Source organism: Salvelinus alpinus, chromosome 3, assembly GCF_045679555.1.
Source record: "Salvelinus alpinus chromosome 3, SLU_Salpinus.1, whole genome shotgun sequence".
Taxonomy (NCBI): Eukaryota; Metazoa; Chordata; class Actinopteri; order Salmoniformes; family Salmonidae; genus Salvelinus; species Salvelinus alpinus.
Window position 1 is genome coordinate 9,272,557 of NC_092088.1, and position 143,304 is coordinate 9,415,860.

The 143,304-nt window shown below is 42.2% G+C and overlaps 8 protein-coding genes across 11 annotated transcripts in view; 5 read left to right on the top strand and 3 right to left on the bottom strand.

The window, feature by feature from the left end:
- The first annotated feature begins 300 nt into the window (after nt 1-300).
- cnrip1b (cannabinoid receptor interacting protein 1b) lies at nt 301-10,119 on the top strand. 2 transcript variants are annotated; one of them, XM_071391391.1, is made up of 3 exons: nt 301-629; nt 2,582-2,726; nt 8,598-10,119. In XM_071391391.1, the coding sequence occupies exons 1-3, from the start codon at nt 457-459 to the stop codon at nt 8,760-8,762; spliced, it is 483 nt and encodes a 160-aa protein (XP_071247492.1). In that variant the 5' UTR covers nt 301-456; the 3' UTR covers nt 8,763-10,119. The 2 variants fall into 2 exon arrangements, 1 of the variants encoding a protein (XP_071247492.1); XR_011673986.1 differs by lacking the exon at nt 2,582-2,726 and having other exon boundaries at nt 514-629; nt 8,598-8,712.
- A 1,657-nt stretch (nt 10,120-11,776) lies between these two features.
- LOC139569983 (calcineurin subunit B type 1-like) lies at nt 11,777-46,427 on the top strand. Of its 2 annotated transcripts, XM_071391395.1 has the most exons (6): nt 11,777-11,992; nt 26,479-26,518; nt 40,039-40,215; nt 41,662-41,721; nt 41,973-42,157; nt 43,553-46,427. In XM_071391395.1, exons 1-6 carry the CDS (start codon nt 11,990-11,992, stop codon nt 43,598-43,600), a joined length of 513 nt encoding a protein of 170 aa, XP_071247496.1. In that variant the 5' UTR covers nt 11,777-11,989; the 3' UTR covers nt 43,601-46,427. The 2 variants fall into 2 exon arrangements, with proteins under 2 accessions (XP_071247496.1, XP_071247495.1); XM_071391394.1 differs by lacking the exons at nt 11,777-11,992; nt 26,479-26,518 and adding an exon at nt 39,170-39,371.
- Nucleotides 46,428-46,545: 118 nt separating this feature from the next.
- pno1 (partner of NOB1 homolog) lies at nt 46,546-52,062 on the bottom strand. The gene is made up of 7 exons (XM_071391393.1): nt 51,725-52,062; nt 51,195-51,344; nt 51,023-51,106; nt 49,519-49,579; nt 48,849-48,966; nt 48,657-48,727; nt 46,546-47,041 (listed from the first exon to the last, which is right to left on the bottom strand). Exons 1-7 carry the CDS (start codon nt 51,923-51,925, stop codon nt 46,974-46,976), a joined length of 753 nt encoding a protein of 250 aa, XP_071247494.1. The 5' UTR covers nt 51,926-52,062; the 3' UTR covers nt 46,546-46,973.
- A 164-nt stretch (nt 52,063-52,226) lies between these two features.
- On the top strand, nt 52,227-65,429 carry dnaaf10 (dynein axonemal assembly factor 10). The gene is made up of 8 exons (XM_071391392.1): nt 52,227-52,580; nt 52,979-53,079; nt 53,573-53,703; nt 56,699-56,800; nt 57,053-57,168; nt 60,669-60,803; nt 63,899-63,996; nt 64,433-65,429. Exons 1-8 carry the CDS (start codon nt 52,395-52,397, stop codon nt 64,638-64,640), a joined length of 1,077 nt encoding a protein of 358 aa, XP_071247493.1. The 5' UTR covers nt 52,227-52,394; the 3' UTR covers nt 64,641-65,429.
- A 7,382-nt stretch (nt 65,430-72,811) lies between these two features.
- Nucleotides 72,812-77,268, top strand: LOC139569994 (nuclear nucleic acid-binding protein C1D-like). The gene is made up of 5 exons (XM_071391413.1): nt 72,812-72,923; nt 73,660-73,802; nt 74,747-74,813; nt 74,966-75,021; nt 76,073-77,268. The coding sequence occupies exons 2-5, from the start codon at nt 73,665-73,667 to the stop codon at nt 76,496-76,498; spliced, it is 687 nt and encodes a 228-aa protein (XP_071247514.1). The 5' UTR covers nt 72,812-72,923; nt 73,660-73,664; the 3' UTR covers nt 76,499-77,268.
- A 16,369-nt stretch (nt 77,269-93,637) lies between these two features.
- LOC139569984 (cadherin-related family member 1a-like) lies at nt 93,638-131,514 on the top strand. 2 transcript variants are annotated; one of them, XM_071391397.1, is made up of 17 exons: nt 93,638-94,012; nt 94,376-94,474; nt 95,422-95,567; nt 95,725-95,775; nt 95,912-96,001; nt 96,499-96,585; nt 97,270-97,386; nt 98,917-99,060; nt 100,245-100,323; nt 100,535-100,635; nt 104,497-104,703; nt 105,455-105,607; nt 107,514-107,678; nt 121,499-121,566; nt 123,168-123,396; nt 125,634-125,888; nt 126,925-129,201. In XM_071391397.1, exons 1-17 carry the CDS (start codon nt 93,940-93,942, stop codon nt 127,120-127,122), a joined length of 2,262 nt encoding a protein of 753 aa, XP_071247498.1. In that variant the 5' UTR covers nt 93,638-93,939; the 3' UTR covers nt 127,123-129,201. The 2 variants fall into 2 exon arrangements, with proteins under 2 accessions (XP_071247498.1, XP_071247497.1); XM_071391396.1 differs by having other exon boundaries at nt 93,643-94,012; nt 129,086-131,514.
- Nucleotides 131,515-135,993: 4,479 nt separating this feature from the next.
- Nucleotides 135,994-140,839, bottom strand: LOC139569997 (leucine-rich repeat, immunoglobulin-like domain and transmembrane domain-containing protein 2). The gene is made up of 3 exons (XM_071391415.1): nt 140,629-140,839; nt 139,569-140,356; nt 135,994-138,908 (listed from the first exon to the last, which is right to left on the bottom strand). The coding sequence occupies exons 1-3, from the start codon at nt 140,739-140,741 to the stop codon at nt 138,064-138,066; spliced, it is 1,746 nt and encodes a 581-aa protein (XP_071247516.1). The 5' UTR covers nt 140,742-140,839; the 3' UTR covers nt 135,994-138,063.
- A 1,959-nt stretch (nt 140,840-142,798) lies between these two features.
- The window catches only part of LOC139569996 (leucine-rich repeat, immunoglobulin-like domain and transmembrane domain-containing protein 1), a 4,726-nt gene continuing 4,220 nt past the window's right edge, over nt 142,799-143,304 (bottom strand). Inside the window, exon 4 of the mRNA XM_071391414.1 lies at nt 142,799-143,304. This exon is cut by the window's right edge and continues 1,332 nt beyond it. The gene's annotated coding sequence lies outside the window, so the exon portion shown is untranslated.

Here is a 143,304-nt window from a genome sequence, read left to right on the forward strand (position 1 = left end):
CAGGGCTTGGCTGTCCTCTAGTCCACTCTGGTCTCCCAGGGCTTGGCTGTCCTCTAGTCCACTCTGGTCTCCCAAGGCCTGGCTGTCCTCTAGTCCACTCTGGTCTCCCAGGGCTTGGCTGTCCTCTAGTCCACTCTAACATAATGCAGGTTTATTTTTTCTCCTGAAGGCGTTGTTGTTTAGAACTAATATTTTATCTTTGTCTCATTAGATTGCATGTATAGGAGGATTATGTGTGTGTACATGGGATTACGCGCTAGGGCAGTGAAAATTACTTTAGGCTCTGCCTTCTGCCGTGAGTTTTTACATTGTAAACCCGTGCTTTCACGTCACAACAATATTCTACATCAATCGTTCTGTTGGAATTCAGCGTGCGGCCGCATTTTCACATCTGCGCATCTCTGCTGTTCACTCAGGTAGGATTGGATTTGAACACAAACGCATACCTCACCAAGAATGGCTATCGCAATCGTCAAGATCGGAATTTCATTGAAAATGCTACCAAATAACAGTGCCGTGTTCTTCAAATCGGACGGTGGGAGATTTGGCCAAACCAGGACGATTAAATTGCTAACGGGGTCAAAGTACAAGATTGAAGTGGTTGTCAAACCTGGGGCTGCAGAGGCAACGTAAGTATGGTTGGGGGGAAATGTTTACAGGCGGTCGCGCATCAGGCCATATAATGTCTATCCACTTCAATAGGTTAAATTGTGACAATTTCTCTGTTGAGGAAAACAATATTCTGTCACTGTCCATCACTGCCTGTTTATGTTTTTGCTCTGTTTTATTATATTAACTCAGTGTTTCATAGTGTGAAGAATATAATTCGGCACATTCTCTTGGCAAAGATCACAACCCGTGGATATTATGTCGCTGCTTTAATCTAATTTAATTTATAGGTTAATTAAATTGGTCATTGAGAACATTGACAAGACACAAGCCGTAGGAGGTTGTGATTCGATGTTGGAGTTATGTGAGAGGGTGCGCGGTTAGAGTTCCCACTAACGTTAGATGGTCAAACTGCAGTCTAAATTGGCAAGGCCTATATCGTTGCCTACAAATGTATAAAAACAAGAATACGTTTTTCTGGACTTAATTTAAGGTAAGGGTTATGCATAAGGTTAAGGTTAGGGTTTGTGTCCGGTAGGTGCAGGGAGACAGAAGTCGCTGCCAGATTGTGTCAAATCCACTACCGATTCAATTCAAATTTTATTTGTCACATGCCGAATACGTAACGTTAAGACTTTACCAAGGAATGCTTACTTACGAGCCATTTCCAAACAATGCAGAGTTAAAGTAAGAAAAATTGGCAAAACTAATTTTATGTAATAGTAACGCAATAACATAACAATAACAAGGCGATATACAATGAGTACCAGTACCGAGTCAATGTGCAGGGGTACGAAGTAATTTAGTTAATTGAAGTAATATGTACATGTATGTAGGGGTGAAAGTGACTAGGCAATCCAGATAGATAATAAACAGATTAGCAGCAGTGTGTGTGTGTGTGTTGTAGTGTCCGTGTAGTATGTGTGAGTGCGTGGGTATTGAGCCAATGCAAGACAGTCAGTGCAACAACAAAAAGTGGGTTATACGCAAATAGTCCAGGTGGCCATTTGATTAACTGTTCAGCAGTCTTATGGCTTGGAGGTAGAAGCTGTTTAGGAGCCTTTTGGTCAAATACATGCCGTGCGGTACCGCTTGCCTTGCGGTAGCAGAGAGAACAGTCCATGACTTGGGTGGCTTGAGTTTGACATTTTTTTAGGGCGTTCCTTGCTACCCTCTTTAGCGCCTTACGGTCAGATGCCAAGCAGTTGCCATGCCAAGCGGTGATGCGGCCAGTCAAGAGGTTCAGCTGTAGTTTTTGAGGATCTGAGGGCCCATGCCATATCTTTTCAGCCTCTTGAGGGGGAATAGGTGTTCTCCTGCCCCTCTACACAACTGTGTTGGTGTGTTTGGAGTGGACCATGATACAGTAGGTCCTTAGTGATGTGGACACCTAGGAACTTGAAGCTCTCGACTCGCTCCACTACAGCCCCGTCGATGTGAATGGGGGCGTGCTCGGCCATCCGTTTCCGGTAGTCCCCGATCAGCTCCTATATCTTGCTGACGTTGAGGGAAGAGGTTGTTGTCCTGGCCTCCAGCATGTGTGACATTAGGCTTCCAGCATGTTTGACAGAGACCAGCATGGTTGAAGGCTACCTAGTTCTTTTGCGCAGTTTCTACAGTAGTAGGCTAAACATGCACTCAAATGTGTTTCTGTATTTGGTTATTCATTCCTGTCTTTGTAATTTATAATTTCATTTATTATGGACTGATAAATTACACTGATCTGTCTTTCACCTCTCTATCCACACCCCTTCATCCACCCATTCCTTTGTCTGATTCATCTACAAATAATAATGAGTAGTTACTTATGATGCAAGGTGATTTGTAGGGCAGTCATTCGGCAGTCTCCTGCACTGTCGGATACAATGTCAAACAACCCCAGTGATCCCCCCCCCCCCAACCTCTGCCCCAGTCAAGCGGTCACAAAAGTACTGTCTGTGATGTAACTGTTATGGTCCTGTCCTGTCTTCAGCACTATGAGTGTAGGCGGAGTCATCTTCCCCTTGGAGCAGAAGTCTAGAGACCCCCAGTCTGTAGTCTACACTGGCGTCTACAACACAGAGGGCATGACTCACACCAAGAGTGGAGACAGACAAGCTGTACAGATCAGTTTGCAGGTAATAAAGGCAAATTATGACATGACAACAGGTATAGTCTTCCTGGGATTACAGACATAAAGTACTTTTACATTTAAAAAAAATGTATGAACAAGTAGACAAAACAATTGACCCGTCGCTTAGCCCCGCCCACCTTGGTTACTGTTGCAACCTCAAACAACATTTTCCCAGAAAGCCCAATTCCTCATTCAACTACTGGCGAAATTTGAGATCTTTGTGAGGGGATTGTGTTTCTAATACACAATGAAATGAAACACAGACTACCCCTTGCTAATAAGGAAACTCTTGGGTGTGTTGTGGTGGACTGTCATTACAATTACTTCACGGGAACCTAGTAAAAATACGTTTATAGTGTAGCTAGCCACTGAATGGCTCTCAATTCACCATGTCTACATGTTGTTAAAGCTATAACCACTTTGGAGCTAATTAGTGCTCTCAAATCGTATCCTGATGTCAACAGCAGATGGGAGTTGTATTCATAACATGTTAACTTAGCTAGCTAAAATACATTTTGAGAAAACAAGTTATATTAAGTGGCTAGCTAGCTAGCGTTAGCAACGTTTGATGGTCAATGAGACTGAGAGCTAACCAGTTTATCTTGCAAACAATGTAACACAAGTATAATTTGCGATTAGATAAATACTCTAACAGGCTCAGGAATCACAGTAGCAAGTAACGTTACTCCTGTTAGCAAGTACAGTAGAAAATAATTGAACAAACTGTTAAATTATTTAGCCATTTAAACATGTACTTTTTGAAGAAAACTCTGTTTTTGCTTTAGCCCTCACTGGCTTTCATGCGATTTAATTGTGAGTTTGTTATCCATTGGAGCGCTGTGATTGGTTGCCCACAATTCTGGGGCGGGAATTAGCGAAGGGTCAATTAACAAGTAGACAAAACAATTAACAAACAGACATAACTAGTAAACAAAACAATTAACTAGTCTACAAAACAATTAACTTGTAAACAAAACAAATAACTAGTAGACATAACAAGTAGATAAGTTCATTCAGAGCAGTTCACCAGTCCCATTACAAATACCTTAAAACTTAAATGAATAGCTTGGGAATTTATTTGCTTAAATCACTGAACACAAAATACGTTTATTAGAGCTAAGCCAGCTTTTGCTCATTTGCATAGTTAATTGTTTAATTTCAGCATTCAGTTCCGGCATTTAAAAAAAAAAAAAATTGTTTCCTGCAATAACGTTTTATCATTTACTCACTGTGTCACATTTCGTTTGTCTTAGTATGCCTCTATACTGGGAGGCTCATGCACATACCGATACTGTATGTCAATATCTGTTCTATGGGTGGGTGTGGGTGTAAGTGTATCTGTGCATATGAATGGGAGTGTGCGGGAGGGTAAGTATGAGGAGGTCGGGAGAGAATGGATGTGTGGATGCATAGGGTATATGTTGTACTGCATGTGAATGAAGGAGACGAGTAAGTCGATGTATGAATTGGGTGTAAATGTGTCTGAGAAAAAGGGAGTAGGAGCTTCAATCCCTATAAAGGCATAGCGCCTCAAAGTACAAAGAAGTATTTGCTTTATGTTTTTTGTGTGTTCTCTGTTAAACGTTTGCTCAGCCTACATGTTCACATATTTTATATGTATAATGTATACAATAACTTTGTATTTATACTATGACTCTTCCATATCCATGGGATGTCCACTGCCCTCATAAGACGTACGTCTGCTAAAATGTTTTATCTGGTTCTTCAATGACAGATGGAACAGACAAGGTTAACTTTAATTCTTTACAAATAAAGGCCAACAAAATCCAACTGATTACATGGAATGTGTACGGGCTTCATGATGGCAAAAAAAAAGCATAAGGTTTTTGAACATTTAATTAGATTGTCAGCAGATGTGGTTTTCCTGCAAGAGCTACACCTCAAAAAAGGAGACATTGAATATTTAAAGAGGAGCTGGGTTGGAGAGGCCTATACTGCCACCTACTGTAGTAACAGCAGAGGTGTAGGCATCCTGATAAATAAGAACACACCCTTTTACCTTATATCCCAGCACACGGACAAAGAAGGACATGTTCAAATTTTGGATTGTACCTTAAATGGGGATAAATACGCATTGATTTCACTGTATATCCCCCGCAGGGGTAAACCTGGTGTGTTTTTTTAGCTATAATTCAAGCTATATTAGATCAAACCAAGACAATAACCATTTTTTTAGCTGGTGACCTAAATCAAGCATTTAGCAAGTTAGTCAGACATAGCAAATAAAAAAGGGAAATTCAAGGAGCCTCCAAAGAGACTGAAAAATGTAATCTATACAAATATTTTACAGGACAACTGGAGATTATTATTCCCAACGACAAAAGACTACCTCTTTTTTCTCAAAGTAAGAAAAGCTTTTCAAGAATTGACTACATTTTTTTTTTTTTTTAAATGCACTCAACAATTTACTGGGTTCTAAAATCTATGATATAGTGATATCGGATCATTCTCCTGTATCATGCTTATTTACACCAACAGAAAATACACTTATTGACAGAATATGGAGCGCATCTTCAAGACCCAAAATCTATTAAATACGTGAATAAAAAAATAAACACCTTTGTCATTACAAATTTAGACAGAGTGAAAAGCCAACCTCCAACATAATTTAGGATGCTTTTAAGGCATACATTAGGGGTATGATAAGCTCATACTTGGCAAAAGTTAAATCTGAGCCAACAACTACAGGTTAAACTCAAATATAGCATACTATTTAATGGCAAAAAATAGCCCTCACAACACAAATACATGCCAAAGCAGTTATAATTTACAAGATAAGGATACAAGTACTTTAATTAGGACCAACAATGCTATTAATAACAATTTTAAAAGCTTCTATGAAATCTATATGAATCAGAGTTAAATAACAATTGGAATGATCCTGTAGCCTTCCTAGAATCAATAACCCTGTAGCAACTATCAGCTAGGTTCGCGTAAAAAAAAAAGAAGGAAATTGCCCAAAATGAAATATTAGCAACTGTTCTGGTACAACAAAGCACCAGGGATGGACGGCTTTCCCATTGCATTTTATATGGTATTCTGGGACAAAGTAGCGCCCCTATTTAATCAAATGACAACACACGTCAATCAATTCAGTGCTTCTGAGTTCCACGCATCAAACAGTTATTTCAGTTATATTAAAACCAGGAAAATATGCAGAGTTTCTGCAGATTACAGACCCATATGTTTAATAAATTGCGACAATAAAATAATAACAAAACCCATAAGCAACAGAATGTCTTGATACATAATAATCAAACAAGGTTTATTAAAAATAGACACTTACAAACAAATACAAAAACATGTTTCAGTATAATACAATACGCTAAAGTACAAGATGTAGATTTATCAATAATGGCTGCTGATGCTGAAAAGGCTATCGACCGGCTTGAGTGGCCCTTTTTATTTAACTTTGGAAGCATTTAACTTTCCAGCTGAAATAATACACTTCATAAAAAGAGTATATCATTAAGCAATAATATACACAAACAATACACTATCTGGTGTAATAGCTTCAGAAAATGGCACGAGACAAGGATGTCATCTCTCCCCACTCCTTTTTGCATTGGCAATTGAACCACTAGCAGAAAGAGATAGACAGGACCCAAACGTATCAGTATTGGTAAACATGAATATAAAATTAACTTATTTGCAGACAATATCCTGATATAATTGACTAATATTGAAAACTCAATGTCCCCCTTATTAAAAATATTTTCGGAATACTCTAAAATCTCAGGATATAAAATTAACGTGGGAAAAAACAGAAAAAATGGCAATGGGAAAAAGAATAACTCATGATTCACAGCAATTCTTTAAGTGGACCACAAAAAATATTAAATACTAAGGATACTTAATAAGTGACAACAAACAAATATATAAAGATAACTTTATCCCATTACTCAACAATATGAAAGCAGATCTAATTAAATGGAACAATCTCCCCATACATCTTACAGGTAGAATTAACCTCTTTAGAATGGCATGGCTCCCATTTATTTTTGGTAATGCCAGTTACCTCACCAAAGACATTCTTTAAAAAAGTATATTCGGCCATAACAGACTTCATATCGGCAATAAAATTCATAGAATAAATTGGAAATATGTCCCTAAATCTGAGGGTGGTTTTAACCTTCCAGATTTGGAATTGTATCAACTTGCCACCCAAGGCTTTTACTTGCGATATATTGTTAAATGCACTAGAGAGGGACAATGGGTTATTATTGAAGATGCCACTTGCTGCTCCCGAGAATATATTTTCACGTGTCTGAACAACTTCATAGTTAAGAACACTATAAAAATATGGAAAAAAAGTCAAACGTATTCTACAAGAACCAGTATCACTCACTAAAAACACATCCCTATGGATTAATCCTTGGATAGCTTTTCAGAATCCACCGATAAATTGGCCCACATGGAAAACTAAATGCATAGAAACTGTAGTTGACGTGGTAATAGGAAATGTAATTATTTCCATGACAAGTTGTCTATTGTTTATGTCTATGTATGTTTTTGTTTATTGTAAAAGAAAACTAGCAACATAAAACATTACAAAAAATTATAAAAAATATGCCACCAGTAAGAAAAAAAAAAAAGGTTATCCTCTTTGACTGTGCATTTTCGGTAGTTTTTACATTTGTCACTAGAGGGCGATCGGACGATTTGTTGGGTCTGTACTCCCGAAGTTGTTGACTGTTTTTTGCTTGGCAGCACTCTTAGCAGCCAATGGCTAGCAGTTTCTTCCTGGTGATAAAAACAGATGAGTAACATCATTTTTTAGAGTCATTACTGTATGATTTAACGTAACAAATTAAACCTTGCAAACAATTCAGGATAATTAATGCTGACCTCGTAAACAATTCATTTAGACCCTGCGTTAATTTGAAACGGGCGTTGATTTGCTGAAATGTGGGCCGTTGCCCGGCTATTAAAAGGGGCAGGTGGCTATTTGAGACTTCATTTCTGTATATCTACATAATCTAGCCTGGTCCCAGATCTGTTTGATATCTGTATCATATAGCCTGGTCTCAGATCTGTTTAATATCTGTATCATAGAGCCTGCTCCCAGATCTGTTGGATATCTGCATCATATAGCCTGGTCCCAGATCTGTTTAATATCTGTATCATAGAGCCTGCGCCCAGATCTGTTTGATATCTGCATCATCTAGCCTGGTCCCAGATCTGTTTGATATCTGCATCATCTAGCCTGGTCTCAGATCTGTTTGATATCTGCATCATCTAGCCTGGTCCCAGATCTGTTTGTGTGGTATAGCCAACTCCTATGGGCGTTGTCATGCCATGACTATAGGTGTTGGGGCAAGACAGCACAAACAGATCTGGAAACCAGGCTATGCATGATCCATATGAACACATTCACAACAATCCCTATAGCCCATTACACATGCAGGATATTCATTACCAGGCGTCAACTGTTCATGATGCAAATCATGAGGACAGCTCTGAAGCAGTGCGTCTGTTTATGTTTATTATTATTATTTGTCTTTTCTTACTAGATATGACTGCTTATAGCTAGCTACTTTATTGAGTAAAAATGTACTAACTGTGACTGTGATAAGTGGTTCTCTCACCTAGTTACCTTAAGATGAATGTACTAAATGACTAACATGTAAATGTATTATTTTTAGGGCTGTTACACCTTCTTTATTCTCAACTTGTTTTGACATCGCATTCGTGTTTTTTTTAGCTGTATAGATGATGTATTTTGGGATGTTTTCAGTGTATTTTGAACTCTTTCAGACAATCGCGAAGAAAAAAAATGTGTGCACTAAAATGACAAAACGTTAACTTGAGTTAACTGATTAACTCTGACAGACCTCAATATTTCCCCTCCCAGTTCCCAGAGGTGGGCTCTTTTGAAGTGGTGTGGCAGGTGAAGTACTACAACTACAACAAGAGGGACCACTGCCAGGGGGGCAACAGTTTCAACAGCATCGAGTACGAGTGCAAGCCCAACGAGACACGCAGCCTGATGTGGGTCAACAAGGAGCTGTTCGTCTGATGGACCAACCAACACAGACAGCATCAGGGTTGTGTTCATTAGGGCACCAAACGGAAGTTAACGTAGTGAAACTGGGCGGTACTACCTGAAATTACAAAAGCTGAAGAACACACGCACTTCCAGGTGCTTTCCGCAGGTGCTGGAGTTGTAGGCAAACTCAAGGAAAACAGAAAGGAAAACGCCTCACCTGAAATTAGCCAATAAAAATGCCTGTTTTAGTTTTCCGTTGTAAAATGTTTTGCTACGGTGTGCCCTAATGAACACGACCCTGATGTCACTGAAATGAGAGATGGATGACAAGCAGCTTCTGTGTGTTTCAGCTGTAGCCAGCGTGCAACCCCTCAAAGTGGATAATTTGCTGACTGCTAGTGAAACTGTTAACCCAAACATCTTTTCCTCAGTCTGTTGTGGCATAATGTTCACCCTCAGGTCTATTCTGTTCCATGGAGTGCTTGTGTGTGTGTGTTATCTATTTATATCTATGAAGGCAGTGTGTTAATATGGATGTGTAGATGTGGTGTGTGTGTGTGTGTGTGTGTGTGTGTGTGTGTGTGTGTGTGTGTGTGTGTGTGTGTGTGTGTGTGTGTGTGTGTGTGTGTGTGTGTGTGTGTGTGTGTGTGTGTGTGTGTGTATCCATGAAGGCAGTATGTTAATATGTACACTGTATGTGCAGATGTTGTGTGTGTTAAAGTACTGTAATGAGCAGTCAGTGGTTTTAATTTAAAAAAAATAGTTGTAGCTTTTTTTGTTCAATTAAAATGTTGTCCCATGTGTCGTTTTCCCATGTGTCGACAGAGTACAAGTAGTATAGGACATCTGTAGAAGTGAGTGTTTACATTTATTAGATTTGACAAAATATTTTGACTAATTCATGAAATTATCTTATTTTTGAATTGGGCTGATTTTGACTAATCAAAAATCGATCCTCAGAATATCATGTATCTGTAACAAGCTGTTAGCCAGCACTTATCTTATTTCTCTCTTTATTTTTGTCAAATTAAAAGTGTTATTATATTAGTTGGGAAAACACTATCAATACTGAAAACCAATATAAACGCAACATGTAAAGTGTGAGATCCATAGATTAGGGCCAGATTAGGGCCAAACTGCAACTCAGTCAAATCTTTGAAATTGTTGCATGTTGAATTTATTTTGTTGTTCAGTATATATATATTTTTAAACAATATAACTTACTATGAGATATGTAGCGAAAATGCAACAAAATGTTGTTTAATTATCAGAGCACCGTGCAATGTTACAACATCTTTAATAGATTGTGGATATGTTTTTAATCTAAATCCTAGTAGCTGTAACATTTTGTGGAGGTATTTGATTAGTAAATATATTTGGGAAGACATTTGTGTGCTTTTTGTTTGTCATTTGAATGCTAGGAAACAAGTAAATCTTAGGTTGTTATTTTCTTAATACCTGGACATTTCTATACCCTATAATATAGTAAAGTTCAACCCAGTTAATTGTGGTTTTGGGTCAGTTGCTTCTTATTTTTTTTAAAAAAAACATAAATAAAAAATCTTCTTAGGTTTACAGTCTAAGAAAACATGAAAGGAGCATGCTATGTATCCGTCCATAGCTTCTAGTATGAGGTTGGGGACTTGCATGCCTTGGAAATGAAGTATGAAAACATTCTGCTGTCATGAATCTTGCATGAACATGCACTCTTTAAGTAGGATGCGTAATAATGTTGTGATCCTCTGTGGCTCAGTTGGTAGAGACCGGCGCTTGCGACACCAGGATTGTGTGTTTGATTCGCGCTGGGACCACCCATAAAAAGAATACATGCCGCAGGCAGGTAGCCTAGTGGTTAAAGCGTTGCGCCAGTAACCGAAAGGTTGTTAGATCAAATCCCCGAGCTGACAAGGTAAAAAATCTGTCATTCTGCCCCTGAACAAGGCAGTTAACCCACTGTTCCCCGGTAGGCTGTCATTGTAAATAAGAATTTGTTCTTAACTGACTTGCCTGGTTAAATACATTTAAAAAATGCGTGACTGTACGTTTTTGGAGGTTAAAAGGCTCTTCTAAATGGCTGATATTATATATACACAGTGTGTTATATTAGACACTTTACATCAGCTCTGCTGTTGGCTATGTGAGATTAGACAGAATTTGTATTTTTAGCATCTATTTAACTAGGCAAGTCAGTTAAGAACAAATTCATATTTACAATGATGGCCTACCGCGGCTAAACCCGGACGACGCTGGGCCAATTGTGTGGCCGCCCTATGGGACTCCAAATCACGGCCGGATGTGATACAGCCTGGATTCGAACCAGGGACTGTAGTGACACCTCTTGCACTGAGATGCAGTGCCTTAGATGGCTGTGCCACTCGAGAGGACATGTGAGAAGTTTAGGGGTCAATGCTGGATGATAAAGCCCATAGGACCCCCTGTCCAAAACGAAAGCGATGGGGGGACTGGACACGACATCCACAGGGCCCTTATGGCTACTGTCAAAGAATAGCGGTAGCCCAACAGTAAGTCTGGACAATGGGGATATTCTTGAATGCACTGCACAGTTTCCACCACTGAGTGGTGCACTTGTGCAAACAGACATTGGAGGAGAAAAAAATAGAGCTGAGTTCCCCGGATGGACTGTAAATGTTAGTATTTTACGAGTTTACGAGTTTCCCACTTGTTATGAACGCAACATTAATCCACAACATGGCGTTGAGGATGTGCTGAGATCTTCAAAATAAAAGTGATCTGTTTCACATAGCAGGGAAGGGAGAGGAGTGTGCATGTGAGCTGTCCTTCCATTGTGCCCTTGAACATTGGCAGAACCCAATCTATTTTTTTATTTGGGGTAGGCTACATTGGAAGATTGGCAGTGGCTAGACCCAAAGCATGAATTGCAGTCTTCCCTTGTCCATATACTGCTCTAAAGTAAGGAAACAAATAAGTAATGTTGAACTTTCCCTTTAAAACATATGGACTTTTATTTAGAAATGTAGGCTGCTTGCTGGCCCCTCTCATCCCCCTCCACACCTACCTTGTCCCTCCTCCTCGTTACTGACCCGCCCTGCGGGTTTCCCTGTGCCACTGCAGTGAAACCGACGGTAAAAGAGAGAGAGGATCTAGTTAAAAAAGTAAACAAGAACCTGAATATCACGAGCGCCGTGTTTTGTAATAGCGAAACCCCCTTTTATATAGTTTTTTCCCCATTCCGTTCACATCTCCGGGTCAACACATTTCGTCATCCAACCGGCAATATGGTAAGCAAACGGTCGCGACTCTTATTGTTACCCACCAAACGACAGAGAAACGCAACAGTAAATATAGTCAAATATCTGCAGGTAGAGGGACTTTAGCCTACGGTTTTTTGACAGTTTGTTGTGTTATTACGGTGTTATATGTGTCGGAGAGTGAGACGAAACCGTACCTCCCTCGCAAGGGAAGAGGAAACGCTTTCCTTGCCAATTTTGCCTCTGTTTATTGGGCAGTGCTATGGCCGAGATATGCCCTTCCCAGTCGTAACCCTGTCTACGCTGTATATCCAGCGTTATGTTGTTGTCGTAAAGTAGATACAAGTCAACACTCTCTATCATAACATGTTGGAAAAAAACATATTGTGCGACACTAGGAGATTTACATGTTCTGCTTTCATGTTGTTTCCCCTGACCGTGAGTGAGTGGCTATCTTGACAGATCTGTAGCCTACCCTAATTTGCTGTAATCTGCTTTATAAATAAGACTACGTGGTGTATACGTTGCATTTAGCAGGCAGGACTAGACATGAACAAATCAAGGAGGGGGGATGAGAAAAGACCGAAGCATGTAGCCTTGGTGTTGCAACATTCTATAACCCCCTTTCATTTCGTCTTGCTACAGTGTGACTGAGCTACTGTCGCGCGTTCGAGCTCTAGCATCTTTAGTTAACCTTTATTTAACTAGGAAAGTCAGTTAAGAACAAATTCTTATTTACAATGACGACCTACCAAAAGGCAAAAGGCCTGCGGGGACGGGGGCTGGGATGAAAAAGAAAAATGATTCAATAAAAATATAGGACAAAACACACATCATGACCAGAGAGACAACACAACACTACAAAAGGAGTGACCTAAGACAACAGCATAGCATGGCAGTAACACATGACAACACAGCATGGTAGCAACACAACATGGCAGCAGCACAACATGGACACCTGCTCGTCCAACATCTCATTCCAAAACCATGGGCATTAATGTGGAGTTGGTCCCCCCTTTGCTGCTATAACAGCCTCCACTCTTCTGGGAAGGCTTTCTACTAGATGTTGGAACATTGCTGCAGGGACTTGCTTCCATTCAGCCTTGAGCATTAGTGAGGTCGGGCACTGATGTTGGGCGATAAGGCCTGGCTGTGTGTTCCAATTCATCCCAAAGGTGTTTGATGGGGTTGACTGTGCAGGCCAGTCAAGTTCTTCCACACAGATCTCGACAAACCATTTCTGTATGGACCTCTCTTTGTGCACGGTGACATTGTCATGGTGAAACAGGAAAGGGCCTTCCTCAAACTGTTGCCACAGAGTTGGAAGCAAAGAATCATCTAGAATGTCATTGTATGCTGTAGCGTTAAGATTTCCCTTAACTGGAACTAAGGGGTCAAGCCCGAACCATGAAAAACAGCCCCAGACCATTATTCCTCCTCCATAAAACTTTAGTTGGCACTATGCATTGGGGCAGGTTGCGTTCTCCTGGCATCCGTCAAACCCAGATTTGTTCGTCAGACTGCCAGATGGGGAAGTGTGATTCATTACTCCAGAGAACACGTTTCCAGAGTCCAATGGCGGCGAGCTTTACACCACTCCAGCCGACGCTTGGCATTGCGTATGGTGATATTAGGCTTGTTTGCGGCTGCTCTGTCATGGAAATCCATTTCATGATGCTCCAGACGAACAGTTCTTATGCTGACGTTGCTTCCAGAGGCAGTTTGGAACTCGGTAGTGAGTGTTGCAACCGAGGACAGACTGTTTTTATGTGCTACGCGCTTCAGCACTCGGCGGTCCCGTTCTGTGAGCTTGTGTGGCCTACCACTTTGCGGCTGAGCCGTTGTTGCTCCTAGACGTTTCCACTTCACAATAACAGCACGTACAGTTGACCGGGGCAGCTCTAGTAGGGCAGACATTTGATGAACTGACTTGTTGCCACATTGAAAGTCACTGAGCTCTTCAGTAAGCCCATTCTGTGGCCAATGTTTGTCTATGGAGATTGCATGGCTGTGTGCTCGATTTTATACACCTGTCAGCAACGGGCGTGGCTGAAATAGCCGAATCCACTAATTTGAAAGGGTGTCCACATACTTTTGTATATATAGTGTAGATCATTTTATGCATGTAAAAATGTTATGGAATAAGGCCTATTCAGTGTTTGTACTGGTAGCAGTGTAGGCCAGCCAACAGGCTACCCCATCGATGGAGGCTACACGGCTAGGCTACTCTGGGTTGTGAGTGACAGAGGTGGGGTGCAAGGAGGACGGCGGCACTTGCTTAAGCATGAATGACCTGATATAGGGACCGTATGCTGCCTAGCAATCGAGCACCACCCACATACATACATATCGACTGAGCGCTAGCCGGGTAGCACTAAACTAAGAGATAAAAGACGTGGCTAATCACCAGCACAAGTCATGATTCATCCTGCCTGGCTGCCTGGAGACGCTCCCTGTGGTGCCTGTCAGTGCATGTCTGCCCACTCACACAGGATTTATTAGCATAACTGTTGCATTCCTTCTAGCGCAAGGAGCTAATACAATTGTGAACAGGCCTATATGATCTCATGAAACCAGGTCAACTAATGAAACATGCACCTCTGGACAAATCTTGGCTATAGTATGATAACTGTGCATTGAATGGGTTCTAGAATGGGTTCTGCTTCTAGAAGGAGCTAAGGTTGCATTTACACAGGCAGCCTAATTCTGATATTTTGCCACTTAATTGGTCCATCAGATCTTCAGTCACTTAATTGATATTTTGACCAATCAGATCAGATCTTAAGCCACTAATTGAGCAAAAGATCAGAATTGGGCTTCCGGGTGTAAACGCAGATCTCTTGTGTCCAGGTAGCCCAATGAAAGGTGTATACGCTATCCGTTCTTGGATTATTATTTTTTTTCTCCAATGAGCTTTGAAGACCTTCTACCTAAAAGGTATCAAACAGTCCAACTGGCAATCAATTGATCAATCCTGCATCTCAGCATTTTCACAGTCGGGCCAAACGTAAGCCAGTATATACCATCCAGAGCTAGCTTTTACAGTCACGGTGCCTCGTGTAGGCCTTCTCACCTCTGTGCCTTCGTGTAGGCCTTCTCACCTCTGTGCCTCAGACTTGGACTTTACACTCAGGCATTTTATTTTATATTTATTATTTTTTATACCCAATCCCTCTGGACCACCCACCCAAACCCTACCAGTTCCGTCCACACCATCCACCAACTCTGACAGAAGCATCAGATGGAAGGATGAAAGTCAGCTGGTTTGCAACCTTTCTTCAGGAGTAAAGTTTGACACCCTGCCCTAAACACACACACACACACACACACATGAGAGGATTAGCTAGTGAGAGTATTTAGCCTGCTGATATTTAGATTATTCTTTTCAGATTAGCACGTAATCCGTCCACACAGTGTTTGTCTAGCTCTCTTCCATTCATGTGGTAGCAGCCAGGAATCATGTTCTGACTGGTGCTGCTACAGACAATTCATTGAGACAAGAGGGCCAAAATAATACCTCAACGATGGCAAATGGTAACTATTCAGTAAAACAAATCAAGCAGGTTAGTTGTAATCAAATGAGTCATTATAGTAAAGTAAGAATGGTGCTATTTAGCAGACGCTTTAACCCAAAGAGTCTCACCGTAACGCTTTGATCCAGCGTGACATACGGTAGTCCATGCATACAGTTTAGTGTGGCGACCCCGGCGGGAATCGAACACACTAACCCACGACCGACAGGCAGCCAACTCTGATCATCTTCAACTAAATGGTCTTTTTACCAATCAGATCAGGCTTTTTTTGCCAATATTTGGGCAAACTATCAGAATTGGGCTGCCTGTGTAAACGCAGACTTAGTTTCAACTTCCAACCCCCCACAAAGAAGTGCTTGAAAATCAGTCTAATCAATATACATGCTCTCTGCATTAGTTAGTCTAACATGTCATCTGTTTAAATACATTTCCTGTGTGTACTGCACAGACCTTTGACGTATGTAATGTCGGATGTCAGGCCAGGTGGTGAGTGTTAATGGCGCTAATTATATATGGAAGTTGGCCCTGCATCTATTTACAATATTATCTTATAATTGCCATGTGTAATATACTATATGAGATACGGTCAAAACGGGAGATTTTATTTTGGCGTTCGTTGTGAAGGCCTGATTGTGATTTGGATGACACGACTCCTGCTTGTTCGGACTGGCATAGAAATAACAAGGAGAGTTAGACCAGACACACTTCCTCTCCCTATGGGTTCCCTTCATCCAGATAGCTATCTCTTCTGATTAGCTAGGCTTTGTTTGCTGTAGAGATCCCATCAGCTGAACCAACAGTGCTGCCAGGTTGTTAATCATGCAATACGTGTGTTTTGTGCTGTGTGCTAATTGATTCTGAATGACACATACATTATTGATGAGAAAACACAATCGGTGGCTCTCTCTTTCTCTGTCTCGATCGTTCTCCATCGCTCGCTCTCTCCCATCTCTCGCTCTATCAATCCCTCTCTCGCTCTCTCTCCAGCTGCCTCTTTCTCTCTCTCTTTCTCTGTCCCCCTCTCCATAACTCTGCCCTCTGAGAGGCTTCATTTACATTTTAAGCGGCATATTAAGATGTGAGCTTAATTAACACAACTTGTTTATTGATGAGAGGAAAAACAAAACAACCAGCCATGTTATTTCTGACACAACCAGCCGCGTAGCCTAGTGGTTAGAGCGTTGAACTAGTAACCGAAAGGTTGCAAGATCGAATCCCTGAGCTGACAAGGTAAAAATCTGTCGTTCTGCCCCATGAACAAGGCAGTTAACCCACTGTTCCTAGGACGTCATTGAACATAAGAATTTGTTTTTAACTGACTTGCATAGTAAAATAAAAAATTACTTCTAACACAACCAGATGTGTTACTTCTAACACAACCAGATGCGTTACTTCTGACACAACCAGATGCGTTACTTCTGACACAACCAGCTGCGTTACTTCTGACACAACCAGCTGCGTTATTTCTGACACAGAAGATGTTATTTCTGACACAGAAGATGTTATTTCTGACACAGAAGATGTTACTTCTGACACAGAAGATGTGTTACTTCTGACACAACCAGCCGTGTTACTTCTGACACAGAAGATGTGTTACTTCTGACACAGAAGATGTGTTACTTCTGACACAACCAGCCGTGTTACTTCTGACACAACCAGCCGTGTTATTTCTGACACAGAAGATGTGTTATTTCTGACACAGAAGACGTGTTATTTCTGACACAGAAGATGTGTTACTTCTGAAACAACCAAATGCCAGAGAGTTGACCTGAGGCCTAAACTTAGTAATTCTATAATCCTAACCACTCCCAATCTCCTTTCCTGTAGGCCTAAATCCTTACCTCACTCAACCTGTATTTATTTGACCAGTGTGGGCTACATACGCCCTGAGCACTTTTATAAACAGACCTTTATTTAGAAAATAGTTACATCATTCTTTGCCACATGTCTTGGAATGAGACTGACCTTACCTCCTATGGTTAAACTAGCATTCCACATAATTCTATACATCCTAAAAATAGCTCTCTTTTATTAACGGATGTAAACCTTTATTTTGAAAACAGGCCTAGTTGCGTGCGTCGCCACGTCTTTCGAATGGGATTGATGCTGTCCGTAAGTGTTATGTATGTATGTAACACCAGGGAAGTAGCCAAGTTAGCGTTGTGTTGTTCTGAGAAAAGGGAAAGTCAAATTCTAATAGTTTAATCCCATGTAGCCTCTTGCTCTTCGCTGCTTAAAATACCTTAGCAGGTTTGGACTGGAGGTAACACTGCTTCTCAGAGGGGACACCTTGTGTGTGTGTGTGTGTGTGTGTGTGTGTGTGTGTGTGTGTGTGTGTGTGTGTGTGTGTGTGTGTGTGTGTGTGTGTGTGTGTGTGTGTGTGTGTGTGTGTGTGTGTGTGTGTGTGTGTGTGTGTGTGTGTGTGTGTGTGTGTGCGCGTTAAGGCAATTTACATACAGTTAAAACATTACACTTCACAACACATTATTACACACTACTACAACACATCTACAATACAAAATCCATAGGTACCTGTGTGTAAAATGTGTGTGTGTTAGCATGTGTGTGTGTGTCTCCACATTCCACGCTGTTACATAAGGTCTAGTTTGATCTTTTTCTTAATAACTGATTTTACTGCTTGACTGAGTTACATGATGTGGAATGGAGTTCCATGTTCTCAAGGCTCTATGTAGTACTATGTGTTTCCCGTAGTCTGTTCTGGCCTTGGGGATTGTGAAGAGACCTCTGGTGACATGTCTTGTGGGTTATTCATGAGTGTCTGAGCTGTGTGCTAGTAGTATAAACGGACAGCTTTCAACATGTCAATAGTAGTGAGGAAGTCAATCTCCCCTCTACTTTGAGCTAGGAGAGATTGACATGCATATTATTAATGTTAGCTCTTCGTGTACATTTAAGGGTAAACTGTGCTGCTCTGTTGTAGGCAAATTACAATTTGCCTATGTCCCTCTTTGTGGCACTTGACCATATGACTGGACAGTAGTCCAGGTATGACAAAACTAGGGCCTGTAGGGCTTGTTTTGTTGATAGCGGTGTCAAGAAAGCAGAGCAGCACTTTATTATGGACAGACCTCTCCCTAGCTCAGCTACCGTTGCATCAGTATGTTTTGACCATGACAGTTTACAATCCAGGGTTACACCAAGCAGTTTAGTCTCCTCAACTTGCTCAATTGCCACATTATTCATTACAAGACTTAGTTGAGGTTTAGGGTTTAGTTAATGATTTGTCCCAAATACAATGCATTTAGTTTTTGAAATATTTAGGACTAGCTTATTTCTTGACACCCATTCTGAAACTGACTGCAGCCCTTTGTTAAGGGTGGCAGTGATTTCATTTGCTGTAGTAGCTGATGTGTATAGTGTTGAGTCATCAGCATACATAGACACACAGGCTTTACTCAGTGCCAGTGACATGACATTTAGTAAAGATTTTAAAAAAACAAAGGGGTCTAGATAGCTGCCCTGGGGAATGCCTGACTCTACCTGGATTATGTTGGAGAGGCTTCCATTAAAGAACACCCTCTGTGTTCTGTTAGACAGGTCACTCTCAATCCACGATATAACATGGGATGTAAAGCCATTACACAAACGATTTTGATCGTTAATGTCAAAAGCTGCACTGAAGTCTAACAAAACAGCTCCCACAATCTTCTCTCAGCCAATCAGTCATTTGTGTAAGCGCAGTACATGTTGAATACCCTTCACTAATAGCATGCTGAAAGTCTGTTTTTTTATTTGTTTACCGTGAAAAAGCATTGTATCTGGTCAAACACAATTTTGTCCAAAAGTGTTGGTAACAGGCTGATTGGTCGGCTGTTTGAGCCAGTAAAGGGGGCTTTGCTGTTCTTAGGTAGTGGAATTACTTTTGCTTCCCTCCAGGCCTGAGGGCACACACTTTCCCCGTAGGCTTAGATTGAAGAGATGGATAATAGGAGTGGTGTCATGCCTACTCCCGCTCCGGCGCTCGAGGTCGCCGGTCTACTAACCACCGGCCCTGTCAAACATCATTATGCACACCTGTTCACCATCATTACGCACACCTGTTCACCATCATTACGCATACCTGGACATCATTATTTCCTTGATTACTCCCCCTTTATTTAGCCCTCAGTAGTCACTAGGTAGTTTTGTTTTGATTCATATTCTGTACGCGTCTTATGTTTTGTTTATTTGCATTTATTCATTCTTAAACTCCCCTTCTGCACCTGCTTCCTGACTCCCGGCGTATACGTAACAAGTGGCAATATCGTCCGCTATCATCCTCAGTAATTTTCCACCGAAGTTGTCAGACCGAGGTGGCTTGTCATTGTTGATAGACAGCACACATTTTTTTCACCTCGTCCACATTCACTTTACGGAATAGAAATTACAATATTTGTCTTTTATAATTTGGTCAGTTATGCATGGAGGTGTAGGTTCAGAATTTGTTGTTGTAACTTATGCCTAAGTTAGATAATCTTGACAATTAATAAATCATTAAAGTAGTTGGCAATATCAGTGGGTTTTGTGATGAGGCATCTGATTCAATGAATGATGGAGACATGTTTGCCTTTTTACCCAACATGTTCATTTAACCAATCAGAGTCCAAGCCGTGTCTAAGCCAGGGGAGGGGGGTTCTACTAAGCTATGTGGAATTGTTTTAAGAAGGTACTAAGCGATATGGAATTGTTTTAAGAAGGTCGTACCAAGGATCATTTAGCACTTTTTTTATTTTAAGATCCCTGGAAGTAAAAAAAAAAAAAAAAATGTAAAAAAAGCTAAACAATTATTTGATTAAAAAAACATGTCTTCCTGCTATTAGCCTATTCAAACGCATGGAACAATAGATAGATAGTACCCCAAAAAAGATCAAAAGGAAATTTGTTCTTGTCACGTTCTGACCGTAGTTCCTTTTTTATGTCTTTATTTTAGTTTGGTCAGGGCGTGAGTTGGGGTGGGCGATCTATGTTGTTTTTCTATGTTTTGGTCTGTACGTTATATTTCTATGTGTTTGGCCTAGTATGGTTCTCAATCAGAGGCAGGTGTCGATCGTTGTCTCTGATTGAGAATCATACTTAGGTGGCCTGTTTTCCCACTATGGGTTGTGGGTAGTTATTTTCCGTTTCAGTGTTTGCACCATACGGGACTGTGTTGGTTTTCCTTAATTCTCTTGTTCTTATTTTTGTATTTTGTATTCATTCTCGATTTAAACGATATTATGGATACGTACCACGCTGCATTTTGGTCCTCCTCTCCTTCCACCGAAGAAAGCCGTTACAGTTCTGAAGTGTCTCTCCTATATCTGAGAGATATAGAAAGATCAGGATTTTTTATTTTTTTTTACATGTATTTAACCCCATATTTTTGGCATTAAACTGTCCCCATATATACTGTACATATATACTGTACTTCCATTCATTTTTTTAACTGGTACCGGCGGAGCTTCAGACAAGTTTTGTGAGGCCTGTGAGCATCCTAGAGCAAAACATGTACAGTACATGTTCATGAGAGTCTCACCTTTGCACAGAGGGGGTCATATTAGGGGGTCATATTAGGGGGTCATATTAGGGGGTCATATTAGAGTTTTGCCCGGACGGTTTGGATGCTACAGACACAGATCGGCTGTACCGAATTCAGATGAGTTTCCTGCCACTTGAGGTCATAGAGCAAAACGGAGAACACCATCGTGAGTGTCTCGTCTTTCCATAGAGGGTCATAATAGGTTGTAGGCTGTTCGGACAATACAGACTGATTTTCAGAACGTCACATGGTCTGACAAACACCTCTCTAGCTCTGTCACCTTTCTCTCCAGATGTAGAAGTGTTACATAGGCTGTGCAGCCAGTCTTATTTGCCATTCCTTTTGCTTGTTCTGCCGTTATTTATAATAGAAAGTAGATAGTCTGAATGACTATCTGAGGAATTCTGCCCCACATTGTAACAAACCAGATAAAAGCCTGTTGTGTTTTAAATGGGTGGAATGTACACCAATGAGCAGTTCTTCTGCATTTGTGACAGATTTCACACCAGAGGCTCTGCAGTAGTAGTTATTCCCCTTGCTCTGCATGGGTAACGCTGCTTCGAGGGTGGCTGTTGTCGTTGTGTTCCTGGTTCGAGCCCAGGTAGAAGCGGGGAGAGGGACGGAAGCTATACTGTTACACTGGCAATACTTAAGTGCCTATAAGAACATCCAATAGTCAAAGGTTAATGAAATACAAATGGTATAGAGAGAAATAGTCCTATAATTCCTATAATAACTACAACCTAAAACTTCTTACCTGGGAATATTGAAGACTCATGTTAAAAGGAATCACCAGCTTTCATATGTTCTCATGTTCTGAGCAAGGAACTTAAACGTTAGCTTTCTTACATGGCACAAATTGCACTTTTACTTTCTTCTCCAACACTTTGTTTTTGCATTATTTAAACCAAATTGAACATGTTTCATTATTTATTTGAGGATAAATTGATTTTATTGATGTATTATATTAAGTTAAAATAAGTGTTTATTCAGTATTGTTTTAATTGTCATAATTACAAATAAATGTTATAAAAAAAATCGGTATCGGCGTTGGAAAATCATAATCGGTCGACCTCTACTCTACACACACATCTCTCTTTCGGCTCTGGCTCATTTGCACAGTCAGGCTTTGGTCTCTGTCGGAAGTCACTGTAACATTTAGGCTTTGGCCTATGTCACGCTATGTCATAATCAGGCTTAGGCCCTACGTCACTGTCTTGTTTCAAGCAAGCTAATGCAGAAGTGACCAGACCTGGGTTCAAATACTATTTAGGGTGACTTACAGACACAGTACCAGACCTGGGTTCAAATACTATTTAGGGTGACTTGTAGACACAGACACAGTACCAGACCTGGGTTCAAATACTATTTAGGGTGACTTGTAGACACAGTACCAGACCTGGGTTCAAATACTATTTAGGGTGACTTGTAGACACAGACACAGTACCAAACCTGGGTTCAAATACTATTTAGGGTGACTTGTAGACACAGACACAGTACCAGACCTGGGTTCAAATACTATTTAGGGTGACTTGTAGACACAGACACAGTACCAGACCTGGGTTCAAATACTATTTAGGGTGACTTGTAGACACAGACACAGTACCAGACCTGGGTTCAAATACTATTTAGGGTGACTTGTAGACACAGACACAGTACCAGACCTGGGTTCAAATACTATTTAGGGTGACTTGTAGACACAGACACAGTACCATACCTGGATTCAAATACTATTTAGGGTGACTTGTATACAGTACCAGACCTGGGTTCAAATACTATTTAGGTTATTTTAAAGACATTTGGCATGTATTTGAAAACACTCAAAAACACAGTGTATTTTCAAATACCCCAAAATACTTCCATGCGTTTTAAAGAGATTCTCCGGTACGTTTGTATACTTTCTAGCCAGTAGTTCTGAAAGTAACGCTCACGAGACAAAAGTGGTCCCTGAAAATGGTGTACTTACAATCAGTGTAGATGAACGGGAGGATGCAGGTTAAAGAAGGATTTTTAAGCCTTGAAACAGTTGACATTGATTGTGTATGTGTGCCATTCAGAGGGTGAATGGGCAAGACAAAAGATTTAAGTGCCTTTTTGAATGGGGTATGGTAATAGGTGCCAGGCGCACCGGTTTGTGTCAAGAAATGCAACGCTGCTTGGTTTTTCACGCTCAACAGTTTCCCGTGTGTATCAAGAATGGTCCACCATCCAAAAGACATCTAGTCAAATTGACAACTCTGGGAAGTATTGGAGTCAACATGGGCCAGCATTCCTGTGGAACGCTTTCGACATCTTGTAGAGTGCTCCTAATGTTTGGTATACTCTTGGACACACCTACTCATTCCAGGTTTTTTTAAATTTATTTTTACTATTTTCTAAATTTTAGAATAATAGTGAAGACATCGAAACTATGAAATAACTCACATGGAATCATGTAGTAACCAAAAAAGTGTTAAATAAATCAAAATATATATTTGAGATTCTTCTAAGTAGCCACCCTTTGCCTTGATGACAGCTTTGCACACTCTTGGCATTCTCTCAACCTGCTTCATGGGCTCCTGAGTGGCGCAGTGGTCTAAGGCACTGCATCTCAGTGCTAGAGGCGTCACTACAGACCCTGGTTCAGCGGTCTAAGGCACTGCATCTCAGTGCTAGAGGCGTCACTACAGACCCTGGTTCGAATCCAGGCTGTATCACAACCGGCCGTGATTGGGAGTCCCGTAGGGCGGCGCACAATTGGCTCAGCGTCGTCCGGGTTTGGCCGGTGAAGGCCGTCATTGTAAACAAGAATTTGTTCTTAACTGACTTACCTAGTTAAATAAAGGTTAAAATAAATAAATAAAATGAGGTAGTCACCTGGAATGCATTTCAATTAACAGTGTATACATTTGTCTTTTGTCTTGCCCGTTCACCCTCTGAATAAGACAATCCATGTCTCAATTGTCTCAGGTTAAAGAAAGGGTTTCAAGCCTTGTCTCCTCCCCTTCATCTACACTGATTGACATGGATTTAGTGACATCTAGTGACAACAATAAGGGATCACAGCTTTCACCTGGATTCACCTGGTCAGTCTATGTCATGGAAAGAGCAGGTGTTATCTAATGTTTTGTAAACTCAGTGTATATATTTTCTGGGACCAAGTAAAAAAAAAAATATATATATGTTTTTTGTTGGGGGGTTTACAGGTACAATTTAAATTCATTTATTCAGTTTATATAACATGTACCCTGTGAGCTGCCACTCAAAAAAAAAAAGTATGAAATAGATACAGAGAAATTATCATTCGGATCAAAAAGGAAAAAATTGTTATGTAAAGAAAAATAAACATAAAGAGGCCTATACAGTTGACATGTCAGAGCATAAACTATACCATGAAGTCTAAGGAACTGTCCATACATCTCCGAAGTAGAAGTGTGATGAGGCATATATCTGGGGAAAGGTATCGAACAATTTCTAGAGTGTTGAAAGTTTCCAAGAGCACGGTGGTCTCCATCACTGGGGAATTGAAAACTTATGGAACTACCTAGACTCTGTCTAGAACTGGCCATCTGAGCAACAGTCATTGGGTTCTTGGAGGTGACCAAGAACCCAATGACCACTGACAGAACTACAGAGTTCCTTGGCTGAGATGGGAGAACCTGCTAGAAAGACAAGTCTCTACAACACTTCACCAATCTGGGCTTTTTTGGGAGAGTGGCTAGACGGAAGCCACTCCTGAGGAAAAAGTCACAAACAGCACGCCTGGACTTTGCAAAAGGCACGTACGTGTAAGACGTAAGGCAAAAGTTTCTGTGGCATGATCATTTTTTAAAACTCTTTGGCCAGAATGCAAAGCGCAATGTGTGGAGAAAAGCAGGCACAGCCCATCACCTGTCTAACACCATCCCTACTGTGAAGCATGGTGATGGCAGCATCGTGCTATGGGGATGCTTTTCAGCCGCAGGGACTGGGAGACTGGTAAGTAATAAATGGAGCCAAATACAGGCAAATCCTTAAAGGGAATCTGCTTCAGAGTGCAAACAACCAGCCAAAGCCCAAAATCGTACCCATTGAAAATCTGTGGAAAGACTTGAAGATTGCTGTCCACCACTGCTCCCCATCTAACTTAACAGAGCTTGATCAAATATGCAAGGAAGAATGGGAGAAAATCCCCAAATCCAGATGTGCAAAGCTGATACAGACATACCTAAGAATTCAAAGCTGATACAGACATACCTAAGAATTCCAAGCTGATACAGACATACCTAAACTGACTCTAATCTGATACAGACATACCTAAGCTGACTCAAAGCTGATACAGACATACCTAAGCTGACTCAAAGCTGATACAGACATACCTAAGCTGACTCAAAGCTGTAATCTCCCCGCCAAAGGGGCTTCTACAAAGTATTGCTTCGGGGGTGTGAATACTTATGTAAATTAGATATTTCTGTATTTCATTTTCAATCAATTTTCAAACATATATTTAATAATTTTTTTATTCAGGCTGTAACACAACAAAATGTGGAATAAGTCAAGGGGTATGAATACTTTCTGAAGTTACTGTACATATATATTTAAATTCTGGACGTTTCTCATTTTGATAAGCCTTAAATTATTTATTTTTTAAAATTGGGAGGGGGATTATTGCACTTTTTGCTAGATATTACTGCACTATTGGAGCTAGAAACAAGCATTTTGCTGCACCTGCGATAACATCGGCAATACTGTGTACGTGACGAATAAACTTTGATTTGATGGCTCAGTTTGTAGAGCATGGCGCTTGCAATGCCAGGATTTCGGATTTGATTCCTGGGACCACCCATATGTAAAATGTATGCACGAATGACTGTAAGTCGCTTTGGATAAAAGCGGCTGCTAAATGGCATATAATTTATTACTAGCTAGCTTGCCTGTTGTCTTCAGCCCTCTTTTGACCTCCTAACACAACCAGGAGAGATTATCCATCTGCCCGAGTCATCCCCGTATTAACGAGACAGGCCGTTGTATGATATGTAAAATGTTGGCCACGTCGGGAGTCATTTGGGTTGTCACTGAGTTGTAGCTGTTGCATATTGATGTGTGTGTGAAGTGAGCTTTGTGGAAATGCTAATATAACAAATGATAAGAAATGCTAATTTTTCTTTTTTCTTTTGTTGTAAAACCTTTTTCTACCGTGTGCCCTTATGAACACGAACACATGTTGTAGCTCTAGTCCCTGGGAGGGTTGACCTGCAATTACAAGGATGTGTATTAACCTCCATTTTGATATGGTAGCACTGGGAAAAGCTAGCAGTATATCCTCTGCAGTACAGTCTGAAAGACCTGAAAAGAATACATCATAATGAATGTATCCCAATGGTTTCCCATGTTTGACCAGTATTTCTGTTTTCATAATGCAAAACATGTCTCACCTCTGCCTCCTGTATGTCTCACCTATTGTCTACTGTATTTCTCACCTATTGCCTCCTGTTTCTCCTCTTCAGGGAAATGAGGCAAGTTACCCCCTGGAAATGTGCTCGCATTGTAAGTATCTTTGATTTACTAACTAACTGCCATTCCTTGTCAGGCATCAACATCAGAAAATGGAACTATTCTCACTCACCTCCGCTCTCTGCTTGCGGTACCTATTTCCTCAGACTATTCAACATTATAACAGAGCTTCATACGCTCAAATGCAACCCAACAAAAAGACAGCATATATAGATTAGACTAACACCACACAGAGGAGTTCTCCCAGGCTTTCTGCTGGAGCCAGGGACACACTTAGGGGTGACTCGGGGACACACTTAGGGGTGACTCGGGGACACACTTAGGGGTGACTCGGGGACACACTTAGGGGAGACTCTGGGACACACTTAGGGGAGACTCTGGGACACACTTAGGGGAGACTCTGGGACACGCTTAGGGGAGACTCTGGGACACGCTTAGGGGAGACTCTGGGACACGCTTAGGGGAGACTCTGGGACACGCTTAGGGGAGACTCTGGGACACGCTTAGGGGAGACTCTGGGACACGCTTAGGGGAGACTCTGGGACACGCTTAGGGGAGACTCTGGGACACGCTTAGGGGAGACTCTGGGAGACACTTAGGGGAGACTCTGGGACACACTTGGGGGTGACTCTGGGACCCCAACAGTAGTTGCCGCGGTAGACCGAGGATAAGCAGGTGTGTGATCCTGACCCGTGGCGAGCCGAGACCGGGGGAGGACTTCACCTGTCCGGGATATTTCCAGCTTCGCAAGGACCCGCCCCCTCCCTCTCCCCACAGCCCATGCTCCACCCCCGATGAAACGCACAGACACACACACAAACACACACACACATAGCACTAGCAACAGCCAGTGCCTGTCTGCAGCCTCCCATAATAACCAAGGCCTGCTTGTTGGAGTTCCTTGTTGCTAGGGGTTTCCCAGAGCCAGAGCAACAGTTGTCGAGGAGAGGGAGGGGGGGAAAGGGAGAGATTCCATTACAATGGTTTATAAGGAGGACAGGACACCCACTCCCATAGCTTTTTTGAGGTATGAGCCTAAAGCTATTGCATTAGAACTGTTCTACTGAATGATGTAGCCTGCACTCCAATGAGTTTGGAGATATTACTATCAGTCTGAATGCTGTAAACCTTACGTATAGATTTAATGTAGAGTTTGCTGCACAACAGAATCCCTGTAGGGGGCATGACATGCTGCTGTCCTAGCTAGAGGTCGACCGATTATGATTTTTCAACGCCGATACTGATACCGATTATTGGAGGAGTCGGTATATGGAACAGTTTGGGCCGCCTATTATTGGAGGACCAAAAATAGCCGATACTGATTAATCGGCCGCTTTTTTATTTTTATTTATTTGTAATAATGACAATTACAACAATACTGAATGAACACTTATTTTAACTTAATATAATACATCAATAAAATCAATTTAGCCTCAAATAAATAATGAAACATGTTCAATTTGGTTTATATAATGCAAAAACAAAGTGTTGGAGAAGAAAGTAAAAGTGCAATTTGTGCCATGTAAGAAAGCTAACGTTTAAGTTCCTTGCTCAGAACATGAGAACATATGAAAGCTGGTGGTTCCTTTTAACATGAGTCTTCAATATTCCCAGGTAAGAAGTTTTAGGTTGTAGTTATTATAGGACTATTTCTCTCTATACGATTTGTATTTCATATACCTTTGACTATTGGATGTTCTTATAGGCACTTTAGTATTGCCAGTGTAACAGTATAGCTTCCGTCCCTCTCCTCGCTTCTACCTGGGCTCGAACCAGGAACACATCGACAACAGCCACCCTCGAAGCAGCGTTACCCATGCAGAGCAAGGGGAATAACTACTCCAAGTCTCAGAGCGAGTGACGTTTGAAACGCTATTAGCGCGCACCCCGCTAACTAGCTAGCCATTTCACATCGGTTACACCAGACTAATCTCGGGAGTTGATAGGCTTGAAGTCATAAACAGCGCGAAGCATTGCGAAGAGCTGCTGGCAAAACACATGAAATTGCTGTTTGAATGAATGCTTACGAGCCTGCTGGTGCCTACCATCGCTCAGTCAGACTGCTCTATCAAATGTTAAATCATAGACTTAATTCTAACATAATAACACACAGAAATACGAGCCTTAGGTCATTAACTTCTTGAGAATACAGGGGGTGCTATTTTCCCATTAGCATAATTTGCTCTACAGATTAAACTGCCTCTTATTCAATTATTGCTCTTACTATATGCATATAAATAATACCATTGGAAAGAAAACAATCTCTAGTTTCTAAAACCGTTTCAATTTTGTCTCTGAGTGATACAGAAGTCATTTGACAGCACTTTCCATGACCAAGAAGAAAAAAGCAAGATGTGTATGCCAGCTTCAACGCTCTGCCTATATATGGTCGTGCCCCCTATGACCCGAAACACACCTCATTGGCCTTCCTCTGGGTGTCAAGAGGACGTCAGAGGAAAAATATCTTGTTTATCTGGGACTGACGTGAAATGAGAGCTATTTCTTTGGCGTGACCGACAACTTCCGGTTTTCTGATTCGCACGAGTTGGAGCTGCGATTGTGTACTGTTTTGCTGGCGTTATGGATGAAAACTATCTCCGTGTCGAATTTTGTTTGATACATGTGACCAGATCATCGTAATGTATGTTTTTTCAATATAGTTTAATCAGATTATTTGAATTTTTTCGGGAGTTTTGTGGTGTTCCGTTGTCTGAATTTATTTACGTTTGAGATCCGTGCCACTCGACCGGTACCTGTGCTAAATGGAGTGGGCAAGGAACAATTCTGAACGGAACCAACGACTCATCTTGACAAAGGACACTTTGATCAACATTCTGATGAAAGATCAGCCATAGTAAGACCCAATTTACGATGTTATATCATATCTGTTGTGCATGTGAACTGGCCGTGGGCGCCTAGCCGAATCTGCCTGGTATAGCTATGCTAATTTAGCGCTACATTTTGTTTTCGTTATAAAACATTTCATAAATCTGAAATATTGTTTGGATTCACCAGATGTTGGGCTTTCAATATCTGTACGCTGTGTATTTTTCTGAAATGTTTTAAGATGAGTAATTCGTTATATGACGTTGGTCTCTGTAATTGTTCTGGCTGGGTCAGCACTATTTCAGATTGCAGCTGCAATGTAGAACTGTGATTTATACCTGAAAAATGCACATTTTTCAAAGAAAAAACTATGCTATACCATAAATATGTTATCAGACTGTCATCTTATGAAGTTGTTTCTTGGTTAGTGGCTATATATATTTTTATTTAGTCGAATTAGTGATAGCTACTGACGCAGGAAAAAGCTGTTGGGAGTAAAAATATCGTGTCCTTTGCTAACGTGGTTAGCTAATAGATTTACATATTGTGTCTTCCCTGTAAAACATTTTAAAAATCTGAAATGGTGGCTTTATTCACAAGACCTGTATCTTTCATCTGGTGTCTTAGACTTGTGATTTAATGATATTTAGATGCTACAAGTTACTTGTGACGCTATGCTAGCTATGCTACTCAGTGGGGTGGGGGGTGGGTCATTAATATGGTCGAATCCGGAAACTATCATCTCGAAAACAAAACATTTATTATTTCAGTGAAATACGGAACCGTTCTGTATTTTATCTAACGGGTGGCATCCATAAGTCTAAATATTCCTGTAACATTGCACACCCTTCAATGTTATGTCATAATTACGTAAAATTCTTGCAAATTAGTTCGCAACGAGCCAGGCGGCCCAAACTGCTGCATATACCCTGACTCTGCGTGCAATGAACGCAAGAGAAGTGACACAATTTCAGCCGCTTAATATTGCCTGCTAACCTGGAATACTTTTATCTAAATATGCAGGTTTAAAAATATATACTTCTGTGTATTGATTTTAAGAAAGGCATTGATGTTTATGGTTAGGTACAGTCGTGCAGCGATTGTGCTTTTTTCACAAATGCGCTTTTGTGAAATCATCCCCCGTTTGGCGAAGTTGGCTGTCTTTGTTAGGAAGAAATAGTCTTCACACAGTTCGCAACGAGCCAGGCGGCCCAAACTGCTGCATATACGCTGACTCTGTTGCAAGAGAAGTGACACAAAGAAATTCATGTTAGCAGGCAATATTAACTAAATATGCAGGTTTAAAAATATATAAAAGGCATTGATGTTTATGGTTAGGTACACGTTGGAGCAACGACAGTCCTTTTTCGCGAATGCGCAACGCAGGATACGCAACGCAGGATAGATAAACTAGTAATATCATCAACCATGTGTAGTTAACTAGTGATTGTGATTGATTGATTGTTTTTTATAAGATAAGTTTAATGCTAGCTAGCAACTTACCTTGGCTTCTTACTGCATTCCCGTAACAGGCAGGCTCCTCGTGGAGTGCAATGAGAGGCAGGTGGTTAGAGCGTTGGACTAGTTTGAATCCTCGAGCTGACAAGGTAAAAATCTGTCGTTCTGCCCCTGAACAAGGCAGTTAACCCACCGTTCCTAGGCCGTCATTGAAAATAAGAATGTGTTCTTAACTGACTTGCGTAGGTAAATAAAGGTGTAAAAAAAAAATACAGATTTCCGATTGTTATGAAAACTTGAAATCGACCCTAATTAATCGGCCATTCTGATTAATCGGGCAACCTCTAGTCCTAGCCTTTATTACATGCTGCTGTCCTAGCCATTATCCATCCACTAGCCTTCATTACATGCTGCTGTCCTAGCCATTATCCATCCACTAGCCTTCATTCCATGCTGCTGTCCTAGCCATTATCCATCCACTAGCCTTCATTACATGCTGCTGTCCTAGCCATTACCCATCCACTAGCCTTCATTACATGCTGCTGTCCTAGCCATTATCCATCCACTAGCCTTCATTACATGCTGCTGTCCTAGCCATTATCCATCCACTAGCCTTCATTACATACTTCTGTCCTAGCCATTATCCATCCACTAGCCTTCATTACATGCTGCTGTCCTAGCCATTATCCATCCACTAGCCTTTATTACATGCTGCTGTCCTAGCCATTATCCATCCACTAGCCTTCATTACATGCTGCTGTCCTAGCCATTATCCATCCACTAGCCTTCATTACATACTGCTGTCCTAGCCATTATCCATCCACTAGCCTTCATTACATACTGCTGTCCTAGCCATTATCCATCCACTAGCCTTCCTTCCATGCTGCTGTCCTAGCCATTACCCATCCACTAGCCTTCCTTCCATGCTGCTGTCCTAGCCATTACCCATCCACTAGCCTTCATTACATACTGCTGTCCTAGCCATTATCCATCCACTAGCCTTCATTCCATGCTGCTGTCCTAGCCATTATCCATCCACTAGCCTTCATTACATGCTGCTGTCCTAGCCATTACCCATCCACTAGCCTTCATTACATGCTGCTGTCCTAGCCATTATCCATCCACTAGCCTTCATTACATGCTGCTGTCCTAGCCATTATCCATCCACTAGCCTTCATTACATACTTCTGTCCTAGCCATTATCCATCCACTAGCCTTCATTACATGCTGCTGTCCTAGCCATTATCCATCCACTAGCCTTTATTACATGCTGCTGTCCTAGCCATTATCCATCCACTAGCCTTCATTACATGCTGCTGTCCTAGCCATTATCCATCCACTAGCCTTCATTACATACTGCTGTCCTAGCCATTATCCATCCACTAGCCTTCATTACATACTGCTGTCCTAGCCATTATCCATCCACTAGCCTTCCTTCCATGCTGCTGTCCTAGCCATTACCCATCCACTAGCCTTCATTACATGCTGCTGTCCTAGCCATTACCCATCCACTAGCCTTCATTACATACTGCTGTCCTAGCCATTATCCATCCACTAGCCTTCATTACATGCTGCTGTCCTAGCCATTACCCATCCACTAGCCTTCATTACATGCTGCTGTCCTAGCCATTACCCATCCACTAGCCTTCATTACATGCTGCTGTCCTAGCCATTATCCATCCACTAGCCTTCATTCCATGCTGCTGTCCTAGCCATTATCCATCCACTAGCCTTCATTACATACTGCTGTCCTAGCCATTATCCATCCACTAGCCTTCATTACATGCTTCTGTCCTAGCCATTATCCATCCACTAGCCTTCATTCCATGCTGCTGTCCTAGCCATTACCCATCCACTAGCCTTCATTACATACTGCTGTCCTAGCCATTATCCATCCACTAGCCTTCATTCCATGCTGCTGTCCTAGCCATTACCCATCCACTAGCCTTCATTACATACTGCTGTCCTAGCCATTATCCATCCACTAGCCTTCATTACATGCTGCTGTCCTAGCCATTATCCATCCACTAGCCTTCATTCCATACTGCTGTCCTAGCCATTATCCACCCACTAGCCTTCATTACATGCTGCTGTCCTAGCCATTATCCATCCACTAGCCTTCATTACATGCTGCTGTCCTAGCCATTATCCATCCACTAGCCTTCATTACATGCTGCTGTCCTAGCCATTACCCATCCACTAGCCTTCATTACATGCTGCTGTCCTAGCCATTATCCACCCACTAGCCTTCATTACATGCTGCTGTCCTAGCCATTACCCATCCACTAGCCTTCATTACATGCTGCTGTCCTAGCCATTATCCATCCACTAGCCTTCATTACATGCTGCTGTCCTAGCCATTATCCATCCACTAGCCTTCATTCCATGCTGCTGTCCTAGCCATTATCCATCCACTAGCCTTCATTACATACTGCTGTCCTAGCCATTATACATCCACTAGCCTTCATTCCATGCTGCTGTCCTAGCCATTATCCATCCACTAGCCTTCATTCCATGCTGCTGTCCTAGCCATTATCCATCCACTAGCCTTCATTACATGCTGCTGTCCTAGCCATTATCCATCCACTAGCCTTCATTCCATGCTGCTGTCCTAGCCATTATCCATCCACTAGCCTTCATTACATACTGCTGTCCTAGCCATTATACATCCACTAGCCTTCATTCCATGCTGCTGTCCTAGCCATTATCCATCCACTAGCCTTCATTACATGCTGCTGTCCTAGCCATTATCCATCCAGTAGCCTTCATTACATACTTCTGTCCTAGCCATTATCCATCCACTAGCCTTCATTCCATACTGCTGTCCTAGCCATGACCTATCCACTAGCCTTCATTACATGCTGCTGTCCTAGCCATTATCCATCCACTAGCCTTCATTACATGATGCTGTCCTAGCCATTATCCATCCACTAGCCTTCATTACATGCTGCTGTCCTAGCCATTATCCATCCACTAGCCTTCATTCCATGCTGCTGTCCTAGCCATTATCCATCCACTAGCCTTCATTACATACTTTTGTCCTAGCCATTATACATCCACTAGCCTTCATTCCATGCTGCTGTCCTAGCCATTATCCATCCACTAGCCTTCATTACATGCTGCTGTCCTAGCCATTATCCATCCACTAGCCTTCATTACATGCTGCTGTCCTAGCCATTACCCATCCACTAGCCTTCATTACATGCTGCTGTCCTAGCCATTATCCATCCACTAGCCTTCATTACATGCTGCTGTCCTAGCCATTATCCATCCACTAGCCTTCATTACATGTTGCTGTCCTAGCCATTATCCATCCACTAGCCTTCATTACATACTGCTGTCCTAGCCATTATCCACCCACTAGCCTTCATTACATACTGCTGTCCTAGCCATTATCCATCCACTAGCCTTCATTCCATGCTGCTGTCCTAGCCATTATCCATCCACTAGCCTTCATTACATACTGCTGTCCTAGCCATTATCCATCCACTAGCCTTCATTACATGCTGCTGTCCTAGCCATTATCCATCCACTAGCCTTCATTACATGCTGCTGTCCTAGCCATTACCCATCCACTAGCCTTCATGACATGCTGCTGTCCTAGCCATTATCCATCCACTAGCCTTCGTTACATGCTGCTGTCCTAGCCATTATCCATCCACTAGCCTTCATTACATACTGCTGTCCTAGCCATTATCCATCCACTAGCCTTCATTACATGCTGCTGTCCTAGCCATTATCCATCCACTAGCCTTCATTACATGCTGCTGTCCTAGCCATTATCCATCCACTAGCCTTCATTCTGTCAGTTGCACTAGAATCCCTCCCCTCCCCCCTCCACACCACACACACAACCTCATTGGCTCAATAAAAAGCCATTATGCTAATAGGGTTGGTGTCATGTGTTGGCCTGGCAGCATAAGTACAAGGCTGCTCATTTAAGAGTACACACACACCCCCACAGACACCGACACACGGGTCTAATGGACAAAACGATGATGTAATCTCTCTGTGTGTTGAGATTAATGCTCATTTGATTGCCTGTTGTGCAACAGTTTTTTTTCTTCTCTGAAAAATGAAAGCCAGGAGCTGTGCTGTGTGTGCCTGCGTACCATGCACCAGAGTTTTTTTCCCAGTAATAGCCGGCTTTTGGCCGCTACATTTTATTTATATATATATATGTACTGGCTTTTATATATATATATATATATAAAAGCCAATAAATAAACTTGCCTCCCGTCCATTTATCCGGGAGAAGAAGAATGAAAAAAACCTATGAATTTGGGATCTATCATCCCACAGTTTGTTTTGAAATATTTTTCTTGATGTTTTAGTCATTTAGCAGACGCTCTTATCCAGAGCAGTTAGAATTAAGTGCCTTGCTCAAGGGCACATCGACAGATTTTTCTCCTAGTCGTTTCGGGGATTCAAACCAGTGACCTTTTTAGTTACTGGCCCAACACTCTCAACCACTAAGCTAGCTGCCGCCCCTGACTAATAGAATTGGTCAACTTTTTCTTCTATGGGGGACAGTAGATTGACAGGCTAGTGCTTTTGATGTCCGTTACTTGTCTTGTTGTCTGAGGAAAAGTTCATGTGGACAGTCATTCTAACATCTTCAAAGCGCTCATCAGAATTAGGTAAGAATTACCACACATCGCTGCATCCTAGACGTTCATGTACTGTTAAAATGAATTGCCATCATCTAAAGGGGATTTCTGTCATTCTGAGCACCGTGGGTGGACGCCCTAATCAGGTTATTCACCCAACGCATATGGGTCCGGTCAATTTTAAATGCTGCCGGTCAAATGTTCAGCTTATATGTCTATTTATGTCAGTGTGTGTCTCTCTGTGTGCTCATGTCTGTGTTTGTTTGTGTGTGTGTGGTTTGGGGGGGCTAGCAGCAGGTTCCTGTTGCCTAGTAACACAGTTAAAAGTGAATCCGGTATTGATGAGCAAATGGTCTCTTTCTGCTGTGTGGAGTATCATCATAATGATCTTAGTCACTAAGGAGGACGTCCCTCCAAGCAGGACATCATTAGCATATCTCAAGGACACTATTCAAAGTCTTGCCTTGTGTATCAGACATCAGTCATCATATAGTATTGGAATCCCGAGTGGCACAGCGACCTAAGGCAGTGCATCTCAGTGCAAGAGGGGTCAGTACAGTCCCTGGTTCAAATCCAGGCTGTATCACATCCAGCCGTGATTGGGAGTCCCATACTCCTAGTACAGACTTTAACCAACAGTCCAGTCTACTAGTCCTAGTACAGACTTTAACCAACAGTCCAGTCTACTAGTCCTAGTACAGACTTTAACCAACAGTCCAGTCTACTAGTCCTAGTACAGACTTTAACCAACAGTCCAGTCTACTAGTCCTAGTACAGACTTTAACCAACAGTCCAGTCTACTAGTCCTAGTACAGACTTTAACCAACAGCCCAGTCTACTAGTCCTAGTACAGACTTTAACCAACAGTCCAGTCTACTAGTCCTAGTACAGACTTTAACCAACAGTCCAGTCTACTAGTCCTAGTACAGACTTTAACCAACAGCCCAGTCTACTAGTCCTAGTACAGACTTTAACCAACAGCCCAGTCTACTAGTCCTAGTACAGACTTTAACCAACAGCCCAGTCTACTAGTCCTAGTACAGACTTTAACCAACAGCCCAGTCTACTAGTCCTAGTACAGACTTTAACCAACAGCCCAGTCTACTAGTCCTAGTACAGACTTTAACCAACAGCCCAGTCTACTAGTCCTAGTACAGACTTTAACCAACAGCCCAGTCTACTAGTCCTAGTACAGACTTTAACCAACAGCCCAGTCTACTAGTCCTAGTACAGACTTTAACCAACAGCCCAGTCTACTAGTCCTAGTACAGACTTTAACCAACAGCCCAGTCTACTAGTCCTAGTACAGACTTTAACCAACAGCCCAGTCTACTAGTCCTAGTACAGACTTTAACCAACAGCCCAGTCTACTAGTCCTAGTACAGACTTTAACCAACAGCCCAGTCTACTAGTCCTAGTACAGACTTTAACCAACAGCCCAGTCTACTAGTCCTAGTACAGACTTTAACCAACAGCCCAGTCTACTAGTCCTAGTACAGACTTTAACCAACAGCCCAGTCTACTAGTCCTAGTACAGACTTTAACCAACAGCCCAGTCTACTAGTCCTAGTACAGACTTTAACCAACAGCCCAGTCTACTAGTCCTAGTACAGACTTTAACCAACAGCCCAGTCTACTAGTCCTAGTACAGACTTTAACCAACAGCCCAGTCTACTAGTCCTAGTACAGACTTTAACCAACAGCCCAGTCTACTAGTCCTAGTACAGACTTTAACCAACAGCCCAGTCTACTAGTCCTAGTACAGACTTTAACCAACAGCCCAGTCTACTAGTCCTAGTACAGACTTTAACCAACAGCCCAGTCTACTAGTCCTAGTACAGACTTTAACCAACAGCCCAGTCTACTAGTCCTAGTACAGACTTTAACCAACAGCCCAGTCTACTAGTCCTAGTACAGACTTTAACCAACAGCCCAGTCTACTAGTCCTAGTACAGACTTTAACCAACAGCCCAGTCTACTAGTCCTAGTACAGACTTTAACCAACAGCCCAGTCTACTAGTCCTAGTACAGACTTTAACCAACAGCCCAGTCCTAGTACAGACTTTAACCAACAGACTAGTCCTAGTACAGACTTTAACCAACAGACTAGTCCTAGTACAGACTTTAACCAACAGACTAGTCCTAGTACAGACTTTAACCAACAGTCCAGTCTACTACTACTAGTACAGACTTTAACCAACAGTCCAGTCTACTGGTCCCAGTACAGACTTTAACCAACAGTCCAGTCTACTGGTCCCAGTACAGACTTTAACCAACAGTCCAGTCTACTGGTCCCAGTACAGACTTTAACCAACAGTCCAGTCTACTGGTCCCAGTACAGACTTTAACCAACAGTCCAGTCTACTGGTCCCAGTACAGACTTTAACCAACAGTCCAGTCTACTAGTCCCAGTACAGACTTTAACCAACAGTCCAGTCTACTAGTCCTAGTACAGACTTTAACCAACAGTCCAGTCTACTAGTCCTAGTACAGACTTTAACCAACAGTCCAGTCTACTAGTCCTAGTACAGACTTTAACCAACAGTCCAGTCTACTAGTCCTAGTACAGACTTTTACCAACAGTCCAGTCTACTAGTCCTAGTACAGACTTTTACCAACAGTCCAGTGTACAACCTAATAGTGGTGTCAGCCAGACTAAAATACTCAATTTGGAGGAAGGGCCAGTGTGTGAAGTAGCAAGGCATAAATTAAAGGAAAATTCCCTCCAAAAACGATCTTTTGGTATTTGTTTCATTAGTCCATTGTTGACATAGTACTAATATGTTTTGCTTGTCAGCAATCAAGTTTAAAAGTTATGTAACTTTTCAAATTTAAGAATCATCCCTGTATGATGCATTTTGCATCATGATGTAAAGCACAGCATCATGTGATGTAAAACACAGCATCATGTGATGTAAAACACAGCATCATGTGATGTAAAACACAGCAGCATGTGATGTAAAACACAGCAGCATGTGATATAAAACACAGCATCATGTGATGTAAGCACAGCATCATGTGATGTAAAACACAGCATCATACGGAGATGAATTCTGTATTTTGAAAGTTACATAACTTGAAAAACCACTTAATTATCAGGTAGAACAGGAATATGTGAATAGCCCTGCATTAGGGGATAATCTCAGACATTGGGTTCAGTCCCACACACAGAAATATCATAACATAATCTACTGTATCTGTGTACTGCAATCTAGTTAACCACTTTCATTAGGACTAAAACAAATGTAAGTTAGTACATTGTCAATATATCCTTCTCTAAGAAAAAGTAGTGAGAGACAGATGGCACAAGGCAGATTTGTTCCCCGGAGATCAGGCTGTGAAGTGTCTACAGCAACTGCTGCCTCTATACTCGTATACCACTCACACAGTCATCCCTCTAGCTTCTGTTTAGTCATCAGGCTAATGCACGGTGGCGTCGTCCAACCCAAAATGCACACACACACACACACACATCTCTCTCTCCCTTTCTCTCACACTCATTCCATTTCTCTCTGGATCATAGCTTTCTGCAACAGCTAAGTCTCTCTGTTCTCTCTCCTCTCTCTCTCTTTACTACCCTCCCTCTCAGTTGAACTCCCCCCCTCCTCTCTCTCTCTCTTTACTACCCTCCCTCTCAGTTGAACTCCCCCCCTCCTCTCTCTCCATTCTGTGAGGTTTGTCTAAAGATGAATAGCTATATCTGACTATCGGTAGTACAGATTAGAGTAGTATTGTGGGGGGAGGGAGGGGGAGGGGCAGTAGACCGGTTCACGTGATCATGGCGTGTCTGAATAAGCTTATATTGTAGTTAGTATCTATGTTATTACAAGGCTTACCCAATGCTACTGTGAGAGGGGACAACAGAAACTAGGTGGGATCAGTACTCTCTGTAATGGCAGGAGCTCACAAGGCACGGGGCAACAAGCTCTCCTCGGGGACGGGGACAGCTAGGGCTGTTTGTACTACCCACATCGACATGGCCAACAACAGATGTAAGTTCACTCAACTGGAAGATTTCAGGCATTGTTTGTGTAGTTAACTTGATCTTTTGTTTTTTTCCCCCGCCTGTGTTTTAAAGGCACTGTTGCCGTGTCAGGTCTGTTGCCGTGTCGGGTCTGTGTAGGTGGGGAGGAAGAGAGTAGTCCTCGCCTACATATCGTCATTAGACCACATTAGACCCATGTGTGTGGGTACAGGGTTTGCTGGGTGCCTACCTGCATAGATCTACCCGTGTATGTGTTAATGTGTTGCGTGTCTATATTCCAGGATATCTAGGTAAGCTGACGGCTACTTTTAATGACAAAGGTTTTTACTTGCAATGACTGTGATACTGTATGTGGTTGTCTTGCCTACGTTGGTTGAATACACTGACTGGAAGTCGCTCTGGATAAGTGTGTGTTAAATAATTACCAAAATGTAACGTCTCTACTCATGTAATTTTGTTCATGATCCCTCTCTTTTCTCCTGTCTCGCTCTCTCTCTTTTCTCCTGTCTCGCTCTCTCTTTTCTCCTATCTGTCTGTCGGTCTCTCTTTTCTCGTCTCGCTCTCTCTTTTCTCCTGTCTCGCTCTCTCTCTTTTCTCCTGTCTCGCTCTCTCTTTTCTCCTATCTGTCTGTCGGTCTCTTTTTTCTCGTCTCTCTCTCTCTCTGTCCCCTCCAGTCGATGCTGATGAGATTAAGCGTCTGGGAAAGAGGTTTAAGAAACTGGACCTAGATAACTCTGGATCCCTTAGCGTGGAGGAGTTCATGTCCCTGCCAGAACTTCAGCAGAACCCTCTGGTTCAGAGGGTCATCGACATCTTCGACACCGATGGAAACGGAGAGGTGGACTTCAAGGGTAAGCCAGAGCGCAAGAGTAGCCTGGTCCCAGATCTGTTGTCTCCTTCTATAGCCTGGTCCCAGATCTGTTGTCTCCTTCTATAGCCTGGTCCCAGATCTGTTGTCTCCTTCTATAGCCTGGTCCCAGATCTGTTGTCCCCTTCTATAGCCTGGTCCCAGATCTGGTGTCTCCTTCTATAGCCTGGTCCCAGATCTGGTGTCTCCTTCTATAGCCTGGTCCCAGATCTGGTGTCTCCTTCCATAGCCTGGTCCTAGATCTGTTTGTGCTTTTGCCTATACCATTGTGTATGACAATTTTTACTGGTGAATAAATGCTTGGGACCAACCATGTCTTTGAATTTAAGCTCATTTGCTGAAATCAAGGACAATAATATCAGGGACATCAGTTTTGGTAAACAGATCTATTGTCCTCCTGTCTGAGAATGTCCCAGCACAGTACATGGTGGCCTACACTAGAGGGGTATAATACAAACCAGGATCAATGAGCTGTCCAGAAAATGAATTGTCTGAAATAACTTTGTATTTTTTTTAGAAAGAAAAGCTTGATATGGGCATTGTCTCATTGACTCAACAACCAAACACACACATATCTAAGTTTAGCTTTCTTAATTAACCAGAAGATCTATATTTATTAGCTGGCTAACTCATTGATCCTGCTTCCTGATAGTTGTTGGTTGAAAATACAATCTACACAGGACCTTCTAATCAGCAGGTTTCCATATCACCGTGCAGTAAATTCATTAATAGACCAATAACAAAGAGAGTTCTGAACCTCTCTGCCAATAACATCTAGTTCTCAGTTTTCCCCTCCCCACTCAGACCACTACCAGACAGTCCTAGCAAGAATCTTACTTGAGAAATAGCTATTTTTGCACAATTTAATGGAAATCATTAGAGTAAGATACTTAGTTGTTACCCAGAAATTAGTTTATATTGATATAAAATGGCTGCATTGGGCCTTTAATCACATTGCATGATTAACAAAAGGATCTCGATGACCAGGGAGAGCGGTTGGGACTTTGGCCTGGACTGGTTTAGACTTCCAGTGTTTCTCTCGGTGTACTCTGCTCTGCCTAACAGTACCTGCAGAGACAGTAGTAACACTTTTAACACAGGACAGTCAGGAGTAGATAGCCTAGATTCCATCCGGATATACAGCACGATTTACATTTTTAAAGATCATTTCCGATTGAGCCGACATATCCATCGTTTAACGTGAATGCGGTCTCCGCGAAAACATTGCCTTTAAAAGTTGCATAGAGGAAAAGGGGCTGATTGAAAATAGCCCTAAGTATGGATTGTAGTAGTTTGCTACTGAGATTTTGATTGAACTTATGAATGCATAAGTAGTGTATTTGATCACTCCGATTTATATAAAATTATTGCGTACAGTATAAGAAGTCAAATAATGTCTGACTCTAAACCATCTCTCCCCCCCCATCAGAATTCATCGAGGGAGTCTCACAGTTCAGTGTCAAGGGGGACAAGGAGTCAAAGCTTCGGTGTAAGTAGACAAATCTACTCCATCTCCATTACATCCTACATCTATACACCTCTCACCACACAGTTAAATAATCTGATCTACAAAGACAAAACCCATCCCCTGTCCCCCACTTGCCAAAGTAGAAACAGAATGCCTGATAGCATCAATGAGGCTTTCTCCAAAATACAAAACCAAAAGGTCTGTGTTCAGGATCGCTGACTTACCTACACATCCTTCCACGTTTCTCTCCCCCCCCTGACCCCCCCCTCTAGTCGCCTTCCGGATCTACGACATGGACAAGGATGGCTACATCTCCAACGGGGAGCTCTTCCAGGTGCTGAAGATGATGGTAGGAAACAACCTGAAGGACACACAGCTCCAGCAGATCGTGGACAAGACCATCATCAACGCAGACAAGGACGGAGACGGCAGGATATCCTTCGAAGAGTTCTGCTTAGTAAGTCTGGGGTCGTGGGTGGCGGGGGAACTAGAGTCGTGGGTGGCGGAGGAGGAACTGGGGTCGTGGGTGGCGGAGGAGGAACTGGGGTCGTGGGTGGCTGGGGAACTGGGGTCGTGGGTGGCGGGGGAACTGGGGTCGTGGGAGGCGGGGGACTGGGGTCGGGGGTGGCTGGGGAACTGGGGTCGTGGGTGGCTGGGGTCGTGGGTGGCTGGGGAACTGGGGTCGTGGGTGGCGGGGGAACTGGGGTCGTGGGTGGCGGGGGGGTTAAAAGGATACGGCAAGATGCTACCGTACCTGTAGACTTTAGCCAGTTAGCATTGGCTCACGAAACTACTTCCAACTTCCTTCATACTGCACGCAGAGGACATTTTCCAGAATTGTGCAACCCTATTGGGGGGTCACTCCAGTTCTGGAGAGCTGTTATGGTTGATGGCTTCTCCTACCCAGCTCTATCACACCAGAGGGCTTATTCAGTGGAGGGTAATGTTATGTATAAAGCATGATTCTAGCCCATTTCACTATGAAAGTTCTGTATTCTGTTTCACTCTTCTGAATAAGCTATATTTGGCACATATTTCTCTAAGGCAGCGGTTCCCAAACTTTTCCGTTCCGGGGACCACCAAATCACCGTGAAAAGCTCTCGAGGACCACCATTGGCAGTAAAATGTTGTACATTTTAGCAGTGAATGTAACAAATTACAGGCTTATTATTATTATTATTATAAACAATTTGAATTTCGAAAAGTAATGTCAAATTGCTTATAATACAATTAATACTCCCAACTGTTATTTTCTTTGGAATAATTTTTTAAATTTGTATTTAATTAGATTTATCAAAAATAATTGTCTGAACAGGTTGTAAACCACTGCTCCTAGAGTCTTGAACTGAAACACTGTTCTTGTGGGAGTATTACCTTCAGGACAAGTCACAATGTTGGACCATTGTTATAATTGGTTTGTGCTGGAGCAGCCCAAGGTTGTTGTGAAGGGATTGTGTGACTTCATTTGAAGAGACTCATTCATTAAAATAGCTGAGAGTGTAAGACAGTATTACAGAAAAGACAAGGGGTTAACAGGATACTGTAGTTATACTAGTATTAAGGGGTTAAAAGGACAATGTAGTTATACTAATATTAAGGGGTTAACACGATACTGTAGTTATACTAGTATTAAGGGGTTAACACGATACTGTAGTTATACTAGTATCAAGGGGTTAACAGGATACTGTAGTTATACTAGTGTTAAGTTGCCTCTCTTAGTTGGAATCATGTTGCATGATTTTGAATTCTGCTAATTTAGCCAATAGCATTAAGAATCAATGTGTTCCAGCCTGCTTTTACTCTAGAATTGGAATAAGATCTATTTGGTTCTGTTCCTTCTCTCTTCTCCTAGGTGGTGGGTGGCCTTGACATACACAAAAAGATGGTGGTAGACGTGTGAGCCTGTCCCTCCGCTCCTCTCTCTCCCTCGCTTTCTTCTCCATCGGTCTCTGAAAATCTGCTCAAGACGTCTGGCAAACACTTTGTGTATTTCAATGGAAGTATTCTCTCTCCCCGTGAAGCTACTTTTTTTCTAAACAGGCCACAAGCTTCGCGAAGCCAATTTAGTTGTGTTATTGAACTCCGATCCTCTCAATAACCTGAAGGACAGCTATTCTCGTTTGTAAGAGCATCCCAGTTTGAGGGAGGGAGGGGAAAGGTTGGCTTGATTATATTTTGTAATGTAATTTTTTTTAAATATTTATTTTTGTTCTGGTCTCTTTTTTTTTTATATAGACAAGTATATCTATAATGTTTATTTTGTGGGGAAATGTGTCATTATCTGAGATGTTGCGTTTAAATAATATACTTGATTTCGGTTACAATTCAAAACGTAGGGTATAAAGTGCCAACCAGGACATATCGTATTGTTATTATTAAGTATCCACCATTGCTGTCAGTGATGGGCTTTGATGAGTCAAACGCTCGCTGCATCATCAGTCAATTATTTGACTCTTGAGCAGGTTGGATTAGATCAATTAAGCCTGACTCTTGAGCAGGTTGGATTAGATCAATTAAAACATTTGACTCTTGAGCAGGTTGGATTAGATCAATTAAACCATTTGACTCTTGAGCAGGTTGGATTAGATCAATTAAACCATTTGACTCTTGAGCAGGTTGGATTAGATCAATTAAACCATTTGACTCTTGAGCAGGTTGGATTAGATCAATTAAACCATTTGACTCTTGAGCAGGTTGGATTAGATAAATTAAGACATTTGACTCCTGAGCAGGTTGGATTAGATCAATTAAACCATTTGACTCCTGAGCAGGTTGGATTAGATCAATTAAACCATTTGACTTGAGCAGGTTGGATTAGATCAATTAAACCTGACTCTTGAGCAGGTTGGATTAGATCAATTAAACCTGACTCTTGAGCAGGTTGGATTAGATCAATTAAACCTGACTCTTGAGCAGGTTGGATTAGATCAATTAAACCATTTGACTTGAGCAGGTTGGATTAGATCAATTAAGCCTGACTCTTGAGCAGGTTGGATTAGATCAATTCAACCATTTGACTCTTGAGCAGGTTGGATTAGATCAATTCAACCATTTGACTCTTGAGCAGGTTGGATTAGATCAATTAAGCTTCTGATCACATTAAATATACAATACCTGTTGGAAGCTTAGGATAGGATGTTTTATTTATATATGTTTATACTTTGAGATTATTATTCTAAACGTAGAGATAGATGCCAAGAAAGTGATGTCTTTGCATACTTATTTGTATTTTACTTACTTTAACGACACGTTTTTACGTTGAACCATATGACAATCCCCCAATGTAAAGTAAATGGGCGGCAGGTAGCCTAGCAGTCAGAGGCGAGCCAGCAACCGGAGGGTTGCTAGTTTGAATCCCGGGTCTGACGGGAAAAATCTGGAGGGAAGTGAGCTGGTAACCAGAGGGTTGCTGCTGGTGTCAAATCCTAGATGGCATAACCTGCCGTTGTACCCTTGAGCAAGACCCTTAACCCCCCCCCCCACAGCAACTGCTCCACGGGCGCCGTAGTATGGCAGAGTCCCCTGCTCTAACCTCCGTGTGTGTGTCTTGGGATTAAGTCAAATGTTCCGTTGCACCTTGTGTACAATTGAATGAATTAAAGGATATTGTACAGCTTGATCACTCAAGTTGAAAAAAAAATCTCTTAACATGGACCATGTATTTGTATTTTATTTTGAACTGAGGAATATCCTAAAATATTGAGATGAGAAAGATTTAATGAATGTCAGTGAGTTATCGAGACTCAACTGCAGGCAGCATATTAACTGTATATTAGGTCAATGTTTGCTCATCTCAGTAGAGGCTGCAGCAGGCAATGTTAAAACACCCCATGAATAGTGCAGTTAGAATACAGGGTTCTTTCTAATGCAACAATGGAGTTACTCGTAAGCTTTTGACATGATAAATAGGAATACTGTACATTTGAGAGTGAAGATTTAAGAACCTATCACGATCGCTTCATCGGTCCTCTCCCTATGTGGTATTCACAGTAGGGAGAATGACACAAGTTTAACCAAACCGCAATTTAAGGTGAAATGGGCATCCCGAGAAAATAATTAACAAAATGGCGGCGGGTTGCATTTTAATGATACGATAGTTGGTTTGGAGACGTCTCAAATGCCTCCCTGCTCCCTATATAGTGTACTACTTTTTAACCAGGGCCCATAGCTCAGGTCAAAATAAGTTCATCATATAGGGCACTGTACAAGTGGCTTTGCTTGGGCCTCCTATGTTTGCATGATGATTTTCCTTGTGCATGTAGATGATCCATTTAAATAATCCTCGTTAAACACGTGAATGGTGAGGTCAGTAATAATGATATTTAATAATCTACTGGGAAACATAAATGGATTTTGTCCAACTTTGTTAAATGTTCACATTATGAGCAGTAATCCAAACAAACTGGAACTACACGTTAACTTTGTACCCCCCCCCCCGATCAGCGAGATGATGCTTCTGGTCCCAAAGTCAACTGCCACTCACTGTACTCTGCACTGTTTTGTATAGAAGCTTTCCTTTCCGTCATCTATATAGTTCAGACTTTAGTTCTGCAAGTACTACTTTCTCTGAAGGGGACTCGGTGCTTTTTAGTTTGTGTGGAAACTGAAACGGTTAAGTTTGACTAATAGTTATTTTCCCCTTTCTCTGCATGCTGCATCTGATGCTGTGGGACTGTTGGAAACTTGATATTGTATGAAAAAAATAAACACACTTTGAAACATTTTAAGTACGAGTTGTGTGTGGTCACTGTTTCCCCGGTGGGTCATTCACTGTTTCCCCGGTGGGTCATTCTCCCTACTGTCAATTTGGCACTTTAGTCTCACAGAAAACTAAACAGTTTCACATTAGGGTTTCTGAATTTTTATTTACAGTAACTCAAATTTTCACTTTGTAACAATTAATTGTTGGCCTCCAAATATTTTTAGGTTCAGATTCAAACAATAAGATTTTATTGAAATCCAAAAGACAATTAGGAAAAAGGGGCAAATCATTTTCATGCAAATATCCCCTGTGGAAAGAGACAGACCAGTCCAGATGTCGAAGGCAGGTAGACACCTCCCAGGTCAAAATGTCCAGCTTCAACAACAAAAGTCCTGGAAGATGTCAGGCAAGGGCCCACATCCAAAAAGCGTCTCAGGAGTGCTGATCTAGGACCAGGTCCACCCATCCATATTACCTTGTGTTTTAAAAAGGCAAAATTGGTCTAAGATCAGAATCTTGGTGAATACCTGACTTACATCAGGCGACGAGAATATAAATCCATGTGTGACTTTTAGAATCTCTCTGCTGTCCTGCTGGCCACGACCCTGATGTTACCGTACACCTTAGAAGGGGGACTTCCTGTATGGGGAAATAGACATGTATAATATCAATAAAATAGTAACAGTCAAAAGTTTGGACACACCTACTCATTCAAGGGTTTTTCTTTATTTTTTTCTACATTGTAGAATAATAGTGAAGACATCAGAAACTATGAAATCATGTAGTAACCAAAAAAAGTGTTAAACAAATCAAAATATATTTTATATTCTGCATTCTCTCAACCAGCTTCACGAGGTAGTCACCTGGAATGCATTTCAATTAATAGGTGTGCATGTTTAAGTTTATTTGTGGAATTTCTTTCCTTAATGCATTTGAGCCAATCAGTTGTTGTGAAAGGGTAGGGGTGGATAGAAGATAGCCCTATTTGGTAAAAGACCAAGTCCATATGGCAAGAATTACTACATGATTCCATATGTGTTACTTCATAGTTTTGATGTCTTCACTATTATTCTAAAATGTAGAAAATAGTAAAAATAAAAAATAAAAAAAATAAATGGAATGAGTAGGTGTCCAAACTTTTGACTGGTACTGTATATAATATGCTATTTAGCAGATGCTTTTACTCAAAGCCACAGTTATCTTCGCATACACTATTCATATGGGTGACCTGGGAATCGAACCCACAATCCTGGCATTACAAGCACCATGCTCTAATAACACGGTGGCATTTCCTAAAACACTTCCCATTTTAATACACGGGACTTGGGCAATGGTGAGACGTGATTATATGACAAATTCACATGGCCAATAGAGTGGTGTGGAGAAGCGCCGCCGACCCTTCGTGTCTGGAAGTAATTTAGTCATTGGCGCGCGGTAGAGTTGCTGCTTTCTCTTGTCAATTAACTCATGACATTCCTGGATTACTCATTATATTAATAAACGTCTGATTTATTTAACAAATACGATAGTCAGTTTAAAAAAGGTTAAGGGTACAAGACTGTACATATCTGGATGTGTTGGCAAAATGACTACATATCCCATGGAGCCAAGCGGGGAGAGGCTGCACGTTGTCAGTTCCAAGACCAGTCAGAAACATCCAGCTAATCCGACACCAATGGATCTCAAAACTGAACTTGTATCCGAGGTAAGTAGCAATGAAAACCTTCTCCACCGTCGTCTTACGACAGATATTTCAAACCATTCATGACTATACAACAAAACAAATAATTTAAGTTTCTTTCCAGCTCATTTATTAGTTGCATAATAGTAAAGGAGTTTTGCAGTTGAGGATGCGGTATTTATGAAGTTTGGCAATGAGGACGAAAACTAGCATAGTTTAGCTATCCAGCTAGTTTAGCCAGGGAAAACAAGCTCGGGTCTAGTTCGCTTGTGAGCCCAGCCGGGTGCACATGCGCACTTAAGCTAATTCAGGAGACAGTTTGTATGCCCTAATATCAGGAACTGGTGGCGATAAGTTTGATGAAACAATTCAGAGAAACAAATCAGATGACGTATATTTAAGGTGATCCAATCGATATTCAATCCCGAAATCAGCTGTAACTGTCAATAGTAAAACAAAGCTTAAGAAGACATATGAGTGAAACCTGAAAAATGAATGGTGTCGCTTCCGGACACGGTATACTCCCCTTCCTCACCACCACTCTACTGACTTCCACATCTCTTTCAGTCTTACCTAAGATGAGGTTGCATATCGCTGTCCGTGCCATCTTAATATTCTGGAAAGATCCTAATATGTGTACTTTTCTGTAAAATATTAAAGACACCAACAAAAAAAGGTAATGATGAAACCATAAATAATAGTCTTTGAATGTAGACCTAGAATTCTAACTATTACGTCATAACATGGGGCCATAGCACTACTCACGAGTCTGCCAGAACAATCCTGGTCTTGGTCACATTTTCAATGGTGAATTTTGTTTTGCCTCCTTTCCCTGCTATCCTCCCAATAGCTCTGGACAAATGGTCTCCTTTCAGTGGTTTTACTGCCAACGAAACAGAAAAAATTAGTACGGTGAGAAAAAGTTAACGCACTTAGTATGGGCAGAGACCGTGCATAGTTTATTTATTTGATAGTGACAATGTAAATCAATCAAAAGTTATGGAAATGTGCCATATTTAGCCAGCTGGCTAGTTTTCATCTGTAGTCCCGGGGCACAAAATATTAAAAAGGTAGACAATAAGACTGGTTTTACTGACAATAAAAACAATTAATTGAAAGAACCAAGACAGTCAGTGAAAAATGTGCACTTAATAGTGAAAAGAGCTTGCATACTACAAACAGGGATGAATTAAGATAACACACTAGCCCAAGGCTAGTACTTTTCAGACCGGGCCAGTAGAAAGTGTGCCTAACTACCCCGATGACTAGTGAAATGTTGTCTTTTCAAATATCGCATGGCAAAGAATGTCACCGGGGCAAGTACACATCGTGGTTTACAAGCCTGGCTGGCCAGTGCCCATAATCCATTCCTGACTAAATATTGTAGGTTGTAAAGGTAGAGCATAACAGTGCTGCCAGGCAGGCCCTTAGTTACCATCTGTGACATCAAAGGTTTCTAGGAAAAGTTCATCCAATCTGACGAGAGCAAGGGCATCCTGGGGAGACAGACAAGGTGTTGTTTAGATTCAACAGAACAGGGGAGTTGTATTGTCAATAGACGTTAAGGTTAATTAATAGCCTATATTTCGACTAAACTTTAGAGGCCTCCCAAGGGAAAGAGAGACAAGGTGTCAGATTCCTTTTACATGATAAACAGTGGGGTTGTATTCTCAATAGACATTATGCTTTAGGCATAGTCAGCATGTTTAGAGTAAAGACTACTGCATGCTAGAGGTTCTGGTAGACTTCCAGGCATTGCGCTAATGCTAGTTAGCAATGGCTCACGAAACTGCCTTCAAACTCCACGCAGTGACAAATGGTATCCATGAGTTAATCTGACTCTGGGTACATAGAAAAACGTATCCACAATCTCTCACTATCCCTTTAAACATATTTGACTTGAAAGAAGGGAGATGGCCTGTAATTCTCACTATGTCAATATAGAGCAGAGATAGTAGTGTGCTGCTGGATGACTGGATCCTTCTCATTTCATCACCCCAACAAGATAATGCCTTCCTTTACCAGAAGGTGCTGCTGGATGACTGGATCCTTCTCATTTCATCACCCCAACAAGATAATGCCTTCCTTTACCAGAAGGTGCTGCTGGATGACTGGATCCTTCTCATTTCATCACCCCAACATGATAATGCCTTCCTTTACCAGAAGGTGCTGCTGGATGACTGGATCCTTCTCATTTCATCACCCCAACATGATAATGCCTTCCTTTACCAGAAGGTGCTGCTGGATGACTGGATCCTTCCCATTTCATCACCCCAACATGATAATGCCTTCCTTTACCAGAAGGTGCTGCTGGATGACTGGATCCTTCTCATTTCATCACCCCAACATGATAATGCCTTCCTTTACCACAAGGTGCTGCTGGATGACTGTATCCTTCTCATTTCATCACCCCAACATGATAATGCCTTCCTTTACCAGAAGGTGCTGCTGGATGACTGGATCCTTCTCATTTCATCACCCCAACATGATAATGCCTTCCTTTACCAGAAGGTGCTGCTGGATGACTGGATCCTTCTCATTTCATCACCCCAACATGATAATGCCTTCCTTTACCAGAAGGTGCTGCTGGATGACTGGATCCTTCTCATTTCATCACCCCAACATGATAATGCCTTCCTTTACCAGAAGGTGCTGCTGGATGACTGGATCCTTCTCATTTCATCACCCCAACATGATAATGCCTTCCTTTACCAGAAGGTGCTGCTGGATGACTGGATCCTTCTCATTTCATCACCCCAACATGATAATGCCTTCCTTTACCAGAAGGTGCTGCTGGATGACTGGATCCTTCTCATTTCATCACCCCAACATGATAATGCCTTCCTTTACCAGAAGGTGCTGCTGGATGACTGGATCCTTCTCATTTCATCACCCCAACATGATAATGCCTTCCTTTACCAGAAGGTGCTGCTGCTTACCTCAACCTGGAATCCCAGAACGAAGGCTCGGACGAAGTCTGCAGCTCTCGTGAGAGAGCCAATGTCCTGTGTGTCTTTACATGTCTGAAATGAAAGACACGTTCGTATTAAAGGCCTACTTTCTAGACACCAATACAAATAAAAATCGCTCAGGGAATCTCATTGCACTTACTTTAATTTCCACATTTCTGGTTTTGAGGTTGAATCTGACTTGGAGCTGTAGGTTCTCGACGATGGGTGTGAATATCTTCAGCCAGTTCTCCTTCAGAGGGGTATACCTGTGGGCCGGGACAGCCACCTTACGCATCTCATCAGAACCACCCTGAAACAAGGAGACAAAAAAAATGACAGTGAAAATGTTAGAATTGTCATCACAACTTCTCACAGTGGTATGTGCAGATTGTGTCTATTGGTAGCTTCAACAGTTTCATGACATTGTTGTGTAGCCTAGACTAGAAGAAAACCGCACTGGCTGACTATAATGTAGTCTGAGACAGTGACACTTAATATTAGTGCGGGCTAAAGGCTTCCTTTTAGGCAGTAAGAATAATCATAGCCATAGCGTGACATTGCGCATGTGCAAGACTCAGACCTTTACACGGGACGAGAAAATGTTCTACCCTAACAGGCAAAGTTCAAGCTAAGTGTAATAATTCAGTAAGAAATATGTAGTCATATATAAAAATGTTGGATTTACTTTACCTTAAGTTTGTCGCCTGAAATGGGTGGAAACTGAGGCCGCTTGCATGCTACGGAGTCCTGTGCCTCCATATCGACTCCATCCATCTCGCGTTTTCGCTTCGATGTCTTCTTTGATTTCACCTTTACGAACGCTTCTGTTGTGTCTTCACTGTCCATAGTAGTAGCAACTACCTCCGTTGTTGGATTATTATCAGTGTCCATAACGAATTTCGTTTTTTAACAGTAAATAAAGCAAAAATGTTAGGAGAGGTACATGAAGTTATACACGAGGTTGTTCCCGTGTTTTTGAAAGGACCCAAAGTCTGTTCAACATGCGCCTGAGTGCAGTGTATAATTCTGTATGGATTTTTAAAAACACATGTTTATATGGCATTATATATATATATATATATTAATGGCTGCTAGGGAATAGTATGTAATGTTTTGGAAAATATAACGACATTCACAAGTATTCAACAAATATATTGTCTTTGCTATTTTTCATCCGGCTAAAATGTAGGCAGCACTTTATATGGCCTTCCATGTCGTTCGTTTTGCTACAAAATCGTGTTGACAAGTTGCCGAACCAAAAAATAAGCTTGCTATTGTATTAATGTCAGAAAACCTATATATTTTTCATTATTAGCGCTCGTAACATTTTCATCGTCGTTATTGTCATTCCAGGGAAGAAATGTCGACGCCATTTGAGAAGCCACAAATTATAGCTCACGTTCAGAGAAGTTTGAACTACACAGTGTTTGATAGCAAATGGATTCCTTGTAGTGCAAAGTTTGTCTGTCTGGGAAACTATGCAAGGGGCACCGGAGTGATGCAAATATACGAGGTGGAACATGGAGAGGTTAAACTCATAAAAGAGGTAGCTAATTTTGTATTGTTTGTGCTTTTGTTTTCGAGCTAGTTCAAGCTTTTAGCTAGCTAGGTACGTTAGCGTTCTAGTTTGTTCTAGAAAAGTCGTTCGGTTACCTTTTGTTACCATAGCAACTAGTAACACAAGGACCCCTGTCCGTCTGTGATACTGCAGCAGCGATTGTAGCTAGATTGGTTTCTACTGTTGTTAACAGTGCCATGTCAAAAACAAACATACACGAATAGCAACCATGCATGTTCATGTTGTTATCCGTTGCATTCGTTTGGACCCTAGCGAGAACTATTTGGACCTGTTTCCCAAAGACAAGAGAGTACCCTTTTTGAGGCAATCCATCTAATGAATTTCAGTAATGGACAAGCATAACAATGTCCTGTTATCTTTCACAGATCGAGAAAGCAAAGCCCATCAAGTGTGGGACATTCGGGGCCAGCTCTCTACAACAAAGACATATAGCAACTGGGGACTTTGACGGAAATCTCAATATATGGTAGCCTATTTATTTACCAACTATCTGAAAAGACATATCACATGTCTTGTCAAATAGATTTACCCTACCACCAGCATGTGCTGCTATACATCATAAAAGCTATCCCTAATAAAGACATTGGTAACAGCGTGTCCAGACGCCTGGTCCCAGGTCTGTTTGTACTAGCCAACTCCTTTGCGACCACATAGGAGATGGTGGCTATACAGCATTAACAGATCTGGGATCAGGCTATGTGTCTGTTAAGTCAAATTAAATGCTGTTAGTCTATACATGTTGTCTACAAAGCATGTGACAAACAGTGAAATGTTTACTTACGGGTCCTTTCTAACAATGATGAGATAAAAACTAAATAGAAATAGTGACACAAGGAATAAATACACAGTGAATACTGAATACAAAATAATATGGCTATATATATATATATATATGTGTGTGTGTGTGTGTGTAGATGATAACATATATATAGGTGCATGATGTGTCTGTCTGTCTGTAGGAACCTGGAGATGCCCGATGTGTCTGTGTACTCTGTGAAGGCCCACAAGGAGATCGTGAACAGCATAGATGGTGTCGGGGGCCTGGGGATCGGTGACGGGGCCCCCGAGATCGTGACTGGGAGCAGAGATGGTAATTATTATATATATATTTTTTAAGATGACTTTAATCCTGAGGGTGTGGCTAGGATTCTTAGGCAAGCACTCGTAGGATGCTGTAGTAGAAGAGAGAATACAGACAGAAGTCATAAATGCAATAACATCAACTGAGTTTTAGTTTCAAGTACAGGATACACATGGTGTACAGTGTACACCGTCCAACTAAATGCTTTCACGCAGGTTCCTTCTCGACAACCCAACAACAATAAGAAATAATAAAAGATAAGAATACCAACAAGTAAATGGCTCAGTAGAATAGAATAAACATTTTAGCATAAATATAATACAGGAAGGCACAATTTATAGTACAGAAATTATTTACACCCCTTGAATTTTTCCACATTTTGTTGTGTTACAAAGAGGGATTAAAATTGATTAAATTGTCATTTTTGGTTGGTCAACGATCTACACAAAATACTTTAATGTCAAACTGGAAGAAAAATCCTAACATTTGTAAAAAAAAAAAATATATATATATATATAATAATAATAACTCATCTTGATTAGATAAGTATTTAACCCCCAGAGTCAATACGTGTTAGAATCACCTTTGGCAGCGATTACAGCTGTGAGTCTTTCTGGGTAAGTCTCTAAGAGCTTTGCACACCTGGATTGTACAATATTTTTAAAAGTCTTCAAGCTCTGTCAAGTTGGTGGTTGATCATTGCTAGACAGCCATTTTCTAGTCTTGCCATAGATTTAAGGCGATTTAAGTAAAAAATGTAACTTGGTTACTCAGGAACATTCAATGTCGTCTTGGTAAGCAACTCCAGTGTATATTTGGCCTTGTGTTTTAGGTTATTTTCCTGCTGAAAGGTGAATTTTTCTCCCAGTGTCAGTTGGAAAGCAGACTGAACCATGTTTTCCTCTAGGATTTTGCCTGTGCTTAGCTCTATTCCGTTTCTTTTTATCATAAAAAAACTTCCTAGTCCTTGCCGACGACAAGCATACCTATAACATGATGCAGCCACCACCATGCTGGAAAGTATATGGAGTGGTACTCAGTGATGTGTTTTGATTTGCCCCAAACATAATGCTTTGTATTCAGGACATAAAGTTAATTTCTTTGCCACATTTTTTGCAGTTTTACTTAACTGTTTTAACGTCACCATTGGCCTCATGGTGAAATCCATGAGCGGCTTCCTTCCTCTCCGGCAACTGAGTTAGGGAGGACGCTTGTATCTTTGTAGTGACTAAGTGTATTGATACACCATCCAAAGTGTAATTAATAACTTCACCATGCTCAAAGGGATATTCAATGTCAGAAGGTTTTTGTTTTTTTACTCACTGACCAATAGTTGCCCTTCTTTGTGAGGCATTGGAAAACCTCCCAGGCCTTCGTGGTTGAATCTGTGTTAGAAATTCACTGCTTGACAGAGGGGATAATTGTATGTGTGGGGTACAGAGATTAGGTAGTTATTCAAAAATCATGTTAAACACAATTATTGCACACAGTGAGTCCATGCAACTTATGTGACTTGTTAAATAAAGTTTTACTCCTAAACTTATTTAGGCATTCCATAACAAAGCGGTTGAATACTTATTGACTCAAAACATTTCAGCTTTTAATTTGTAATTAATTTGTAAATGTTTTGAAAATACAAAATTCCACTTTGACATTATGGGGTATTGTGTGTGTGTGTAGAACATTGAAAAGAGAGATGTACTCTCTTTAATCTATTTTAAATTCAGGCTGTAACAACAAAATGTGGGAAAAAGTCAAGAGGTGAGAATATTTTCTGAAGGCACTGTACACATGTTTTGAGGGAATGTTTAAATTGCACAGTATTTAAGTTGTCCAGTGTTTAACAATAATAAATAAGAGTCTGGTAGCAACAGTTGTGATGTAGTATAACTGTATACTGTGTGTGTGGGTATGTGCAGGTGGTCAGTCCAGTTCAAGTGCTCAGCAGTCTGATGGCTTGTAGACATAAACTGTCACTGAACCTGTTGGTATCAGACCTCATGCTCCGATACCGTCTGACACCTACTCAGCGTCTCACAAAGACACAGCGGTTGGAACGAAAAATATTAAATTTGGACTCATCAGACCAAAGAAGAGATTTCCACCGGTCTAATGTCCGTTGCTCGTGTTTCTTGGCCCAAGCAAGTCTCTTCTTATTATTGGTGTCCTTTAGTAGTGGTTTCTTTGCAGAATTTTGACCATGAAGGCCTGATTCACACAGTCTCCTCTGAACAGTTGATGTTGAGATGTGTCTATTACTTGAACTCTGAAGCAAATATTTGGGCTGCAATGTCTGAGGCTGGTAACTCTAATGAACTTATCCTCTGCAGCAGAGGTAACTCTGGGTCTTCCTTTCCTGTGGTGGTCCTCATGAGAGCCAGTTTCATCATAGCGCGTGATGGTTTTTGCGACTGCACTTAAAGAAACTTTAAAAGTTCTTGACATTTTCCGGATTGATTTACCTTCATGTCTAAAAGTAATGATGGACTGTCGTTTCTCTTTGCGTATTTGAGCTGTTCTTTTAACAAGGCACACCTCATAATTGAAATGCATTTCAGGTTACTACCTCATGAAGCTGGTTGAGAGAATGCCAAGAGTGTGCAAAGCTGTCATCAAGGCAAACGGTGGCTACATTGAAGAATCTCAAATATAAAATATATATTTGGTTGCTACCTGATTTCATGTGTTATTTCATAGTTTTGATGTCTTCACTATTATTCTACAATGTAGAAAATAGTTAAAAATAAAGAAAACCCTGGAATGAGTAGGTGTGTCCAAACTTTTGGCTGGTACTGTACTTGCATCTGGCTTTTACTCAAGTGTTTCCTTTATTTTGTCAGTTGCTTGTGTATTCCTCAGTGTTGATGAACGAGTACTGGATGGATGAATCTTTTAACATGTTCCAATCTGTATTCTCAAAACAGTCCTGCAAAGCCGGCATCTTACGTGAGGCATCATAATATGTGTTTAATGTTATCCCTGCTGTCTGTTTTCTGTCTTCCAGGGACAGTGAAGGTGTGGGACCCCAGACAGAAGGACTCACCTGTGGCTAACATGGAGCCAGGGGAGGGGGAGGCCAAGAGAGACTGCTGGACCGTAGCTTTTGGTACATATGAGAGAAAAATGCTAGCATAATGGTAACCCATGGTTTCCCATGTTGCGTCCCATGCTGTCACTTCACTCACCTGCGCTCATCTCAAATCTGCATTGGGCTGCAGAATTAATAGATCTCATGTTGTCCTTCGCTTACAGAACTTAGCAAAGCATAGGTCCTAAATGTTCAAGTTACTACATTTTAAAATCCCATCATAGTGATCAGTTAACCCGTCTAAGGTCCGTTTGACCATTTCTTTTCCAGGCCACGCCTTCAACGACCAGGACCGCTGTGTGTGTGCTGGATACGACAACGGAGACATCAAGCTGTTTGACCTCAGGAACATGTCTCTCCGGTGGGAAACCAACATTAAAAATGGGGTGAGGCCAACTGAAGATACCAATGGCCGGTTTCCTGCACCCAGATTAAAGGGAAAGTGCAAGATTTTGGCAATTAAGGTCTTTTTCTATTTACCCAAAGTCTGATTAACTGATAGGTACCAATTTTATGTCTAGGCGTGCAGTGTGCTAGCAGTACCTGTATACCTCCAGTTATTGTGCTAACGCTAGTTAGCAACAGCTCACAAAACTACTTACAACCTCCTTCATAGTGGATACAGAGACATAAAAATGTTATCAATGAGTTAATTTGACTCTGGGTAAATAGAAAGTAGGGCTGGCTTCCTGGACACAGATTAAGCCTTCTTCTCAACTAAAATCTCACACTGTCCCTTTAAACCCAGTTCTATTCAGAAATGCATTTTCAATGGGGATTTTAGTTGAGAAGAATGATTAGGTTCTGTTCTATCCGCATCCAGGAGGTTCAGCTTTACAGCGTGATTGAAATTTAAAGGTAATGTTCCCGCTTTAGCGGAGACTGCATTCAGGGTAAACGCTGCATATGTCGGCTCAAATCGGAAATTACCTTTACATCACGGAATCTGTAACGTTTCAGCTTTACAGACTGAATAGAGCCTTTAATCTGTGTCCAGGAAACCAGTCCTATATGTCTGGAGAATGATATGGTAGTGGTGATCTATACCTGCTTTTTGGTCCTATCGATATTGACACAGTAACAACCTAACCCTTCATACGGTGACTATGAACAGCCGACCTTTAGATACATTAAAGGTCCAGTGCAGTCAAAATTCAGTTCTTTCTGTGTTTTGTATCATATTGTACAACAGCGGATGTAACTAACACCTGGAAAAATGTGAAAAATGTTCATCAGTCTTATTTCCCGATAGTTGCTGGTTGAAAATACAATCTACACTGGACCTTCTAATCAGCCTGTTTGAATAGGCGGGAGTTTTGGATTGTTTAGTAGACCAATAACACTGAGTTCCAAACCTCTCTGCCAATAACAGCTAGTTCAGTTTTCCCCTCTGATTTTGCAAGAAGCTAACCACATAGCAAGATAAACCAAATGTACAACTGCAGAGCATTTAGCACATTTTAGACAGTTAACTTAATAGTTATAAGATATCTAGTTGGCAAACATTTAGTTGTAAATTCCATACAGTAACTAGGTCACCTGGCACGTGCTGCACAACGGTGAATAACTCACGAGGCTCCGGTCTCTCGTCATTGTAAACAAAACAACATGTGACTGGGGACAACCGGTAAGTTTCATAATGAAAAATCATGTAACAGGCCAAATGAAGGCAATCTCATAACCCAGTGCACAAGCTGAGTGCAGGTATTGACTTAAAAAGTCAAAATGAACATTAAAATATAGTAAACATGAAGATAAATAGTTTTAATGCTATTGAAAATCAAAATACCCCAGTATAGCGCCCAAGCCTAATTTCTACCTCTACGTTGGACATTTTTAAATGTTTTTCCTGGATAATGTAGTGTGTATGTAGTGTTTCATGCTCTTATACATCTCTGTATTCTACAAGGGCCCATTTTTTCCCCCTTTCAACACTGAGACCCAAGCGACGAAAAAGTACATTTTTAATAAATTACATGTATACTTAAATACAGTACAAATTAACAGAACTTACTTCAGATACGAGATATACTAGAATAGTACATCTGTACGTATGCTTTACACATACTATCATTTCACTTCAATACACTTATTAAAACTGTACTTTTATATTAATAGTCTTTTAGTATACAATATGTTCACTATCATTACCCTGCAATACACTGATGCACACAGTAATGGAGCACAATGACCTTCCATGTTGTGTGTTTTAGGGGGTAGATAGCTTCTGTCAATGTAATTGTCTTCATAATTTCCAATTCCCCATACAGTCCATTCAGAAAGTATTCAGACCCCTTGACTTTTCCCACATTTTGTTACGTTACAGCCTTATTCTAAAATGGATGAGAGAAAAAACAAATCCTCGTCAAATCGACACACAACACCCCATAATGACAAAGCGAAAACAGGTTTAGACATTTTTGCAAATGTATTAAAAATAAATACCTTATTTACATAGGTATTCAGATCCTTTGCGATGAGACTCAAAAATTAAGCTAAGGTGCATCCAGTTTCCATTGATCATCCTTGAGATGTTTCTACAACTTGATTGGAGTCCACCTGTGGTAAATTCAATTGATTGGACATGATTTGGAAAGACACACACCTGTCTATATAGGGTCCCACAGTTGACAGTGCATGTCAGAGCAAAAACCAAGCCATGAGGTCAAAGGAATTGTTCTAGAGCTCCGAGACAGGATCTGGGGAAGGGTACCAAAATATTCCTGCAGCATTGAAGGTCCCCAAGAACACAGTGTCCTCCATCATTCTTAAATGGAAGAAGTTTGGAACCACCAAGACTCTTCCTAGAGCTGACCAAACTGAGCAATCGAGGGAGAGGTGACCAAGAACCGGACAGAGCTCCAGAGTTCCTCTGTGGATATGGGAGAACCTTCCAGATGGACAACCATATCTGTAGCACTCCACCAATCAGGTCTTTATGGTAGAGTGGCCAAATGGAAGCCACTCCTCAGTAAAAGGCACATGACAGCCCACTTGGAGTTTGCCAAAAGCCACCTAAGGACTCTCAGATCATGAGAACCAAGATTCTCTGGTCTGATAAAACCAAGATTGAACTCTTTGGCCTGAATGCCAAGAGTCACATCTGGAGGAAACCTGGCACCATCCCTACAGTGAAGCGTGGTGGTGGCATCATACTGTGGGGATGTTTTTCAGTGGCAAGGACTGGGAGACTAGTCAGGATGGATGGAAAGATGAACGGAGAAAAGTACAGAGATCCTTGATGAAAACCTGCTCAGGACCTCCGACTGGAGCGAAGGTTCACCTTCCAACAGAACAACCCTAAGCACACAGCCAAGACAACACAGGAGTGACTTCGGGACAAGTCTCTGAATGTCCTTGATTGGCCCAGCCAGTGCCCGGACTTGAACCCGATCCAACATCTCTGGACAGACCTGAAAATAGCTGTGCAGCAACGCTCCCCATCTAACCTGAAAGAGCTTGAGAGGATCTGCAGAGCAGAATGGGAGAAACTCCCCAAATACAGATGTGCCAAGCTTGTACTGTCATACCCAAGAACACTCGAGGCTGTAATCACTGCCAGAAGTGCTTCAACAAAGTACTGAGTAAAGGGTCTAAATACTTGTATAAATGTGATATTTCCGCTATTTATTTTTATACATTTGCAAACAATTCTAAAAACCTGTTTTTGCTTTGTAATTGTGGGGTATTGTGTGTAGATTGATGAGTAAAAAGTTCTACTGAGGTCATTTGTCTCTGCCAGGAGCTGAAGTTAGTTCTGCTGAGGTCATGTCTAGTGCCAGGAGCTGAAGTTAGTTCTACTGAGGTCATTTGTCTAGGATGGCTCGGCTGTCCACTCCAGGGACTCAGTGCCTGATTGTTGTCTTCTTTGATTACTGTCCGGCAGGTATGCCACGTGGAGTTTGACAGGAAGGATATCAACATGAACAAGCTAGTGGCCACTTCGTTGGAGGGGAAATTCCACGTCTTTGACATGAGGACCCAGCACCCCACCAAGGGCTTCGACTCTGTTTCCGAAAAGGTAATTAGCCCAATAGAAGGCGGAAAAAGTGTCAAAGGTTATTTTTCATCCCCTGGTGGTGGTGAGTCAGTTGTGGTTACGGATGGGGAGAGATAATTATTTTAAAAAGTTTTCACAACTGGATCTGTGTGGCGGCCATGTTTTTCTTACATGCTCATGTCCATGAAGCTGCATGCCAAAGATCACATAAGGCAGGTGGAGAGTGTGGCTTTTTCAATCGTTCCTCCATGAAATGAAAACACACTTGACAAACTTGCATTAAAGCCCTGGGCTTAGATTCACAAAACCTTAAGAAGAAATGTCTTAACTGTCATTTTTCTCCTTAACTATAGACGTGTGAAGAAAGTTAAGCAAAGTTGCTCTTCCTCAAAGTTATTGGAAATGTTCTTAAGTTTTTTTCCTATGACTGTTCCTAAGAAAAATACAAAATGAGATTCTTGAAAATAAGGCTTTAGGATTTCTTCTTGGAAATGTACTTAACTTTAGGACAGCTAAACCCTTGTCTTGTGACATCTGGATACTTTTGTAACCATGAACATTTTCTTACGCCACACTGCCACAGACACAGTTGGCTACCGGACAGTTAAATACAACAAGAAAGCGAATTAAACGCGCATTATCTAGTTAGTCATTAACAATATATTACCATTTTCTTAAGTGTTAAATAGCTAGCGTTAGCACGTTAATTTCCAAAGAAGTACTTGGCTAACTTATCTAACGTTAATGTTGTTAGCTATGTTGGCTAATGTCATTACGCGTTAGCTAGCTACTAGTAGCTAACTAACTTAGCGGTCGCGCAGTCTCTCTACCACCATCTCTCTTATCATGGACAACATCTTCTCCTCCAGCTGGTCCACATGAATGGTGGATACCCCCCTCCAGTCTTCAACTCCCTGCTTCTCTCAGCTCCATTCTTCTTAGCAGCCGACTTGACATCAGACTACTTTTCTTTTCACTGTCCCTTGCCATACCCCAACGGCCGAGACAGACTCGGCCACTCTCGTCCTTCTTCTCTTTTTGGTCTCTGCAGTGACCCCCGCAGTTATCAAGTCTCCTCAACAGCAACATTTTACTGGCTGCTATTTCCTCCACCATCACTTCAAGCTCTTTTTTGCTGAAGTTTTTATTGCGCATTCCTTGGTTATCCATTTCTGGTTTTGATATAGCTAGTTTGATGGCTATAATGTATGAAAAATAACATTTTGTTTTTGTGTATAAAGGGTTCACAAGCCAACTAAAAAGATATATTCTCGAGACATAAAGCAGATAAATAAATGGAAATATCAACACTGTTATAGTGGGCCAAATCCTATCATTCCTGTCACATAGGCCTATTCATTGGTTTCAATCACATCACTAATGGCAATGCAACATAAGATATTTACAAAGTTCTTTAAAAAATATATATATTTACGAAGTTCCAAAGAAAACTATGAATTCCTAAGAACATGTTGAGGAATTGCACTCTTATGAACTTATTTTTTTTCCATAAGAAACTTCTTACGAAAAAACATATGTATACGTATATGTTTTGTGAATCCGGCCCATAGTTGTGTCCCAAATTGCACTCTTTCCACTATATAGTGCACTACTTTTGACCTGAGAAAACCTTTGACCTCTGTGGGTAGCCTTGCGGTTTGACCAAAGATCTATGGGTAGTCTTGCGGTTCGAGCGTTGGGCCTGTAACCGAAAGGTTGCTAGTTCGAATCCAGGACCCGACAAGGTGAAAAATCTGTGGATGTGCCTTTGAGCAAGACACTTAACCCCAATTACTCCAGGGTCAAACCCTGGCCATGACCCGGCTCCAAGGGTGTCTGTCACAGGGAGAGTTGGGATGTGCAATTTCTGTGGTATTTTTTTAGGAAAAAACATTTCCAATTCACACATGCATATTAATACACACTAGCACATGTATGAAATAGGACAAATATAATACACCCACCAAAGTATTATTTTAACCGGAGCCCTTTGGGCCCTGGTCAAAAGTAGTGCACTTTTAGGGATTAGGGTACCATTTGTGACGCGGCCCTGACTCCGTTCGTCTGGTGTTTTAGGGAAATCAGAGAGGACTTTGCCTCCATACCTCTTTTAAAATATTTGTGTTGTTCATTGAGCGATCAACAGTCGGCACATAAATATATCTAATCTCATTTTGGATGGGATTTGAAGGTTGGGAGTGTTTTTCAATCCACTCCGATTGTTGAGTTGTTTCTAGTTTCATGCCTCTTCCCCTAATCAAATTTGTTGGGTTGTACATCTGCCACCGACATGGGATTTTACCGACCTTTGGCTGTATATATGCTACTAGACCTTTTGGTTTGAACTTGCAATCACAGAAATAGAATGACCACCCACTAACTTGAATGCAAATCCCATTCTATGAATTATATTTCTCTGCTTGCAATATCCATTTTAAAAATGTTTAATTCTTCGGGATTGGTGTCCCTTCCACGGGACGGTTGAGCTAACGTAGGCTAATGCGATTAGCAAGAGGTTGTAAGTAACAAGAAAATTTCCCAGGACATAGACATATCTGATATTGGCAGAAAGCTTATATTCTTGTTAATCTAACTGCACTGTCCAATTTACAGTAGCTATTACAGTGAAAGAATACCATGCTATTGTTTGAGGAGAGTGCACAATTTTGAACATAGTTATTAATAAACAAATTAGGCACATTTAGGCAGTCTTGATACAACATTTTGAACAGAAATGCAATGGTTTATTGGATCAGTCTAAAACTTTGCACATACACTGATGCCATCTAGTGGCCAAAATCTAAATTGCACCTGGAATAATACATTATGGCCTTTGATTGTAAAAAAATATATATACAAAATAACGTTTTTTTTTTGTTGTGTCTTTTACCAGATCTATTGTGTTATTATACTACATTCCTTTCACATTTCCATACACTTCAGTGTTTCCTTTCAAATGGTACCAAGAAAATGCATATCCTTGCTTCAAGGCCTGAGCTACAGGCAGTTAGATTTTGTTATGTCATGTTAGGTGAAAATTTTAAAAAAGGGAGCTAATCCTTAAGAGGATTAGCACATTGTTTTGTATGTAATGGATTCTTTCCATTTCATCCCAGGCCCATAAATCGACGATCTGGCAAGTGAGACATCTGCCCCAGAACAGAGACATCTTTATGACAGCAGGGGGAGCTGGAAACCTTCATCTATGGAAATAGTAAGTAACTTTATCGATTCTCCACTAACTTGGTCAAATGGATTTCAACCCATAACCTCAGAAACATGTCTCTATAATGGTAAACTAACATCAAACATGGTTAGTTCAGACTCTAAATCAATGCTCTTCACTCCTGGTTTTGGAGGGACACGGCTGGTACAGTGTGTGGTCTGAATCCTAACTTGAGATTAACATGCATAATTGGCATCAGTGCATGATGTACTGTATGTCAAAGTCTGAGTTATGCGCTTTTATCTCAAGTTACATGTAGGATTTATCCCTGAATGAGTCTAGACTAGTGTGTAGATGCATCCTTGATTCACGCTGCCTTTGTCCTGTTAACAGTGAATACCCGGCTCATAGGATTTACTGTCTTCTGTCCTGTTAACAGTGAATACCCTGCTCAGAGGATTTACTCTCTTTGTCCTGTTAACAGCGAATACCCGGCTCAGAGAAGTAAGAAGGACTCAGATGAGGTGGACATGGGCGTGGCCGGCACTGTCACCCTGCTGCAGAACGTCACTCTGTCCACCCAGCCAATCGCCAGCCTGGACTGGAGCCCCGACAAGCAGGGTCTGTGCGTCTGCTCCGCCTTTGACCAGTCCGTCCGCGTCCTCATCGTGACCAAGCTCAACCGTGTGTGAGGTGTACGGTGGAGTACCCCTAGACTCTGATCTTGGCTCAGTTTTGCATCCCCCCCCCAGATGGTGAAGAGGGTACATCAGAAGCAGATGTATGATTAGCAAAGTAATGTCGGTGAGGAAGAGGTGAACCCCAGCAGGACTGTGACCCAACTAGCTATCTATCTTCAAGGCCTGCTATTCTAAGTTAAAATGACTAACAGAATACCCAGGGTGCCTCTATGGATGGCAGTGAGAAACACTCCTCCTTGTAATTCAGTAGAAGCTCGCTCTCTCACTCTCTCTAGTGTCCCTCTCTCTATCTCCAGTCGCCCTCCCTCTCTCGTCTCATCAAACAGTTTCTATTGAGTCACACAGCGGATTTTGTGGAACTCAATATCCTTTGTTTCTCTCTCTTCCATCCATCCTTTCTCCTGTTCAAACCATGTGTAGCCTATGTTTCTAATGGCAGGTTGATACTCTGAACAAAATGCTTTGCTAACTGAAGTTAGCATATTTTGCTGCTTGAGAAAAATGCTTGTGGTCTTTATCTTTTGCTAGACAGGGTGTGTTTGATTGGCACATGCCTCCAGTTTTGCCTACAAATGTTCTTACTGTGACTTTGTTATAAAACACCCTACTGGGGATGACTCGTTACAGATTAAAATGGCCTTTTTGAGAAAACTAGTATTGTCTTATTGCTTTGGAATTTTAATACTCAAGTCTGTGATCTAAATGTACATGTGAAGTGTTGTAAAGGTACCATGTTTCATGAGCTGAAATAAAAGCTTGCAGAAATGTTCCAAATGCTAATTTGTTTCCATCCCTGTTAGTGATCATTTCTCATCTACCAAGATAATCCATCTACCTGACAGGTGTGGCATATGAAGAAGCTGATTAAACAGCATGATCATTACACAGGTGCAACTTGTGCTGGGGATAATAAAAGGGCACTCTAAAATGTGCAGTTTTGTCACACAACACAGTGCTACAGATTAGACTTTGAATGAGTGTGCAATTGGCATGCTGACTGCAGGAATGTCCACCAGAGCTGTTTCCAGAGAATTAAATGTTAATTTCTTGACCATAAGCCGCCTCCAACGTCGTTTTAGAGAATTTGGCAGTACATCCAACCGGCCTCACAAATGCAGACCATGTGTAACCACGCCAACCCAGGACCTTCACATCCGACTTCTTCACCTGCAAGATCGTCTGAGACCAGCCAACCGGACAGCTGATGAAACTGAGTATTTCTTTCTGTTAAAGCTCTGTTGTGGGGGAAAACTAATTCTGATTGGCTGGGCCTGGCTCCCCAGTTGGTAGGCCTATGCCCACCCGTGGCTCCGCCCCTGCCCAGTTATGCGAAATCCATAGATTAGGGCTTAATGAATGTATTTCAAGTGACTGATTTCCTTATATGAACTGTAACTCAGTAAAATTGTTAAAATTGTTCCATGTTGCATTTATATTTTTGTCTATAACATTTATTTTTGTCTGGACCAGCGGTCTGTATTGACCTTGTTCTGGGTCTGGATCCGGACCGCGGCCCGTCGGGTGAGTATGGGTGTACCACAGTGTGCTGACCTGAGTGAGGGCCGCAGGGTCAGCCCGGTCTGGAGGTGCTGTAATACGACCCTACGCCTCTTCTGTCGCAGCAGCAGATGCCCCACATGAAGGTTGTAGTCCCAGAAGTCTTGGCTCAGCGACCAGGTACCTCAGCAGGGCCCGTTGGATCCAGGTACCTCAGCAGGGACCGTTGGATCCAGGTACCTCAGCAGGGCCCGTTGGATACAACTCCCCCCCCCGATGATTCTGTTCCATGTAATGCATGTCAATGGGGTTGTTCCTCAGAGAGCCAGGTCCTGTGATCTCAGTGCCAGTCTAATCTATCTGTCTAGAATGTCAGTCCCACTGACTAGAAATTATCAGGTATGTAGTGTCATTACATTAACTTAATATAAACTCAGCAAAAAAAAGAAACGTCCTCTCACTGTCAACTGCGTTTATTTTCGGCAAACTTAACATGTGTAAATATTTGTATGAACATAAGATTCAACAACTAAGACATTCCATAGACATGTGACTAACAGAAATTGAATAATGTGTCCCTGAACAAAGGGGGGGTCAAAATCAAAAGTAACAGTCAGTATCTGGTCTGGCCACCACCTGCATTAAGTACTGCAGTGCATCTCCTCCTCATGGACTGCACCAGAGGAGGGGTTGCCAGTTCTTGCTGTGAGATGTTACCCCACTCTTCCACCAAGGGACCTGCAAGTTCCCGGACATTTCTGAGGGGAATGGCCCTAGCCCGCACCCTCCGATCCAACAGGCCCCAGACGTGCTCAATGGGATTGAGAACTGGGCTCTTCGCTGGCCATGGCAGAACACTGACATTCCTGTCTTGCAGGAAATCACACACAGACAAGCAGTATGGCTGATGGCATTGTCATGCTGGAGGGTCATGTCAGGATGAGCCTGCAGGAAGGATACCTCATGAGGATGTCTTCCCTGTAACGCACAGCGTTGAGATTGCCTGCAATGGCAACAGGCTCAGTCCGATGATGCTGAGACACACCGCCCCAGACCAAGATGGAACCTCCACCTCCAAATCGATCCCGCTCCAGAGTACAGGCCTCGGTGTAACGCTCGTTCCTTCGACGATAAATGCGAATCTGACCATCACCCCATGTGAGACAAAACCACGACTTGTCAGTGAAGAGCACTTTTTGCCAGACCTGTCTGGTCCAGCGATGGTGGGTTTGTGCCCATAGGTGACGTTATTGCCAGTGATGTCTGGTGAGCACCTGCCTTACAACAGGCCTACAAGCCCTCAGTCCAGCCTCTCTCAGCCTATTGCAGACAGTCTGAGCACTGATGGAGGGATTGTGCGTTCCTGGTGTAACTCAGACAGTTGTTGTTGCCATCCTGTTCCTGTCCCGCAGGTGTGATGTTCGCATGTGCCGATCCTGTGCAGGTGTTGTTACACGTGGTCTGCCACTGCGAGGATGATCAGCTGTCCGTCCTGTCTCCCTGTAGCGCTGTCTTAGGCGTCTCACTGTATGGACATTGTAATTTATTGCCCTGGCCACATCTGCAGTCCTCATGCCTCCTTGCAGCATGCCTAAGGCAGGTTCACACAGATGAGCAGGGACCCTGGGAATCTTTCTTTTGGTGTTTTTCAGAGTCAGTAGAAAGGCTTCTTTAGTGTCATAAGTTTTCATAACTGTGACTTTAATTGCCTACCGTCTGTAAGCTGTTAGTGTCTTAACGACCGTTCCACGGGTGCATGTTCATTAATTGTTTATGGTTCATTGAACAAGCATGGGAAACAGTGTTTAAACCCTTTACAATGAAGATCTGTTTAGTTATCTGGAGTTATCTTTGAAAGACAGGGTCCTGAAAAAGGGACGTTTCTTTTTTTGCTGAGTTTGTCTTAGTAATTGTATTTATGGTGTCTCTGATCTTGCCTGCATTCTTGGAGAGGAAGATGCAAGGGTCTGGATGAAAGTCTGCCTTGCCCAACTGGCTCTGCTCTTTCAACTAGTGGTACTTAGTGTCCAGGGCCTGTAGCTGGTTCTCCATGGTAGGCGTGCCAGGATGTCATCCTGACGTGCCGTGGACTTGGCACTGCTCAGGTCATCACCGTTGCCATCAGACTGGAAAAGGAAGAAGGGCGGCGGGTAGCCTAGCGGTTAAGAGTGTTGGGCTAGTAACCGAAAGGATTGCCGGTTCGAATCACCGAACTGACTAGGCGAAAATTCCGTTGTTATGCCCTTCAGCAAGGTAATTAACCCTAATTGCTCTGGATAAGAGCGTCTGCTAAATTACTCAAATGTAAGAAGAAGAAATGCAGTGATTCATATACATATTCAAATGTGTTATGTTCTTGAATAAAGGGTGTGTTTTAAAGGGAATAATTCTAAAATGCTTTGGATTGCTTATGTCTACATTGATGTACCTTCCAATCGCAGGCCCTGCGGTAGATTAGCATCCTATCCAGGGGGTGTACTTGTACATCAAGCTACCTCACGCTACAGAATCAGGAGACGGGCTCCTGCCGTTCTAGATCCTCCATCCGCTCCTCCATCCGCCAACTCCAGGAGGAAGTGGAGTCCTGGGTCTTTGGGCTTGAGCTTGATGGCTGAGGTATAGTGGATGGCAGCCTTCTCCAGACCGTCCAGAGGAAACTGACCATCCTCACCTGGTAGTGGTTTCTTTGCAGCAATTCGACCACGAAGGCCTGATTCACGCAGTCTCCTTTGAACAGTTGGTGTTGAGATGTGTCTGTTACTTGAACTCTGTGAAGGATTTATTTGGCTGCAATCTGAGGTGCGGTTAACACTAATGAACTTGTCCTCTGCAGCAGAGGTAACTCTGAGTCTTCCTTTAAAATCAAACTTTATTTGTCACATGCCCTTAACCAACAATGCAGTTCAAGAAAGAAAGTTTTTCATGTGTTTTTCTCCGCTAGCCAGCACCTCGCCTAAATAGGTGTGCGTTTCTTCCGCCTCTAGATTAAGAAAAGTAAGTACATATAGGTAGGAGTTGTTCAGGGGGTAGAAGCTGTTAAGGAGCCTTTTGGTCCTAGACATGGCGCTCCGGTACCGCTTGACGTGCACTACCTTCTGTAGAGACATGCGGTTAGATGCCCGAGCAGTTGCCATACCGGGGGGTGAGGCAATCGGTCAGGATGCTCTCGATGGTGCAGCTGTAGAACTTTTTGAGTATCTGGGGACCCGTGCCAAATCTTTTCAGTCTCCTGAGGGGGAAAAGGTGTTGTCATGACCTCTTCACGACTGTCTTGGTGTGTTTGGACCATGTTGGTCTGTTGGTGATGTGGACACCAAGGAACTTGAAACTCTCGACCCGCCCCACTACAGCCCTGTTGATGATAATTGGGGCCTGTTCAGCCTGCCTTTTCCTGTAGTTCACGATTAACTCCTTTGTCTTGTTCACATTGTTGTCCTGGCACCACACTGCCAGGTATCTTACCTCCTCCCTATAGGCTGTCTCATCGTTGTTGGTAATCAGGCCTACCACTGTTGTGTCATCAGCAAACTTAATCATGGTATTGGAGTTGTGTTTGGCCACGCAGTCGTAGGTGAACAGGGAGTACAGGAGGGGACTAAGCACGCACCCCTGAGGGGCCCCAGTGTTGAGAATCAGCGTGGCAGACGTGTTGTTGCTTACCATTACCTCCTGGGTGCGGCCCGTCAGGAAGTCCAGGATCCAGTTGCAGAGGGAGGTGTTTAGTCCCAGGGTCCTTAGCTTAGTGATGAGTTTTGTGGGCACTATGGTGTTGAATGCTGAGCTGTAGTCAATGAATAGCATTCTCACATAGGTGTTCTTTTTATTCAGGTGTAAAAGGGCAGGGTTGTCCAACCCTCTTCCTGGAGATCTACTGTCCTGTAGGTTTTCAGTCCAACCCTAATTTAGCCTGTCTGTTTCAGCTAGTTAAGGTCTTGTTGAGCAGTTAATAAGTAGATATAGGTGTGTTAAATTAGGGTTGGGCTGAAAACCCACAGGACGGTAGATCTCCAGGAAGAGGGTTGGGCAGCCCTGGTCTAGGGTATCCGGGATGATGCTGTTGATATGAGCCATGACCAGCCTTTCAAAGCCCATCATGGCTACCGACGTGAGTGCTATGGGGCGGTAATCATTTAGGTTGGTTACCTTCACTTCCTTGGGCACTGGGACTATGGTGGTCTGCTTGAAACATGTAGGTATTACAGACTTGGTCATAGAGAGGTTGAAAATGTCAGTGTAGACACTTGCCAGTTGGTCAGTGCATGCTTTGAGTACACGTCCTGGTAATCCGTTTGGCCCCGCTTTGTGAATGTTGACCTGTTTAAAGGTCTTGCTCACATACTACCCACTACTGCGACCTGTATGCTCTCGTTGGCTGGCCGTTGCTACATATCCGTCTCCAAACCCACTGGCTCCAGGTCATCTATAAGTCTTTGCTAGGTAAAGCCCCGCCTTATCTCAGCTCACTGGTCACCATAGCAACACCCACCCATAGCACGCACTCCAGCAGGTATATTTCTCTGGTCATCCCCAAAGCCAACACCTACTTCGGCCGCCTTTCCTTCCAGTTCTCTGCTGCCAATGACTGGAACTAATAGCAAAAGTCACTGAAGCTGGAGACTTACATCTCCCTCACTAACTATAAGCATCAGCTGTCAGAGCAGCTTACCGATCACTGCACCTGTACACAGCCCATCTGTAAATAACCCACCAAACTACCTCATCCCCACATTGTTATTTTTTTGCTCTTTTACACCCGAGTATCTGTACTTGCACATCATCATCTGCACATCTATCACTCCAGTGTAAATTGTTATTATTTCGCCACTATGGCCTATTTATTGCCTTTCTACATTTGCACACACTGTATATAGATTTTTCTATTGTGTTATTGACTGTACGTTTGTTTATCCCATGTGTAACTCTGTGTTGTTGTTTTTGTCACACTGCTTTGCTTTATATTGGCCAGGTCGCAGTTGTAAATGAGAACTTGTTCTTAACTGGCCTACCTGGTTAAATAAAGGTGAAATAAAAAATAAAAATAAAAATTGGCTACCAAGAGCGTTATCACACAGTCATCCGGAACAGCTGGTTTTCCCATGCATGCTTCAGTGTTGCTTGCCTCGAAGCGAGCATAAAAGGCATTTAGCTCGTCTGGTAGGCTCGTGTCACTGGGCAGCTCGCGGCAGGGTTTCTCTTTGTAGTCCGTAATAGTTTTCAAGCCCTGCCACATCCGACGAGCGTTAGAGCCGGTGTAGTAGGATTCAATCTTAATCCTGTATTGACGCTTTGCCTGTTTGATGGTTCGTCTGAGGGCGTAGCGGAATTTCTTATAGGTGTCCGGATTAGTGTCCCACTCTTTGAAAGCGGCAGCTCTAGCCTTTATCTTGATGCGGATGTTGCCTGCAATCCATGGCTTCTGGTTGGGATATGTACGTACGTCACTGTGGGGACGACGTCATCGATGCACTTATTGATGACTGAGGTGGTATACTCCTCAATGCCATTGGATGAATCCCGGAACATATTCCAGTCTGTGCTAGCAAATGTTAAATGATGGATAATGGATGCCATATATCTGAAGAAAATTCTAAATTGCAATGGGCCTCGGCTGTTCTGTCACTGGATGGTGGGCTGGGGACAGGGTTGGGGAACCTCCAGGGTAAGATTAGAATACCCCTGTGTTATAGTAACTCTGTAGAGGGCGGTCAGAGTGACAGAACATTCATACTAGATCTGCTCTTTCAGATCCCTAAAAGCCACAGCCATGGGATTCTGCTCATGTGACCAGCACATATTACACCTGGAAGAGGTTTGAAAAGAGACACTCTTTAATCCATTAGGCCTCATTGAATAGTTGATATCATTATCAAAAGTACAAAGATTTACCAAAGGTTTCCATACACATTTTGCAGATACTGTAGCAGTCTGTGTAATCATCTTACCTGAGAATTGCTGCCATCTGCTGATAAAACCTTGATACTGACGACAGTTTCTCCAACATTCAATGGGGAACGTTGGGAATCACTTTCTCCATTCACTGAAACATTCATGTTTTTATCAGGAACCTTGGGCATTACATTCACTGAGTTACAGTAGAATGAAATTGTGCCTAAATTTGGTACAAAAAACCCCAGCACATTACATGTCATAGAATAAGTCATTAGAATAGTACTTTAATGTTTTAAGGTTATGGCTATCCTCCTCTCATTTGAATAGGTAATCATAGATGTTTGCAGAAAATGTAGGTTGTAGTTGACCATGCAATATTTCTTGGAGGTGTCAAAATCGGCTACCACCTCTATCTCAACCCCATTCAAACCTTAGTTCAAATTCCATCAAACTAAATTATCACCACACAGCTGAAAAATAAAAATGCATTGATTTGCAAGAGCATGAAGAACAAATTATGGTTTATGTCCACAGTGTAGAATATTTTACAGCGTTTCCTCCGACGCTCACTGTCTATGTTGGAAACCATAATTTTGCTCTCTGTGCAGCGCTTGCTAGTGCTCAAATTATGTTAACGGTCCTGTTTATTATGCCAATGCCAACTAAATGAATCACATTCTACTAACTTTAATTTTAAAATAGCCCGGATAGCCCCTCATAATATGCACTTGAGCGATTGAATGTACATTTTGTTTTCTGCAATCCAACACAGTAGAGGGCGTTATTGAGCATCGGTGTGTATTGTCGATAGGCGAAACACAAAACATAGAAGAAGAGAATGTTGCCGCCTATGTATTTCCGGTTGGACTACAACGTGTGGAGAAACAGGTAGCTAGCTTCTCATTATTACAGTAACCAGATAAAATAATAGACAAACTATTCAACAATGAGTAGTTAACGGAGTGTTGAGAGAGGATTTGTCATTGACGGGAATAAAGTGTTTTTGCTGAGCTGTAGCTTGCTTAAAGGCTAGCTAGCCAGCAATAAGCCAGCTAGCCAGAAATAAGCTAACGTTAGCTAGCCAGCAATAAGCATGGCTATTTTAGCCACATTATCTATGATATTGCTTCGCCTCTTCCTATTCATCTTCGCTACATCAAAGCAGGTGGTATAGATGGGTTGGTTGTTTAGCAACAAAACCGACGCGTGCAAAACAGACGGGTTGGTTTAGATTGTTGTTAAGGTTTAAAGTATGTTCCGTCTCAAATGTTTATTGAAAACATAAATAAAGTACTGTATATTGAGTATTACATGAATCCTATCAATTTGGATGCAATCAAATTATATTTCAACAAAATAATGTTGCAGGAATGCTCATCTTCTGTTTCTAACAACCAAAATGATTTCAGAACAATCCGCGAATGTGGGTGTCAAGCCTCCCTGTTCTTTTTGAGGTGGAACGACTCATGGTATCATTAGTAGCTAGCTAGCGACCTTGTCTAGTGTCTACAGTACACTCACTACTTTAAGTCCCTCTGGTTAAGAGCTTCTGCTAAGTGAATAAAATGTACTATGTCTATCTATCTATCTAGCTAATGTTAATTGTCTTTCTCAATCTCCCCAGACAACATGGCAGAGGACATCCCTGTGGAAGACTACCCTACTGAGATTGAGGAGCAGCTCACAGGGTTTGAGTCATCAGTCGGTGCTGTCAACAACATGGTGCAGACCATCCTATCCATGCCAAGAAATGAGCTGGTGCAAAAAGTATGTTTTCAGAACTGACAGGATAGAAGGACTTGGTATTGAGTGTTCTGAAGTCCTGCGGTGTATTCAGCCGATTACGAACCAAACGGAGCAAACGAAACGAGGAGAGACCTAGCTGAATTTGTCCAATAGAAACTAGTTTTTGATGCAAAACTATTTCCGTTTGTAGTAAATGGTTTCTGACGCAAAAAGTTTTGCAACAGTATCGGCGTAATGAATACACCCCTGATTATTGGGAATGTCACTCTGAGTCGGTCACATATTCAAACGAACAGAACAGCAATATTTAGGCCTCTGCTGTTAAACCCTCACCACTTAAGAGGTTTAATTACACTACTGAACTGGGGTGCACATAGCGCCCTGATCAAATCTACAGCTCCGGGTCATATTGTCAACAAGGCAGCATAATGCATACTTCAGAAACAGGCTACAACATGTATTTTCTATAAAATATATTTGTCTGTAATTAAAGCCTTTTTATGTGGAAAAACTCTGATTGACTGGGCCTGGCTCCCAAGTGGGTGGGCCTATGCCATGGTTCCACCCCTGCCCAGTTATGTGAAATCCATAGATTATGGCCTAAGGAATTCATTTCGACTGACTGATTTCCTTATATGAACTGTAACTCAGTAAAATTGTTAATTGTTGCATGTTGTGTTTATTTTTGTTCAGTATAGTTTTCCTTCAGAAGGCAGATAAATCATGTGTGTTTTCTATCAAACACTTATTCATGTAAAAACAGGGAATACTAACTCATTACTGCTTGACAATAGGCTACATCAGTTTTGAGCCAATTTCACCAGTGGCTTGAGCGGGGCTCCCAGCTCATGCCCGGGGTGCAGCCTGGTTACAAAACGATTACAAATCACTTTTAACTCTGCCTACCTATCGAACTGGGCGAGCTAAAACAAACCCTCTCAATGTGTCTCTTGTTTTCTTGATAGCTGGATCCTCTGGAACAAGCCAAGCTGGACCTGATGTCTGCATATACCCTCAACTCTCTTTTCTGGAGTAAGTGTGCTTCATTTTCCTGCATGCAAATCCAAGTTAATATTGTCAAATTATATCCAGTCTGCACATTTTTTGGGGTGTAAAGATGTTGAAATGACTGTCACCACAACACTCCCCATGTTAAATTACAGTGTCATTCTTGTTGTTTACAGTGTACTTGGTCACACAAGGAATAAACCCAAAAGAACATGCAATCAAACAAGAGTTGGTAAGATATTACATTTTTACCCTGAAGAGAATTCTACTCATCCCACCCTATTTTGTTCAGTCAATTGTCAACTTGCATAACCTGCATTCAAAACCCCACATACACAGTGTACAAAACATTAGGAACACCTGCTCTTTCCACGACAGAGCATGTTTACATGCACACTAATAATTCAATATTAAATTATGGCTGAAGGCCGAGTATGGCATAACATTAGCCATGTAAACACCTTACTCTGCTCATCTGTCATGGAAACAGCAGGTGTTCCTAATGTTTTGTACACTGTGTATGGTTATAATGGAAGGAAGCATACGCAGATTAAAACACATTTTCGGCATTTATCAAAAGTCCCATCAGTAGTCTGATTTCAGATGTCCATGTAAACATGATTGTTTAGGAAATCGTTCTTCTTGCATAGCATGTAAACATTTTAAACAAGCTATTATATTAAGCTGACTATCCACAATAATCATATTGTTTGCATGTAACCGCGGTCAGGTGAATCCAGTGGGAAGCTATAATCCCTTATTGATGTCACTTGTTGAATCCACTTCAATCACTGTAGCTGAAGGGGAGGAGACGGGTTAAAGAAGGATTTTTAAGCCTTGAGACAATTGAGACATGGATTCTGTATGTGTGCCATTCAGAGGGTGAATGGGCAAGACAAAAGATTTAAGTGCCTTTGAACAGGGTGTGGTAGTAGTATGGTAGTAGGTGCCAGGTGCACCGGTTTGTGTCAAGAACTGCAACGCTGCTGGTTTTTCACGCTCAACAGTTTCCCGTGTGTATCAAGAATGATCCACCACACAAAGGACATCCAGCCAACTTGATATAACAGTGGGAAGCACAGGAGTCAACATGGGCCAGCATCCCTGTGGAACGCTTTCGACACCTTGTGGAGTCCATGCCCCGACAAATTGAGGGCAAAAGGGGTGTAACTCAATATTAGGAAGGTGCTCCTAATATTTTGTACACTCGGTGCCTACCGTAGATGGGTGACATATATAATATTTTAATTTCTAAATCCTGTATTTTCTTGTCACCTGACTAGGAGAGGATCAGGACATATATGAACCGTGTGAAGGAGATCACTGACAGGAGGAAAGCAGCCCGTCTGAACAAAGCAGCTATGTCTCGCTTCCTCAGGAACGCATTGTGGAAACTTGAGGAAGGGAAGTCAAAGAACACGCCGGGTCCTGACCCCCAGGACACGCCGGGTCCTGACCCCCAGGACACGCCGGGTCCTGACCCCCAGGACACGCCGGGCCGTGCCCCCCAGGACACGCCGGGCCGTGCCCCCCAGCACACGCCGGGTCGAGGCCAGCGCACTCCGGGTCGAGGCCAGCGCACTCCGGGTCGAGGCCAGCGCACTCCGGGTCGCGGTCACCGCACTCCGGGTCGCGGCCACCGCACGCCAGGTCGCGGCCAGCACAAATGCTTTGATGGCCATCAGTCAAAAGGACCCAAACTCAGCTGAGAGGAGGTGGTGCAACACCAGGGGCTGGTTCCTTGCTGGCCTCTACCACGTTTCCTTGGTCCCCTTTTCTTTTTTTCTACTTTGTTTTTATTGTAGGAACACAAAGAAAGTACAAATAAAGTAAAATAAAAGAACAACAAAAGATCTGGCAGTTAGTCAAATTGTTTTAGTTTATTTCCACTCTTCAAACATTTTAAAGAAGTCATTGTCATAACATCAGACAAAATGTCTGGATGATCTTGGCCCCCTTTTCTATGTGCACCTGTCTGAAAGGACCTGATAGGTGCAAGCAGCGCCTTATCACTTGTTACCATGGACACGGGACTCATGATCCACTGGTGTTTTTGTAATGCGCGCACACACACACACACATTTCTTTGTGCACAAATAGAAGTTCATCAAATTGTTTACGTTTATTTTCACTCTTCAAACATTTTAAAGAAGTCATTGTCATAACATCAGACAAAATGTCTGGATGATCTTGATGTTCTAACAGCCCTATTATCTTAGACTAGAACGATACTTTTTATATGCATCTGTTTCATTTAGACATCAAAACGTAGTTTGTTTGTTGCCTACTGTGATTAAAGAATGCCGCTCTGGAAACCGCCTCCGACGCTCGTGATCATGTCAATGTAGATCCGACATGGCGCCCGTGTTTAGAAAGTATTGCGTTTTGATTGGTTAACACTGTCTTATGTCTGTATTGGATCTATCTGGTTTCTGTCTGTTTCAAATGACAACTATAAAGTCTTTATTGATGCACGGTACTGTTCATTCTGGTAACATCCTACTTCCTCCTTCTGTAGAGCCCTCTGGGGCATCTTTATCCGGCGGTGTTCCAAATGGTACCCTTTTCTCTACATAGTGTATAACCTTTTGATCAGAGCCCTATGGGGAAACAGGGTACCATTTAAGACACTACCTCAGTCTTAATTTATTACATTCTGCAACAAATCAGTTTGTCCCTATAATCAAGCTCATGAAGTAGGGACGGACGTACTACTGTACGCTGGTTCCCCAAGAATGACATCTTTTCCACATCTTTGCTCTTCTCACCGTCTTTGGTCCAGGGACGTTTGTTTAACAGAGTTCTGCATCTCTATTCCTTTTCCACTGAAGTGTTGATTCTACGCCGTTCAAAGAAGTATCACAGCGGTCTACGCAGTGCTAGAGGTGTCACTAAAGACCCTGGCATCCGTTATCCGTCTGGCGCAGGAGTCTAAGGCACTGCATCTCAGTGCAAGAGGTGTCGCTACAGACTCTGGTTCGATTCCAGGCTGTATCACAACCGGCCGTGATTGGGAGTCCCATAGGGCGGCGCACAATTGGCCCAGCGTCGCCCGGGTTTGGCCGTCATTGTAAATAAGAATTTGTTCGTAACTGACTTGCCTAGTTAAATAAAGATTAACAAAAATATATATTTCAGCCTGCCTCACGAATGGTCCAGTCGCATACAAACCATACCCTATTCCCTATGAAGTGCACTACTTTTGACCAGGCCCCAATAAGGAATAGGGTGCCATTTGTGATGTTCCAGTCTGCCCATAGGGCCTTCAGTACATACCAGCATAATGGAGAAAAATGGATGACATTTTTCTTCCCTCAAATCCCACTCCATCCTTCCCAGCCCTCCACATGTACTCAGTTTAGAAGCTAATCAAAAGGGGACAATCACGCTTTCCCAGAAGTTTGGTTGGTGTGTAAAACCTGTACATTTAAATAAGCAAAAAGGTGTGACAGATCTGCACTAAAAGATGTTGTGTAAAGCTTAATTAAAAAATATATATTTAAATTGCGTCAGGGATGTGGCCTAGCGGTTAACAGTGTTGGACCAGTAATTTAAAAGTCGCTGGTTCGAATCTCAGAGCCTTCTAGAGGAAAAATCTGTTGTTGTGCACTTGAGCAAATCACTTAACCTTAATTGCTTCTGTTAGTCGCTCATGATAAGAGTGTCTGCTAAATAACTTAAATGTAATAGCACACAGACATTTTGGCTTTGCATCCGTCTTCTACATCAGGTCACTAACCAGAAAAGAAACGGCACGTCGAACGACATGAGGTAACAAGCTCCGTTCTGGTTCTGCTGTGTTTATTTACCCAGTCTGATATGAATCAACGCTAAACTAGCTATACTGTACTGGCAGAGAGTGGTTTCACTCGTATGGAGTTTCTGTATTGAAATAATGTATAACTACCTTAGACAAACGTCGACAAACGTGGGAAGCTATTGACCTGGCTGAGAAGTAAATCGTTGCATGGGCCAGTGTACTTAAAGGAGCCTGTCCAAATGGCAATCTCTTAGAAAAAAATATTGGAACCAAGACCTAAAAATAACTGATATTGGCTCAAGATGGAAGGAATGTTGAACATAACTAACGAAATTACAATTAACGAAAATGTACACTTAAATCCAATATAAACTAATTTAGAGAATTTATTATACAAAATCCACTACTTCTACAACACAATGGCAGAGTCATGTCTTAAGTAGAAAACGAACAATGACTCAACAATTCATGCTTTCTGCTATAAAGTTAAGAAGTGATGGGCAGAGTTAGAAAGTTGGCTGTCAGAAGTACTACAATGTAAATTTACTTTTAATCCGTCTGTCTGCATATTTCAAGACATGTCATATAAGGGTGCAGCGAGATACCCGATGGGTTGGACGATACTCTTCTTGTCAATTGTCTTGAAAAACTTATACTTAACTGGAAATCAACCAATCCTCCACCGTTAAGACAATGGAAAAATCATACGCTTCATTGTCTAAATATTGAAAGAGCGTGTTGGTGACTGGAACAAAATGGTGCAATTTGAGGACATGGCGGAGAGTAGTGTAGGCACTGGAGATAGGGGTGAGAACTGGTGTGTCTGGGCAACTGGTGAGAACAGGTGGGTCTGGGCAGGGTGAGAACAGGTGGGTCTGGGCAGGGTGAGAACAGGTGGGTCTGGGCAGGGTGAGAACAGGTGGGTCTGGGCAGGGTGAGAACAGGTGGGTCTGGCCAGGGTGAGAACAGGTGGGTCTGGGCCGGCGTGAGAACAGGTGGGTCTGGGCAGGGTGAGAACAGGTGGGTCTGGGCAGGGGTGAGAACAGGTGGGTCTGGGCAACTGGTGAGAACAGGTGGGTCTGGGCAACTGGTGAGAACAGGTGAGTCTGGGCAGGGGTGAGAACAGGTGGGTCTGGGCAGGGTGAGAACAGGTGGGTCTGGGCAGGGGTGAGAACAGGTGGGTCTGGGCAACTGGTGAGAACAGGTGGGTCTGGGCAACTGGTGAGAACAGGTGAGTCTGGGCAGGGGTGAGAACAGGTGGGTCTGGGCAGGGTGAAAACAGGTGGGTCTGGGCAGGGTGAGAACAGGTGGGTCTGGGCAGGGTGAGAACAGGTGTGTCTGGGCAGGGTGAGAACAGGTGGGTCTGGCCAGGGTGAGAACAGGTGGGTCTGGGCAGGGTGAGAACAGGTGGGTCTGGGCAGGGTGAAAACAGGTGGGTCTGGGGAGGGTGAGAACAGGTGGGTCTGGGCAGGGGTGAGAACAGGTGGGTCTGGCCAGGGTGAGAACAGGTGGATCTGGCCAGGGTGAGAACAGGTGGATCTGGCCAGGGTGAGAACAGGTGGGTCTGGCCAGGGTGATATTTGTATGTTGTTTTTTGTATGTATATGTTTTGTAATGTTTGGAAGAAAAAAATACATAAAATCTGTAAAGATAAATAATGACCTGGTTGAAAAATAACTAGCTGCTTGGGAGGGTGTAAGTAAGGGTCGGGGAGGGTGTAGGTAAGGGTCGGGGAGGGTGTAGGTAAGGGTGAGGAGGGTGTAGGTAAGGGTCGGGGAGGGTGTAGGTAAGGGTCGGGGAGGGTGTAGGTAAGGGTCGGGGAGGGTGTAGGTAAGGGTCGGGGAGGGTGTAGGTAAGGGTCGGGGAGGGTGTAGGTAAGGGTGGGGAGGGTGTAGGTAAGGGTGAGGAGGGTGTAGGTAAGGGTCGGGGAGGGTGTAGGTAAGGGTGAGGAGGGTGTAGGTAAGGGTTGGGGAGGGTGTAGGTAAGGGTCGGGGAGGGTGTAGTTAAGGGTCGGGGAGGGTGTAGGTAAGGGTCGGGGAGGGTGTAGGTAAGGGTCGAGGAGGGTGTAGGTAAGGGTGAGGAGGGTGTAGGTAAGGGTCGGGGAGGGTGTAGGTAAGGGTCGGGGAGGGTGTAGGTAAGGGTCGGGAGGGTGTAGGTAAAGGTGGGGAGGGTGTAGGTAAGGGTCGGGGAGGGTGTAGGTAAGGGTCGGGGAGGGTGTAGGTAAGGGTCGGTGAGGGTGTAGGTAAGGGTGGGGAGGGTGTAGGTAAGGGTCGGGGAGGGTGTAGGTAAGGGTCGGGGAGGGTGTAGGTAAGGGTCGGGGAGGGTGTAGGTAAGGGGTGGGGAGGGTGTAGCTAAGGGTCGGGGAGGGTGTAGGTAAGGGTGGGGAGGGTGTAGGTAAGGGTCGGGGAGGGTGTAGGTAAGGGTCGGGGAGGGTGTAGGTAAGGGTCGGGGAGGGTGTAGGTAAGGGTCGGGGAGGGTGTAGGTAAGGGGTGGGGAGGGTGTAGCTAAGGGTCGGGAGGGTGTAGCTAAAGGTGGGGATGGTGTAGGTAAGGGGTGGGATGAAATGTTATTCTCAGATGTCTTCAGTGGCTGAGTAAAGGACTAGAGGAGTAAAGGACTAGAGGAGTAAAGGACTAGAGGAGTAAAGGACTAGAGGAGTAAAGGACTAGAGGAGTCAAGGACTAGAGGAGTCAAGGACTAGAGGAGTAAAGGACTAGAGGAGTAAAGGACTAGAGGAGTCAAGGACTGGAGGAGTAAAGGACTGGAGGAGTAAAGGACTAGTGGAGTAAAGGACTAGAGGAGTAAAGGACTAGAGGAGTAAAGGACTAGTGGAGTAAAGGACTGGAGGAGTAAAGGACTAGTGGAGTAAAGGACTAGAGGAGTAAAGGACTAGAGGAGTAAAGGACTAGAGGAGTAAAGGACTAGTGGAGTCAAGGACTAGAGGAGTCAAGGACTAGAGGAGTCAAGGACTAGAGGAGTAAAGGACTAGTGGAGTAAAGGACTAGAGGAGTAAAGGACTAGAGGAGTCAAGGACTAGAGGAGTAAAGGACTAGAGGAGTCAAGGACTAGAGGAGTCAAGGACTAGAGGAGTCAAGGACTAGAGGAGTAAAGGACTAGAGGAGTAAAGGACTAGAGGAGTCAAGGACTAGAGGAGTCAAGGACTAGAGGAGTCAAGGACTAGAGGAGTCAAGGACTAGAGGAGTAAAGGACTAGAGGAGTAAAGGACTAGTGGAGTAAAGGACTAGTGGAGTAAAGGACTAGAGGAGTAAAGGACTAGAGGAGTAAAGGACTAGAGGAGTCAAGGACTAGAGGAGTAAAGGACTAGAGGAGTCAAGGACTAGAGGAGTCAAGGACTAGAGGAGTCAAGGACTAGAGGAGTCAAGGACTAGTGGAGTCAAGGACTGGAGGAGTCAAGGACTGGAGGAGTAAAGGACTAGTGGAGTAAAGGACTAGAGGAGTAAAGGACTAGAGGAGTAAAGGACTAGTGGAGTAAAGGACTGGAGGAGTAAAGGACTAGTGGAGTAAAGGACTAGAGGAGTAAAGGACTAGAGGAGTAAAGGACTAGAGGAGTAAAGGACTAGAGGAGTAAAGGACTAGTGGAGTAAAGGACTAGAGGAGTAAAGGACTAGAGGAGTAAAGGACTAGAGGAGTAAAGGACTAGAGGAGTCAAGGACTAGAGGAGTCAAGGACTAGAGGAGTCAAGGACTAGAGGAGTAAAGGACTAGAGGAGTCAAGGACTAGAGGAGTAAAGGACTAGAGGAGTAAAGGACTAGTGGAGTAAAGGACTAGAGGAGTCAAGGACTAGAGGAGTCAAGGACTAGAGGAGTCAAGGACTAGAGGAGTAAAGGACTAGAGGAGTCAAGGACTAGAGGAGTAAAGGACTAGTGGAGTAAAGGACTAGAGGAGTCAAGGACTAGAGGAGTCAAGGACTAGAGGAGTCAAGGACTAGAGGAGTCAAGGACTAGAGGAGTCAAGGACTAGAGGAGTCAAGGACTAGAGGAGTCAAGGACTAGTGGAGTAAAGGACTAGAGGAGTCAAGGACTAGAGGAGTCAAGGACTAGAGGAGTCAAGGACTAGAGGAGTAAAGGACTAGAGGAGTCAAGGACTAGAGGATAGGCTGCGTCACTAGATCAATAGCGCTCTGAGAAGCTGCTCCACCCCCTTCCACTGAGCTGAGATGCCCGACGAGATGCCCGACGAGATGCCCGACGAGATGCCCGACGAGATGCCTGACGAGATGCCTGACGAGATGCCTGATATACTGCCTATGAAATAGTTATTTGTAAGTCATTCTGATTATCTGTCTGTCATAATTATTGTTTGACTGATATGCCCCCCTTTACAGGAGATTGCTATAACAGTAATGGGGTCCAGAGACCTAATGGGAATGGTTGGCTAGAGTCCATACAGTCACAGACATGGGAATGGCTGGCTAGAGTCCATACAGTCAGAGACATGGGAATGGCTGGCTAGAGTCCATACAGTCACAGACATGGGAATGGCTGGCTAGAGTCCATACAGTCAGAGACATGGGAATGGCTGGCTAGAGTCCGTACAGTCAGAGACATGGGAATGGCTGGCTAGAGTACGTACAGTCAGAGACATGGGAATGGCTGGCTAGAGTACGTACAGTCAGAGACATGGGAATGGCTGGCTAGAGTCCATACAGTCAGAGACATGGGAATGGCTGGCTAGAGTCCATACAGTCAGAGACATGGGAATGGCTGGCTAGAGTCCATACAGTCTTTTGACTGTGCTTTCTTTGTCTCTGTGATATTGTTTGATCCAAGAATGCCCAAGTTGTAGCTTGAATATCTTAGAATTACCTTCTTTATTTTGATACATTTTTTTTGCAACATTATAACCAAGAATTTGAATAAATTGAACTTTATTTTTAAGGCAAACAACATGTGTACATTTGATTTCTGGATTCGTGGATGAAATGCACCAGGAACAAATAGTCAGCTCATTTTCCACGTTGGCTATAAGGAAAAGACTCTAGGGTTTTAAAATGGATACCAATAGCCACTGCACCTCCAGAAGGACCCTTACTCGGCTCCACTCATCCGGTCTCCCTCTCCCTGGTCTCTACCTCCACCCTGTATGACCCTGACACTTACTCGGCTCCACTCAGCCTCATCCGGTCTCCCTCTCCCTGGTCTCTACCTCCACCCTGTATGACCCAGACACTTACTCGGCTCCACTCAGCCTCAGCCGGTCTCCCTCTCCCTGGTCTCTACCTCCACCCTGTATGATCCTGACACTTACTCGGCTCCACTCAGCCGGTCTCCCTCTCCCTGGTCTCTACCTCCACCCTGTATGATCCTGACACTTACTCGGCTCCACTCAGCCTCAGCCGGTCTCCCTCTCCCTGGTCTCTACCTCCACCCTGTATGATCCTGACACTTACTCGGCTCCACTCAGCCTCAGCCGGTCTCCCGGCTGAGTGGTAGAGGGGGTCAGATAATAACCATGAAGGTTATAGTAGAGGGTCAGATAATAACCATGAAGGTTATAGTAGAGGGTCAGATAATAACCATGAAGGTTATAGTAGAGGGTCAGATAATAACCATGAAGGTTATAGTAGAGGGGGTCAGATAATAACCATGAAGGTTATAGTAGAGGGGGTCAGATAATAACCATGAAGGTTATAGTAGAGGGGGTCAGATAATAACCATGAAGGTTATAGTAGATGGTCAGATAATAACCATGAAGGTTATAGTAGAGGGGGTCAGATAATAACCATGAAGGTTATAGTAGAGAGGGTCAGATAATAACCATGAAGGTTATAGTAGAGGGTCAGATAATAACCATGAAGGTTAAAGTAGAGGGGGTCAGATAATAACCATGAAGGTTATAGTAGAGGGGGTTAGATAATAACCATGAAGGTTATAGTAGAGGGGGTCAGATAATAACCATGAAGGTTATAGTAGAGAGGGTCAGATAATAACCATGAAGGTTATAGTAGAGAGGGTCAGATAATAACCATGAAGGTTATAGTAGAGGGTCAGATAATAACCATGAAGGTTAAAGTAGAGGGGGTCAGATAATAACCATGAAGGTTATAGTAGAGGGGGTCAGATAATAACCATGAAGGTTATAGTAGAGGGTCAGATAATAACCATGAAGGTTATAGTAGAGGATCAGATAATAACCATGAAGGTCATAGTAGAGGGGGTCAGATAATAACCATGAAGGTTATAGTAGAGGGTCAGATAATAACCATGAAGGTTATAGTAGAGAGGGTCAGATAATAACCATGAAGTTTATAGTAGAGAGGGTCAGATAATAACCATGAAGGTTATAGTAGAGGGTCAGAAAATAACCATGAAAGTTATAGTAGAGGGTCAGATAATAACCATGAAGGTTATAGTAGAGGGTCAGATAATAACCATGAAGGTTATAGTAGAGGGGGTCAGATAATAACCATGAAGGTTATAGTAGAGGGGGTCAGATAATAACCATGAAGGTTATAGTAGAGGGTCAGATAATAACCATGAAAGTTATAGTAGATAGGGTCCGATAATAACCATGAAGGTTATTGTAGAGGGTCAGATAATAACCATGAAGGTTATAGTAGAGGGTCAGATAATAACCATGAAGGTTATAGTAGAGGGTCAGATAATAACCATGAAGGTTATAGTAGAGGGTCAGATAATAAACATGAAGGTTATAGTAGAGGGGGTCAGATAATAACCATGAAGGTTATAGTAGAGGGTCAGATAATAACCATGAAGGTTATAGTAGAGGGTCAGATAATAACCATGAAGGTTATAGTAGAGAGGGTCAGATAATAACCATGAAGGTTATTACACAACCCCCTTGGGTTGTGCCGTGGCAGAGATCTTTGTGGGCTATACTCGGCCTTGTCTCAGGATGGTAAGTTGGTGGTTGAAGATATCCCTCTAGTGGTGTGGGGGCTGTGCTTTGGCAAAGTGGGTGGGGTTATATCCTTCCTGTTTGGCCCTGTCCGGGGGTATCATCGGATGGGGCCACAGTGTCTCCTGACCCCTCCTGTCTCAGCCTCCAGTATTTATGCTGCAGTAGTTTATGTGTCGGGGGGCTAGGGTCAGTTTATTATATCTGGAGTACTTCTCCTGTCTTATCCGGTGTCCTGTGTGAATTTAAGTATGCTCTCTCTAACTCTCTCTTTCACTCTTTCTTTCTTTCTTTCTCTCTCTCAGAGGACCTGAGCCCTAGGACCATGCCTCAGGACTACCTGGCATGATGACTCCTTGCTGTCCCCAGTCCACCTGGCCGTGCTGCTGCTCCAGTTTAAACTGTTCTGCCTGCAGCTATGGAACCCTGACCTGTTCACCAGATGTGCTACCTGTCCCAGACCTGCTGTTTTCAACTCTCTAGAGACCGCAGGAGCGGTAGAGATACTCTTAATGATCGGCTATGAAAAGCCAACTGACATTTACTCCTGAGGTGCTGACTTGCTGCACCCTCGACAACTACTGTGATTATTATTATTTGACCATGCTGGTCATTTATGAACATTTGAACATCTTGGCCATGTTCTGTTATAATCTCCACCCGGCACAGCCAGAAGAGGACTGGTCACCCCTCATAGCCTGGTTCCTCTCTAGGTTTCTTCCTAGGTTTTGGCATTTCTAGGGAGTTTTTCCTAGCCACCGTGCTTCTACACCTGCATTGCTTGCTGTTTGGGGTTTTAGGCTGGGTTTCTGTACAGCACTTTGAGATATCAGCTGATGTACGAAGGGCTATATAAATACATTTGATTTGATTTGATTTGATAGTAGAGAGTACAACACTTCTAGATTCTAATGCCAGATGGCTTTTCAGGCATATTATGGATGTAGAAACACATTCACTGTGGAGGATGTGCTACAGAGTGGAAAATATATAACACAGTCATTCAGTGGCAGAGTGCAAATTGGCATGTGTCGGAGTGCAAATTGGAAGTTGCATATATTATAGTGGCAAGTCACCACTATAGTAAGTGTTGATTGGGCAATGCAACTTTGGGGCAGGAAAGTTCTGCTTACATACAGTACCAATCAAAAGTGTGGACACACCTACTCATTAATAACACATATGGAATCATGCAGTAACCAAAAAAGTGTTTAAACAAATCATACTATATGTTATAGTTGTGATTCTTCAAAGTAGCCACCTTTTGCCTCTCAACAAGCTTCATGAGGTAGTCACCTGGAATGCATTTCAATTAACAGGTGTGCCTTGTTAAAAGTTATTTATGGCAATTGTTTTCCTTCTTAACGCGTTTGAGGCACATCAGTAGCATGTGTAATAATCTGATTGCTGTTAAACTAGTGCATTTGTGAAATTTAGGGTAGGGCTGCCAATTTGAATTTCCTTAATTTTTGGGCTATTGCCAACACTAACTGTTACTTAAAACGTAGGTTCTGCATTTAATATACACAATGTGCAGAGATAGTGCAATTAACACACAGTTCTAGGATGTTAGTGCAGTGCACTGTCTGGCAATTTAAATGTTGTTTAATTTAACCTTTATTTAACTAGGCAAGTCAGTTAAGAACAAATTCTAATTCAAAATGACTGCCTACCCACAGCCAAACCCTACCGATGCTGGGCCAATTGTGCGCCGCTCTATGGGACTCCCAATCACGGCCGGTCGTGATACAGCCTGGAATCAAACCAGGGTCTGTAGAGACACCTCTTACACTGAGATGCAATGCCTTAGACCGCTGTGCCACTCGGGAGCCCAATGTATAGTCCAGAAAAAAACAAGATCTGACCACATTTTTAGAGTAAGTCTTTACTGGTATCCTAGAGAGGCAATATAAAGAATAAGTATTAAACACTTTCCTGGCAATTGAATCCTACTAATTGAAAAGATCTGAACCTTGTCTGAACGTCTTTATCTGTTGACCTTTCAGTGACCCTGGGTCTAACTAGACGGCGATGTGCTGGACAGAACAGAAGGGGGTCCGTCCACCTATTTCTCCACAGACAACATGGCTCTGTGCTGCGTAGCTTATAGCACCAGATGACAAAGGCTTAGTAGGATAATCCTCGTCGCCATCTGCCCATGGCCGCCCCACTCTGAACCGCCAAAATTAAACCTCAAAAACAGGGCACTGGCAACAGATGCTAACATCTGTAACTAGCAGGTGCTTCATTAAAACAGATCGGCGTTCACCTGCTGCGGCAGCTGCTTGGGTAGTGTTTTAAACGGTAGCATATACTATTTATCAGGATACGTACAGTATGATACGTACCGATGACGTCGCATGTAATTTGTAACATATAGAAATGGTAGGCTGGAGATGGTTGGAACAGAGGGCAACGCTAGATGAGATGGGAAAACTTCACATGTCCTTACGATTGCTGTGGATATCTGTTGCCTTTACGTTGTTCTGTTTCAGACAGGCTCACCAGTAGTGGGTGCCAGTGTCTTTACTTGAATCCAAATCAACACAAGGCATTCAATACTGATAATTTGTATTTTTGAAGCATCAAAAACATCTGCATACAGTAAATTACATTGTTGTTCTTAAACAAGAGAATTGACCATTAAGTGGAGGTGGGCATACAACCTTTTCAAGGATCATGTCTACATGACCTTAGTCAGGATCAGTGGGGTCTCGAGTGTGATGACTGTTAAACCAACTTACGTTCCCCGGCAAGAAAATAAATTGTCACTCAAACAGAAAGGGGAACTAACAGAGAAATCACTGACAACAACCCAAACTAAACAGGTGGGGTTTTAGGAGGGGTTCTAGGAGGGGTTTTAGGAGGGGTTCTAGGAGGGGTTCTAGGAGGGGTTCTAGGTGGGGTTCTAGGAGGGGTTCTGAAATACACTCCTGGAGGTGTCCACTGAAAGTTCACTGGCAACAACAAGTGCAACCGAAGACAACCACCACGAGCGACCACTAAATTTCCCCAAGAACAGGGAAACAAAAGAAAAACCCACACCAAAGTAAAAGACAGGAAGCGAACCAAAAAAGTAGAACAAAACAAACCAGGGAAATCAGATGAAAGGATTGTTTGTGTAGAAATCAAAATAGGGCGCATCAACTAAAGGTGTTAACCATCCACATCTCTCCAGACAACAGGAGGACCGGGCCAGCTACTCTTAAATGGCACCTGGGTCAGCACAGGTGAAACACCTTCCCACTAACAAGATGGCAAACCAGCACAGGTGTAACACATACTGACACCAATCGGCACTCCCTACGTGCTGACGAGCTATACGCGCTAAAGTCCAACCTCAAAATATAAATGGAATAAACCAAAGCCTGTAACACTACCTTACATTGAACTTGTCATTGTTTTTGTGTCTGTAGAAATATCTCTCCCACTGACCTGGCCCATCGTGCTTTCTCTCTGTCTGCCTGTATGTCTGACATTCCCATAGACGTACAGGTGAAACTTTCCTGAACCCCTTTGGCCTAGCGAACACTTCCTCTAGCAGGCGTAGTTCAATCAGGACCGCCTGAGATGTTTACTGGTAGTTCACTTTCTCAAAATAAAAATGACTCTGCTCTGTATTGTTCAATGTACGAGCTTGTTGGGAATATTTAAAGTAACGCATAAAACAAATCAAAGGAAAGTTAATACATCACTGAGTTATAATTTCAGTGTTGAAATATAATACTAAATATCTGTATACCTTTAATTGACAAAGAAAAAGCTCATGGTAACTGCATATATTTTGGGAAGAACGTTGCAGGTGTCTGACTGGCTGCTTCCTGTACTCTGTGTGAGCGTGTCATAGGACGTCACATCCTATTTTTAAACGTGTGAAGAGAGGAAAGGCACATGACTGCACGTCTGAGTGAGTCACTACAGTCAATATATATATACAGCGCATTGGGAAAGTATCCAGACCCCTTGACTTTTTCCACAATTTGTGACGTTACATCTTTATTCTAAAATGGATGAAATAAATAAAAATCCTCATTAATCTACACACAATACCCCATAATGACAAAGCGAAAACAGGTTTTTATAAATTTTTTCAAATGTATTACAAATAAAAAACAGAAAGACTTTATTTACATAAGTATTCAGACCCTTTGCTATGAGACTCGAAATTGAGCTCAGGTGCGTCCTGTTTCCATTGATCATCCTTGAGTTTCTAGTGGTAAATCCACCTGTGTCCACCTGTGGTAAATTCAATTGATTGGACATGATTTGGAAAGACACACACCTGTCTATATAAGGTCCCACAGTTGACAGTGGATGTCAGAGCAAAAACCAACCATGATGACTCTTCAACCATGAGAAACAAGAGTCTCTGAGATTGAACTCTTTGGCCTGAATGCCAAGCGTCACATCTGGAGGCAACCAGGCACCGCTCATCACCTGGCCAATACCATCCCTACGGTGACGCATGGTGGTGGCAGCATCATGCTGTGGGGCTGTTTTTCAGCGACAGGGACTGGGAGACTAGTCAGGATTGAGGGAAAGATGAACTGAGCAAAGTACAGAGAAATCCTTGATGAAAACCTGCTCCAGGGCGCTCAAGACCTCAGACTGGTGCGACGGTTCACCTTCCAACAAGACAACGACCCTAAACACACATCCTAGACAACACAGGAGTGGTTTCAGGCTTCTACCCCCAAGCCATAAGACTCCTGAACATCTAATCAAATGGCTACCCAGACTACTTTCATTGCCCTCCCTCCCATTCTACGCTGCTACTCTCTGTTATCTATGCATAGTCACTTTAATAACTCTACCTACATGTACATATTACCTCGACTAACCGGTGCCCCCGCACATTGACTCTGTAGCGGTACAACCTGTATATAGCCTCGCTATTGTTATTTTACTGCTACTCTTTAATTATTTGTTACTTTTCTTTATTTTTTTTGTATTTTTCTTAACTGCATTGTTGGTTAATTAAGGAAGTGTTTCACTGTAAGGTGAATACACCTGTTGTATTCGGCACATGTGACAAATAACATTTGATTTGACAAGTCTCTTAATGTCCTTGAGTGGCCCAGCCTGAGGCTGGATCGAACATCTCTGGAGAGACCTTAAAATAGCTTTGCAGCAACCATCCAACTTGACAGAGCTTTTATAGGATCTGCAGAGAGGAATGGATTAAACAGCCTAAATACATGTGTGCCAAGCTTGTAGCGTCATACCCAAGAAGACTCGGCTGTAATCGCTGCCAAAGATGCTTTTTAACAAAGTTCTGAGTAAAGGGTGTGTGTAAATGTTATATTTATGTATTTATTTATTTTTTTGCACACATTTCTAAACCTGTTTTTGCTTTGTCATTATTGGGTATTGTGTGTAGATTTATGAAAAACATGACATCTATTTTAGAATAAGGCTGTAATGTAACAAAATGTGGAAAAAGTGAAGGGGTCTGAATATGTTCCGAATGCACCGTACAGCTTCCTGAGCCTGGGGGTGTAGACTCACATGGTACCTTATTGCTTACACATGGGCCCTGGTCAAAAGCATTGCACTAAATAGGGAATAGGGTGCCATTTGAACCCCGCAGTCTTAAACACCTTAGACTTAAAGGTTCTCTGTGGAGAACAGTCTGTGGCATATATCTCCTAGCCACTCTGTGGAGAACAGTCTGTGACATATCTCCTAGCCTCTCTGTGGAGAACAGTCTGTGACATATCTCCTAGCCTCTCTGTGGAGAAAGGTTTGTGACATATCTCCTAGCCTCTCTGTGGAGAACAGTCTGTGACAGATATCTCCTAGCCACTCTGTGGAGAACAGTCTGTGACAGATATCTCCTAGCCACTCTGTGGAGAACAGTCTGTGACAGATATCTCCTAGCCACTCTGTGGAGAACAGTCTGTGACATATCTCCTAGCCTCTCTGTGGAGAAAGGTTTGTGACATATCTCCTAGCCTCTCTGTGGAGAACAGTCTGTGACAGATATCTCCTAGCCTCTCTGTGGAGAACAGTCTCATATTTGGCGGTGAGAGCAGCAGTAGACGAGGTCTATCTAAGATGTCTGCTGTGGCTGTGAAGTAAAGAAGTACAGGTAGGATTAATACTGCTCTGAGCAACCTGGACTCAGGGGTAGACGTAACATAGTAAATGTAAATCCAGGACAGTCCAATTAGTTTGATACAGTATGCTAACATTCTTTAGCTAGGTTTCTTAGCCCTTACAGTGCATTTGGAAAGTATTCATACCCCTTGACTTTTTCCACATTTTGTTACATTACAGCCTTATTCTAAAATGTATTACATGTTTTTTCCCCTCATCAATCTACACACAATACCCCATAATGACAAAGCGAAGACAGATTTTTTAACAATGTTTGCAAATGTATTAAAAATAAAGAAACATACCTAATTTTCAAAAGTATTCAAACCCTTTGCTATGAGACTTTAAATTTAGCTCATGTGCATCCGGTTTCCGTTGATCATTCTTGAGATGTTTCTATAACTTGATTGGAGTCCACCTGTGGTAAATTCAATTGATTGGACATGATTTCGAAAGCCACACAACTGTCTATATAAGGTTATACAGGTGACAGAGCAAAAACCAAGCCACGAGGTCGATGGAATTGTCCGTAGAGCACAGAGACAGGATTGTGTCGAGGCAAAAATCTGGGGAAGGGTACTAAAACATGTCTGCAGCATTGAAAATCCCCAATAACACAGTTGCCTCCATCATTCTTAAATGGAGGAAGTTTGGAACCACCAAGACTCTTCCTAAAGCTGGCCACTCGGCCAAGCTGAACAATCAGGGGAGAAGGGCCTTTGTCAAGGAGGTGACCAAGAACACGATTGTCGCTCTGAAAGAGCTCTAGAGTTCCTCTGTGGAGATGGGAGAAGCTTACAGAAGGACAACCATCTCTGCAGCACTCCACCAATCAGGCCTTTATGGTAAAGTGGCCAGACGGAAGCCACTCCTCAGTAAAAGGCACATGACAGCCCGCTTGGATTTTGCCTAAATGCACCTAAAGGACTATCAGACCATGAGAAACAAAATTCTTTGCTCTGATGAAACCAAGATTGAATTCTTTGGCTTGAATCCCAAGCGTCACGTCTGGAGGAAACCTGGCATCATCCCTACAATGAAGCATGGTTGTGGCAGCATCATGCTGTGGGGATGTTTTTCAGCGGCAGGAACTGGGAGACTAGTCAGGATGGATGGAAAAGTACAGAGAGATCCTTGATAAAAACCTTCTCTAGAGCACTCAGGACCTCAGACTGGGGCAAAGGTTCCCCTTCCAACAGGACAACGACCCTAAGCACACAGCCAAGACAATGCAGGAGTGGCTTCGGGACAAGTCTCTGAATGTCCTTGAGTGGCCCAGCCAGAGCCCAGACTTGAACCCGATCGAACATCTCTGGAGAGACCTAAAAAATAGCTGTGCAGCGACGCTCCCCATCCAACCTGACAGAGCTTGAGAGGATCTGCAGAGAAGAATGAGAGAAACTCCACAAATACAGTTGTGCCAAGCTTGTAGCGTCATACCCAAGAAGACTCAAGGCTGTAATCGCTGCCAAAGGTTCTTCAACAAAAGTACTGAGTAAAGGGTCTGAATACTTATGTAAATGTGAAATTTAAGTCATTTTGTTATATATTTTTGCAACAATTTCTATAAACCTGTTTTTGCTTTGTCATTATGGGGTATTGTGTGTAGATTAATGAGGGAAAAAACTGTTGAATCCATTTTAGAATAAAGCTGTAACGTAACAAAATGTGGAAATAGTGAAGGGGTCTGAATACTTTCCAAATGCTCTGTATGTTACGTTTCGTATGGTATGTATTCATTTGTGGATGTCCATCATCCATCTCCTATGATATGTTACAAATTACAACGCATATGATATATTACTAATTGCAATTCGTACAATATGTGAGAAATTTGCTAAACGTACGATATGATACGAAATTCCAATATTATGTCACTAATGTTCCCTAGGTGGCTAACGTTAGCTAGGCTATAGGTTAATGTTAGGGTTACGGTTAGGGGAAGTTTTTAAGTAGTTAAAAAGTAGTAACTCATTGCAAAGTTGCTAATTAGCTTAAATGCTAAAGTTGTTCGTGATGAGATTCGAACACACTACCTTTGGCATGCTAGACGTTCACGTTATACGCCCACCCATTCACCCCGACCAACCAACCAACCAACCAACCTATTTTAATTTTTGCCTTAAGTAACCTCCTGTCTTATGTAACCATACCAAACATAACATATCATACTAATTTGACTTTCCTGGATTTACAATTTACTATGTTACGTCTAGCCTATGAGACCAGGCTGCTCTGAGAGACTGCTCCGGCTTCTTACACTGAGCTGAGCCGTCTTGTGAGATGCCTGGCATACTGTAGACACCTCCAGAAGGACACTGACTCCGTTCCACTCAGCCTCAGCCGGTCTCCCTCTTCCTGGTCTCTACCTCCACCCTGTATGACCCTGACAAACCGTCTTCTGCCATCAGGATGAAGAACCAAAAGAAAAAGAGAGGGTTTATTTTTCTCTTGGTCTTCTTGGTTACTCTTCCTCCCTCTTTGGGTAGGTTTTATTTTCTCTGTCCTGGTCTTTGTCTTGATATTGTGACTGGGTTTCCTTTACCTTCTTTTAGATAATACCATTCTCTTAACCTCTTTTGACTTTGAACTGTCTTGTTTCTCTCTGCTTTCCTGCCGTTTCAGGAAGTGAGTACAATAATTCAAAATTGAATATTCAGATAAATAGGACCACAGGTGTCAGAAGTATTGAATTGATTACGACAGCATGTGTTATAATTTCTGTACTGTATAAAAGTTTACTCGTTATCCATAGATTGTCATCTATCTTTTTGCGATTGTGAATACGCTTGATAGTGCTGCTTTGTTATAAGTGACACGTTTCGATTCATTTGTTCTTCTCCACCAGGGCAAACGTCAGACTACGCTCCCTATTTCTACGACAACGGACCGAGCAGCACCAATGGGAATATGGCTCTCTTCAGTATCTCAGAAGACACACCAGTCGGTAAGTGTTGTAAACAATTACATAAGTGAGATGATTATTTATTTAATTATTCAATTGAGTCAGTGAAGTTGTGAATTGATAATATACAGTATGTCTTGTGATTTACAAATAGCATGGATAATGTGGCTAAATTAAAAGAAAATCACGGCGTGATGGATTTTGTGTTTCAAGAGCAGCGTTATACAGTAACTAATGATCAGACCTGGGTCCAAATACTATTTGTAATAATTTCAAATAGTTGATGTGTGCTTCGTTGAGCTTGCCTATCTTCGTTGACCAACAGAATAGTCCCAAAACTGCAAACCCTGCACTCCATGCAGGCGAGAGCAAACACTCAAAAGTATTTGAAAGATTTCAAATAGTATTTGAACCCAGGTTTGCTTGTGATGGACCGATCAGTAATCACATGAGCAGCATTGAGCCTTAGATGTATCACCATAATGCCCTGCAGAGGACGGTGACGCGCGCTAACAAGCTTAGCCAGGGAAAACAATAACGAGGCAGAGGTGGCTGGCAACAATAGGAAAAACAATCAGACAATACTACGGAATGCAACATTTCTGGAAAACCTGGGTTTTTGGGAAAGTTACACCTCAGAATTCCTATTCCTAAACGACTATGTCTAGGTCAGGTTCATGGTGCTGTATGATATTCTCCTCTGTACAACTGGAGGTAGAGATGGGTTACCTTTCATGTATTTGATAGATGATGTTATAACCAAATTCGGTAACACTTTAATATTTGAAGAGTACCTACATAAAGACTTCATAACACATACATAAGCATTCATAACACATTCCTAAGCATTCATACATTCATAAGCATTCGTAACACATTCATAAGCATTCATAACACATTCATAAGCATTCATAACACATTCATAGTCATTCATAAAGTATTCATAACAGATTCATAAGCAGGTGCTATCTCTGTCTCTAACCTTACAGGAACACAGGTATATATCCTAAACGGTACCGACCCAGAGGGGGATGCCGTGTGGTTTGGCCTGACCTTTGAGAAGGGCACCAGAGAATACCTGAGAGTGGACTCCAAGTCAGGAAACATAACTCTCATTCAGGAACTAGACAGAGAGGTGAGTGTAATGCAGGAAGCTTTGAGAAAACTATATCTCTGGTAATCTCAGCAACCCAGAAGCAAGTCTGCCGTCTCTCGCCAGAGACTATCATTACCCCCTAGTACCGGATGTGCTATTTAGAGTGCTGTTAACAACGTGTTCTTTGTTTTGTCAGAAACAAGGTGAAATCTCAGCTCTTGTTAGCATAACAGATGGGCGGAATAAGGTGAGCTGAGCTTTGACGACAACATTCGTCGCAGATCCATATACTTCAAATGTATAGGCCTATACACTTCCCAAATAACCATCCCTGGCTTCTCAGCTGGGCTGTTGTGATGTCATCTGTTTGTTCCTTCCTTTAGGTTGTCGAGACGATACGGGTGTTTGTCACCGATGCCAACGATGAAGAACCAGAGTTCCAGAACCTGCCTTTCGCCGTAGACGTCCCCGAGGTCAGTGTTAAACCCTCATCACCATAAAGACAGCTCTGTCATTGGTTTAAAATGTCTTTAGAGATAATGTTAAGTGATAATGACAGAGATGTCAATATTGGTATCATGTCTTTAGAGATAATGTTAAGTCATAATGACAGAGATGTCAATATTGGTATCATGTCTTTAGAGATAATGTTAAGTGATAATGACAGAGATGTCAATATTGGTATCATGTCTTTAGAGATAATGTTAAGTGATAATGTCAGAGATGTCAATATTGGTATAATGTCTTTAGAGATAATGTTAAGTGATAATGACAGAGATGTCAATATTGGTATCATGTTTTTAGACATAATAGGGCATCACTACCCCAGGGGCCTGTCTGACATGCTGGCAAGTAATGACACTGTTATTAAAGTCTAGCAGATATGTACTAGATAAGTAAGTGCACAGGCACTTATCTAGTACACATCATATTTAATGTTAAATGTCATCCATGTTTGTGTCATCTGCAGGACACTTCAGCTGGAAGCAGCATTTACAGAGTGCAAGCGGTGGATAAAGACATGGGCTCTGGAGGCAGTGTCACCTACTACTTACAGGTGAACAATGTCCATTGGACACTAAAGAAGAAGAAAATGGACTGAAACAGGAAGGGACTATATGAACCCTCAAATAGAAAAAAATCTATTTTTTGCTTCGTGTATCATAATGAACACAGTCTTGGTCTGCCAGAGGGTTCAGGGTTAGCTCTAATGTTATACAGTCTATACGGAGGATCCATTGTCATACTGTAGATGAATGGTAAGGCCATGTCCTTAATCAACACAGGAAGTGAACCATCCTTGGTGAGAAAACAATTCATTTTTACACTGGAGTTGAGGCAGGATATGGTGTTACTTTAGTGGATTACATTTCAATTACATTTCAGAAAGGTGTCGAGGGCTTAGCTGAAGCTTAGGGCTGCTTTTGGCCATCAGCAAGCAGTTGGCACCGTTCATATGTCGACTGGGAGATTCACAAAGCAGATTCTGGAGTCTAAAACCATCCTGATGATTTTAGATATCTGAAAGAGCAACAGTAGAAAATGGTTGAAAGGCTGAAATGTTTTATCCCTCTCTAGGCCTGGATTTGATGTGTGATGTGGTCTTGGTTGTAATTTCAAGTGTATTTGAATTGTCATTGAACTAAAAAACTGAATTGAATGGTGAGTGATTAGTTAGATCTGTCTCAGCATACATCATCATCGTGAAGGGTTTTACTGATGGTCCTGTGTCTGTTCACAGGGAACTCCGACTACCAAGTTCACCATCGACGGCCACAGTGGGGTCCTGCGGATCAAACCAGGCGAGACGCTCGACTTTGAGACTACAACATTACACTTTGTGACGGTGGTTGCCAAGGTTAGATGGCGGCTGGCTATGTGTCAATCAATCAATGTATTTTTATGAATCCCTTTTTACATCTGCAGTTGTCACAAAGTGCTTTACAGATACCCAGCCTAAAACCCCAACCAGCAATGTGTCATCCCAATGTGTCATCCCAATGTGTCATCCCTGTGTCATCCCAATGTTTTATCCCTATGTTTAATCCCTATGTGTCATCCCTATGTGTCATCCCTATGTTTAATCCCTATGTGTCATCCCTATGTTTCATTCCAATGTTTCATCCCTATGTTTCATCCCTATGTGTCATCCCTATGTGTCATCCCTATGTTTAATCCCTATGTGTCATCCCTATGTTTCATTCCAATGTTTCATCCCAATGTGTCATCCCTATGTTTCATTCCAATGTTTCATCCCTATGTGTCATCCCAATGTGTCATCCCTATGTGTCATCCCTATGTTTCATCCCTATGTGTCATCCCAATCTGTCCTCTCCTCTGAGCCATGGGGGAGGGAAGCTTTTCTTCTGTCTCTATCCTCTTCTCTGAGTCCTGGGGGAGGGAAGCTTTTCTTCTGTCTCTATCCTCTTCTCTGAGCCCTGGGGAGGGAAGCTTTTCTTCTGTCTCTATCCTCTTCTCTGAGTCCTGGGGGAGGGAAGCTTTTCTTCTGTCTCTATCCTCTTCTCTGAGCCCTGGGGAGGGAAGCTTTTCTTCTGTCTCTATCCTCTTCTCTGAGTCCTGGGGGAGGGAAGCTTTTCTTCTGTCTCTATCCTCTTCTCTGAGCCCTGGGGAGGGAAGCTTTTCTTCTGTCTCTATCCTCTTCTCTGAGCCCTGTGGAGGTTGAAGGGCTGGGGGTCCCTCCTCTGTCTTTAAGCCTCTTGGGGAGGATCAGCTCCTCTCCTCCATCCTTGGATCTGTCTCTAAGCTCCTGGGGAGGGTCTGCCCTGATAATTTAAGGCCACACTACGACTCGGCCCTTGATCCCACACCATGGCAGCTGATTGACTAATTGTCTCGTGTGAAGGAGGAGCATGTTGTTTAGGCCCTTTACAGTATGCTGAGTGTATTTTCATGGGAGCAAGATTCTGAAGTTCACACACAAATAGAAAGCTGTTGAAATTCACATATCTAGCAGATGGAGATGTGTGACACTGAGTTCTCAGCCTGAAGTGTCGCTCCTTTCACAATTGAAGGCCTTTTTCCTTAGGGCGATGGAGGAGGTGGTACTCCTCACTAAGCAAACAGCGTTACATAACTTCCACACAGTGTTTTTTTTATTTCTTATTTAACTAGGCAAGTCAGTTAAGAACAAATTCTTATTTACAATGGCAGCCTACCGGGGAACAGTGGGTTAACTGCTTTGTTCAGGGGCAGAAAGACAGATTTTTACCTTGTCAGCTCAGGGATTCGATCCAGCAACCTTTCGGCTACCTGCCGCCTTGTTAACTAATGCTAAGAGTACTGTTGCTTCGCAATGGTTTTTAACGCTAAATAATCAGACAGCACATGTGTCGTCGTCCAATGTCTAACCTTCTGTTGTATCCATCAGGATGGGGGTGGACAGTACAAAGGGAAGCATCAGGTGTTGACATCTACAGCCACCATAACCATCAACGTCCTCGACGCCCAAGACACTCCTCCAGCCTTCATTGGAACTCCTTACTTTGGCTACGTCTACGAAGTCTCACTTCCTGTAAGCACAACACAACCTCCTTACTTTGGCTATGTCTACGAGGTCTCACTTCCTGTAAGCACAACACAACCTCCTTACTTTGGCTATATCTACGAAGTCTCACTTCCTGTAAGCACAACACAACCTCCTTACTTTGGCCACGTCTACGAGGTCTCAGTTCCTGTAAGCACAACACAACCTCCTTACTTTGGCTACGTCTACGAGGTCTCACTTCCTGTAAGCACAACACAACCTCCTTACTTTGGCTACGTCTACGAGGTCTCACTTCCTGTAAGCACAACACAACCTCCTTACTTTGTCTATGTCTACGAAGTCTCACTTCCTGTAAGCACAACACAACCTCCTTACTTTGGCTACGTCTACGAGGTCTCACTTCCTGTAAGCACAACACAACCTCCTTACTTTGGCTACGTCTACGAGGTCTCACTTCCTGTAAGCACAACACAACCTCCTTACTTTGGCTACGTCTACGAAGTCTCACTTCCTGTAAGCACAACACAACCTCCTTACTTTGTCTACGTCTACGAAGTCTCACTTCCTGTAAGCACAACACAACCTCCTTACTTTGTCTACGTCTACGAAGTCTCACTTCCTGTAAGCACAACACAACCTCCTTACTTTGGCTACGTCTACGAGGTCTCACTTCCTGTAAGCACAACACAACCTCCTTACTTTGGCTACGTCTACGAAGTCTCACTTCCTGTAAGCACAACACAACCTCCTTACTTTGGCTACGTCTACGAGGTCTCACTTCCTGTAAGTACAACACAACCTCCTTACTTTGGCTACGTCTACGAAGTCTCACTTCCTGTAAGCACAACACAACCTCCTTACTTTGGCCACGTCTACGAGGTCTCAGTTCCTGTAAGCACAACACAACCTCCTTACTTTGGCCACGTCTACGAGGTCTCAGTTCCTGTAAGCACAACACAACCTCCTTACTTTGGCTACGTTTACGAGATCTCACTTCCTGTAAGCACAACACAACCTGATGATCCTCTGGTCTTTAAAACATTGGTTTTAAAACTTTTGGGAACTTTCGCAAGCCATTTCTTTATATTCAATTAAATGTACTTCAATTATTTGGAATATCATGTCGCCGTATTAACATACAGTATGTTCAACTGATTTTTTGGAAAACTTTTGCAAGCCATTGCTTTATGATTTATAATTTGTATTTGCAGGGTTCTGAAATAGCCACTGTGTTTGCCAAAGATGGAGACGAAGGAAACCCTAATCCTATTCATTATTCTATTACCAATGGTAAGTTACACACGCGCACACACAAACAAACAAACAAACAAACAAACAAACAAACAAACAAACAAACAAACAAACAAACAAACAAACTGATAATGACCTATCATTGTCAACAGTTGAGCATGTGTTTGCCTACAGTTTCACAGATATGTGATTTCTGTATACGTCATGATTCACATACTATGGTGCCGTTCTCACCCTTCTCCTTCTTCAGGTAGTGAGGACGTCTTCACCATCAACAGCACAAGTGGTTGTATCAGCCTAACAGCTTATCCAGTCACGCTGAGGAATGAATTATATGAAATCAAAGTCAAGGTAATAAGAGCTTTCTTATCCTGTTATTAGTGTCAGTGCTCTGTTACCACAGTGTCAGTGCTCTGTTACCACAGGGTCAGTGCTCTGTTATTACCTTGTCAGTGCTCTGTTATTACCTTGTCAGTGCTCTGTTATTACCTTGTCAGTGCTCTGTTATTACCTTGTCAGTGCTCTGTTATTACCTTGTCAGTGCTCTGTTATTACCTTGTCAGTGCTCTGTTATTACCTTGTCAGTGCTCTGTTATTACCTTGTCAGTGCTCTGTTATTACCTTGTCAGTGCTCTGTTATTACCTTGTCAGTGCTCTGTTATTACCTTGTCAGTGCTCTGTTATTACCTTGTCAGTGCTCTGTTATTACCTTGTCAGTGCTCTGTTATTACCTTGTCAGTGCTCTGTTATTACCTTGTCAGTGCTCTGTTATTACCTTGTCAGTGCTCTGTTATTACCTTGTCAGTGCTCTGTTATTACCTTGTCAGTGCTCTGTTATTACCTTGTCAGTGCTCTGTTATTACCTTGTCAGTGCTCTGTTATTACCTTGTCAGTGCTCTGTTATTACCTTGTCGGTGCTCTGTTACTACAGGGTCAGTGCTCTGTTATTACAGTGTCGGTGCTCTGTTATTACAGTGTCAGTGCTCTGTTATTACAGTGTCAGTGCTCTGTTATTACAGTGTCAGTGCTCTGTTATTACAGTGTCAGTGCTCTGTTATTACAGTGTCATTGCTCTGTTATTACGGTGTCAGTGCTCTGTTATTACAGTGTTAGTGCTCTGTTATTACAGTGTCAGTGCTCTGTTATTACAGTGTCAGTGCTCTGTTATTACAGTGTCGGTGCTCTGTTATTACATTGTCGGTGCTCTGTTATTACAGTGTCAGTGCTCTGTTACTACAGTGTCAGTGCTCTGTTATTACAGTGTCAGTGCTCTGTTATTACAGTGTCAGTGCTCTGTTATTACAGTGTTAGTGCTCTGTTATTACAGTGTCAGTGCTCTGTTATTACAGTGTCAGTGCTCTGTTATTACCTTGTCAGTGCTCTGTTACTACAGTGTCAGTGCTCTGTTATTACAGTGCTATTGCTCTGTTATTACCTTGTCAGTGCTCTGTTACTACAGTGTCAGTGCTCTGTTATTACAGTGTCAGTGCTCTGTTATTACAGTGTCGGTGCTCTGTTATTATCTTGTCGGTGCTCTGTTATTACGGTGTCAGCGCTCTGTTATTACAGTGCCAGTGCTCTGTTATTACAGTGCTATTGCTCTGTTATTACCTTGTCAGTGCTCTGTTATTACCTTGTCAGTGCTCTGTTACTACAGTGTCAGTGCTCTGTTATTACAGTGCTATTGCTCTGTTATTACCTTGTCAGTGCTCTGTTACTACAGTGTCAGTGCTCTGTTATTACAGTGTCGGTGCTCTGTTATTACAGTGTTAGTGCTCTGTTATTATCTTGTCGGTGCTCTGTTATTACGGTGTCAGCGCTCTGTTATTACAGTGTCAGTGCTCTGTTATTACCTTGTCAGTGCTCTGTTATTACCTTGTCAGTTCTCTGTTATTACCTTGTCGGTGCTCTGTTATTACCTTGTCGGTGCTCTGTTATTACCTTGTCAGTGCTCTGTTATTACAGTGTCAGTGCTCTGTTACTACAGTGTCAGTGCTCTGTTATTACAGTGTCAGTGCTCTGTTATTACAGTGTCAGTGCTCTGTTATTACAGTGTCAGTGCTCTGTTATTACCTTGTCAGTGCTCTGTTATTACAGTGTCAGTGCTCTGTTACTACAGTGTCAGTGCTCTGTTATTACAGTGTTAGTGCTCTGTTATTACAGTGTCGGTGCTCTGTTATTACAGTGTCAGTGCTCTGTTACTACAGTGTCAGTGCTCTGTTATTACAGTGTCAGTGCTCTGTTATTACAGTGTCAGTGCTCTGTTATTACAGTGTTAGTGCTCTGTTATTACAGTGTCAGTGCTCTGTTATTACAGTGTCAGTGCTCTGTTATTACCTTGTCAGTGCTCTGTTACTACAGTGTCAGTGCTCTGTTATTACAGTGCTATTGCTCTGTTATTACCTTGTCAGTGCTCTGTTACTACAGTGTCAGTGCTCTGTTATTACAGTGTCAGTGCTCTGTTATTACAGTGTCGGTGCTCTGTTATTATCTTGTCGGTGCTCTGTTATTACCTTGTCAGTTCTCTGTTATTACCTTGTCGGTGCTCTGTTATTACAGTGTCGGTGCTCTGTTATTACAGTGTCGGTGCTCTGTTTTTACAGTGTCGGTGCTCTGTTATTACAGTGTCAGTGCTCTGTTTTTACAGTGTCGGTGCTCTGTTTTTACAGTGTCGGTGCTCTGTTATTACAGTGTCGGTGCTCTGTTACTACAGTGTCAGTGCTCTGTTATTACAGTGTCGGTGCTCTGTTATTACAGTGTCGGTGCTCTGTTTTTACAGTGTCGGTGCTCTGTTTTTACAGTGTCGGTGCTCTGTTATTACAGTGTCGGTGCTCTGTTATTACAGTGTCGGTGCTCTGTTTTTACAGTGTCGGTGCTCTGTTATTACAGTGTCAGTGCTCTGTTTTTACAGTGTCGGTGCTCTGTTTTTACAGTGTCGGTGCTCTGTTATTACAGTGTCGGTGCTCTGTTACTACAGTGTCAGTGCTTTGTTACTACGGTGGCGGTGCTCTGTTATTACGGTGTCAGTGCTCTGTTATTACGGTGTCAGTGCTCTGTTATTACAGTGTCAGTGCTCTGTTATTACAGTGTCAGTGCTCTGTTATTACAGTGTCAGTGTTCTGTTATTACAGTGTCAGCGTTCTGTTATTACATTGTCAGTGCTCTGTTATTACAGTGTCAGTGCTCTGTTATTACAGTGTCAGTGCTCTGTTATTACAGTGTCAGCGCTCTGTTATTACAGTGTTAGTGCTCTGTTATTACAGTGTCAGTGCTCTGTTATTACAGTGTCAGCGTTCTGTTATTACAGTGTCAGCGTTCTGTTATTACAGTGTCAGTGCTCTGTTATTACAGTGTTAGTGCTCTGTTATTACAGTGTCAGTGCTCTGTTATTACAGTGTCAGCACTCTGTTATTACAGTGTCAGCGCTCTGTTATTACAGTGTTAGTGCTCTGTTATTACAGTGTCATTGCTCTTTTATTACAGTGTCAGTGCTCTGTTATTACAGTGTCAGTTCTCTGTTATTACAGTGTTAGTGCTCTGTTATTACAGTGTCAGTGCTCTGTTATTACAGTGTCAGTGCTCTGTTATTACAGTGTCATTGCTCTTTTATTACAGTGTCAGTGCTCTGTTATCACAGTGTCAGTTCTCTGTTATTACAGTGTCAGTGCTCTGTTATTACAGTGTCAGTGCTCTGTTATTACAGTGTCAGTGCTCTGTTATTACAGTGTCAGTGCTCTGTTCCATGCTCTGTTCCATTTAGCACATCTTTTTTATTGTCTGATCTCTTTCGCTTGTGTGTGTCTCTCTATGTCTCTCTCTCTCTCTCTCTCTCTCTCTCTCTCTCTCTCTCTCTCTCTCTCTCTCTCTCTCTCTCTCTCTCTCTCTCTCTCACTCTCTCTCCTTCACTCTCTCTCTCTCCCTCTTTCTCACTCTCTCTCACTCTCTCTCTCTCCCTCTTTCTCACTCTCTCTATCTCTCTCACTCTCTCTCCTTCACTTTCTCTCTCTCCCTCTTTCTCACTCTCTCTCTCTCTCTCTCTCTCTCTCTCTCTCTCTCTCTCTCTCTCTCTCTCTCTCTCTCTCTCTCCCTCTCTTTCTCACTCTCTATCTCTCTCACTCTCTCTCCTTCACTCTCTCTCTCTTTCTCCTTCACTCTCTCTCTCTCTCTCTCTCTCTCGCTGTTGCTGCCATTCTCTCTGTCTCTGTCTCTCAGGCCACTGAGCTGGGGCCTAGCGAGGAGCTGTTGGACTTCAATGCCATGACTATGGTGACGGTTCGAGTGGTGGATCTCAACAACCACCCTCCTACCTTCTACGGAGAGAACGGGCCCCAGAACCAATTTGAGGTGACCATGTATGAGCACCCTCCAGAGGGGGAGATCCTCAGGGGGCTGAAGATAACGGTCAACGACTCTGATCAGGTACTGGAAGGCAAAGTCTGTTTCCCAAATCACACCCTATTCCCTATATAGTGCACTTCTTTTGATCAGTGCCCTATGGGCCCTGGTTAAAAGTAGTCCATTATATAGGGTAACATTTAGGATACAGCCAGAGACATTCTATTTCCCCCCTCTTGTACTCTCATGGAAATCACTCCTTATGCTTCGTTATAGGCCTTGAGCCTGTCTCCTAAACATGTTTGTTAGCCCAACCCCAGAACACTTGACTGATACTAAGGTATTGATAGCTCCAACGATGACTTTGATGCTACAATCCATTTTGTGTTTTATTAATGGGTGCTGGTTGATTTCTGAAGGCGTAGGCATATTATGTGATGTATTTGGCCGTAAAAATCTACATTTCATAAAGGATGCTTTCATTAACCCCCCCCCCCAAAACAGTATGTGACATTATGTAACCCCATTTTAGAAATAAATATCTTAATCCCCCCATTCGCCCAATAATACTATGAAGCATCCCAGGAATGTCAATAGTTCATTTAGATTAAGATGGCTGTCATTATCATCATTATGTCATTGTTCCCAGATTTCTTGTCTGCATTCTTTTTACATTAAATAATAATTGTATCCATTGACAGTCCCCCCCCCCCCCCCCTCAGCCCATTAGATAGATTAAAGTTACTGTTGTCAAACAGAGGTCAGAGATCTTGGTATTTGCCATGAATGTTGTCATAGATGGCAGATTCATGTAGGTGTGTGTTTTCTCTGACAGGGGGCGAATGCTAAATTTAAACTGAGATTGGTGGGGCCTGGTCGTGTACTCAGAGTGGTGCCTCAGACGGTCCTCAATGAAGCACAGGTCACCGTCATCGTTGAAGACTCTGCTGCCATCGACTATGAAAAAGGCAAATCCTTAACATACAAGGTATTTCAGACCATTTTCAGCTGCATTTACAGTACCAGTCGAAAGTTTGGACACACCTACTCATTCAAGGGATTTCCTTTATTTTTTACTATTTTCTACATTGTAGAATAATAGTGAAGACATCAAAACTATGAAATAACACATGGAATTATGTAGTAACCAAAAGTGTTACACAAGTAGCCACCCTTTGCCTTGATGACAGCTTTACACACTCTTGGCATTCTCTCAACCAGCTTCACCTGGAATGCTTTTCCAACAGTCTTGAAGGAGTTCCCACATATGCTGAGCACTTGTTGGCTGCTCTGTGTCTCACAAAGACACAGCGGTTGGAACAAAAAATCTCGAATGTGGATTTCCACCGGTCTAACGTCCATTGCTCGTATTTCTTGGCCCAAAGCAAGTCTCTTCTTCTTATTGGTGTCCTAGTAGTGGTTTCTTTGCAGCAATTCGACCATGAAGGCCTGATTCACACAGTTTTCACTGAACAGTTGATGTTGAGATTTGTCTGTTACTTGAACTATGTGAAGCATTTATTTGGGCTGCAATTTCTGAGGCTCTAATGAACTTATCGTCTGCAGCAGAGGTAACTCTAGGTCTTCCTTTCCTGTGGTGGTCCTCATGAGAGCCAGTTTCATCATAGCGCTTGATGGTTTTTGCGACTGCACTTTAAAAAAAATTTAAAGTTCTTGAAATGTTCTGTATTGACTGACCTTCATGTCTTAAAGTAATGATGGACTGTCGTTTCTCTTTGCGTATTTGAGCTGTTCTTGCCATAATATGGTATTTTACCAAATAGGGCTATGTTCTGTATATCTTCTACCTTGTCACAACACAACTGGCTCAAACGCATTAAGATAGAGAAATAAATTCCACAAATTAACTTTTAACAAGGCACACCTGTTAATTGAAATGCATTCCAGATGACTACCTCATGAAGCTGGTTGAGAGAATGCCAAGAGTGTGCAAAGCTGTCATCAAGGCAAAGAGTGGCTACTTTGAAGAATATAAAATCCAAAATATATTTAGATTTGTTTAACACATTTTTTGGTTACTACATGATTCCATGTGTTATGTCATAGTTTTGATGTCTTCACTATTATTCTACAATGTAGAAAATAGTACAAATGAAGAAAAACCCTGGAATGAGTAGATGTGTCCAAACCGTTGACTGGTACTCTATGACAAACTGGAATAACAAATATTTGATCCTAAGAGGGACAATGTAGATTGGATATGGTTTTATTTTGATGGTACAGAAATTACTAGGTATTTACTAAGAAATTACAATGGTAATTATACAGTTAGAAATTACAATGGTAATTATACAGTTAGAAATTACTAGGTATTTACTAAGAAATTACAATGGTAATTATACAATAAGTCATTACAATGGTAATTATACAATAAGTCATTACAATGGTAATTATACAATAAGTCATTACAATGGTAATTATATAATAAGTAATTACAATGGTAATTATATAGTAATAAATTACAATGGTAATTATACAATAAGTCATTACAATGGTAATTATATAATAAGTAATTACAATGGTAATTATATAGTAATAAATTACAATGGTAATTATACAATAAGTCATTACAATGGTAATTATATAGTAATAAATTACAATGGTAATTATGCGGTAAGAAATTACATTGGTAGTTATAGAGTAATAACCTATGACTTATAAAATAATAATAATTTAGCAGACTCTTTTATCCAAAGTCACTTAAAGTAGTGCTTCCATATATTTTGTATTTTTGACCCCAGTGGGAATCTAACCAACAACTCTGGCATTGCAGGCATCATGCTCATTCCTTAAATGAATTTTTACTATAGTATAAAAGCAAGAATAGTAGGGAGTATCTTATGGATTTAACATAACATTTTCCTCTACCACAGTTACTGGCTGTGGAGATTGACACCCCTGAGAGGTTCAGTGCGACAGCTGATATTGTGATTCACCTTTTGGACACCAATGACAACACTCCCAGGTTCACCTCAGAGTATTACATCGCACGTATCCCGGAAAACTCCCCCGGAGGCTCCAACGTTGTGTCTGTCACCGTGAGTACATTTGGATTATTCAACTCTACTCAAACACCACTGCCACCAAAATATGGTTATGTAATCTCCCAACAATAATCCACCGATAGATGGATATTAATGGTTATGGGTAATTGGAAGCTAAGAGGAAGCAGGGATTTCCAGTTTGAGGGATTTCCACAAAATGTGATATTTTGCCCTTAGAGACGTACTGCTTATATGATTGACTTTCTCTATACAATACTCAACTATGGAACCAGATTCAATAAATGCAAATAAATGTATTGAATCAACAATAATATGAAAAAACAATACTCCAATTTCAATGTTAATTCAATGTTGTTATCTGTATTTATTTTGGGATGAATCTGCTTCCATACTACCAGTATTTATAATGTTACATTACTAGTAGTTACTGTTTAGCAGGAATTAGAGTTGGTGAGAAGGAAACAATTCTTCAGGGTCAATCATATTGGCCTTTACACTGTGGTGTCCCTGTGGTGTCCCTGTGGTGTCCCTGTGGTGTCCCTGTGGTGTCCCTGTGGTGTGACTGTGGTGTCCCTGTGGTGTCCCTGTGGTGTGTCTGTGGTGTGTCTGTGGTGTCCCTGTGGTGTGACTGTGGTGTCCCTGTGGTGTGTCTGTGGTGTGTCTGTGGTGTGTCTGTGGTGTGTCTGTGGTGTGACTGTGGTGTGACTGTGGTGTGACTGTGGTGTCCCTGTGGTGTGTCTGTGGTGTGTCTGTGGTGTCCCTGTGGTGTGACTGTGGTGTCCCTGTGGTGTCCCTGTGGTGTGTCTGTGGTGTGTCTGTGGTGTGTCTGTGGTGTCCCTGTGGTGTGTCTGTGGTGTCCCTGTGGTGTGTCTGTGTCCTAATCACCCCCAGGGAATGGGAGCCTAGTAGACAGACCCTGCTGGGGTGAAATCCTCCCCACATTGTTCGGTGTGTTTTAGCTTACAGTAAGATCCTCCCTGGTGTGTTATCCTCAGACTGTTCCAATCAGCAAATGGACAGTGACCTTCATTCAATGACCTTCATTCAGGAGTTGTGTCCCAATGCACTCCCTACTCAACAATATTGTCCCCAAAAATATGTTGTTGAAACTATAAATATTAATGTGGAAATTGTTGTTGTTATTATTATGAATAATATTGTTATATAATATTGGAAAAATAAAATGTTTGACATGCGTTTATTTCCTGTGTGATTGGATACTTTTTAAAGAGCCCTGACATGCTTATGAACGATGTGCATAGGTACCAAAATTCTAACTCCCCTCCTTTATGTTCCGTTCCAACATTCTAACTCCTCTCCTCTATGTTCCGTTCCAACATTCTAACTCCTCTCCTCTATGTTCCGTTCCAACATTCTAACTCCTCTCCTTTATGTTCCGTTCCAAAATTCTAACTCCTCTCCTCTATGTTCCGTTCCAACATTCTAACTCCTCTCCTCTATGTTCCGTTCCAACATTCTAACTCCTCTCCTCTATGTTCTGTTCCAACATTCTAACTCCTCTCCTTTATGTTCCGTTCCAACATTCTAACTCCTCTCCTCTCTGTTCCGTTCCAACATTCTAACTCCTCTCCTCTATGTTCCGTTCCAACATTCTAACTCCTCTCCTCTATGTTCCGTTCCAACATTCTAACTCCTCTCCTCTATGTTCCTTTCCAACATTCTAACTCCTCTCCTCTCTGTTCCGTTCCAACATTCTAACTCCTCTCCTCTATGTTCCGTTCCAACATTCTAACTCCTCTCCTCTCTGTTCCGTTCCAACATTCTAACTCCTCTCCTCTATGTTCCTTTCCAACATTCTAACTCCTCTCCTTTATGTTCCGTTCCAACATTCTAACTCCTCTCCTTTATGTTCCGTTCCAGCATTCTAACTCCTCTCTTTTATGTTCCATTCCAACATTCTAACTCCTCTCCTCTATGTTCCGTTCCAACATTCTAATTCCTCTCCTTTATGTTCCGTTCCAACATTCTAACTCCTCTCCTCTATATTCCGTTCCAACATTCTAACTCCTCTCCTTTATGTTCCGTTCCAACATTCTAACTCCTCTCCTTTCTGTTCTGTTCCAACATTCTAACTCCTCTCCTCTATGTTCCATTCCAACATTCTAACTCCTCTCCTTTATGTTCCGTTCCAACATTCTAACTCCTCTCCTCTATGTTCCGTTCCAACATTCTAACTCCTCTCTTCTCCTCTCTGTTCCGTTCCAACATTCTAACTCCTCTCCTCTATGTTCCGTTCCAACATTCTAACTCCTTTCCTCTCTGTTCCGTTCCAACATTCTAACTCCTCTCCTCTATGTTCCATTCCAACATTCTAACTCCTCTCCTCTATGTTCCGTTCCAACATTCTAACTCCTCTCCTTTATGTTCTGTTCCAACATTCTAACTCCTCTCCTCTCTGTTCCGTTCCAACATTCTAACTCCTCTCCTTTATGTTCCGTTCCAACATTCTAACTCCTCTCCTCTCTTTTCTGTTCCAACATTCTAACTCCTCTCCTCTCTGTTCCGTTCCAACATTCTAACTCCTCTCCTTTATGTTCCATTCCAACATTCTACCAACATTCTAACTCCTCTCCTTTATGTTCCGTTCCAACATACTAACTCCTCTCCTTTATGTTCCGTTCAAACATTCTAACTCCTCTCCTCTATGTTCCGTTCCAACATTCTAACTCCTCTCCTTTATGTTCCGTTCCAACATTCTAACTCCTCTCCTCTATGTTCCATTCCAACATTCTAACTCCTCTCCTCTATGTTCCGTTCCAACATTCTAACTCCTCTCCTCTATGTTCTGTTCCAACATTCTAACTCCTCTCCTTTATGTTTGGTTCCAAAATTCTAACTCCTCTCCTCTCTGTTCCGTTCCAACATTCTAACTCCTCTCCTCTATGTTCCGTTCCAACATTCTAACTCCTCTCCTCTCTGTTCCGTTCCAACATTCTAACTCCTCTCCTCTATGTTCCGTTCCAACATTCTAACTCCTCTCCTTTATGTTCCGTTCCAACATTCTAACTCCTCTCCTCTCTGTTCCGTTCCAACATTCTAACTCCTCTCCTCTATGTTCCGTTCCAACATTCTAACTCCTCTCTTCTCCTCTCTGTTCCATTCCAACATTCTAACTCCTCTCCTCTATGTTCCATTCCAACATTCTAACTCCTCTCCTCTATGTTCCGTTCCAACATTCTAACTCCTTTCCTTTATGTTCCGTTCCAACATTCTAACTCCTCTCCTCTCTGTTCTGTTCCAACATTCTAACTCCTCTCCTCTCTGTTCCGTTCCAACATTTTAACTCCTCTCCTCTATGTTCCGTTCCAACATTCTACCAACATTCTAACTCCTCTCCTCTATGTTCCGTTCCAACATTCTAACTCCTCTCCTTTATGTTCTGTTCCAACATTCTAACTCCTCTCCTTTATGTTCCGTTCCAACATTCTAACACCTCTCCTCTATGTTCTGTTCCAACATTCTAACTCCGCTCCTTTATGTTCCGTTCCAACATTCTAACTCCTCTCCTCTATGTTCCCTTCCAACATTCTAACTCCTCTCCTCTATGTTCCGTTCCAACATTCTAACTCCTCTCCTCTATGTTCCGTTCCAACATTCTAACTCCTCTCCTCTATGTTCCGTTCCAACATTCTAACTCCTCTCCTCTATGTTCCGTTCCAACATTCTAACTCCTCTCCTCTCTGTTCCGTTCCAACATTCTAACTCCTCTCTTTTATGTTCCATTCCAACATTCTAACTCCTCTCCTTTATGTTCCGTTCCAACATTATAACTCCTCTCCTCTATGTTCCGCTCCAACATTCTAACTCCTCTCCTCTATGTTCCGTTCCAACATTCTAACTCCTCTCCTCTATGTTCTGTTCCAACATTCTAACTCCTCTCCTTTATGTTCCATTCCAACATTCTAACTCCTCTCCTCTCTGTTCCGTTCCAACATTCTAACTCCTCTCCTCTATGTTCCGTTCCAACATTCTAACTCCTCTCTTCTCCTCTCTGTTCCATTCCAACATTCTAACTCCTCTCCTCTATGTTCCATTCCAACATTCTAACTCCTCTCCTCTATGTTCCGTTCCAACATTCTAACTCCTTTCCTTTATGTTCCGTTCCAACATTCTAACTCCTCTCCTCTCTGTTCTGTTCCAACATTCTAACTCCTCTCCTCTCTGTTCCGTTCCAACATTTTAACTCCTCTCCTCTATGTTCCGTTCCAACATTCTACCAACATTCTAACTCCTCTCCTCTATGTTCCGTTCCAACATTCTAACTCCTCTCCTTTATGTTCTGTTCCAACATTCTAACTCCTCTCCTTTATGTTCCGTTCCAACATTCTAACACCTCTCCTCTATGTTCTGTTCCAACATTCTAACTCCGCTCCTTTATGTTCCGTTCCAACATTCTAACTCCTCTCCTCTATGTTCCCTTCCAACATTCTAACTCCTCTCCTCTATGTTCCGTTCCAACATTCTAACTCCTCTCCTCTATGTTCCGTTCCAACATTCTAACTCCTCTCCTCTATGTTCCGTTCCAACATTCTAACTCCTCTCCTCTATGTTCCGTTCCAACATTCTAACTCCTCTCCTCTCTGTTCCGTTCCAACATTCTAACTCCTCTCTTTTATGTTCCATTCCAACATTCTAACTCCTCTCCTTTATGTTCCGTTCCAACATTATAACTCCTCTCCTCTATGTTCCGCTCCAACATTCTAACTCCTCTCCTCTATGTTCCGTTCCAACATTCTAACTCCTCTCCTCTATGTTCTGTTCCAACATTCTAACTCCTCTCCTTTATGTTCCGTTCCAACATTCTAACTCCTCTCCTCTATGTTCCGTTCCAACATTCTAACTCCTGCTCCTTTATGTTCCGTTCCAACATTCTAACTCCTCTCCTCTATGTTCCCTTCCAACATTCTAACTCCTCTCCTCTATGTTCCGTTCCAACATTCTAACTCCTCTCCTTTATGTTCCATTCCAACTTTCTAACTCCTCTCCTCTATGTTCCGTTCCAACATTCTAACTCCTCTCCTCTATGTTCCGTTCCAACATTGTAACTCCTCTCCTCTATGTTCCGTTCCAACATTTTAACTCCTCTCCTCTATGTTCCGTTCCAACATTCTACCAACATTCTAACTCCTCTCCTCTATGTTCCGTTCCAACATTCTAACTCCTCTCCTTTATGTTCTGTTCCAACATTCTAACTCCTCTCCTTTATGTTCCGTTCCAACATTCTAACACCTCTCCTCTATGTTCTGTTCCAACATTCTAACTCCGCTCCTTTATGTTCCGTTCCAACATTCTAACTCCTCTCCTCTATGTTCCCTTCCAACATTCTAACTCCTCTCCTCTATGTTCCGTTCCAACATTCTAACTCCTCTCCTCTATGTTCCGTTCCAACATTCTAACTCCTCTCCTCTCTGTTCCGTTCCAACATTCTAACTCCTCTCTTTTATGTTCCATTCCAACATTCTAACTCCTCTCCTTTATGTTCCGTTCCAACATTATAACTCCTCTCCTCTATGTTCCGCTCCAACATTCTAACTCCTCTCCTCTATGTTCCGTTCCAACATTCTAACTCCTCTCCTCTATGTTCTGTTCCAACATTCTAACTCCTCTCCTTTATGTTCCGTTCCAACATTCTAACTCCTCTCCTCTATGTTCCGTTCCAACATTCTAACTCCGCTCCTTTATGTTCCGTTCCAACATTCTAACTCCTCTCCTCTATGTTCCCTTCCAACATTCTAACTCCTCTCCTCTATGTTCCGTTCCAACATTCTAACTCCTCTCCTTTATGTTCCATTCCAACTTTCTAACTCCTCTCCTCTATGTTCCGTTCCAACATTCTAACTCCTCTCCTCTATGTTCCGTTCCAACATTGTAACTCCTCTCCTCTATGTTCCGTTCCAACATTCTAACTCCTCTCCTCTATGTTCCGTTCCAACATTCTAACTCCTCTCCTCTCTGTTCCGTTCCAACATTCTAACTCCTCTCTTTTATGTTCCATTCCAACATTCTAACCCCTCTCCTCTATGTTCCGTTCCAACATTCTAACTCCTCTCCTCTATATTCCATTCCAACATTCTAACTCCTCTCCTCTCTGTTTCGTTCCAACATTCTAACTCCTCTCCTTTAAGTTCCGTTCCAACATTATAACTCCTCTCCTCTATGTTCCGTTCCAACATTCTAACTCCTCTCCTCTATGTTCCGTTCCAACATTCTAACTCCTCTCCTCTATGTTCTGTTCCAACATTCTAACTCCTCTCCTCTCTGTTCCGTTCCAACATTCTAACTCCTTTCCTCTATGTTCCGTTCCAACATTCTAACTCCTCTCCTTTATGTTCCGTTCCAACATTCTAACTCCTCTCCTCTATGTTCCGTTCCAACATTCTAACTCCTCTCCTCTCTGTTCCGTTCCAACATTCTAACTCCTCTCTTTTATGTTCCATTCCAACATTCTAACTCCTCTCCTCTATGTTCCGTTCCAACATTCTAACTCCTCTCCTCTATGTTCCGTTCCAACATTCTAACTCCTCTCCTCTATGTTCCGTTCCAACATTCTAACTCCTCTCCTCTATGTTCTGTTCCAACATTCTAACTCCTCTCCTTTATATTCCGTTCCAACATTCTAACTCCTCTCCTCTCTGTTCCGTTCCAACATTCTAACTCCTCTCCTCTATGTTCCGTTCCAACATTCTAACTCCTCTCCTCTCTGTTCCGTTCCAAAAATCTAACTCCTCTCCTCTATGTTCCGTTCCAACATTCTAACTCCTCTCCTCTCTGTTCCGTTCCAACATTCTAACTCCTCTCCTCTATGTTCCATTCCAACATTCTAACTCCTCTCCTTTATGTTCCATTCCAACATTCTAACTCCTCTCCTCTCTGTTCCGTTCCAACATTCTAACTCCTCTCCTCTATGTTCCGTTCCAACATTCTAACTCCTCTCTTCTCCTCTCTGTTCCATTCCAACATTCTAACTCCTCTCCTCGATGTTCCATTCCAACATTCTAACTCCTCTCCTCTATGTTCCGTTCCAACATTCTAACTCCTTTCCTTTATGTTCCGTTCCAACATTCTAACTCCTCTCCTCTCTGTTCTGTTCCAACATTCTAACTCCTCTCCTCTCTGTTCCGTTCCAACATTCTAACTCCTCTCCTCTATGTTCCGTTCCAACATTCTACCAACATTCTAACTCCTCTCCTCTATGTTCCGTTCCAACATTCTAACTCCTCTCCTTTATGTTCTGTTCCAACATTCTAACTCCTCTCCTTTATGTTCCGTTCCAACATTCTAACTCCTCTCCTCTATGTTCTGTTCCAACATTCTAACTCCGCTCCTTTATGTTCCGTTCCAACATTCTAACTCCTCTCCTCTATGTTCCCTTCCAACATTCTAACTCCTCTCCTCTATGTTCCGTTCCAACATTCTAACTCCTCTCCTCTATGTTCCGTTCCAACATTCTAACTCCTCTCCTCTATGTTCCGTTCCAACATTCTAACTCCTCTCCTCTATGTTCCGTTCCAACATTCTAACTCCTCTCCTCTCTGTTCCGTTCCAACATTCTAACTCCTCTCTTTTATGTTCCATTCCAACATTCTAACTCCTCTCCTTTATGTTCCGTTCCAACATTATAACTCCTCTCCTCTATGTTCCGCTCCAACATTCTAACTCCTCTCCTCTATGTTCCGTTCCAACATTCTAACTCCTCTCCTCTATGTTCTGTTCCAACATTCTAACTCCTCTCCTTTATGTTCCGTTCCAACATTCTAACTCCTCTATGTTCCGTTCCAAAATTCTAACTCCGCTCCTTTATGTTCCGTTCCAACATTCTAACTCCTCTCCTCTATGTTCCCTTCCAACATTCTAACTCCTCTCCTCTATGTTCCGTTCCAACATTCTAACTCCTCTCCTTTATGTTCCATTCCAACATTCTAACTCCTCTCCTCTATGTTCCGTTCCAACATTCTAACTCCTCTCCTCTATGTTCCGTTCCAACATTGTAACTCCTCTCCTCTATGTTCCGTTCCAACATTCTAACTCCTCTCCTCTATGTTCCGTTCCAACATTCTAACTCCTCTCCTCTCTGTTCCGTTCCAACATTCTAACTCCTCTCTTTTATGTTCCATTCCAACATTCTAACCCCTCTCCTCTATGTTCCGTTCCAACATTCTAACTCCTCTCCTCTATATTCCATTCCAACATTCTAACTCCTCTCCTCTCTGTTTCGTTCCAACATTCTAACTCCTCTCCTTTAAGTTCCGTTCCAACATTATAACTCCTCTCCTCTATGTTCCGTTCCAACATTCTAACTCCTCTCCTCTATGTTCCGTTCCAACATTCTAACTCCTCTCCTCTATGTTCTGTTCCAACATTCTAACTCCTCTCCTCTCTGTTCCGTTCCAACATTCTAACTCCTTTCCTCTATGTTCCGTTCCAACATTCTAACTCCTCTCCTTTATGTTCCGTTCCAACATTCTAACTCCTCTCCTCTATGTTCCGTTCCAACATTCTAACTCCTCTCCTCTCTGTTCCGTTCCAACATTCTAACTCCTCTCTTTTATGTTCCATTCCAACATTCTAACTCCTCTCCTCTATGTTCCGTTCCAACATTCTAACTCCTCTCCTTTATGTTCCGTTCCAACATTCTAACTCCTCTCCTCTCTGTTCCGTTCCAACATTCTAACTCCTCTCCTCTCTGTTCCGTTCCAACATTCTAACTCCTCTCCTCTATGTTCCGTTCCAACATTCTAACTCCTCTCCTTTATGTTCCGTTCCAACATTCTAACTCCTCTCCTCTATGTTCCGTTCCAACATTCTAACTCCTCTCCTCTCTGTTCCGTTCCAACATTCTAACTCCTCTCTTTTATGTTCCGTTCCAACATTCTAACTCCTCTCTTCTCCTCTCTGTTCCGTTCCAACATTCTAACTCCTCTCCTCTATGTTCCGTTCCAACATTCTAACTCCTCTCCTCTATGTTCCGTTCCAACATTCTAACTCCTCTCCTCTATGTTCCGTTCCAACATTCTAACTCCTCTCCTTCATGTTCCGTTCCAACATTCTAACTCCTCTCTTTTATGTTCCTTTCCAACATTCTAACTCCTCTCCTCTATGTTCCGTTCCAACATTCTAACACCTCTCCTCTATGTTCCGTTCCAACATTCTAACACCTCTCTTCTCCTCTCTGTTCCGTTCCAACATTCTAACTCCTCTCCTCTATGTTCCGTTCCAACATTCTAACTCCTCTCCTCTATGTTCCGTTCCAACATTCTAACTCCTTTCCTTTATGTTCCGTTCCAACATTCTAACTCCTCTCCTCTATGTTCCGTTCCAACATTCTAACTCCTCTCCTTTATGTTCTGTTCCAACATTCTAACTCCTCTCCTTTATGTTCCGTTCCAACATTCTAACACCTCTCCTCTATGTTCTGTTCCAACATTCTAACTCCGCTCCTTTATGTTCCGTTCCAACATTCTAACTCCTCTCCTCTATGTTCCCTTCCAACATTCTAACTCCTCTCCTCTATGTTCCGTTCCAACATTCTAACTCCTCTCCTCTATGTTCCGTTCCAACATTCTAACTCCTCTCCTCTATGTTCCGTTCCAACATTCTAACTCCTCTCCTCTATGTTCCGTTCCAACATTCTAACTCCTCTCCTCTCTGTTCCGTTCCAACATTCTAACTCCTCTCTTTTATGTTCCATTCCAACATTCTAACTCCTCTCCTTTATGTTCCGTTCCAACATTATAACTCCTCTCCTCTATGTTCCGCTCCAACATTCTAACTCCTCTCCTCTATGTTCCGTTCCAACATTCTAACTCCTCTCCTCTATGTTCTGTTCCAACATTCTAACTCCTCTCCTTTATGTTCCGTTCCAACATTCTAACTCCTCTCCTCTATGTTCCGTTCCAACATTCTAACTCCGCTCCTTTATGTTCCGTTCCAACATTCTAACTCCTCTCCTCTATGTTCCCTTCCAACATTCTAACTCCTCTCCTCTATGTTCCGTTCCAACATTCTAACTCCTCTCCTTTATGTTCCATTCCAACATTCTAACTCCTCTCCTCTATGTTCCGTTCCAGCATTCTAACTCCTCTCCTCTATGTTCCGTTCCAACATTGTAACTCCTCTCCTCTATGTTCCGTTCCAACATTCTAACTCCTCTCCTCTATGTTCCGTTCCAACATTCTAACTCCTCTCTTCTCTGTTCCGTTCCAACATTCTAACTCCTCTCTTTTATGTTCCATTCCAACATTCTAACCCCTCTCCTCTATGTTCCGTTCCAACATTCTAACTCCTCTCCTCTATATTCCATTCCAACATTCTAACTCCTCTCCTCTCTGTTTCGTTCCAACATTCTAACTCCTCTCCTTTAAGTTCCGTTCCAACATTATAACTCCTCTCCTCTATGTTCCGTTCCAACATTCTAACTCCTCTCCTCTATGTTCCGTTCCAACATTCTAACTCCTCTCCTCTATGTTCTGTTCCAACATTCTAACTCCTCTCCTCTCTGTTCCGTTCCAACATTCTAACTCCTTTCCTCTATGTTCCGTTCCAACATTCTAACTCCTCTCCTTTATGTTCCGTTCCAACATTCTAACTCCTCTCCTCTATGTTCCGTTCCAACATTCTAACTCCTCTCCTCTCTGTTCCGTTCCAACATTCTAACTCCTCTCTTTTATGTTCCATTCCAACATTCTAACTCCTCTCCTCTATGTTCCGTTCCAACATTCTAACTCCTCTCCTCTATATTCCATTCCAACGATCTAACTCCTCTCCTCTCTGTTCCGTTCCAACAATCTAACTCCTCTCCTCTATGTTCCGTTCCAACATTCTAACTCCTCTCCTTTATGTTCCGTTCCAACATTCTAACTCCTCTCTGTTCCGTTCCAACATTCTAACTCCTCTCCTCTATGTTCCGTTCCAACATTCTAACTCCTCTCCTCTATGTTCCGTTCCAACATTCTAACTCCTCTCCTTCATGTTCCGTTCCAACATTCTAACTCCTCTCCTTTATGTTCCTTTCCAACATTCTAACTCCTCTCCTCTATGTTCCGTTCCAACATTCTAACACCTCTCCTCTATGTTCCGTTCCAACATTCTAACACCTCTCTTCTCCTCTCTGTTCCGTTCCAACTTTCTAACTCCTCTCCTCTATGTTCCGTTCCAACATTCTAACTCCTCTCCTCTATGTTCAGTTCCAACATTCTAACTCCTCTCCTCTATGTTCCGTTCCAACATTCTAACTCCTCTCCTCTATGTTCTGTTCCAACATTCTAACCCCTCTCCTTCATGTTCCGTTCCAACATTCTAACTCCTCTCCTCTATGTTCCGTTCCAACATTCTAACTCCTCTCCTCTATGTTCCGTTCCAACATTCTAACTCCTCTCCTCTATGTTCCGTTCCAACATTCTAACTCCTCTCCTCTATGTTCCGTTCCAACATTCTAACTCCTCTCCTTTATGTTCCGTTCCAACATTCTAACTCCTCTCCTTTATGTTCCGTTCCAACATTCTAACTCCTCTCCTCTATGTTCCGTTCCAACATTCTAACTCCTCTCCTCTATGTTCCGTTCCAACATTCTAACTCCTTTCCTCTCTGTTCCGTTCCAACATTCTAACTCCTCTCCTCTATGTTCCGTTCCAACATTCTAACACCTCTCCTCTATGTTCCGTTCCAACATTCTAACACCTCTCTTCTCCTCTCTGTTCCGTTCCAACATTCTAACTCCTCTCCTCTATGTTCCGTTCCAACATTCTAACTCCTCTCCTCTATGTTCCGTTCCAACATTCTAACTCCTCTCCTTTATGTTCCGTTCCAACATTCTAACTCCTCTCTTCTCCTCTTTGTTCCGTTCCAACATTCTAACTCCTCTCCTCTATGTTCCGTTCCAACATTCTAACTCCTCTCTTCTCCTCTCTGTTCCGTTCCAACATTCTAACTCCTCTCCTCTATGTTCCGTTCCAACATTCTAACTCCTCTCCTCTATGTTCCGTTCCAACATTCTAACTCCTCTCCTCTATGTTCCGTTCCAACATTCTAACTCCTCTCCTCTATGTTCCGTTCCAACATTCTAACTCCTCTCCTTTATGTTCCGTTCCAACATTCTAACTCCTCTCCTCTATGTTCCGTTCCAACATTCTAACTCCTTTCCTCTCTGTTCCGTTCCAACATTCTAACTCCTCTCCTCTATGTTCCGTTCCAACATTCTAACACCTCTCCTCTATGTTCCGTTCCAACATTCTAACATCTCTCTTCTCCTCTCTGTTCCGTTCCAACATTCTAACTCCTCTCCTCTATGTTCCGTTCCAACATTCTAACTCCTCTCCTCTATGTTCCGTTCCAACATTCTAACTCCTCTCCTTTATGTTCCGTTCCAACATTCTAACTCCTCTCTTCTCCTCTTTGTTCCGTTCCAACATTCTAACTCCTCTCCTCTATGTTCCGTTCCAACATTCTAACTCCTCTCTTCTCCTCTCTGTTCCGTTCCAACATTCTAACTCCTCTCCTCTATGTTCCGTTCCAACATTCTAACTCCTCTCCTCTATGTTCCGTTCCAACATTCTAACTCCTCTCCTCTATGTTCCGTTCCAACATTCTAACTTCTCTCCTCTATGTTCCGTTCCAACATTCTAACTCCTCTCCTCTATGTTCCGTTCCAACATTCTAACTCCTCTCCTCTATGTTCCGTTCCAACATTCTAACTCCTCTCCTCTATGTTCCGTTCCAACATTCTAACTCCTCTCCTCTATGTTCCGTTCCAACATTCTAACTCCTCTCCTCTATGTTCCGTTCCAACATTCTAACTCCTCTCCTCTATGTTCCGTTCCAACATTCTAACTCCTCTCCTCTATGTTCCGTTCCAACATTCTAACTCCTCTCCTCTCTGTTCCGTTCCAACATTCTAACTCCTCTCCTCTATGTTCCGTTCAAGCATTCTACCAGGATTCTAATTTCTCTGTTCCTATCCAGCATTCTGACTCCTCTCCTCTATATTCCTTTCCAGCACTCTACCAGTATTCTGACTTCTATCCTCTCTGTTCCTTTCCAGCACTATCAACATTCTGACTTCTATCCTCTCTGTTCCTTTCCAGCACTATCAACATTCTGACTTCTATCCTCTCTGTTCCTTTCCAGTACTATCAACATTCTGACTTCTATCCTCTCTGTTCCTTTCCAGCACTATCAACATTCTGACTTCTATCCTCTCTGTTCCTTTCCAGCACTATCAACATTCTGACTTCTATCCTCTCTGTTCTTTTCCAGCACTATCAACATTCTGACTTCAATCCTCTCCTCTATGTTCTGTTCCAACATTCTAACTTCTATCCTCTCCTCTATGTTCTGTTCCAGCATTCTAACTTCTATCCTTTCCTCTATGTTCTGTTCCAACATTCTGACTTCTATCCTCTCCTCTATGTTCTGTTCCAGCATTCTAACTTCTATCCTCTCCTCTATGTTCTGTTCCAGCATTCTAACTTCTATCCTTTCCTCTATGTTCTGTTCCAGCATTCTAACTTCTATCCTTTCCTCTATGTTCTGTTCCAACATTCCAACGTGTGTCCTCTCTATGTTCTGTTCCAGCATTCCAACGTGTGTCCTCTCTATGTTCTGTTCCAGCATTCTAACTTCTATCCTTTCCTCTATGTTCTGTTCCAACATTCCAACGTGTGTCCTCTCTATGTTCTGTTCCAGCATTCTAACTTCTATCCTTTCCTCTATGTTCTGTTCCAGCATTCTAACTTCTATCCTTTCCTCTATGTTCTGTTCCAGCATTCTAACTTCTATCCTTTCCTCTATGTTCTGTTCCAGCATTCTAACTCCCTTTCTCTTTTTTTGCCTTCCAGGCCAATGATCCAGACTCTGGCCTTTGGGGTGAAGTCAAGTACTCCATCTATGGATCAGGATCTGATTTGTAAGTACAGTAGAGTCCTGCCAATACCAATGATTGTTGAACATGAAGATTTGAATAAAATCCATTAATCTGTTGGTGTGGAGCCAGTTGAATAGACCAAAATGAGCAGAAATGATCACTTATGCAATATAATGATTTGTTATGCCTGATTATGCGTTAGGACAAACGTGGGGAAACCCGCGGGGTCTTTGTATTGAGTCCCAATCGCTCAAGCAAGTAAAAAAAAGTTGGTAAACGCTTGTCACCATTCGCAGTGAATAAAGTACAGCGCCGTATATTTTCTATGGCTTTTTCTGCAATAGATGTGAAAACGCTTGTGCAAAAATAAAAAAGTTTTGTAAACGGTGTTTACTTGTGTCTACTCTCCACCTAGACATAACAACAACTGTCACCATTGGATGAACCAACCTCCTACTGACTGATCAGTCTCAGGCATTCATCATTTTCATGCCATTCTATCACCTGCCGGCTGTGGTTATTGTGGATAAAATGAATGAGTTTGACTTGGGTTAACTAATCCTGCTCCAGGTCAACCATCTCTCAACTTAGATTCTTCCCCTTTGATTGGAAGATGGGAGAAGACAGTATTTCAGTATTAGGTTGGCTATGCTTGCAGCTCTTCTCCTCTCTCCTGTAACAGCTTACTCTAAGAGTGGGGCAAGATACTGACTGGTTAATCTTGTAATTGGATTGTAGGGTGAAAAATAGCCTGCCAGGCTTGGATGTCTCGTGTAGAGAGGGCCAATTAACATGCAATGTGGCAGCTGGAGCTCTGCTATGGAAAGCAAGGCAGGCAGGCTGCAATACAGGCAGAACATTGAAAAAACTAAGTGTCAAGTTATCTTCCAGTTTCGCTTGCCGTCTTGACGCAGGAAGTAAATGATAAATGTGTGAAAGTTAACAGTTTGCCTTGCATTTGTTAATTTTCACAGGGAATACGTTCTAAAAAATAAAATGTTTGAAAATGGCTGAATTATGTGCCACTTAGCCAGAATATTGGACATAAAGAAAATGTGTACCGAACAAAAAACGACCTTGGTGATAATACAGAGTACTTTATCTATCATCTGCAACACGGGTCTTGATATATTTTTCCCATGAGATTTAATCCAAGATTAAACTGTTGTGCACAGTACATACAGTGCATAACCTTGATTGTTACATAACTGCCAATATACTGCTAATGCACTGCTAAAATACTGTCAATATACTGCCAATATACTGTAAAAAATACTGCTAATATACTGCTAATATTCCAGAACCCTTTCCACAGAGGGCTCTACCTGGAACTAAAAAGGGTTCTACCTGGAACTAAAAAGGGTTCTACCTGGAACTAAAAAGGGTTCTTCAAAGGTTTCTGCTATGGGGACAGCCGAAGAACCCTTTTAGGTTCTAGATAGCACCTTTTTCTAAGATTGTACTGCCTAAATACTGACAATATACTGCTTGTATACTACCAATATACTGCCAACTTACTCTCAATATACTGTCAATATACTGTTAATATACTATCAATATACTGCCAATATAATGCTAAAATACTGCCAATATACCACTAATATATTGTCAATAGCCTGCTAATACTCTGTTGTGTATTCCAGGTTTCTCATCCACCCGTCCTCAGGCATCATCTACACCCAGGCCTGGGCCACTCTTGATGCTGAGGTCAAGTCCAAGTACAACTTCTACGTGAAGGCAGAGGACACAGAGGGCAAGTACAGCCTGGCGGAGGTGTTTGTCACTGTCCTTGACATGAACGACCATGTTCCAGAGTTTGATGACAGCCTTGTGGAGAGGACCATGATCATCGGTGCACCTGTTAGGGTAGAGGTATGTACAGTAGCAATAAGATAACATAGGATAAGATAGCACTTTATAGATCCCTAAAGTAGAGGTATGTACAGTAGCAATAAGATAACATAGTAATAGTAGAATGAAGGTGCACTTTCACAATGATGTAGTGCATCATCAGTGTTCCTCTTGTCATGTCAGTAATTGGATGCCTTCCAGAGCTATTACTAACTGGTCATGTCCAGATCAACTATCCCACGTCAGCTAACGTTCTTTAGCTAGGTTTCTTAGCCCATACAGAGCATTCGGAAAGTATTCAGACCCCTTGACTATTTCCCACATTTTGTTACGTTACAAGCCTTATTCTAAAATGGTTTAAAAAAAAATTCTCTTCAATCTACACACGATACCCCATAATGACAAAGCAAAAACATGTTTTTAGAAATTGTTGCAAATAAAAAACGGAAATATCACATTTACATAAGTATTCAGACCGTTTACTCAGTACTTTGTTGAAACACCTTTGGCAGCGATTACAGCCTCGAGTCTTCTTGGGTATGACGCTACAAGCTTGGCACACCTGTATTTGTGGAGCTTCTCCCATTCTTCTCTGCAGATCCTCTCAAGCACTGTCAGGTTTGATGGGGAGCGTTGCTGCACAGCTATTTTCAGGTCGCTCCAGAGATGTTTGATCGGGTTCAAGTCCGGGCTCTGGTTGGGCCACTCAAGGACATTCAGAGACTTGTCCCGAAGCCACTCCTGATTTGTCTAGGCTGTGTGCTTAGGGTTGTTGTCCTGTTGGAAGGTGAACCTTCACCCCAGTCTGAGGTCCTGAGTGCTCTGGAGCAGGTTTTCATCAAGGATTTCTCTGTACTTTGCTCCGTTCATCTTTCCCTCGATCCTGACTAGTCTCCCAGTCCCTGCCGCTGAAAAACATTTCCACAGCATGGTGCTGCCACCACCATGCTTCACCATAGGGATGGTGACAGGTTTTCTCCAGACGTGGCACTTGGCATTCAGTTTGGCCGGGCGGCCAGCTCTAGGAAGAGTCTTGGTGGTTCAAAACTTCTTCCATTTAAGAATGATGTAGGCCACTGTGTTGTTTTTGATACCCTTCCCCAGATCTGTGCCTCAACACAATTCTGTCTCCGAGCTCTACCGGCAATTCCTTTGACCTCATAGCTTGGTTTTTGCTCTGACATCCACAGTCAACTGTGGGACCTTAGACAGGTGTGTCCCTTTCCAATTCATGTCCAATCAATTGAATTGACCACAGGTGGACTCCAATCAAGTTGTAGAAATATCTCAAGGATGATCAATGGAAACAGGATGCACCTGAGCTCAATTTCGAGTCTCATAGCAAAGGGTCTGAATACTTATGTTAATAATGTATTTCTGTTTTTTATTTGTAATACATTAGCAAACATTTACAAAAAACAGGTTTCGCCTTGTCATTATGGGGTATCGTGTGTAGATTGATGAGTCCAAAAATGTTCCCCGATGCTGGAAAGGGGGCCTGAGTGAAAAGGTTTAGGAACCCCTGTCCTAGGGTAGTAACGGTTCACTGGCCATCGGTCCGGTTTGATCCTATACACTGTGTGAATCATTACACCCCTGGTAAACACTGTGTGAATCATTACACCCCTGGTAAACACTGTGTGAATCATTACACCCCTAGTAAACACTGTGTGAATCATTACACCCCTGGTAAACACTGTGTGAATCATTACACCCCTGGTAAACACTGTGTGAATCATTACACCCCTAGTAAACACTGTGTGAATCATTACACCCCTGGTAAACACTGTGTGAATCATTACACCCCTAGTAAACACTGTGTGAATCATTACACCCCTAGTAAACACTGTGTGAATCATTACACCCCTGGTAAACACTGTGTGAATCATTACACCCCTAGTAAACACTGTGTGAATCATTACACCCCTGGTAAACACTGTGTGAATCATTACACCCCTGGTAAACACTGTGTGAATCATTACACCCCTAGTAAACACTGTGTGAATCATTACACCCCTGGTAAACACTGTGTGAATCATTACACCCCTGGTAAACACTGTGTGAATCATTACACCCCTGTTAAACACTGTGTGAATCATCACACCCCTGGGAAACACTGTACATTGAATGCTTGTTTTTGTTGGATGATAATCACCTGAAATGAAAAATGTGAGCGTGTCCAGAACCGTTCCAGTCTCGTGCAGTTTCTAAGTAAATAATGTGTTTGGTTTTGCTGCTTTTTTGTTTTTTTCATTCAGGCAATAGATGCCGATGCAGAGTCGCCCAATAACGTCATTGAGTATTCCATTATGCAAGCTGAACCGGACAACGTCTTCGACATCAACGCGGAGACGGGAGAGATCAAGCTCAAGTCGTACATCAAGTCCATGGAGATCGTGCAGAACATCACCAAGCAGAAGGACTGCAGGTGGTCTCTGGTAGTCCAAGCCCGGGACAGAGGGTCTCCGTCCTTCAGCACTACCGCCGTAGTCAACATCGACATCACTGAGGCGGTAGGTTGAATGTTTCCTGACCTTAACCGTAGAGTAATAACCCTAACCTAACTCGAACCCTAACTGCTTAATTTCCTAACCCTAACCGCCTAATTTCCTAACCCTAACTGACTAATTTCCTAACCCTAACTACCTACTTTCCTAACCCTAACTGACTAATTTCCTAACCCTAACTGCCTACTTTCCTAACCCTAACTGCCTACTTTCCTAACCCTAACTGCCTACTGCCTAATTTCCTAACCCTAACTGCCTACTGCCTAATTTCCTAACCCTAACTGACTAATTTCCTAACCCTAACTGCCTACTTTCCTAACCCTAACTGCCTACTGCCTACTTTCCTAACCCTAACTGCCTACTGCCTAATTTCCTAACCCTAACTGACTAATTTCCTAACCCTAACTGACTAATTTCCTAACCCTAACCGACTAATTTCCTAACCCTAACTGCCTAATTTCCTAACCCTAACTGCCTAATTTCCTAACCCTAACTGCCTAATTTCCTAACCCTAACTGCCTAATTTCCTAACCCTAACCCTAATTTCCTAACCCTAACTGCCTAATTTCCTAACCCTAACTGCCTAATTTCCTAACCCTAACTGCCTAATTTCCTAACCCTAACCCTAACTGCTTAATTTTCTAACCCTGCTGTCATACCTTATCCATAGGCTGCTTACAGGGTAAGGAAATCAATCATTTGGGTGAACTAACGCCAGCAGCATTAGTTCTGTCAAGCCTGTTAAGTGATATTTTAAATCACTCAAACAAACTCTCCTCTCATAGAAACATAAAGAAAGTGCTATTTCAATTATTTATATTTTGTTTGTTTTTATATTGTAAAAATGTACATACTCATTAAGTGTATTTTTTTCTTCCAAATTTGCATTCATTGATTGCATGAATTTTAAAGCTTACCTTCCTCTTTGTTAACTTCGCCCTACATATTTAACATCATATCCGAGAAGAATAGAATACCACGATATTATCTCTGTGTGAATATTATCTCTGTGTTGTCTTCTGTGTTGCATTGTGCTTTTCAGATCAAAGCTCGAATATTTGCAAACTTCCTGAACCTCATCAAGCGCCCATCAAATGTTATTGGACTTTTTTTGGGCATAGTCGGCTTCACAATCTTACTAACAATCTGTATATCCACTACCTTGTACTGTAGAACAGTGAAGAAAGCTCGCGTCAACCCCCAGGCCAATTTCATCAGAGTTATCCGAAGGCCCAAATGATCATGAGACCCATCCCTCTGGACTAGACAGACTACCTTTTATATATTACCTTATTATGTCTGCAAGACATTACTTTATGATACTTTAAAGACAATATATATTTTTGTTACTGCTTTGTCTGTAAAAGAGTACCAAAGCACATTATAAAGGATAGGATTTTTCTATTGGATTCTTGTATTGGTATTTGGTATGTTATTAGGATCCGAATGCAGCAACTACTCTTCCTGGGGTCCACACAGAACGTAAAAATTGACATAATACGGAACATTAATATACAATATCATCTCAAGGACAGAACTACATACTGGAGCACATTATAAAGGAGAGTACTGGAGTACATTATAAAGGAGAGTACATTATATAGGAGAGTACTGGAGTACATTATATAGGAGAGTACATTATAAAGGAGAATACTTGAGTACATGATAAAGGAGAGTACTGGAGTACATTATATAGGAGAGTACTGGAGTACATTATATAGGAGAGTACTGGAGTACATTATAAAGGAGAGTACTGGAGTACATTATATAGGAGAGTACTGGAGTACATTATATAGGAGAGTACTGGAGTACATTATAAAGGAGAGTACTGGAGTACATTATATAGGAGAGTACTGGAGTACATTATATACGAGAGTACTGGAGTACATTATAAAGGAGAGTACTGGAGTACATTATAAAGGAGAGTACTGGAGTAATATAGGAGAGTACTGGAGTACATTATAAAGGAGAGTACAGGAGTACATTATAAAGGAGAGTACATGATAAAGGAGAGTACTGGAGTACATTATAAAGGAAAGTATTGGAGTACATTATAAAGGAGAGTACTGGAGTACATTATAAAGGAGAGTATTGTAGTACATTATAAAGGAGAGTACTGGAGTACATTATAAAGGAGAGTACTGGAGTACATTATATAGGAACAGTAAATAAGTACACACACACACAAAGTTTTTTGACCGGTCGTCATTGTAAATACGATTTTTTCCTTAACTAACTTGTATAAATATGATATTATATTTTTAAAAAAGTATAGTTATTTCATATCCATCTTTTATATTTGATTGGTAGATGTTTTTCTACTCCTGAAAATGTATCTTTATCTACTTATGTACTTTTAGGTATATTGTTTTGATTATATTGTACAATTCTAGCGCTACTATTATAGTATGTAGTACTTATTTTATAGTAATTCTCCTATGTCAGAGCATATTTAAAACAGTTTGACTATACTGAAGTAACAAAGATTAAGTCATTTACTTTCAAGCCAGTGTCTTGAGTTTGGGGTTAATCCCTTTGTCAGAAGAACAGAGTAATCTCTATTTTTCATTTCATTTTTTTTCCCCTCATATCCATGTAAATAATACACTCAAACCAAAGACCAAGAGGCATTCAACGTAGGGCTTTAGGAACCTGTCGCAGGAAGTTAATCCACAATACAATCCTCATCAGAAAAACATGTCACTGCGCGTAAACAAAAATAACAAACCGTTCTGATGCACCCGCCGCACTCCCGACTACAATCAGTGCTTAGCTTAAGGCTGTGACCCAAAAGGCACAGACGAAAGTAGAGCACCACACCCTAAACCTCTATCATCAACAGACACAGCAGTTTGGGATGAATGGATGTTTGACAGTGTGTCATTACAGTGAGTACATACATTATTAGTACATGTATGGGCTAGCTGTGGGAATTTAATCCCCCCCCCCCAACCTTGTTGTTGCTAGCCCCGTGCTTTTACCAACGGAGGCACACAGGACTACCTGCGGCCATCATGCTGCTAGCGTTATAGAGATGTTGTCTGTCTGGGGCTCCTCTGTCAGTGCTTGGCTCATGTCTGACCTCTGACCTCGCTGCTTGCCTGCATGCTTTTGGACCAAAATAGTAAACGTTTAAAACGTTTGATGATCAAGTCCCGTGGATGGGCGTGATTTAAAAGTATTATCTTTGTGCTCTTTTACAGACTCAACTCAAGGGGCCTATGGCAGCCTTTTTATTGCAAAGTAGGCACAACCCAATGAAGGCCCTAGGTATGGTCGCTGGTGTCATTAGCATATTGGTAGGGGTCACTGTCTTGATCTCCACGGCTATGTTCTTGCGCAACACAAAGTCCAACAGGATAATGCCGGCGCGCCGCATCATCATCAGACGGAGACCGTCAAGAGACCGCAAGCCGTGGACGTTTAACGTACCGTTCCATGGCGGCGGTGGAAATGACCCATTGAACAAGTTTGTTGTAGGCGACCCGGAAGCAGGGAGTGTCAGCATCAACAGCAACAAAAACGTCAGACCCCGGTGCCCCAGATCAAAGCCCAATCTTCTGCCCCCCAGAGCGCCCTGTCTGCCTCCTCCATCCTGTCCCTCTCTGTCCTCCAACCCCAGGCCCAGTGAGAGGCCCCGGGCTGCAGTGCCAACCGTCTCTGGGGTTCTGGCTTCCAAGGGATCCAGGAGATCCAGCCAGAGCAGAGAGAGCAACATCAGCTCTGAGACGACTAAAATTCCCGTCAGCTCAGCCCTGGTCTCTGAACTCAAAAGGAGACTGGAGCAGAAAATCATTGAGAGCAACTCAAGCTATTATTGAATCTGATAGGTGTGCTGGCGCTCTAACCAATCTGTCAGTCAATTGTCTGGACCGCTGAATGTGCTCAGTCCTAGGATTGTACAACTGCAATTGTAAAAGAAGGTTGAGGACAGTAGGTAAATTCCCTTCAAAACTTTATTTGTTTTCAAAGCAAGTCCTCTGTCAAAACAATGTTGCAACACTGTCCTATTATTGAACCTTATTGAATCTAACCAGCTCTACACGTTTTCTTCAAGATGTTAACATAACGTTGAATACTTGGATCCATGGGCCCTGGTCCAGAATAGTGCAGTTTATAGGGAATAGGGTGCCATTTGAAACACACCCTCTGTCATCCAGAAATAACTGGAGATGTTTCTGCACTGCCATCTTGAGATGTGTAATGGGATCCTTGTTAGATACGTCTCTGCATTGCTGATATCTTGAGATGTGTAATGGGATCCTTGTTAGATACGTCTCTGCATTGCTGATATCTTGAGATGTGTAATGGGATCCTTGTTAGATACGTCTCTGCATTGCTGCCATCTTGAGATGTGTAATGGGATCCTTGTTAGATACGTCTCTGCATTGCTGCCATCTTGAGATGTGTAATGGGATCCTTGTTAGATACGTCTGCATTGCTGCCATCCTGAGGGAAACAACATGTTAACAAGAGTGACTAAGGGGGAAATACTAGACCGTGTCTGAGGAAAAGATTACTGCATATTTCTGTGTCATATTCCTGAAAAGTTTTGTTTTATTTGCTTAAGACCCTGCAATGTTTTCAAGAATAGTGCTGAAATATGTGATTAGGATTGATATGTAGCCTATGTTGCCAGAATGCAAAATGGAATTCAAATTACGGAATTAATTTGGCTAAAAGGACGCCTCAAAAAAGCCTCAATCAGCCTTGCTACTGTAGCTAGCTAGCTCGTTTACAACGATTTGATGCAGTCAAGACGAGCACTACCAGATGGCATGATAGGTAACATATGGCAGCAACAAGTTTGTGTAACTAGTGCCACACACCGGCCCCTACTCCTCTCTCCACTCACCTCTTCCAAACCTTTTAACTGATACAGACAAAGAGGCTTGAGCGAGCAAGTCTCCATTAAAGTTTCCAAAACAACTGTTTTCTTTAAAACACGTGTATTTCTACTACCATGATATTATTCTAATAGTGAAAACATTTCAAATGCCCCATCCCTAAAAATGTACCCACTTTTACTTGTGCATCAGATCGAAGCAGCTATATGAGACAGCTAGAAAATAAGAGATATTCTTGACAGAAAATAAATGCCATTGCTTAAAACATGAAGTGCTCATGGACCTGTGTAGTGACATTCTAATGGTGTTTTGTCATATTTAGATAAATAGATGTTCGAGGATTATGACGTGCCACTGTCTGCTTTCAAGACAACAAAAGCTCTTGCTTGTTTGGATTCAGTAACTTCCCCCCCCCGCCCCCTCTGTTTTGCTTAAATGCTTTTATATTTCTAAAGGGTCTTCTTAATTTGGGGAATTGGTGTTGGATTACTCACTTAAATGAAGGAATCGCTTTGTTGTTTCAGTAAATATCAAACTGTATGAACGGAGATGTTGTAAAATTGGCCATAAACTTGGTTGGAATTTTGAAGCATTAATTTCCACGCTGTGTGAACTACATGAAAATTAATGGGATACATAACGATACAGTATATACTATATGTGTGTATGTATGTATGTATATATTCTATAATAATAATGTATGTTGTGTAACACTTGCCTGTTTCTTGAAGTGAAATCTTGAATGTCTTTTATTTTATCGTTTTGAATAAATGTATGAAAAATAATTGTTGTGTTGTGATTTTGTTAGTTCATAACTAGCGAGATATACAGTACGTTTTAGATGACAATAAACGGAGGGAGAAAAAAAGAAGGAATCCGCACACAGCTCTTGATCGTATCACTGCTCTTTAATAAGCTTTACGCATCGCCCTCACGGCCTTTGTCACAGCTTAAGATAACAATAAACTAGAATACAGAAATAATTTTGTGATCTGCAATAAATTACAAATAAATTACATTAAAAAAAATAATGTTTAGATGGGTACCAGTGGAGGCTGCTGAGGGGAGGACGGCTCATAATAATGTCTGGAAGGGAGCAAACGGAATGGCATCAAACCACGTATGATGTATTTGGTACCGTTCCACTGATTCCGCTCCAGACATTCACATGAGCTCGTCCTCTCCAATTAAGGTGCCACCAACCTCCTGTGATAGGTACAGTACTGAATGTCATTATTCAATCAAAGGTGTGTTTGTAGACAAGTGCATTGCAATTTACTTTTAAAGATAATTTAGCCGAAATCCAAGCTGAAATATTTACGCCAGAACCAACATAAAACAAAAAAAGTAAAGAGGGACTAAAAAGCACCCAGAGGAAAAGCAAAGCTGAAAACATGCCTTTTAATATCTTTTAAATATGTCCACAGTTTCGGGCCCCCTCAGGTTCTCTGGCAGGCAAGTCCAGAGGCTGGGGGCATAGTAGCTAAAGGCTGCCTCTCCGTGCCTCTTGGTCCTAGGCTTTGGGATAGTTAAAAGGCTGCCTCTCCATGCATCTTGGTCCTAGGCTTTGGGATAGTTAAAAGGCTGCCTCTCCATGCATCTTGGTCCTAGGCTTTGGGATAGTTAAAAGGCTGCCTCTCCATGCCTCTTGGTCCTAGGCTTTGGGATAGTTAAAAGGCTGCCTCTCCATGCCTCTTGGTCCTAGGCTTTGGGATAGTTAAAAGGCTGCCTCTCCATGCCTCTTGGTCCTAGGCTTTGGGATAGTTAAAAGGCTGCCTCTCCATGCATCTTGGTCCTAGGCTTTGGGATAGTTAAAAGGCTGCCTCTCCGTGCCTCTTGGTCCTAGGCTTTGGGATAGTTAAAAGGCTGCCTCTCCATGCATCTTGGTCCTAGGCTTTGGGATAGTTAAAAGGCCAGTGCCAGAGGACCTGAGGGACCTACTGGGTACATAACTTATAAGCATGTCTGACATGTATTGTGGTGCACAATCGTGGATTGATTTAAAAACCAATAGAAGAATCTTCAAATTAATTGTAAAACTCACAGGCAGCCAGTGTAGGGGCCTTAAAACCGGTGTACTGTTTGCTCACTGGATGAGTCTCTCTTTATCAGCCTAAGAGAGAAATGGCTGCACCTTGGAAATGTTCCTCAGGTGGTAAAAATCATTCCTAATGTGTGATTCGAAAATTCTAATTATTATCATATCAAATGTTATTTGTCACATGTGCCGAATACAACAGGTGTAGGTAGACCTTACAGTGAAATGCATACTTACAAGTCCTTAACCAGCAATGTAGTTTTAAGAAAATACCTAATAAAAAGTAAGAGATAAGAATATCAAATAATTAAAGAGCAACAGTAAATAACAATAGCTGGGCTATATACAGGGGGTACCGGTACATAGTCAATGCGCGGGGACACCGGTGTCGTGGTAATTGAGTTTATATGTACATGTAGGTAGAGTTATTAAAGCGGCTATGCGTAGATAATAACAGAGAGTAGCAGCAGCGTGTGTGGGGGGGGGGGAGCAATGCAAATAGTCTCGGTAGCCATTTGATTAGCTGTTCAGGAGTCTGATGGCTTGGGGGTAGAAGCTGTTTAGAAGCCTCTTGGACCTAGACTCAGCGCTCCGGTACCACTTGCTCTGCGGGAGCAGAGAAAACAGTCTGTGACTACGGTGGCTGGAGTCTTTGACCAATTTTAGGGCTTTCCTCTGACACCGCCTGGTACAGAGGTCCTGAATGGCAGGAAGCTTGGCCCCGGTGATGTACTGGGCTGTACGCACTACCCTCGGACTACCCTGTCGGTGATCAGGCCTACCACTGTAGTGTCATCAGCAAACTTAATGATGGTGTTGGAGTCGTGCCTGGCCGTGCAGTCATGAGTGAACAGGCAGTACAGGAGGGGACTGAGCACGGAATCTAAAATAACACCTAGGTTTTTTTATCTTGTGTTTTATTTTTAATGCCCGTGAATTAAAATGTGCGGCCAGATTCTCTCTCTGTGCTTTGGCTCCAACAATAAGTACTTCGGTCTTGTCTTTATTTAGCTAGAGGAAGTTGTGAGCCCTCCATGTATTTAAATCACTGATACAGTCTAATAATTTATCCGTGGAGCCTAAATCCTCTGGTGACACAGAATTGTGAAGTTGTGTATCGTCTGCGTAGCAATGAAAATCAATGCTGTGCTTTCTGATAACGCTGCAAAGGGATAACATATATAAACTGAACAGTACAGGACCCGAAAACTAACCTTGTGGAACACCACATGTTGTATGTATTTTCTCTGAGTTGTGTTCACCGAAGGTGACTTAGAACTCTTGACCAGTTAAATAGGTCCTAAACCATTTTATAACTGGACCAGAGAGGCCAACCCACCTCTCCAGGACCAGAGAGGCCAACCCACCTCTCCAGGACCGGAGAGGCCAACCCACCTCTCCAGGACCAGAGAGGCCAACCCACCTCTCCAGGACCGGAGAGGCCAACCCACCTCTCCAGGACCAGAGAGGCCAACCCACCTCTCCAGGACCGGAGAGGCCAACCCACCTCTCCAGGACCAGAGAGGCCAACCCACCTCTCCAGGACCAGAGAGGCCAACCCACCTCTCCAGGACCAGAGAGGCCAACCCACCTCTCCAGGACCAGAGAGGCCAACCCACCTCTCCAGGACCAGAGAGGCCAACCCACCTCTCCAGGACCGGAGAGGCCAACCCACCTCTCCAGTCTGTCCAGAAGGACATCATGGTCAACAGTGTCGAACGCAGCACTTAAATCCAATAGTACAAGGACAGAGAGCTGTTTGGCATCTCTGTTTTGATAATTTACCACTTTAACTAAGGCTGTCTCTGGGCACGAAAACCAAAAAGACAGTTCATCTGTTTGAAAACCAATTTCTCCAGAATTTTGCATAAGAATGAAATGTTGGAGATTGTCAGAAAATTGTTAAGAGCTGAAGAATCTATATTCCTTTTCTTCAGAAGGGGTTTCACCATAACAGTTTTTAGTGCAGTGGAGAAAGTGCCTGTGAACAGGGTGTGATTAACAATAGCTTGCACTTCTTCAGATATGCAACTAAAAACTGTTTTGAAGAAGGTGGTGAGGATAGAATCGAGAAGGCAGGTAGAAGGCTTAAATTGTGATGTAACTTTCCTGAGCATATCTGTGTCAATAAATCCACAGTGCCTTTGTGTGTTAGACTAGGGACCATATCATCAAACTTCTTGCTTAAATACTGAAGTATTCCGCACACTCATCATATTTAGACTTGGAAGAAAGTTCATAGGTTTGAGGAGGTAGAATTTATGAGTTTATGGTCCGAGTGTATGCTAAATGACCTCCCCCCCCCCCCCCCCCCACGGCATCCTCACCATGTTCACAATCACACAGTATCATTCCAACCTGTGTGGAAATGTATATAAAACTAATAAAAAAAATATATATATATGTTTGCACTGGGCCTTTAAAATTGCAACATTTTCTCTAAGCCCCATGGCAAAATGTGTAGAATAGCAGGAAATTAACTTTAACACTCAAAAATGTCTCTCCGCCATCGACGGAGGCCACTAAAATGTTTTTCCGCGAGGTGGGGGGGGGCCCCTCAACCAAATCTCTCTTAGGGCCCCCGAAAGGCTATAGCCGGCCCTGATTGTCTTCATAAATGAATGTTGTCCCTGGGTAAACTGGTGATATTAACCCTTTAGATTGAACTCTATTGCTATTTTAAACCTTACCATTAACACCCTATACTGCAGTCAAACTGACCTGCACCATCTTCCTAATCTTCTGTCTTGATCCTCTAGTCTCTATTCACTCATTCATGGGTAATGCTCACTTAGACATAATTGGCTTTTGTCTTTTGGCGGCTGAGAATGTTGATAGCAAATTCCGGGAATCTTTCAACTGGGATCTCTGGAAAACCTGAACATTTTGGGAAAGTTATCGGAATTTTAAGCGTAATAAATTGAAGGATGTAAACTTATGATAATACAAATCAAAGAAGTAGAATACCTTTGACTCCACAATAGATGTGCTTTTATTCAAGACTATACATGTTTTGATCACATTGGCATGTGAAAGACAGATATTTTAGGCAATTGTTGAATACAAAAATACATTCAAGTAAATTAAGGACTAAATTATTTACCCCCTTAATGTGACAGACAATATATATTTTATATAGATTAAAAAAATAATAATAATATCAGAAATGATCATCTAATGCAGCTTGCAGTGAACTCAGAGAAGATCTCATGTTGTCTATTCTCTCTGAGAGACATGGTTAGGATCTATGTGAGACCCAAATGGGACCCTATTCACATTGTAGTGCACTACTTTTTACCAGGGCCCATGCGGAGTAGTGCACTACTTTTGTCCACGTCCCATGGGGAGTAGTGCACTACTTTTGATCAGGGCCCATAGGGGTAGTGTACTATATAGGGAATAGGGTGCCATTTGGTACACAGCTGTGGTTAAGAGGTTTTAAGATCTAGAGAGATACAAGATACAGATGATAAAAAACAATATATGATAATCTCTTTACCAGTGTATGAATAAACGCACACCAAAACAATGCTTACATAACACATCCTTTTAAGTTATTGTGCTAAAATCAAAGTGTCAGTCTGTGAAACTGGACTCGCTTCCCATTGGCCCTATCCCTTAGATGTTCACAGATCTGCAGGAAGTTCCACAACTAAACCTATTATACCCATCCAGACAAGGGTTACAGAATTATCGTAACTTTATTAAAATTCACAGGTTTTCCAAAAATCCTGGTTGGCCTATTGCAGATGTCCTGCTTATTACCTCCTGATTCCATGAATCTCCAACCAGTATTTCCTGATTCCATGAATCTTCAACCAGGATTTCCTGATTCCATGAATCTCCAACCAGGATTTCCTGATTCCATGAATCTCCAACCAGGATTTCCTGATTACATGAATCTCCAAACAGGATTTCCTGATTCCATGAATCTCCAAACAGGATTTCTGGAAAACCTGAACATTTTGGGAACGTTACCAGAATTTTACAACCCTATTCCAGACCCTTCAGATTTGTAAACATCAAAAGCTTAAGGTCAATGGGATCTGGGTAGGAAGCAATTAGGATGGTGTTGTCTCAAGTGTCCATCTTCACCCCCATCTCTAATCCTCAAAAACAGGAAAAGAGTAGCAAAGAAGCCTCATACATTACGTAGGTAGTAGTGCAAAGGCTGTGTACAGTATGTATTAATGTATATTTAACTGAACCTCTCCTAACTAATGAGTTTCAACGAACCGTGAGGAAATGCAGTCCATTACATTCTGAAGACAAGAAAATATGTGCAACTATATTGTATGTACAGAATTAACATCGTTTTTTTTTTTGCCAGATGAGTTTGAATTGCATTTTTCTTTTAGTTAAAACAGAGATCAATCAAGCTAAATAGATACAGTATATAAACTAATGATTTTCTATTATATTATATGTATTTTTTTAACCTTTAACAATATACTCTTTCTACAGACATGGAAGAAAGGCTCTTAGCATGACAACTTGAAGCTTAGCAAATGTATTTCCTAAAGCTTCACTTCACGTAAGACTGCTCCCCATTATTACAGATAACTGTTCCTCTAGATGTCTTGTACACGTTTTAAAACGTTAAACCTACAGCTAATATAGCATTGTCTCTAGTGGATGTTTTAAAACGTTAAACCTACAGCTAATATAGCATTGTCTCTAGTGGATGTTTTAAAACGTTAAACCTACAGCTAATATAGCATTGTCTCTAGTGGATGTTTTAAAACGTTAAACCTACAGCTAATATAGCATTGTCTCTAGTGGATGTTTTAAAACGTTAAACCTACAGCTAATATAGCATTGTCTCTAGTGGATGTTTTAAAACGTTAAACCTACAGCTAATATAGCATTGTCTCTAGTGGATGTTTTAAAACGTTAAACCTACAGCTAATATAGCATTGTCTCTAGTGGATGTTTTAAAACGTTAAACCTACAGCTAATATAGCATTGTCTCTAGTGGATGTTTTAAAACGTTAAACCTACAGCTAATATAGCATTGTCTCTAGTGGATGTTTTAAAACATTAAACCTACAGCTAATACAGCTTTGCTCCAGTGGTTGTCTGTGGTAGATATTTTTTAACTTTAAACCTACAGCTAATATAGCTTTGCTCCAGTGGTTGTCTGTGGTAGATATTTTTCAACTTTAAACCTACAGCTAATATAGCTTTGCTCCAGTGGTTGTCTGTGGTAGATATTTTTCAACTTTAAACCTACAGCTAATATAGCTTTGCTCCAGTGGTTGTCTGTGGTAGATATTTTTCAACTTTAAACCTACAGCTAATATAGCTTTGCTCCAGTGGTTGTCTCTGGTAGATCTTGTGCTTTTCCCCTGTGGTTGTTTTTTTCGTCGGAGGACTTACTCCTCTTCTTCATCACCTCTTCAGAGTCTCCACAGAGTCCTTCATCGCTGGCGGCCTGGAGGCTGTCGAAGGTCCCCTGTCTCTCCCCATTGGTCCTCAGGGTCTTCTCCTGCCTTCTCCTCCTCTTACACTGCTCTGTACAGCGGTCCAGGCAGCTGAACTTACATCTAGTGTCGGTGGTGCAGGCGTACATCCCCACGGGCACCGCCAGCACCATGGCGCACACAATCACGATAATATGGATGAGCTTCTCCCGTTGTTCCAGCTGACTGATGTCACTTCCTGTTACAAACACGATGCACTGGCCGGCGCGGGGCATCTGGTTCTTCAGCGTTACACACACCTCGTATTTAGTAACCGGTAGGAGGTCGTTGACCGAATAGGTGTTGATGCCCGGCCCGATATATGTCAACTCCTTTTTGTCAGAGTGGTATTTCCCCAAGTGGATGGTGAACCAGGTCTCTGCCGGGTTGTCTGTCGCAGCGTACCACTCCAGAGTGATGCCGTAGACCGTCTGCTTGGAGATGCGGATGTCGATGTAGACGTTCTCGTCGGCTGAGGCCAGGGGGTACGGGGGTAGAGACATGGCGGCACCGCCGGAGGAGGAGGCGTTGAAAGACTTGATGTTGACCAGGACACTGACGGAGGAGTTGCCTATGAAGTTGTTGGCGAAGCAGGTGTAGATGCCTCTGTCCGCCAGGTGCAGGGATGGGATGACCAGCTGAGATCTGATGGTCTCATCGTCCACACGGGTCTCTGAGACTGGAGAGAAAGGAGAATTATGATACAACTTAATCAACAAGGGTGGATAAAATCAACAATGTATAATATGCAGTACTGTTTATGTAATTTGTTGCATTAGGAATTATTGTTGAGTTTACCTACAAGAAAGGCAGTGTCATACATTGATTCAAGCAATCTATAAACACCAATAGCCTACCAAACACTATTTTAATCTATAAACACCAATACGCTACCAAACACTATTTTAATCTATAAATAACAATAGTCTACCAAACACTATTTTAATCTATAAATAACAATACGCCACCAAACACTATTTTAATCTATAAATAACAATACGCTACCAAACACTATTTTAATCTATAAATAACAATAGCCTACCAAACACTATTTTAATCTATAAACACCAATATGCTACCAAACACTATTTTAATCTATAAATAACAATATGCTACCAAACACTATTTTAATCTATAAACACCAATAGTCAAATGAATGTATGAAATACACATGCTTTAGCCTACTTGTCTTAAATCCTGGCATCAAAGTGGTGTAGTTTACAATAAACTATGAGTGATTGACATATGCTATTAGTCACTGGTAAATACCCTACCGCAGCAAAGTCACAGCAATCTAATAGATGATAGCTTAGAAGTTGCAATTAAATAAAAACCTTACCAGTAAATCCCCGTATAATCTTCAGGCTGTACGACCAGTGGATGGCGGGGTCAGGCCTGGCTTTGACTAAGCACTGGAGGGTTACATTGTCCCCCAGCGACACCGTCATGTTGGTTTCTGAGGCTGAGGCCTCGGGCTTCATACATGTTTTCAAACCGACTTCGTGGAAGAACTTTCCCGCCCTGGAACTCGGGCCTGTGCACATCAGGTACGAGTTCATCAGAATTAGAGGTGGACTAACACTTTTGATAAACTCAACGAAACCTTTGAGGCGGCAGTCACACAGCCAAGGGTTGTCATGCAGCGCTAAAACAACGTTGGCTTCTCCACTGCTGGCCTCTTTACCTCCTTTTCTCTCCTGAGTGTTGAGGAGAGGCCAGTTGAGGAAGACATCCCTGGATATGACAGTAAGCTGATTGAAGGATAAGTCTAAATAGGTCAGGCCTGGAAGTTGTCTCAGGGCAGATTCCGGAAGCACGTCTAGTCGGTTATGTTTCAGGTCCAAAATCTTCAGGTTCGGCGTATCCTGGAACGCTGTCCATGGGACTGAACGCAGCTTGTTACCCTGTAGCCGTAGTTCTGTTAGATTCGTCAGCCCCTCCAGACTCTTGATGTTCATTAGGGTGATGTCGTTGAAATTCAACCATAGAGACACCAAGGCAGTAACTTTAGAGAAGGAGCCGCGGGGTAATTCGGTCAGATGAGAATTCTCTATTCGAATTTTACTGAAATCATTTGGAACATTGTCTGGGATTCGTCCCATAGCTGTTTCCATGCAAAGTAGGGATCTAAAATGAAACAAAAACATGTTGGGTTATGTAAGTACAGTTAGAGTTATAATTTAATGTTTAAATACAATTTATAAAACTAGGTTATTTATGTTCTCTTAAAGTAAGTTCTCTCCACATTGTCCATTGTTAAAACCAGTTCTGAAAAACACCATTGAGTTAACTCATCAGAGTTTGGAGTTTGGTAGGCTACTGCATAACGTACTGACACGGTAAAGAAACTCGGTACAAAACTAGTTAGCCTACAAAATAATTGACAACAAACAATTTACCTTCCCAAGTTGTCATTTGTGCAAGAGCAGCCGGGTAAACAAGATGTCGATCCAAGAGTAACTCGACAGAATAGCAAAGCTAAAGCTAAAACTGAATACAAGGTGGCGGCCATATTCCTCTAACAGAAACGCATGTGAAGCATTTGAGCATGGCATCTCCACGGGGACGGACCGTACAGGTAAAGCTATTACTTTTAATCTTCCTTGTGACGCAATTTCTTAAGACCCCAAAGGACATGATAAACACACCGGAGGTTTGTATTTTTAGCAATGAGCCTCATTGACTGACTGTATATGTGCTGCTACTAAACATGTGTTCACTAATCCCTATGAATTCATGGAAAAGTTTTTAGGAATAATGCGAATTGATATTGAATTATGTACCGACAGTGACCTGACCCCCCAAAAATATATAAATAGATTATCAGGGAGCATAATACGCAATCTATAGATTAGCCCTACTACAAACCAGCTGAGGAAATGGCACCACATACCCAACGCCTATTATTTGTAAACTGCATGAAACAAAGGATCACAAAAAAATAATAGCTCGCAATGCCTTATTAATTGAGGAACGTTGGAAGAGGTCTTCAGACATACATAATCTGAAGATGATATTGTCCAAAGTAAAGGACTACAGGGACCATGACAAGGAAACAAGTTGTACACCAAACAAACAGTGGTGTAAGGTACTTAAGTAAAAAATACTGGAAAGTACTACTTAAGTCGTTTTTTGGGGGTATCTGTACTTTACTATTTATATGTTTTGCCAGCTTTTACTTTCACTGCAATACGTTCCTAAGGAAAATTATGTGCTTTTTACTCCATACATTTTCCCTGACACCCAAAAGTACTCCATACATTTTGAATGCTTAGCAGGACAGGAAAATGGTCTAATTCACACACATATCAAGAGAACATCTCTGGTCATCCCTACTGCCTCTGATCTGGCGGACTCACTAAAACACATACTTCGCATGTAAATGATGTCTTAGTGTTGGAGTGTGCCCCTGGCTATCTGTAAATAAAATGGCGCCATCTGGTTAGCTTAATTTAAGGGATTTTGAAATAATTAATACTTGTACTTTTAGTTGTGATACTTAAGTATATTTAAAACCGAATACTTTTAGACTTTTACTCAAGTAGTATTTTACTAGGTCACTTTTACTTGAGTGAAAGGTATCTATACTTTTACTCAAGTATGACAATTGGGTACTTTTTCCAACACTACAAAGAAAACATATCACGTGGCACTATCCATGGTGCTGATCGCAACCAATTATTTATATAATACATTAGATGACTGACAGGGGGCGCTGTTTTGATGCCACCGAGCTTAAACAGACGGATTTTGATGTGGATTTTTGTATTATGCTAATTAGATGTCCGTGCTAGACATCGACTCAAGGGGGTTAAAGTATAGTTTTTTAAGAGAGTACCAATATCACTGTCCCCACTACAACAAAAATGTATTAAATACATTTTCTCCCGAGTGGCGCAGCGGTCTAAGGCACTGCATCTCAGTGCAAGAGGCGTCACTGCAGACACCCTGGTTTGAAACAAGGTTGCATCACATCCGGCTGTGATTGGGAGTCCCATAGGGCAGGGCACAATTGGCCCAGCGTTGTCCGGGTTTGGCTGGGGTAGGCTGTCATTGTAAATAAGAATTTGTTCTTAACTGACTTGCCTAGTTAAATAAAGGTTAAATAAATACAAATATTTAAAAAAAACATTGTCCTTGAAATATTTCATTTAAATACTGAAGAATTCTATTAATTCCTATGGATGGTTGAGCCTTCTGAGGAGTACCAATATGGCTGACCGGGGGCTTCAAAGCCTCTCATTGGCTAATACCAGAGTATGTGTGGAGCTGGAACGGAGCGAGGAGTGGAGCGTGCCCAATTTGACTGGAGCGTGGAGCGAGTTTCCCAAAGCTGGAGCGCTGGCCTTCTCGCCCGCTCCAATAGCGCACCAAGTAGCGCTCCCTTCAAGAGCTCACGGTATGCCCGGACCAGCATGCATTTGTAGTCTACTTGTGTGCTGCTATAGCCCCTTGCTTTAGCTACTGTCAGGGAGTTTGCTAAATATTTGAATTGCCTAAAGAAAAAAAAAATATCTTGGGAGAAAAATGCTGTTACAGAGCAGGTAAGGATTTAAGAGGACACAAACATTTATATAAAAGTATTTATTTTGTCATACATTTAGACATACACATCAGATCATAGATACATATTACAAAATATATAGTATGTTAGCTTTGATTGGACAGTAAAGCTGGCACATTAACATTATATGGTAAATACAAAGAAAAGTATAAAATATCACTAGAGATGAGTTCTGCTTCAACAATACTTTACAAATACTTTATTTTGTCAAATAACAACTGTGCCAGAATTCTGAGGTCATATTCATTTGAGAATAACTCTGTCGTTACTCTTTCTCCTTGCAAAACTTCATTAAGAAGATGGGTTTAATGTATTCTAGTAGAAAGGGCCATTTAGAGTTCCTTATTCCGGGAATCTTCCACACAGAATTTCTGTAAAACCTGGGAATTTTGGAAAAGTTAAATACTGCCCTTAAAAGTGCATTACAAATACAAAATGTTTCTTTGCAGATCAGAAATAATTTAAGAAAAAAAATAATATATATACAACAATAAAACTTTTTTTTTAATGA

What these genes read in the sequence shown, in the direction of transcription:
- cnrip1b (XM_071391391.1), top strand. Translation starts at nt 457, where the DNA reads ATGGCTATCGCAATCGTCAAGATCGGAATTTCATTGAAAATGCTACCA. An exon ending in CCTGGGGCTGCAGAGGCAAC is followed by an intron (nt 630 to 2,581) that starts GTAAGTATGGTT and finishes TCCTGTCTTCAG; the next exon opens with CACTATGAGTGTAGGCGGAG. An exon ending in CTGTACAGATCAGTTTGCAG is followed by an intron (nt 2,727 to 8,597) that starts GTAATAAAGGCA and finishes TTCCCCTCCCAG; the next exon opens with TTCCCAGAGGTGGGCTCTTT.
- LOC139569984 (XM_071391396.1), top strand. Translation starts at nt 93,940, where the DNA reads ATGAAGAACCAAAAGAAAAAGAGAGGGTTTATTTTTCTCTTGGTCTTC. An exon ending in TTCAGGAACTAGACAGAGAG is followed by an intron (nt 95,568 to 95,724) that starts GTGAGTGTAATG and finishes TTGTTTTGTCAG; the next exon opens with AAACAAGGTGAAATCTCAGC. An exon ending in GTGTCACCTACTACTTACAG is followed by an intron (nt 96,586 to 97,269) that starts GTGAACAATGTC and finishes GTCTGTTCACAG; the next exon opens with GGAACTCCGACTACCAAGTT.
- LOC139569994 (XM_071391413.1), top strand. Translation starts at nt 73,665, where the DNA reads ATGGCAGAGGACATCCCTGTGGAAGACTACCCTACTGAGATTGAGGAG. An exon ending in GAAATGAGCTGGTGCAAAAA is followed by an intron (nt 73,803 to 74,746) that starts GTATGTTTTCAG and finishes TTTTCTTGATAG; the next exon opens with CTGGATCCTCTGGAACAAGC. An exon ending in ATGCAATCAAACAAGAGTTG is followed by an intron (nt 75,022 to 76,072) that starts GTAAGATATTAC and finishes TCACCTGACTAG; the next exon opens with GAGAGGATCAGGACATATAT.
- pno1 (XM_071391393.1), bottom strand. Translation starts at nt 51,925, where the DNA reads ATGGACACTGATAATAATCCAACAACGGAGGTAGTTGCTACTACTATG. An exon ending in AACCTTTGATGTCACAGATG is followed by an intron (nt 48,967 to 49,518) that starts GTAACTAAGGGC and finishes TTTCGTTGGCAG; the next exon opens with TAAAACCACTGAAAGGAGAC. An exon ending in AGGATTGTTCTGGCAGACTC is followed by an intron (nt 48,728 to 48,848) that starts GTGAGTAGTGCT and finishes AATATTTTACAG; the next exon opens with AAAAGTACACATATTAGGAT.
- LOC139569983 (XM_071391394.1), top strand. Translation starts at nt 39,272, where the DNA reads ATGGCAGGAGCTCACAAGGCACGGGGCAACAAGCTCTCCTCGGGGACG. An exon ending in CGGAGAGGTGGACTTCAAGG is followed by an intron (nt 40,216 to 41,661) that starts GTAAGCCAGAGC and finishes CCCCCCCATCAG; the next exon opens with AATTCATCGAGGGAGTCTCA. An exon ending in CCTTCGAAGAGTTCTGCTTA is followed by an intron (nt 42,158 to 43,552) that starts GTAAGTCTGGGG and finishes CTCTTCTCCTAG; the next exon opens with GTGGTGGGTGGCCTTGACAT.
- dnaaf10 (XM_071391392.1), top strand. Translation starts at nt 52,395, where the DNA reads ATGTCGACGCCATTTGAGAAGCCACAAATTATAGCTCACGTTCAGAGA. An exon ending in CGTGACTGGGAGCAGAGATG is followed by an intron (nt 53,704 to 56,698) that starts GTAATTATTATA and finishes TCTGTCTTCCAG; the next exon opens with GGACAGTGAAGGTGTGGGAC. An exon ending in CTGCTGGACCGTAGCTTTTG is followed by an intron (nt 56,801 to 57,052) that starts GTACATATGAGA and finishes TTTCTTTTCCAG; the next exon opens with GCCACGCCTTCAACGACCAG.
- LOC139569997 (XM_071391415.1), bottom strand. Translation starts at nt 140,741, where the DNA reads ATGGCCGCCACCTTGTATTCAGTTTTAGCTTTAGCTTTGCTATTCTGT. An exon ending in ACAAATGACAACTTGGGAAG is followed by an intron (nt 140,357 to 140,628) that starts GTAAATTGTTTG and finishes GTTTCATTTTAG; the next exon opens with ATCCCTACTTTGCATGGAAA. An exon ending in GATTATACGGGGATTTACTG is followed by an intron (nt 138,909 to 139,568) that starts GTAAGGTTTTTA and finishes CTTTCTCTCCAG; the next exon opens with TCTCAGAGACCCGTGTGGAC.